The sequence below is a fragment of the Crinia signifera genome, chromosome 6, assembly GCF_055691185.1.
Source record: "Crinia signifera chromosome 6, ASM5569118v1, whole genome shotgun sequence".
In the NCBI taxonomy this organism is placed as follows: Eukaryota; Metazoa; Chordata; class Amphibia; order Anura; family Myobatrachidae; genus Crinia; species Crinia signifera.
Window position 1 is genome coordinate 108,758,927 of NC_139222.1, and position 144,179 is coordinate 108,903,105.

Sequence of the window (144,179 nt, forward strand, 5' to 3'; positions counted from 1 at the left end):
GGGGCCATCGGACACCATTTTCCACCCTGCTACTTATAAAGAAGCAGGCAAATCCTTAGGACATAACAAGCACAAGTCTTCCTGCTTGTTCTATGACATCATGACCTCATGTACTCCGCATGATATGGCGCTGCTAAGATATTGTTAACCCAAGGGCATTATCTCCTAGGTGTATGTATCTCCTGATGCTTATAATATGATCATTAACGTTTATCTTCAACTATTTACTTGTGGGAACATCTACTAGTATTCTTCAACATCTTGTTGCCAGGAAGCAAACACATCACTTCAAGGATTATGTACTAACTTTAAACATTAAGCTGAAAGCATTGTTAGTGCCTTCTAAACTCATTATATTTATGCATTCACTCTTTTTGAGTGAATTAATGTCAAGGAACCAGGTACTTCCTATTGGAGGGTGTGATTTTCTTGGTTGGCAGGTCTATCGTTATCAATAAATAAAAACTCAAAACACATATGATCATTTTGTTTTGTATTATTTATAGAAATTCTTACATGTACATAAATACAGATATTTATACAAAAAAATACAGAAAAACATAGAACCTGTAAATCATAAAACATTAAATAACTGTTGGGGGTATCTCACGCACACCCTGGGCTGTCTGCTCTTTATATAAAAAATGTAACCTGTGTCTTTGAAGACTAATGGCTACTTTCTGTTGCTAGTAATATTGGACTACAGTATACTTTCTATGCCATATGGATAATACATGGACTACAGTATATTGTGGTGGCAAGTGGCAGACATGAATTTCAGCAGCAATGGAGTACTGAAGGTGCTCTGTGATTGGCTAAGCATTGTTGAACATAAAGATCAGGGTCCTTTATAGGAACACAACAAAAATCTAATTTAACTGACAAGATTCATGAGCTTGAATAAAGCCTCCTCATGTCAGATTAGATAAGTAAAATATTTGTTTCAAGGTGGCAAATTACAAATCATTGGGTCATCTTAAAATCAAATTGATTTTCAAGCAAAAAATGTATTTTATTTGTTTGGTTAAATTATACAAATTGCTTTATATAAAAGAGCTAATTCCACTATTTACAAACATGACATATGTAAAATCTGCAGGAGCTTATTTTAACTGGATACATTTCAGGTAAAAAATTATTCTCGTGGGGGAAATTTTATCCTATGCACAGTAATTTCCTGTTGACTGATAACAGAGAGCAATTACTTGCACTCATCTGCAAAGCAAATGTATACAAGCAAGCAGCTTAATTTCTATCACAGTATCAGACTTTTACATATACTGTAAATATTGAAGAGCTGTCATATAGAGCAACTTATATAGAGCAACTTGTATTATAGTCGTACTGATTATTTGACTATATATTAAGCTTAAAAAAAGCAGTTACAATTTCTGCTAACCGTTACCCCAGCGACGCTTCTTATTGACCTCATGTGTAATAAGGGGTAAGGAGCAAGGATAGGTGAATTAACATGGAGTTTGTGTCCCTTTACCACTAGAAATGTGTAAACCATTTCCATCAACAGACGTTGAATTCTTTCCTTTTTTTAAACAATAAATGAAAGTTACATTTAGAATAATTTCCCATCATAGTAAAATGAAGAGTGCTCAAATTACTAAAATGTAATTTCCACCACCAAAAATTATTAAAATCAATATTGAATATTGCATGCTTGTCTGAGACTTGTCTATAAACCCATATCCACAACAATACAAATATTATCTAAGAAAATTCTGTCCTATCATTTTATAAATAAAGAACTAATATGCTGACACTGCATTTAAGTGTAAAATTGACACTAAACTACAGGAACCAATAAGAGACCAGCTTTTAATGTCTAGAACAATGATGATAGATCAATGAAAATTTTGCACCTAAATTTAATATTAGTAAACAGCAAAAAGTAAAGAGTACAATATGGTCATCATAGTAACATACTGTAATTAATACAATACAAATCCGTGTTTGGCTTAATGCAGGCATGTCCAAACTATGGCTCTCAGGCTCCAGCTGTTATGAAACCACAATTCACATCATGCCATGCCACAGTTTTGCTATTAGGGAATGCTAAAACTATGGCAAGGCATGCTGGGATGTGTGTTTTCACAACAGCTGGAGGGCCACAGTTTGGACATACCTGGCTTAATATAATGCAAGAGGAGGCAATGTAATAGGAGAGCTGCCTGCAGCAGGTTACCATTTATTTACAGTTCAGTGTTACTGCACTTACGATACCTGTTAAATATGGCCCTATAATATTATTGCACCATTCAGTTGACATTTATAAAAACACATTTGGTTTACATATGGAACTTCAGAATTTAACTTCAGGGACATACACACAGGGTGATTTTTGCCTATTTTTTTAAGCGATCTGTGCAGATCGTGTAGAAATTAAGCATGAATCGTTCTGTGTGTACAGGTCATAGCGATGGCAATGGGCGCCATTGCCGGCCCAGATCTTTAGAACATGCAGGCAAAATCCAGTTAGATTGCCTGGCAAGTGCATACAAAACACTGGTTAGCACAGATTGTTTAGCATACATAGCTTTGTTTCTATGCGCGATCTAGACACCGGGAACTTCAAGGGAAATCGCCTAGCCTACATCGCTTAGCACAGAATGCGAAGCACACATCGCCCCTTTTACCTTATTTTTAAGTCAACAACACACAAATGATACAAAATTATAAATAAATAAACATCTAAAGGGCAGTAATAGTGGGTTATCACCAATCAAAAAAGATCTCATGTCATAGATGTGAAAAGGAAAGTCTACACTTTTTCAAATTGTTTGGGAATGTCTTTGTAATGCCCCGTACACACGCTTCGAACCAGGGTCATTTTCTGATTCGATTTTGCTCATAGAAACAAAATTGAATCAAAATCGAATAGAAAATGACCCAGAATCAAAGTGTGTTAACTGCCTTCCATGCAGATTAGTTTCCGATTTGCAGCCTGGCAATTATATTAATGGACTTGCCTGGCAATTATATTTTTGTTTCAAAGGCAGTGTAATGCTGCTCTATGCAGCATCCCCCCCTCCCTCCTGTTCGCTGGCCGTTGATATCGAATCTGTATCCACGGCCGCCACATCGAAGCATGTGTGCACGCCTTTACTCATTCTAGACTGATGAGATTTTGCTTCTCATAGATCATTTCAGATGTCATCCTTGGAACGTTTCCGAATGAACGTCCAAAGGTTCTACTTGTAAACAGAGGTGTCAGCACTTCCTGATGATCAAATAATGAAGTGAACTTGATACGGAAGCAGCAAAAGATACTGTACCTTTAATTTCACACCTATGGTTTCATTATATTTACTTAGTGTTTGATTATTACCAGTAAAAACAGTAAAATCTGTTATGAACTACAGTATTTTCGAAATGATTTTGGATTTATAAGATTTTAGGTCTTGGTGGGGAGTAGATGATTGTTAATTACAGATTTAAAATTAACAGTGCTTCCTTTTTCACATCATCAATTGTAAAACTTTTGTGACAGGGATAGTAATGCATATAATGCATATAATGGATCACAAAATCCTAACATTGAATGGTTGACTACTGTATACTACTTTGGCATTTACAGTGACAAAAATGTGCTAACTCTCTACATTGTGCATTCATTTTAAATACGTATATGTAAGCCAACTTCGCCATTGGCATTATGAACATAAAATACACATACCAGTATATTATTTTTTGTCAGGTTGACAACAACCCTTAAAAATGATGTTCCATTAAAGAATTTGTTTGTCTAAACCAGTAGTTCTCAACGTCGGTCCTCAAGGACCCCCCAACAGTGCACATTTTCCAGGTCACCCGGCAGGTGCACAGGTGCACTCATTAATCACAGACACATTTTAAAAGATCACAGGTGGAGCTAATTATATCACCTGTGATTCTGTGTGGAGACCTGGAAAACGTGCACTGCTGGGGGTCCATGAGGACCAGGGTTGAGAACCACTGGTCTAAACCAACAGTGAAAGCCTGGTGAGTGCTCCCTTTATTCGCAAATATATAGTGACATATGTGTGTATGATATACATAATATTACACGTTCAGAAAATACCTGTAATACAAACAGCTGCATAGTCTTTTTTTGTATTATTAGTCACAATGAGCACTGAAAGAACAAGTCAGGAATAAGCTGTGCCCCTAGTTCACAGTAGTTTTACTGTATACCTAGGGCATAATTCCTAATTGCAGACAAATCTGTTGGCTTGATATAAATGCAATGTTTGGAGGTCTGCAAAGGTGCAAGACCCGTTTTGCGCATGTGCACAGGTCCAGCACTGCTCTTCAAAACTGTGTCATGTTGTTGCTGTCTTGAAGATGTAATGGGTGCATCATGTATAGCATTTCTGACCTGTTAATATATTGATAGATTACTAAAAAAGCCCTCATCTTTGAAGGGGCATGACCATGAGTCTGTAACAGAATTATCTTCAAGATATAGACAAAGGGATTCTTTTTCCAATTATTTGGTTTAAAAAGCAACCAAATTTCTTTACTTCCTGATAACTCAATTTAAGGTAAGTAGAGATGTGCTTTTATTACAGGCTGCTCTGCATGTCTACATGTAAATGAAAAGGCATCACCTGAGCTATCAGGTTGCCTATGAATGACTTAGCAATACTTGTGTAAGGATGAAGCGAGTGAATGAAGAGATTTGAGGAGAGAGGAATTTGTTTGTCTTTATGAAAAATATTTTTAAATGGTAAAGATGGATGTCTGGCAGTAACACTGTGCTCAGAACGTAATCTGTATACAGTTTCAGTTTAATGCTACATACTACGGGCAAGCTTAAGATATGAGCGATTATAAGTCAATATGGCCTCCACCTGTAGGAACAGTTCCAGTTTAGTTCTATTGACCATACATTAGTTTTTAACATGGACAGATAATAATGGAAAAATAATGATGCCCATTTTAAAATAGCCACTGTTAATTCAGCATAAGGAATACGATACAGATTAAATGCAATCCAAATACATGTATTTTGTATTTGTATGCATTTGACATTCCTATTGGCAGCCTATATGCACACGGGGAGGGACTTACACAATTTTTCTGCCAGATTAAATGCAATGTTTACTTCAAGATATAAAATACAGATGTGTCCTCATACATTAAACAAACAGTAGGAAAGGTCCCAAGGTGCAACCAGTCCTTTCAGCCGCAAATCCGATGGAGGACCACACAAAACAATCCTCACTAGGAAAGTACTCCGAAACAAAAGGCAGAGATAAATCGTCTGAATCACCCTGTATCAGAATTTGGGATTTGATTTAAAAGTTTAGCGCCATCATTTCTGCCTTTTGTTCCGGTGTCCTCATACATCATTGTTCTAGTCGAGCCAAACAGACCCTCTCAGTGTCTCAGTGCACCAGGTCTATGGCGCTGTGCCTTTTTTTTCTGAAAATGCACCTAGTGTACCGGGTGACTGAGCTGATTAATTTGGACACTTGAATCTGTCTGCAACTGAGGGGAAACATTACTGAAGCCTCTAAAAATGAAGAAGTTATGTTGCCCATAAAAACCAACCAGCATCACCTAGTTTCGTTATTAGAAGCTTTAGTTAATTTTCTCCTGAGTCTCTGAATCTGCCAAGTTCTGTTGTGCTTCATAAGCAGACTCATTTGCACACAGATATACAAGTGTTGCATATGAATTAATGTGCACAGTTCTGGTGCATCCTAGTCATATCATGTTGCTAAGATGCATTTTTATCAAAAAGGTGCCAAATGCTAGCAGAGCTGCACAGGACCTGTCAGCTCAGCGGCACCAGGCATCTCTTAATGTGTGGTGCATTGAGGCTAGATATTATGAGGTAAACTGTGTATGTCACCTTTTGCAGAAAGACATTGCTGCTTAGGGCAGATTTTCTATGTGACGCGTGTGACCGTCAATGTTCATAGCATGTCTAATATACTGCATTGTTTTATAGAAATAAAAAAAAAACATTAACATAAATTAAATGCATTATTTACCAACACAAGGTACTTCCAGTGTCAAAGAAAACTATGTAGCATTGAAAACTTAAAGTATTCTTATGCCAGCTCTGGTGCATACTTTTGATGAATTCGTGTTGAATTTTGCATTCGGTGACACATGCGGCGCTACAGTGCTAAATAGCCCTTTTTTCCTATGGTAGCAGTCTTTAAAACGCAAAAAAAAAAATACTTGAATAGTGACAACACTGTAGCTCAATATTAGGTGAATGAGTTTAGTACTTCATTACATGACTGATAAGTGAAGGCAATAGCGTTGGGTAATGAGGACGTGTGGTGACAGCAGAGGATAGGCTAGGTGGGAGTTGCTGATGAGGTCACAGCAGATTCTTCTTGAGAGATCTTTTCTGAATGGCCATTGGCTGTTTTGTCTATGCTACTTACAGGGGAAACAGGTGGAGGTTTATAAAGACACAGAGCAAGTAGGAAGAACACCGATCCAATCACCTGTGACACAGAGAGTCAAGTGTTAATTAACAATTGTAAGTTAACAAAACATGCACCATGCTTTGTTAACCATATTGTTACCTCAAAGCCTATTTTATCCTTAGTTCTTTTAAGAATATCCTTATGCCTATCCCATGCATGTTTAAATTTCTCTACTGTATTAGCTTTGATCACCTATGATGGGTGAATATTCCACTTGCCCACTACCCTTTCTGTGAGGTAATTTTTCGATGTGAAGGCACACAGCATGCCAGGTTGTGTTCACATCACGATCTCGCTACAGCAAACTGCTATATGCAGTTCCTCTGTACCGGAACACATCTGTATTAAGCGCTTTCAAATTTTGTAATGTATGCTACAGTATGTACCATTATATTCGCCCTTCCTGTACAGTTTCTAATGTATGAATAATCTTCTGGAGATATGTCCTCCTGAACTGAACACAGTATTCTAGATAAGGCCATACCAAATACCTATAAATTGGCAATATAATAAATTTACAAAGTCTCAACATTGACAGATTGTTGACAGTCAACATATGATTTTTCATAGGGGGTCTTAACTAGCCCTAAAACTAAACCCAACTGCAGCCTAACCATAAATCATCTGTCTTTGTGCCTATAGACATTTTGTCAACATGCCATGTCGACATTCTTTCATAGCCGGCAAGCTGAATGTTGACCTCCTGTTCATGTTTACATTCCCTATAGTAACATTCTGAATGTATACTGTAATACACATAGGGCCAGATGCACTAAGCTTCAAAATTGTTAAAACGGAGAGTGATAAACAACCAATCAGCTCCTGTCTGACATTTTTCAAACACAGTCTGTGACAAGGCAGGTAGGAGCTGATTGTTTATCACTCTCCCTTTTTATCACTTTTGAAGCTTAGTGCATCTGGTCCATAGACTTTAGTTGTTTATTTTCATAGTTTAGCTATAACATTAATGAAGGTCAAGTGAGCAACAAAACAGTAAAAGTTACAGTTAAAAATAGGAAAGGTTCATATATGTAGTATTACTGTATCACTGTACATACTACACACACACGTGTCCCTGGCTAAAAGGTATATATAGTTCAAAAGTAGTCACTGTTTAGGGATGCAATCACTAAGTACATAACAGTGCTTTTAAACAATAAATGGTCCTACTTGAACAAAATGGGGGGTCATGTTGGCTGTTTATTTTCACTCGCTATTATAACTATCTGTATGCGTGTGTGTGTGCTCACCTTGTAAGCAAGACCAGCAAAGAGCATGTATTTACTCATTGCTGAATTTTGGTATATGTAACAGGAACCTTTCTCTCCACTTTGGTTCTGCCAGAGCAGGCATGAAATATCAATCATTGAGCCAAAGGCGATGGGTCCAGGGATTCCGCCTGTGGGGAGAATAGAGTTTATGAATTGATAATGTTTCCAAGGGACAGTCACTAAAATAAGCACACTAAAAACAGAAGATGACATCACAGTACTAGTATTTTTGGATCCGCCATTTGGCAGATCGTTAGCTATTGTGTGTGGCATTACAGGGGTTGCTTCTTATTTCCCCCACCTTACCATTTATCTTCCCTGCCTCCGCCATTGGGATGCAGTCAAAATCCCGACAGGGTCAAAATCCCGATATATAGAATGTACAGGTGAAACAGTCTACATGACTTTCAGTCGACAGGTGCGAGGTCGACATGGGTTTTTTCACAGTTTTTTGACCCGACATGTGTCGACAGGCAGTATTTCATGCCCTACCATCCACTGGGGCGTGGTGGGAGAATAAAATAGTGTGCCGAGTGCAGCGAGGCACCGCTTTCGAAGCATTGCGAGCGGCTGCGGTCCACTTACAACTGTGTCCATGTCGACTGTGTCGACATTCGGGTAAAAAAACAGTGACAAGCCCATGTCGACCTCACACCTGTCGACCAAAAGTCATGTAGACTGTTTCACCTGTACATTCTATATGTCGGGATTTTGACCCTGTCGGATTTTAAATGGCGGGATTTTGTTCTTGTCGGTATTTTGATCCATTCGGTATTTTGACCCTGTCGGGATTTTGACCGTCGGGATTTCATACCGAATCCCCGCCATCCAGTCTCTCTGTTCCTGTCTATTTTTACCTTTATCCTGTCTGCCTCTCCTTCTGTTTGCATCTACCTCACTCCAGTGTCCACCGTCCATTCTTCTATCCCCCCCCCACCTTCCTTCCTTTTTGCCTCTTCTCTCCCCTCCCTTTTTTTCTCTTTAACAATAGAGCTCAGAGAACTGGTTCTAACTCAGTGTCAGGGTAAGAACTGTAATTACACACAAAACCACCCGCATGTCACTGTGCATGGTCATTGACAGACGTGTTAATAGATCTGTAAACAGTGTGCACAAAACCAACCAGCCAATTATAGCTGTTCACTATAGACTGAGACCTTGGGGGAATCTAGGATGGTTGCCCATACCACAAGTGACGATATCTGCACTGGTGTGTGGAGAACTAGAATCTTCTTATTAAAAGGGTCTCATGCTTTTCTAGTACAATGCAAGGTCCCTACAACTTATAGCGGGTTATTCTGGTTCACTCGCAAAAGCAAATTCACTCTCAGATGGACAAAACTTTATGCACTGCAGGTGGGGCAGATGTAACATGTACAGAGAGTTAGATGTGGGCATTATTTTGTTTCTGTGCAGGGTAAATACTGGCTGCATTATTTTTACACTGCAATATAGATCTCAGTTTGAAGCACAAACCCCACCCAAAATGTAACTCTCTCTTCACATGTTACATCTGCCCCACCTGCAGTGCACATGGTTTTGTCCATCTGAGAGTGAATTAGCCTTTGCACATAGTACAATATTCCTGGCTATAAGCGTGAAACATTACAGTATGTTTATGAGCTCCTTGCTGTGCCATTGTAAAGTCACTCAACAAGTCAGTTTCCTTTCATCAGAAAATTACAGTACATTATCCACACACTGACAAGTGAACAGTGTATTGTATGTATTTATTTATTAACAACTGTTCTCACTGATCCTCACCACTTCCGGATGACACATTTTACACATACTATTCATGATACAGACAGTGCACTTTAATGGTTAAGCTGAAGACAGTACTTGTAAAATGAAAGCCCCTTAGTAAGAAGCACTTTTCTCAGGGTACATGCGGAGATGATAAAACACAGGAAATTGCAGAGTTTATCAGCTGGGTTACAGAGTCCATTAGTATAAGTGCTTCTTATTATACCATACCTAATGTCCGTACTAATATCCACTGGATCCCAAGTGCAAAAGAACGCTGACTATCCGAGACACACCTAGAACATGAAAGAGCCGTGTGAGTCTCACAGGGAAAAGGTCTCATAAGTCATGTGTATTCATGTACCGGTGAGTATAACCCCATCAGTGTGACAGGAATATCACTGACTGAACTTGCTACATTCTATTCTTTGTTATGCTAAAACATGCACGAGTCGCAGAGTGCATTAAAATGATCTCTGACACATAGCTGCCTTTTCCCCAGTCAGGAGTATTCCTATGCAATGATTCTCTCACAATAGAAAAGTCTTAGCACAGGAATTTGTGGCGAAGGATAGGATTGATGTTATGGGGTGAAGTGGAATAGGCTATATCTAGTGATGCGGCCAAAGTCTGACACAGTTTATGGTTATTGCAGCATAAATGGCTCGTCAGTAAGAAAATATTGTACATATGACCCACCCACCCCAGGTCACATGGGATCTGGGTTTTCAGCGTGAGTGATAGATAGGTATACTAGATCTACATAGCCTGGCTATGTGGCGCAGATATGTGTGATGTCATTCATGTATGAGCACCTTAACTCAATATTCCAGAGGTTGATATGATGGGAATACAGTAACTATTGTCAATGAGTCATCATTCAAATACATGCTAGAGAGCCTCTCAATGAATAGACACTGTCTAGGTTGACATGCACTAGTTTGGCTCTGACAAAAGGTTGACATGCACTACGTCAACACTGACAAAAGGTCAACATGCATAACATTGACAAAAGGTTGATGGCTGCAAAAGGTCAACATATAAAAAATGTTGGTGTCAATGTCGACACCTGAGCATGTGGAGCTTCAAGGAGTGTAGCGAGTACCCTCGCAGGGCTGGCTATGCTATGAGCCAGGTCCACTCCACTCCGCACATTTTACTGTTCCCAATCCAAACAAAGAAATAAAAATTGTGAAAAACATAGGTCAACTTTCCAGGTGTCGACCAATGCCATGTCAACCTTTTTGTCAATGTCGACCTATTGGCTGTGGACCTATCCCCTGGATCCCATGAATATCTCTGCTCTTAAACTCACAGGTGATCTGCATTAGCTGTAATGATACCTTAGTGTTGCGGTCAATGCAGGTATACTGCACAGGAATGTAAACAGGATAATAGAAAACGTAAATGCTAAAAGCAGAGACATCTTGTGACAGGAAGACGAACATTTCCCCACTACGGCCTGTCCACCAGCCGCTGAGATATTTGAGGCAATACAGCTGCAGTTTTCATAAACCTAAACAAAAGAGATAATGGTCAGGTAAAGGCTGCCATTACATTTATTTATTAACAGTTATTTATATAGCGCACACATATTCTGCAGCTCACAGAGAATATTTGAACATTCCCATCAGTCCCTGCCCCAGTGGAGCTTACAATCTATATTCCCTACCACATGTACATGCACACACAGACATTCTAGGGTTAATTCTTTGTTGGGCGCCAATGAATCTACCAGTAAATGTTTGGATTGTGGGAGGAAACCAGAGTACCCGGAGGAAGCCCACACAATCACAGGCAGTATATACAAACTCCACACAGTTAGGGATGTGGTGGGAATCGAACCAATGACCTCAGTGCTGTGAGACAGTAATGCTAACCATTACACTGTCCGTACTGCCTTGCCGTGCTGCATGACCACTACAGTGAAAATGAATACACTTTCATATATGGAAAGGCATCATCTAACATCCACACATATTGCAAAACCAAGACAGAATGTAAATCCTCCATTGTTTCTCTTCTTTAGCTATAGTATATTTGCCTATAGTATGTAAATGACCCCAGCATGCTCTCTATGATCATCTACAGGCATACAATGGGATGTTCTACAGGAAAGGAAGCTGGTGTACATAGACCAAAACCCTAGACTCCTCTTTTACAAATAGTTTTGTTTATAAAAACATACATAAGCCAATTTAAATAGAATACACAACAGACTGCACTTTAGATTTATTTTACTTCTTTTATTTTGCTTTCCTATTTTCCACTATGAACCACATTTGTTTTTTATTGTCTCTGGTCTACCTTTACCCACTAGATGTTAAGCTCCCATAAGCAGAGCATGCATATCTTTTGTTTTAGCAGCTGCATTTGTTTGGTTACTGTATGATCCAGTTTTATATACAGTAGGTTTTAGTTTTAGTCTGGCACTGTAGACCATTTAAATCAGTGATTTTCAACCTTTTTACCTTGTGGCACACTAAATACGATTTTAAAATTGCCAAGACACACCATGAGATCCCCACACTGGCCCCCACAGAAAAAAACAAAGCTATTGGATATAAAAAAATCAATCACACTGGTCCCCACAGGTAACAAAAATAAAATACATTGGCCCTTTACATGAAAAGAAGAGACCAGTAAATAACAGTAGAACTGGTGGTGGCTGTAAACTTGTTTGGGCAACTCTAGATTTGGGGGCACACTTGAGAACAGCTCAAGGCACACTAGGAACTCTTTCAGATGTGGTTGCAAAGTGGCTGAATACTCAAACCGGTTGATCTGTGACAATGGTACTGGTGTTTCTGCAGTTGTACGCCTTGGAACGGAAATGAGTAGACAGCAGTGAGCATCCCTATACTCAGGTAAGCTTGTGCCCATTATAGCTTATAGTCGCAATTGCGGATGGTAAAAGATTGCGACAGCAATCATATCAAAACCACATGTGAGTGAGGTTTTTGACACAGAGGGTCATACCCAGATGGAGAAACTGCACCTGCCAAAGGGACTGTGGGAGTGATATGGTGCGTCTGATGATGCATCAAAAGCTGGGCGAAAAGAAAGACCAGCCAGGGTGTTCATATTTAAGCTGGGGGACCTTGAATAAAAAGTCCCTCGGCTGTGGCATAACACGCTGGTTGTTGGAGACCGGTGCAGCCTCCAAAATATGGGGAACTGCTAATCTTCTTGTCCCCCCATAATTTTGGAACCAGTCCAAGAGCCCCTTGCTGCTTTATTTTTAAATATGGAGAAACCCCATTACTTTGCAACCCTGTATTTGGGAAACTAGGACCAGCGTCTCAATGAGCCCTGGGCTAGTAATGCTTGGGATGGGGAACCCCACACTGTTTTTTTTTTTATTCATTTTTATTTGTACACACTTTTTTGGGAGAACCCAAATCCTTACCAAAAATCACAAAGAAAATAGACTAGGTCCAGGCTGGCGAGTTTGACAGAACCATGCACAGATCAGTAAGGTCTGTGCATGGTTCTGTCAAACTCGCCAGCCTGGACCTGGTCTATTTTTATTTTGCGATGTTTGGTAAGGATTCGAGTGCGATCTGAAGAATCGCACCCTATTAAATTTGCGATTTTGCGAACATCTGGATACGATTTTTGAAGTACAATTTTTTGTTCATGGCAAAACATGTGATTTTTACAGCTAATCGCATGCTACAACATGTGCAATTTTTGGAAAAAAGGCAATTTGGCCATTTTTTAAAAAATCGCACATGTCTAAAAATCGCTCCATATTACATATCACCCATGTTCTCCAGAACACAGTATTCTAGATGAGGCCATAGCAGTGACCTACACAGTTGCATTATTTCTTCTTTCTATCTGCTGCTGATTCTTCTGCCTATGCAACCAAGCATGTGACTTGCCTTCCTCATTACTACGGATGCACTAATGGGCATTACTGTAGATGCTGAAAGTGTCTTGGCCTTTTCACTTTCAACACAAGGATGTTCACAATGGAACGAGTTTGTAGCCGCATTTGAATAATGTTACAGTTTGGTGACTGCCAGTAGACAATGCTATGTGTGCTTCTGCACCTGACTTAAGGCCCATACACACAGGTTGATTTCTGCCTATTTCCTAAGCGATCTGTCTAGATTGCTTAGAATTTTTGTTTTGTTTTTAAATTGGTCCGTGTGCACACCCATAGCGATGGCGATGTGCAGTCCGGCGCATCCCCATTGCCCGCTCAGATCTTTAGCACCTTTAGAATTAGGCTCTAGGTTTTGTTTTTTTTCCCAGAAGCCAATTAACTAGCCATTGCATATTTAGGCCTTTATTCAGATCTGATCGCAGTACAAATTTGTTTAGAAAATGGGCAAAACCATGTGCACTGCAGGTGGGTCAGATGTAATATGTGCAGAAAGAATTACATTTGGGTGAGTTATTTTGTTTCTGTGCAGGGAAAATACTGACTGCTTTATTTTTACACTGCAATATAAATTTCACTTGGAAGTAAAACCCCGCCCATATCTAATTCTCTCTGCACATGTTACATCTGCCCCACCTGCAGTGCACATGGTTTTGTCCATTTCAGAAGGAATTTGCCTCTGCGAGTGAACCAAAATAAGGGCCTTAGTGTTAGAAAACACTGAAACACCAAAGGAAACCAATGAAAATACGAAGGTAGAATACAAACTCAATGCTAAACACTTTCCCAACTTTGCAGTGATTATTAACATGATTTAATTTGTAAATGTGCAGTTACATCACCTTGTTACCATCACCATGGTCCATGTATGTTCCCGAGCACCCAGCATAGCAGGCAGAATAATACATTACACCATCCACTCCACAGACAGGACTGTAATGATCCTGCAAACAGTGGCAGCCACCATTACATGCAGCGGACAAATTCAGGGTTCCAGCAAAGAGGACACTGCAGAAAAAGCCCAGAGAACAATGACAGTTATAACCTGGATAATCTCTCCCAGAATGCAACACTCTAAAGCAATATAGAAACTGTACTTGTTATGCATAATTTCATGAATGGTAAAACAGAGTTTAGGCACAAGAATACCCACAGTGACTAATTAGATTTAAACTTACTTTTTCTGCTGCACCTTAAAAAATGAAAGCAAATGCCGGGATGCTAGTGATTACCATAACTTTCTCTTCTGCACCAGTATTACCAAATGAACCTTATGTTTTACATAGGGAGCGGTAATGGTGTCCGCGTGGGATGCCGGCTTCACTCAGAAGTTTTTTAAAGCGGCAATCATTTACAAGGCAAAACCATTAACTATTTCTGGTTGTATTACCATTACTATGCACATTAGGTCGACTTGTCCAAGTTGGACCTAATTTCCCCGGCAGCTCCTTGGGACAAGTCAGATATGATTAGGCACTTGATGTGCCATTTTTTTGCATGTGATAAATCGTATGTGATTAATCACATGTAAAATCCTGGGGCGCAGCAGGCGGAGGGAGCTGGGGGCGGTGATAGCCAGGCTGCAAGAAGCCACGGGGGAGAGCCAGGAGTCAAGCTACATTACAAACCCCCCATACAAATGAATGGGCAGCCAGTGATTGGCTGAGAGCTCTCTTAGCTAATCAGCCGCTGTCTGGATTTCAGTGCCTGCCTCTCGGGTCCCCTGGCTGACTCGCAGCATTCCCCCGCCCACCACCTCTGTTTGCCCACTGGCCACCACCTCTGTTGGCCGCCTCCTCTATTCGACCCCCCCCCCCCCCCGGCAGCCGCCTCAATCTGCCCCTCCCCCCCCAGCTGCCGCCCATATTTGCCCCCCCCCCCTTCCCAGACTCCTGGCAGCACATTATATCTATCAAATCTTATATGCAGCCTCTCGCCACCGGTTTGGCCATCCCTGAGATAAGGTCACAAAGAAGTACACTTCTGACTGCCAACTCCAGCAATGTTTAAAGCAAAAAAGAACACTTTTTTTTAAAATAGGAAAACTGTCACAAAATCTCTTTTTCTGATTCTCACACCCTATTACATTTGGCCCTTGAGGATTGAGGCTGAGAACCACTGATATAATACTTATAACAGTATATTTATTTGTTTTGTGTGTGTATGTTTATAAAACACCTTTACATATCACCAAACTGACCCAATCAATACACCACTCCCTTATGTACTACTGTAGGTCCAATCAAAACACTGGAATTCTGGCACCTCACTTGGTGATATATTATGTGGTTAGACCAGTGGTTCCCAAACTGTGTGCCTAGGCACCCTGGGGTGCCTCAGGACACTTGCAGGGGTGCCTTGGTTTGGTGGACCAGGATCAATTCATATTATGAATGGTCAATGTACCAGGCAAAACCAGTGCTGGTGGCTGCCAATCATAACATATGTGGACAAACAGAAGCAAATCCTGTCCCTCACCACATAACTGTGACATATACACACAATGCACTTAATTTAATTAGTAAGTTCAGCTATGACAATACCTGTCATGGTAAGGTGCTGTCACTCCGGCCATGGGCATATCAGGGCAGCTTATTAGGAATATGAAGATTGACAACAGACTAAGAAGAGTACATAAGATACAAAATTTTATCACTCCTGAACAGTGAAGTTTCAGTTTGTTCACTATAAATCCCCCAAGAAAGGTACCTCCACCACCGGCAGGAACCACCATATATCCTGAGCAAGGGAAAGAGAAAGAGAAAAAAATGAATCAACATTTATTTTTCAAACTATCTACAGAATTCTCTCTCATGTATAACCAGAAAAATATGTACAGTTTGACTCTCACTCATTGTTATGTATAGAGATTGCTCGTAAATGTGTGCATTATGTAAATCACAGCCATCCTCAAAGCCGCTCATCTGCTGGTAATACCGGCAATGATGATGCCGGAGTGCACAGCAGCACAGTAAGTCTGATAGTCGCTCAGCCTATGCCTCCACAACTACTTACCTCACTGCTATGATAATCTCATATCACATGGAAGGGCAGTGGTATAAAGGTTGCTTGTGTAATATAATTGATTATGGAATAATTGGACATGACTGTACACTAGTTAAAGTAATTATTTGAATGTTTAGAGAGATAAATACTGCAGTATAGTCAAAGGTGAGAACTAGCCTCTGTCAGGGCGCTTGTGCATCAGTACTTGAGATAGTATTTAAGTTTTCATCTAGTATTGAAAAATTGAATACTGTAAATATTAGAAAATGCCTAATAAACTATTAATATATATTTAAGGAGTGTTTCACTTTCTAGATAAATTCTGTGGACTATATAATGTAAGGACTTATGCTGGGTACACACCAGGACGACAAGGGTCCGATCCCATCAATCTAGATCCAATTCTGACCGATTGGACGTAGATTGTGTGGTGATTGGGCCCTTTTCTGTCCTGGTGTGGTCCGATACCTATCCAATGTGTGGTCCCGCGGGTCGGTCGTTATTCAGATCCTACCTGCAGCAGGTAGGATCTGGAAACAACCATACTCCCGGGTGCGGGTCGCCATCAGATCGGACCCGCTCACGGTGCACATCGTGATCGGGTCGTCCTGGTGTGTACCCCACATTAGTAGAGGTCCTTTTGCTGCAAATAAATGGGTCCTAATGTTAGGGAATGAGCAGGCTCTTAAAGAAGGTTGGTTTTGTATTCATATAATGCACTTGATTAGCCAATAAGGTACTGACATCACCCACTGCTTCTCCCTATCATCCTTACCCGTCACTCGCTGTGACTTCCTTCCATCACCCACTGCCTCTCACGGTCATCCTCTGTCTATCACCCATTGGGCGGTATTCAATGTGAATACCAGCAACGTGCAGCTAATCCTGTTTAGAATTCGCTGCACATTCGCCACTGCCCACCACGTTCCGGAGCCTCGACGGCTCCGGTATTCAACGAGTCAGGGGCTCACTGCCCTTGACTGGCGAATTTGTGCTCCTGCGGCAATGCCGCAGGGAGCCTTAGGACGGTGGCAGGCAGGGAGATGGAAGTCTCTCTGCCTGCCCCAGAGCGTATGTGGGGGGGAGGTGGGCTCCCCGGGTGCCAGGCAGCACAGACTGCCCCCCGGGGGTGCCAGCAGGGGACCGGGTATATTCACTACACCCGATAACGATCGGGTGCAGTGAATATATGAATATCTAATGAGCGGCTCGGCTCCGGCGCCCTCTGCTGGCTGCTGTGTAAAAAAAAAAAAAATATTTTTTTTTAAATTAAATATATATTCATGTGCTTACAGCACATGAATAAATATAGCATGCCCCTCCTCAGAATAAAATTCCTGATTTTTTTACACCAAATGTAAAAAACAAAACACTTTATTTTAAAAGTTCACATTCCACTTCACCATAAAAAGATAGCGATTGCTACTCGGTGAATCTTGGCGAAAAAAACCTTGAAATGTATTCGCCATCTGCTCATTGAATAGGGTGATTCACCGTTTTTGTCAAAAATTCGCCAAACAGCACAAATTCGCCATAAAAACATGGCGAATCAGGCTCATTGAATACCGCCCATTGTCTGTCCCTGATGTTACCCACTGCTTGTTTCCCTCTACATGTCATTCACTGCCTCTGTCACACTCTCCCCATCATTCACTACATCTACCTGTCACCATTTTCCTTCACCCACTGCTTCTCCCCATTACCCTTTCCCATCACTCACTATGACTTCCTTCTGTCACCCACTGCCTCTCAATGTCATCTTCTCCCTATCACCCATTGTATGTCCCTGATGTTACCCACTGCCTGTCATCCTCTACATGTCACTCACTGCCTCTCACTATTACTCTTCCCATCATCCACTACCTCTACCTGTCACAATTTCTCCGTCACCCACTTCCTCTCCTTGTCACCCTTTGCCTTTTCCTATCACCCACAATCTATCTCCCTCTCTATGTCATCCTATAACATGTGCCATATTATGAACTTGGGATGGGGCAGCGGGAAGCATTTACAGGAATTCAAAAAGTCCCTCCACAGTGAGAGTGGTCTCTGGCTTCAGATATCTTTTACAGCTGTAGGAGGCCAGAAAGGTACAACAATGTCAACACACTGTGATACATAGTTCACCAGCATGACCAAGGTTACAATAAATGCACACATACTCCCAGAACAGTACAGCGTTATTAGCATACACGCTCACACACACACACCATACATACATACATGCATACATACTCACCTTACCCCAGCTCCAACGCTGGGCGGTCCTCTTCTCCTGTAGTATCCAGGAGGTTGAATAAACAAAGCGCAATAATGACTGGCCAGCCGTTGATTGGCTTAGAGTCTCAGCCAATCACCGGCCGGTCAGTCATTTCAAAATATTCAGCAGCCGCATCCTCCTGACCGGCAAAATGCCGCTACAAGCTCCAGCCTCCCAGCTGCCGCTTGGGCGGACCCCGTTACTATGAGCTGCCTGCCCCCCCCCCCCACCACCTGGCTGGACCCCGCTGCCCGGGAAGGAGGTCCCAGGTCGGGTGGTCGGACGGCCAGCAGGTCTGACCACGGGACCGCGCATCGGACCTGAGGGGACTGACCAAACTGAGCCGATTTCACAGCCCAATTCGTCGCAATTGCCCGAAATCGGCTTAGTGTATGGGCACCTTTACTCTCTGCACATGTTCCATTTGCCCCACCTGCAGTGCACATGGCTTTTCCGATTTTGAGAACAAATTTGCCTTGTGATCAAGTCTGAATTACTCGGTGAGTGCCTTAATCATACCTCCCAACATGACCCATTCCAGGAGAGACACAATGCTCTGTTTCTGGACTTCCTTCTTAATGTATGATTGCCATCACCTGTTTTGAACAGGTTCATTGATCTAAACGGTGTCTCAACACAGGAGATGGGAATCACTAATTAAGAAGGAAGTCCAGGAATAAAGTATTCTATCCCTCCTGGAGATGATCATGTTGGGAGGTCTGCCTTAATCACCAAATAAAATGTCAACTATTCCTTACAACTATATTCAATAATGATTTTACTCAGTCTGCTGATTTTCCCAACACTCCTTTTCAGCTAAACACATCACACTTCATTTGACCTCCAATGTCTTTCACTTTCACTTTTATGGCACAATGAAGCTTAACAGTAAAGAATGTGCTCTTGGCAAACCCTCAATGACTAACCTATTAACTATATGTTACTGTATAAAGCAGTTTTCTCTTTCCTACCACCCACATTATCATATTCTCAAAAATACAATGCTGTTAAACATCTGCAAAGGCAGTGAGAAATGCACATGTAACAAAGCGAGGCACTCATGGAACAAAGACGAAATGTGCGTGGTGCGTGTTTGGAAAGGCTGCTTAAAACATCAATTTTATTCATTTATTTTAAAATATCCAAAAGTAAAATATAAGAGCAACGGGCAGCTGGTTTTATATTTTAGCAAACATCTCATTCATCTCTAGTAAAATGCACAAATGCACAAATGCAAAAAACAAATAACATGTTTACAGTGATGATCGTCAAATAATAATCATAGTGAAAATAATATTCCAGGTACATTAAGTATTACAGATTTAAATATTATAATTAATTTATGTAATCTTGGTCTGTCCCTAGTGACAGTCTACATACAATGTCTTCAAGTGCCAAATGAGCATATCAATGATTACATTTGCAAAGAGGGGATCAACCACAAAGGTAATTTTGATAACCTCTCCAGTATTTATTTCAAATTATAACAATATATTTCTGGAGAGAAACTGTACATAAGACCCGATTCATAGTTCAAGCTATGCCGAAAGGAGGTGCGAGAAAATGGGCAAGTGTAGCAGCCGCCAGGGGCAAACGCAGGATTTTCAGAAGGGGGTTTCCAGAGGGGCGGAGCAAAGCACGGAGATGGAGACGTAGGTGACCCAGTTTATGCCTGGTCAGTTAAAGTATTATAGACCAAATGTATATAAATAATAATAATAATAATATATATATATACATATATACATACATATATATATATATATATACATACAGGGGGATCAACAGCAGTGTAGACCCCTGGGCATAGCAATGTATTGGGCCCCCTACCAATCCTCCAGCGGTAGGGGTGGGGGAAGCTTTGATATCCCGCGGGTGGTAGGGGGTATTATATCACCCGCTCAGCATGTAGGGCCTGGATCAGTAATTTTTACTAATTACCCCTTTACTGCACAGATGGTGGGAGATGAGGTGGGAAAAGGGGGCATCGGGCTGAATGAAGGGGCCCTGATACATAACTTCCAGGGTGGTAGAGGATGTTTAATATGCAGAGGAGGGGTGTATAGTGGAGTGGGCTTATTAATCATAATTTTCTGGTGGGAGGACAGCTTGCTTGACTGCAGATATCTCCAGTTCCCGGAACTAGATTTCTTAGCTTTTAATGGAATTAAAAACTAGAGAATCCCACCTACCAAATGGTATTGGGGACTAGGGGATCAGAGTTCAGGACGCAGAGCAATCTGCCAACGAGAATATAAAACTACATACCAGGTGTGTGGAGCTGGAGCAGTAACCAGCTGCTGGAAGGCTGATATCTCTGGTTCTGGGCACAGTAGAGACAAGCTACTAGTGTCCATCAAAGGGGGAGAGTCCCAGCTTTTGGAATATACCCTCAGAAAAACTATATGTCAGACAGAACCTGAAATATCTGACTGGGAAGAGCAATTAACAGGCTTAGATGGAGACCACTGCTTTGAAGTCAGATATCTCCGGTTCCCAAGGGCCGATTTTTAAAATTCTTGTACCTCTGGAAAGAGGGGACCCTCAGCTTTCAGCCTAGGGCCCTTAGACACATGGGGGGGTTTCTGGGTACTCAGAAACCCCCCCTGCGTGCGCTACTGGCCGCCCAGAAGTGTATAGAGATGCCCACCAGAGCCATCACAATAGCAAACAACAACTGTGCACATTCGCAATGCATGTGCGGTTCCTCAGATAATCCACCATTCAATTGAGTCTTTGGCCTTATTCAGACCTGATCGCATGGCTGCAAATTTTCGGAACCCAGCGACCCGTTATACTCCCCCCCCCCCCTCTTCAGAGTGAAATCCTGCCCCGAACAAGTGTGAAAGTTGCTTTGCAGGGCTTACTCGGCGGCTATGAAGGAAACAGCGAGAATAGAATAGTGTGCCGAGCGCAGTGAGGCGCCGTGCCGAAGCTGCTCGCCATGCGATGGGATGCATTACACTTATACAGTGACCATTTTGACATAGGTACCAAAAAAAACTTGTGTCAATACTTCGTGTTCAACCTAGTGACTGTGGACCTAGACATTGTCTACCCACTATACCGTAACCCTGACTTATGTGTGAAAGGTATGACTCGGGTCTTGGTGACCTGCGTCATGCCTAAATGAAATTGATGGGGGAGAGTAGCACTTGGAGAAGCATGTTCATTATCAGGACTACAGCAGCTATTATCTCCTAATAGAACACTTCCGGGTGTCCATCCATCTTTTGCTATAAGCATCAGTGCATTACTTGCTCATTAAGCAGAAAATATACACAGGTCAAATTCACTCTAGGGTTAATATGTGTGTGTGTGTGTGTGTGTGTGTGTGTGTGTGTGTGTGTGCGGTTAGCATACATATTGTACATCTTCAGTATCAATTATTTGTATGGTTTAAAATTAAAACGAGTGCTTTGATTTTTGGTTATGGGAAGAAATTTCAACTTACCAAAAAACGTTGCAGCATCTGATGCACTTAAACTAAACTGTGATTCTAGAAACTTTGGTCCAAATGTTGACACGCCTGTAATGAGGGTAGCTTCTGTCGCTCCAGCTAAGCACAGGAAAATAAAGGTGGGGTTTTTCAAAAGCATCAATAATGACCTGTGTGGAAAACAATATAAGTAATCTATTAAGAGAGGATGAAAAGTTTGTGCACTTGCTGGTTGAGCGTTAGGAAGAATGGTCTTCTTATGGGATCTGTACATCTGTAGTGTGCTAAGACTAAAAAAAATACACTTCTCACATCTAGTTTTATTTAACCATGGTATAGTTTGCCGCTTACACAAAAATATTAAAAATGATCAAAATCTAAAATGCAACAATCAAAGTGCATTTCATAAGATGCCACCAGCCCTGGGAAAGGCAGCCAACAAAGGAAACTGATATAATATAGAAATGCAGAGATAGGAATTTATGTAATAGGGTATGAGCCTTGTGATCAGTGCAATTTCTCCTCTCACGACTGCAGACTTAAGGGTTAATTCCAGTTACGAGCCCCCTTGAGTTTGGGGAAGTAAGTGCTGCTATATGCCGTGTTTATGGTATTTCCATACGGTAGTTTACTGATTTTTGTTGTAAATACCATAGGGAGGTGTACAAAAATTAGTGACCCTAGGGCTAAATTGTTCCAAGAGAGGGGCGAGTTAGGCTACCATTGCGGGCGTTTATATGCCATTGCAACAGAAACCCTCCTCCTCACATTTGAATTAAAGCAGCAGTAATGTAAAATTCAAAACTAACCTGGGTCTGTCTTTTAAATTGTTCACGCCTGAATTCTATAACGGAGGTCACTGATATTGCGCTATTTCTCACTACATGAATCCTATTACATAAACCCCTACACAGGCTGTGTAGTCTCCAAACCTTCAAGCGTTCTACGAAATTTCACCTCTCAAGACAAGTTTATCTAATCCCAGGACCGCCCACATTTACTTCATTAACTGATGTATCTAATTACATCCACTCTGTACAGTGCACACATATTTTCTGTCTTCACCAGGCCAATATTACTGGGGAATCGTATCATACAGCCCACCTCTGCAATCTGGGTCCCTATTATGTACCAATGCTTACTTCCCTATAGACTGTAAGCTTGGAGCAGGGCCTTCCTACCTCTATGATTGTCTGTTGTTTCCAACGGTAATGAATTTGATGTGCTATATACAAAACTGTTATTAATAATAATAATAATAATGCACATTATTCTTACTTTGGTAGATCTTTAAATGTCTTCCCAAAATCAGCATCTTGTTTGTGATTCCCATTTTTCACCTGATGAGCCTCCGACACTCTCATAACCACATAACGCTGAGACCCTAAAAAAAAAATGAAAGAAGTATTTTACTTAAAGTTAGTTGTCTTTGTTAACTACAGGCTACTAACGCCCTCCCCATACCTACCCCATGGGCACTAGCAGTAAAATAAGTAGGGGTGTATTTATTAATGACTGCTATTCTTGTTACCGATCGCAAATGATGCTCCAACCAATCAGCTCCTGTCATGTTTCAATCATGACAGCTACAAGCTGATTGATTGGAACACAATTTAACAAGCTTATCACTCATTATTAAATATGCTACATAGCTATCTAAAACACTAGTTCGACATTGACAAAAGGTCGCATAAGCAAAAGGTTCACATGGAAAAGGTCGACATGAGTTTTTCACTTTTTTGTGTCAATGTTGACACCTGAGCATGTGGACCCCCAAATTGTGTACTGCACAACCTTGCTTGACTCGCTTCGCTTGACCATGTTTTGGGCAAAGTGCCATCGATCCACTCCCGCTGCGCTTGACACACTTTACCATTATCAATCTAAGTCCATGTGAATTGGGAAAGTATGAAAAAGTTTAATAAAATGAAAAATATTACAAAATACTTGCATGAATTGTTATTTACTGGTCTCCTCTTCATGTAAAGGGCCAATGTAATTTATTTTTGTTACCGGTCGGGACAAGTGTGATTGTTTTTTATATGGGGCCAATAGTTTTTGTTTTTTTCCTGTGGGGGCCAATGTGTTTTGCCCTGTGGGGATCTCATGGTGTTCCTTGGCAATTTTAAAATCTTATTTAGTGTGCCGCAATGTAAAAAGGTTGAAAATTATTGAACTAGACATTGTCCGCCATCCGGATACCAAAGAACTGCTTACTGAGCACTGAAACGCCACCCCGCCAAATGCCCGCTACCCGCTGCCGAATCCCCTCGGTACCATGTTATGATTTGGAAATAAAAGTCAGTTGAAACTCACTTTTATTCCCTTCAGTGTCCATGGAAGAGGGGGCGGGCGCTTACGTCCTGTGACCTCAGCCGCCTGCCCCCGGCAGGCATCAGCCCGTCTGCATTCCCATGGGCAATCCCCCTTTCCGCTATCAGCCCTCTGTCCCTACAACGAACTGCCCAGGGAGTGTGTAACTTGCCAAAGCCGTTTGTTGCTGGGGTCTGCACATACGCAAATACGCGCTTGCACATGCACAGACCCCTCAACATCAGAATGGGGCCCCTTCCAAATGATCACAAATCGGGGCCTCTTTTCCTACCTGTCCGTCTCTTGGTTACAATACACTTTTAAGGAAGATGTCAATAGAATAGCCGGAAATTACTAAACAATGTTTGCTAATCTTTTTTTTTTTCTTTTTAGATAAAAGGTTTCCATTAGTAGACCATGCTTATTTTACAGAGCTCAAAGTCATTATGCCTGACCCCTGCTGTCACAGCCTACCCTCTCATCCCTGTCCTCCCGCACAGCACTGCTGTTTTTCAATATGCAGCCTGCTTCCTGTCATTTACTATACGCTTCAGCTAATGCAGTGTACAGATTCCAGTCATTTAAAATGATCATCCTGCGCAAATTAGATCAGCAGCCGTCATTTTGTGACTGAACCAATATTACTGCAAACCAATGCACCAATGACATCACTGATACACATTGTCATAAAAGCATTCGTAAAGTATCACTGGTATCTAGGAAACCAACAGGTAGCATTCACAGTGATATCACTATCTCCTAATGGACTATGGGCCTGATTATCTCTCTCTAATGAACAAAATCTTGTGCAGTGTAAATACTGGCTGCTTTATTTTTACACTGCACTATAGATATCAGTTTGAAGTAAAACACCACCCAAATCTTTAGGTCCATACACACTGAGCGGCTTTCCTGCCTGCCCGGCGCTGTCAGCAGGGGGGGCGAATGACTTTGCATAGCGTATCGCTATGCAAAGCCAATAACAAAGCCGCTCATCTGCGGGTAATACCAACAGATGAATGGCTTTCGCTGCAATGATGCGGGAGTGCGCATGAACGCTCACTGCTCATAGCCGGGCCATACATACTTGGCGGCTTTGAGCTGAAAGCTGCTCAAAACACCAAGTTTGAGTGGCTTTCAGCTCAAAATCGCCCCCCGGTGTGTATGGACCTTAATTCTCTCAGCACATGTTATATTTGCCCCACCTGCAGTGCACATGGTTTTGTCTATTAGAAAGAGAATTTTCTTTTGCAAGTGAACTAGAATCAGGTCCTATATTTCCTTGGACATGGGTTAAACTCACAATATACTTCCAATCTATATAAGCAATTAATTAACTTTTAGACCTACAGTATCTTTAGAAATTATTTTTGAATTAACAATAACAATGTGGCACATATATTTATTAAATAAGTTTATTATAAATGAATCAAATGCTTCCATTAGGGTCACCAATTCTAAAATGCAAGTTTATATATTTAAATGTTACTATGCCAAGTTGGAACTCGGGATACATGTTCCATACTATTGTACAAGATATAAAGGGTGACATTCTATGGGATGAGATAAAAGCGCATTTTTTATCTCGCTCCACATTGCCGCTCTTCGCACTTTTTGAAATCGCATTTTTTTGTAATAATTCGCATATTTAATGGGATGCGATTTGGAGGCTGAAAAGTGCGATGTAGTGCGAGTTGCGGCGAACTGGTGCGATATTATGACACAAAAAAATGCGATTTTTTTTTTCCGCCAGTCATGTGCGAGTTTTGGACCAACCGGAGTGCGATTTACAAGACTGTCTCCGCATGACTAAGAACCCCCTAACCTATTGGCCCACCTCTGTCCCCTCCATTATGCATCACACCCCCTATATAAAGGGGCACTGGCGCTATTTCACTCTTTGATAGGAAGTAAGGAGCATGGAGAGGAGCAGTGGCAGTGTGAGCAGAGGAAGAAGTGTTGGTGGCAGAGTGAGGAGTGGCAGAGAAAGGAGTGGCAGAGGAAGCAGCCAGCCAAGTGGGAGAGGCAGCAGAGGACTGCTGAGGTCGTCCTCCATTACAGGGAGTGGCAGCAGTGTGGCAGGCAGCATGGCCACAGCAAGGCCAGCCCCAGACCAGGCCCTGGTGGACCAGCCCCAGCAGGAGGAGGTGGAGGATCAAACTAGCAAGAGAAAAGTGTGTCCTAGTGTGGTGCACCTAAATGAACATGACGATTAAAATTTGACTTTTATTAGTATTTTTAAAAGCGAAATATAAAAACACACAAACAAAACAAAATATATGTAGATGTGTTTAAAAAACGGCGGCTCTCTGACTCCACATCCGTTTTGACTAGAGGTAAGTATTGGTATCCCCACAGGTGTGGTATGCTGACACCTTTATTATTTGTATTTCCTGAATTTAGTGTGGTGGTGTCATTATAGCTAAAGGCCCCTTAAGACACGTGCGCACCTACTAACACCAGTGCGCACCTACTAACACCAGTGCACTGGTGTTAGTAGGTGCGCACGTGTCTTAAGGGGCCTTTAGCTATAATGACACCACCACACTAAATTCAGGAAATACAAATAATAAAGGTGTCAGCATACCACACCTGTGGGGATACCAATACTTACCTCTAGTCAAAACGGATGTGGAGTCAGAGAGCCGCCGTTTTTTAAACACATCTACATATATTTTGTTTTGTTTGTGTGTTTTTATATTTCGCTTTTAAAAATACTAATAAAAGTCAAATTTTAATCGTCATGTTCATTTAGGTGCACCACACTAGGACACACTTTTCTCTTGCTAGTTTGTCCATATTTTCTTGTGTCCAGTGGTAGCACACCCCTTATGAGATATACATATCTGCATATACCAGTACAATAGGGGTACACCCACTTTCCTCAATACGTTTGAGGGTCCTGTGCGAATAGCAAACACACTCCTGTTCCGCCTTATTGGAGGTGGAGGATCCGCTGCCATCCCCATCCTATACCCAGGACCTATTCCATACTCCAGAGCAGCTGCAGGAGGGCCACATGTCAGAGGTGGAGGAAGATGGAGGTGAGGAGGAGGAAGACACTGGCATGGAGGAGGAGGAGGAGGGGTACATGGCTGGAGTAGAAAATGAGGAGGAGGAGTTAGAAGCTGGCCGCACAAAAAGTGGCAGAAAGGTCAGAATCTCCTACGAGGAAAATGCTGCGCTTGTCCGGGCTATCATACCTGTGTTTGACCGGTTACTGGGGAAAAGTCACCACAAGACCACTGCACAGCGGAAAAGGGCTATGTGGAAGGACATCACCCAGGCGGTGAACGCAGTAAGTCAGCACAAGCGCCTGGTCGGAAACGTCAAGAGGTTCAACGATATAAAGAGACACCTCAAAAGTAAAATGGCCATGGAGTTGGAGGAGGCCACCAAGACTGGCGGAGGAAGCCCCACCACTGTCTGCTACACGTCCTATGAGGTCAAGCTCAAAAGAATCATACCCCCTGAGGTGCTGCCACTACAACTCAGAACGTGGGAATCTGATGTATGTGCACCACAACTTCTTTAAAGCAAGTAACACTTGAGTAAAATGCTTAGAGAAAGTGGGCTGTGATACCCTCAAGGACCATGAGGTCACAGACTGAGTGGAGTCTGTGGCCAAATAGTAGAGGGTACACATTAATTTCTGCAGCCCAGACACTGCATAGTTGCCTGCCCCGAAAGGGTCAAAATCATCTCTCACCTGCTCATATAAGTCCAACAGGTTATTGCGGTTCAGCCTAAACATCCCCACAACCTGTTGATCTGAGAGGGAGTCCAGGTACAGCTGAGCACGATACATACGTGGGGTACGCAGTAGTCGGGGGGCTACCTGGATCTGGTGCCCAGCTTCCTCCCTCCTGCGCAGCTCCTCCAAATGGGCCACATCACAAATCAGCAACTCCAAACCACTCTGCAAAATCTCCATGTCTCAAACCCTCACAGGTGTCCTTAATGATGTTGGGGTATATGTAGGGGTGTTTCTGAGTGAAATTGAGGGCACCTGTGTTGAAATGAACCATTTGTGCACTTGACCAAAGTGAGTTCTGGGCCAAATCGCCCAACAGAACCTGGTCTGAAAAAAGTGCGATTATTAGACACCTTAAAAGTGCGATTTACGCATCCCATTAAATAAGCGATTTGTATACTTTTCTGTACGAAAACATCTGGATGCGATGAGTTATCGCACATAATATGCGATATCCGTCCCTTAGCGCATCCTATTAAATATGCGATTTCAAGGAAAAATGCGATGTCGCCATTTTTTTTACTAATATTCGCCAAAAATCACACATCTCACCCCATAGAATGTCACCCAAAGTTTCTTATAGTGGGCACACATGTGCTGATTCATTGTTAAACCTGATCACCAAATAATCAGATTACTACGTAGCCCTTACGTCATGCTTGACCTAACAAATGCCAATGAGGATTATCATCAACCAGTGTTTTTATTCCGCCTGATCACATCTGATCTAGTTAAGTCACATTTTGACCAGGCTGGATAGGAATAACCCAATTTTCTTTGTGCAGTTTTGGGTCGATTTAATTGAATGTGACTAAATTGCAAAAATAAATTCTACTAACCAGTACAGTATTTTTGTACAACAAAATACTTATACTAATTATTTTTAATTAGACTTAAAAATAAGCTTTTTTGACAAAAAATAATATATAAAATAATTAAGAATTGAGAAATTGCTGCATCCTATAGCACAATTTTAAGGAAATTTTGGGTTATCACCTCAGTTCCTGTAGTGTCCTTCTCTTTTTGATAAAAAAAAGTGTGGTCTGTCCTGGTATTATTTAGGTTACCGGAAGTGCGCAAACCGGAAATGCTGGCCAGTGATGATAAACAAATACACAGTTTTTTGATATATTAAGAAATAATTTCTTTTTTTTTTTAATTCAATAATTTTATTGACATTTTTGCATATACATAATAACATTTTAGCGACCCCAAACATATAAGTAAAGTAGGTAGCTGGACCAATACAATCGACTGCATAGCATGTCAGAGCATGCGTAGCAAGAGCAGGGAAAAAGGTTATCGAAACAGTCGCAAAAATCACAGCATATCAACGAATAGTTTTGTAGCACACTAGTACCCAAAGGCACCATTCGGGCACTAACACACAAGGGTAGTAAAAAATATAAAGTAAAATATTACTTATAAACACACGTGGACAATGCCCTCACATATGGTAAAAAGCACTTTATATTCCAAAATTAACTGTAGTACCAAGCAGTATTGAAATAAATACCATAAATCCAGCTAATATATATATATATATATATATATATATATATATATATATATATATATATATATATATAATAAAAATAATGCCAAAAACAACCCTATCCCAGAACCCCCCACCCAGTATAACCTGACCCCAATTTAGGCATACTTGGATCCCGGAAACCAGCTCACCCCTATCCCCATAACTACACTAACTAAATACTATGTCTTACCCCTCCCTCCCTGACCAAATAGAATATGAGGCAAAATACCAATGGCTTAAAGCTAGGCCGCATCCATCCCTCCCACAAGAACCGGATTTAGAAAACCTTTGTAAAAGCAGTAGACCTCCCATAGTACAGAATGACAAACCAGAATATGCATATAACAGCATATATAATTTGTAAATGACAGTCAACAACAGTAACATCCTAGACATTGTCTAAGGTAAATCAAGGTGGAATCTCAGTCTGGCCAAAGTTCATCAAAGGGTTTAGCACTCCACGGATAATCGATGGTGTGTACTGACCTCATTAGAAAATGAGTGTAGAATGAGCGGGTCCACAGTACCAGGATATGATCTTGGTATAAAGTAACAGAAAGTTACTTGAACCGGTGATATAGCCATGTCCGTAGTGCCGGTTGTCAAAAGATGAGACATGAGGAAGGCCACATCAAAAGCACCGGATCTTTGTACGAAGTCCCCAATATAGGCAGCCACAGATACAGGCATGGGAGAATCTGTATCGTCAGGATAAGGTGCCTGTATAGGATGACACACAGTCTCGCTATTGTGGCTAGGCATTGATGTGCCCAGATCCAAATGACAGGGATACCCAGCATAGAATGTGAGAAAAGCTGCAGCATCAGGAGATAATACCTTCATGGAGCACTTAGCTACCTGGTTTTATGGAACTGCCAAAATAGCCTTGTCAACACTCTATGCAGCCTCAGGAGCCTTAAGGAGATAGGTCAAACCTTTCTAGGAGCCTTTCAGTAGAATCATAAATAGCCAGTAGGATCTTCTGCAGTGAATCAGCCATGACCATGTCGCCCAGCACAGGATGGAGGATCAGTATAACGTAGATTCCAATCCCCCTGTTAGGATAGCAGCCAGCAAACTAGAGGAGACAGCTAGAATCAGATATATGGCAGACTGTAGTGAGGTTTAGATGGGACCACCAGAAAGATCAGTAATGTTCGCGTATAGCAGGATAGACTCACTGCACAGGAGCACTGAAGCAGTCACCGTCCAAGATGGCCGCCGGCACACCAGACCCCCGGAGATTCTTCCTCCCTCAGATGCCGCAGGATCACTCCGGAGAAGGCAGACCAGCACACCGCAGGTCGCCAGCCACGCCGAGGAGACAGCAGCGGAGCAACGGGCACCCGAAGGCGATACCCCGCGTCCACACCCAGCGCCGCACAGCCGACAGCACGCTGAGGGATCCCACCACAGAGGCCGCTAACCTTGGACAAGTATGTAGGGGAGGCCTGATATCAGTGCATAAGACGCAGGGGAAATAACACCAGCGCTGTGGCTGTCCCGTAGGTGTCCCGGAGATGTCCAAAAAGGATATATTTCAGGATTTATGGTGGGAGAGCTGGGGCACACGACCGTCTCCTAGCTAGTCCAAGCCATGCCCCAATAAATCATTTCTTTAATATAAATATCCTGTTATCTTTAGGTCTGTCTCCTATTTCTATCAATATGTCTATAAATATGTTTTGTGAATATTTAAAGTTAATTGGGTATGAACAGGTGTGCTCTATGTTTTAATCACTAAGGGCATATATACCCAAATCTTGTATCAAGCAAACCACCTTGAAAAAACAGCTGGAGTGTCGAAACGCGTCAGTCACTGGGACACAGGAAAATTCTACTACTCTATATCCCCCCAGATACCATAATTCCGGGTACCTTCTCCAAGTTACAACTGCAGTCCGGCTAATTGGTTCAAGTTACCCACAACAGTACCAAGAGGATCCCATTCAGGCTACACTGACGCTATTGTGGAGGAATGCCACCTCCTTAATGTACCTCTAAAAGGATTCTGTGCGCTCCCCAACTTCGAACTCTCCATTGACCATCACAATATTGTGGAGGAATGCCATCTTCCCTAATTCCAATGGGGAAAGTAAATTGAGGGACGGTAACCTCAATAATACCAGGACGTACCACACTTTTTGGGCCCAAAAAGAGAAGGACACTACAGGAACTGAGGTAATATTCCAAAATTTCCATAAAACTTGTGCTATAGCATGTAGCAATTTCTCAATTCTTAATTATTTTAAGTGTAATTATTTAATAAATACAACCAATAATCACATTACCTGTATTTACCTTTTGTTAGCACAACTATCTTGTATATATTTTGTGAAACCTTTAAAGGGAGTGACACCCCATGTAATTGTTGCAGCTTGGCAAAGCAACTTAAATAGGGGCACCGTATCCAGATATCTTGAATCCAGTTTTTCCCCTATATTTTGTATTTTACCTCTGAATTGGGCACTCAGCAAACTCATTCATTAAACATAAAAGTTATTTTATCCTCAGCTTCAATTTTTAAAGCAGCAATCATTTATAACGAACAACTAAGCTGGTTCGACCCATGTTGGAGTCCACGTTAATGGTAACATTTTAAAAAGTAAAATAAAAATGTAAAAAATAATGACAAACTTATGTGAACCTTCTATGTGTTGACCATTGTCATGTCGATATTTTGCGAGTGTGGATCTTTTGTCAATGCCAACCCTGTGCATGTGGACTTTTTGGCGTTGATCTATTGATGGTCAGGCTCTAGATCAGTGGTTCCCAAACTGTGTGCCTAGGCTCCCTGGGGTGCCTCGGAACACTTTCAGGGGTGCCTCGGGTTGGTCGTCCAGGACCAATTCAAATTATTTCTGATTAATTATTTCTGGACAAAAACAGTGCTGGTGGCTGCCAATCATAAAATGTGTACAATCAGAACCAAATCATGCCCTTTACCACATAACTGAACCTAAGAAGCACATATAAACACAATCAACTTCATTTGATATATATTTTTTGGGGCCTAGGGGTGCCTTGGAAAAGTTCTGATACTCTAGGGTGTCGTGATTAGAAAAAGATTGGGAACCCCCTGCTCTAGATGGATTATCGGGATCCCAGATTAACAGTCTTTTAAGGTTTTATAGTTTATTGTGAGGAAGAGGCATAATAAGATATTTGGAGGCCACATACCAAATGTTTGTAAGGGCCCCTATGTACAGTACTAACTACTAATGGTGATAAATGTATATAACACATACAACTTATACAGTAAAGATGGCCCCCCTTCAATCCAGGGCTCCATAGCAGCTGCAGCCCTTGCACCTATGGAAGTTACGCCCTTGTCTGGAGAGTGCAAGGACATGGACAGAGATGGAAAAACAAGGATTGCTGTTCTTTAAACTTTTTAACACCATAATGGCAATTGAACTGTGTGAGCGTAACATTGTAAAGAGGTACATTCTATTTTTGGTGCAAAAAAAAAACTAGTCTGGCATTGACACAAGTAGCTAATATACATCTCTGCCATTAGCTATTAGAGTGAAACAGCAAAGTATGTGCCAGGATTTAAGAACACAGCTACAAACTCATAGGTGGCCCATCCTAACACGCAGCAAAGGGGACTAACATGACCAAATCTCCTCTGGCCGATTCTCAAAATAGACATAGATTTCCTTGCCAATAGCTCACTAGTTTCATTAATGAAGGTCATTAGTGGCGTAGCTAGCGTGTGGCAGACCCCGCAGTGCCAGCAGGGTCTGTGGTGGGCGCTGCTGGCTGAGCTAACATGCAGTCAGTGACAGTAGTCTGAAATCAATTCCCTCTGTCTGCTTTCCGTTCCCTGAGAAGCTCCACCCACCCCTCTCAGTCTTCCATGGAGGCCATACCTCTGGGTTGACCAGGCGGAGTGAGAACTGCAGGAGTCTCCTCACAGCTGCAGCCAAGACTGCGGCAGCACAGAGTTTCTCTTTAAAGAGCCACAGTGGGGACCAGTGGAGGGTGCAGTGTGCCTGCCACTACTGTGTCCTGTGGAGGTGAGAATGTAGATTTGCTGGTTGCTTCTAATTCGAGGGGGGGGACGGGGGTGCAAGGTGCCGGGGTCTGCTCACTGGAGTGTGGGGATGCACTCATTTAAAATATTGAATCCAGGATATGGGTTTTTTGTGTTTTTTAAAAAGGGGAGTGATCACGGGGATCCGTGATTAGGTGTCTTTGGCCTGGGCGTTCTGAGTGTGGCTGTCCCTGCTGCCCCTTCTTATGATTGGCTCCTACGGACATCGTGTGTACCAGTAGGTAATGTCATGTGTGTGTGTGTGTGTAAGAATGAACTGGGGGAACAAAGAGTGTGGCCGTGTGTGAAATATGTAGTATAATGGTCCTGTGTGTAGGGAGAACAGGCTGTGTGTCTTTGGTGAGAAACATGACCCTGTCCAGGAGGGACAGAATACTGTATTCCTGGAGTTCCCTTTAGGTTTACCATCACCTGTGTAGAAACACCTTTGTTACCAATCAAACCTGTTTAAAACAGGTTATGGCAATCATACATTTACAAGAAAGTCCAGAAACGGAGCATTGTGTCCCTCCTGGAGAGGGTCATGTTGGGAAGTATGCCCTATGTGTGTGTGTGTGTGTGTATGTATGTATGTATGTATGTATGTATGTATATATGTGTGTGTGTATATATCTCCCGAAGGCGGCACTCCCTAGGAATAACTCAAACCAGACTGTGGATTTCTTTGGACCGACGTTTCAAGGCCGTCTGGCCTTTTTATCAAGGTGCCAGACGGCCTTGAAACGTCGGTCCAAAGAAATCCACAGTCTGGTTTGAGTTATTCCTAGCGAGTGCCGCCTTCGGGAGATTATATGCAGCAGAGTTGTATCTGCTTAAGGAAGGCACCCCAGTCCTCTGACCACCATCACCATACGTACCAACCTTAAGCCCTTAGGAGTGCCACCTCAAGGTCTACTATATATATATATATATATATATATATATATATATATATATACATACACATTTTCCCTATATGAGCAGCACTCAAGGGTCTTCTAATAAATCAGCACACGGTAGCTTCAGTACAGAAATGTTTCAGTGCCCAGTGTTTAATCAGCCACACTTTCATCAGGCCTTAATGTACAATAACTATCATATATATATTTCTTTATAAGTAGTCACAGTGCAGTTTGCAGTTTATACACAATTTTGTTAGGTATTCTTAATCTTTCCAAATATAGGCAAAAATCAAACACTGCTGGAGCGTTTATCTTCTCACTGTAAATTGGGGGGGGGGGGGGTGCGCTCAGAAACTTTTTTAGCTGGGGGAAGCAAAATTTATAGTTACGCCGCTGGAGGTCATCTACTAAATGGTACATGCATGGGGTAAGATAATTCTTAGCAAAGCATAAATAGGACGCAATTGGGGAAAAATCAAGTGTGATTCAGACTTGATCACAAGGCAAATTTGTTCTCAAAATGGGAAAAACCATGTGCACTGCAGGTGGGGCAGATGTAACATGTGCAGAGAGTTAGATTTGGGTGGGGTGTGTTCAAACTGAAATCTAAATTGCTGTGTAAATATAAAGCTGTCTAATGCTGTGTACACACTGATACAATCTGCATAAGATCCAGATAAGATTTTGACTATATAGTCAAAATCTTATCTGGATCTCATGCAGATTGTATGGGTTTTATTCCAAGCGATCCAGATGCGTTCAAGATGCGCGCTCCCATATCTTAACCAGAAAGTCTTGGCTGCCCTGTCTATATAGTGCAGATCTGCACTATATAGTCTAAATTGAATGCAGATAGTGTAAATTGTATGCAGATAGTCTAAATTGTAATCGCATCTGGATCTTATGCAGATTGTACTAGTGTGTACACACCATAACATGTGTTTGTTAAAGTTTGTAAAGTTATGTGTTAAGCAGCCTTTCCAAACACGCACATTTGATTTTTTGTTCATGGTGATCTTCCCCTGAGTGCCTTGCTATAACGGCATTTCCACCTCCTTTGTTACATGTGCATTTCTCGCTGCCTTTGCAAATGATTAACAGCATTGTATTTTTGAGAATATGATAATGTGGGTGGTGGGGAAGAGAAAACGTCTTTATACAGTAACAACTAGTTAATAGGATAGTCATTGAGGGTTTGCCAAGAGCACATTCTTTACTGTTAAACTTCATTGTGCTGTATAAAAGTAAAAGTGAAAGACATTGGAGGTCAAATGAAGGGTGATGTGTTTAGCTGAAAGGAGAGTTGGGAAAATCAGTAGACTGAGTAAAATCATTATTGAGTGTAGTTGTAAGGAACAGTTGACATATTATTTGGTGATTAAGGCACTCAGAGTAATTCAGACTTGATCACAAAGCAAATTTGTTCTCAAAATGGGAAAAACCATGTGCACTGCAGGTGGGGCTCATGTAATGGGCCCCATACATCAGCAATTAATTGTGACAATCCTCCGTTCTGGAGATGATTGTCACAATTAATCTTTAATGTGTGGGCTCCCACTTTTGGTGATCCCGATCAAAAATTTATCGGGATCGCCAATCGATTGCTGAATCAGATTTTTAAACATGTTTAATAATCTGGTATTATCTGCAGTTCTTTTTTATATGTGTTGGCGTTCACAACTCGTCTTCTTCTATTTAAATTATGAAAACAAGTGACAGCTGAAATGCCAATCGATTGAGGTGATGTATGGGCACTTTCCAGATATGAACATGCAATCTTTTGATGGAAAAAATCTGCCGATCACTGAAACAAATCTGTAGTGTGTGGGCAAGTCAAATAGATTGGAGAAACAATTTATCTGGGGAAAAAAATCACTGGATCAGAGAAGCAATTAATTGTGATCGCAGGTGTATGGGGCCCTTAACACGAGCAGAGAGTTAGATTTGGGTGGGGTGTGTTCAAACTGAAATCTAAATTGTAGTGTAAATATAAAGCTGTCGAACATGTGGGGGCTAAAAGCAGCCAGTATTTATCCTGCACATACTGTAAACTATATAAATCTATTTGCTCCATAGCTCTAACACCTTACTAATAGACATTAGTAAGGTAATAGTAATATAGTAATAGTAATATTTAAGTAATTAGTAAAGGCATTACTGCTTCAAAGAAAAACCTAGAGCATCCACACTACTCCCATGGAGAAATGTCTATTACAACTGGTCACAACTTAATTGTTGCTATCCATCCACTATTAGTGAATCTGCTGAGATGGAGGTTTTCACTTCGCAGCTATTGTCAGGTAAGACAGTTTTAAAGTCTGTTTACATAGGGTGGAGACAGATAATCAGAACAACATAAAACCTTATTGTATTCTTGATTAATAACTGTACCTGGCAGCTGCTGTGGATATCCCAGTATCGGGAAGGAAATGATGAAAGCAGCTGCTCCCGCAGCGAGGAATCCAATCCACCAAGCACCAACCCAGAGCGGATTTTCAGGTGTAAGATCAGTCCTGCAATAAAACATGTGTACAGTAATATAGATAAACCATACATTGGTTTACTGTGTTTACTGAGGCTGGGTCCAAATTTACCTAGCATATCAACAAAGTCTAAACTCTAGCGGGCAAACAGACAATGCATTGTAACTCACTCCAATGATGTAGTTGCTTCCATTAGTGATTGCTAAAAGATGAAATCAGATTGGTTGGTGGGAGCTACAGGTATAGCACCTTGTTTGTATTTTCCTTATTGTGTTCCTAATAATGTGATTATGACAAGTATATGACACTTTTACAGTACTATATAGTATATATTGTATCGGGAACTGTATTTTACTACTTCTGTCAAGTCAAATCTCCTGACATAAATTAAGCACATACAGTACAGTATATTATTTTATCATAGAATATTTTGGCTCATATACCACTGTTTTTTTCCTGCATTTGATTTAAGGTACTATATACCGCTGTGTTTTTTTTTAGGTAATATAAGCCCACCTCTACATAATGCTTTCAATATTGAATTATATTCCCGTATAGTAACTTGCTGTTAGTGCAGTATATGAGTAGTAATACCATCTGGTATACATCTTCAAGAACCAGTATGAATCTTAATGTGCTGGAATTATAAAACATGTCATGATTAGAGACAGGATTATATGCATTTGCATATTTTGTCCATTCTCACTGGTTATTGCATATTTTACCTAAAATCTAGTCATGGGGCATATTTTAGGCCCTGCCCCCTTTCCACCCACGAGTCACAGCACTACTTTGCCCTGCTGCTGCTGGCCAGGTAGAGGTAGAGTGTGCAGGCTGGGGCAATATGTGCACAGTGTAGGGAACCTTGGATGTACTCTATTGGCACTGCTCTAGGCGGCCAATCCATGTTGATAAAAGTCAGTCGGGGCGGATGCCATTACGAAGCTCCTGAACCTTTGCCTGCCCCTGGCCTGGGACTATTGTAGGGTTGTGACATCACGCGGCGCGTAGGAAATGCCGTGTCACAGTGAGTATGCGGCGCAGGGAGGAAGCCTTCCACTGCGCCGCCCTCACACGTTATGTTGACATTTGATCCATCGGTGCTGGAGATGAGGGTCCATGTAGTTGATGCAAGAAGAGCTTTGGACGCTGTAGTCTGCTGTAGCAGCCAGGAAGTAAAAAAAATCCTGTGTATAGCACTAGACATCTGCAGATGCTGTGGGCCTATTTTTGAGGTTTATTTGCAACTAATTTTATGCTGATTTTTAAATAAATAAGTTAAAAATACTTTTTTTTATTATTTAATGTAGCATATTTTAACACTTTTCATGCATATTTTAAGTATTTTTCATGCATATTTGCATGCATATTTCAAGCATTTTATGTTGCATATAATCCTTTCTCTAGTCATGATGATTAGTCTAGAGCTGATACACCCCAGTAAACATACCAACTGGCTGATACTGGGAATGTCAGTTCAGGACTAGAATTTCCAGCAGGATATTTCCAGTAGCAGACAATAAAATCACTGCTCCAGAATCAAAGAAAAGAAAAATATGTAGTCACACAAAGACCAGGTACGTTTTAATTAGTATTTAAATTATTTATATTAGAAGGGACAGAAAAATGAAAGGAATGTTAAAGTGTATACTGCGTGTCCTGACTTGGAACATGTAAGCCATTCTGGTGCAGTTTATATCCTGAAATGCTGCAAAGGTAATCAGATAACCGCTAGAAGAAAATAAATGTTGAGGCTAAATAAAATCTGAAAAGTAATGTACTGTAGATTTCAGTGACATGGACCTCTGAATCTTTGGTTCATTAAACAAGGTTTTTGTATGTAATCAAGTAGGTGAAGCATTATTGCTAACCCCATGTTTGACAGTAAACTCATCGCCCTTTTGAATTTTAAATAGTGATTGTGATCGTTTTTACAAGATGGCGCTTAGTTAATACACCACACCCTAAGGAACCAACCTTCTACTCAACTGCATACAAAAACCCTGTGTGATAAACTAAAAGACTTTACTTGGTAAACTAATGCTGGGTACAAACCAGAACGATTTGGGCTCAATTCCCCCAATTTCCATGCGTCTTTCGACCAATTGTATGTAAAAAAAAAAAAAACATAATTGTGCATGCTTTCAATACGATTTCAATCTGATGCGCGTCCCCGCCGATTGTTGGGTTGCTTTGAAAATTTTTCCTGATGCACTAAAGATTCATCAAATACCTTTGATCGGGTACAGATTGTGTGCAGATTATGTGCAGATGGTGTACTCCAATCCATTGCGCGATTTCAAGGAAATTTTTCACGATTGCCGCAGGATCATGGTCGTTCTGATGTGTACCCTACATAACATTTTAGACACAAAGGGGGAAATTTACTAAGATGTGAAATACACTTCACAGGTCATGTTGCTATGGGCAACCAATCAGAAGCTACTTCTTATTTCTTTTTCACACTCTAGGAGATAGTAGACAGGATCTGATTGGTTGCCCATAGCAACATGACCTGTGAAGTGTATTTCACATCTTAGTAAATTTCCCCCAAACTGTCAAAGAAGGAGGCAGCATGATAGTCATGGACCCTTCTGCTGGACCCTGATAAAGCAACTTCAACTGGCATTTGCAGTGCATGTAATAACCTGTCACACACGCCTGGTTGACGTTGGTCAAGGATTCATCTTACTGTAAGCTAATGATCCAATACACATCTCCAGGTCATGCCAGAACTACCTTCAAATCAAGGAATGGTCTGCACAGTCTCCAGACATATGAAGGTTATTCAGTGATTCGATACATGGCAAAAACAGCCAAATAGCTGCCTTTTTTTTTTCCGGAGAATGGACGGAATTCGCATTCCATCTATTCAAAGTTTTTCATTTATTTCCAATTTGCAGAAAGCAATTGGATACGCAAATCCACTTCTTTTTTTTCGGAAATGGCCACTAATTCGTGATTTTAGAGGCTTTTTCCGCAAATGCAGATTCAGACTTCTCAAAGAGCTGGCGGCCATTATCCTGACAAAAATGACCGGGATTGAATAGTGAAATCCCTCTTGAATAGCCCCCCCACTTCCATTAATCTAGTTTGGTGGTATGAATTTACAAGTACTTGACCTAGTTGGCATCAACCTAATTGTGCTAAAAGACCTGTGATAGCAGCGATTAAGTATAAAGGGTCAACATGGATAATGTCAACATAGAGAAAAGGTCGACACTAGCAAAAGGTCAAGGTGTCCATGGATAGGTGAAAAGGTTGATATGTTTCAGATAAAAAATTTCGATTTCATCACATGGACCCCAAATTAGTTTACCATGCTTTGTCATGCTTCAGGCAAGGTACCTTACTACCGCTTTACCGTTACAAAATGGAGGCCATCTGCATGGTAAAGTAAAAAAGTAAAAAAATATATATATAATAATTTTAAAAAAATCAAGTCACTCGACTTTTTCATGTGTCGACTATTGTCATGTCATAGTTTTGCCTGTTTCAACTATTCTCTGTCGACCTAGATACTGTCGACTTATGGATTGGATACCTTTAGCAGCAATTGGTGTATCACTGCTGCAAATGGTGCAGTGCCACAAGCAGATGTGATAACATAATCAGAAAAAGGGAATTATAACTAATTTATTCTAATTGCAATCATTGGTAAATTACATGGATTCTAACAAAAAAAAAGAATTCAGATTATTTTTTAGATTAGTTTTTATGCAGAGGGAATGCAACTGAAATATTAGCTTTTGTAAGAATTCAATACTGAAGTGGTACATGGGTGGAGCACATGGGTGACAAATAGTTGAAGCATAGGAACAGAGGGTCATTTTAAATTAAACATATTAAGACTGGGCTAGAGGTATTAGTGGTGTGCCATATGGATCCTTACTGCTGTCATTGTACTTTTGTAATATTCACTTTGTAGATGGTAAGGAGTCCATATTACTAATGACACTAAGCTATGAATGAATATTAATACACTGCAGCATAGTAACTTGATCTATAAGCATTAAGAAAACATGAGCAGTTGAGCAGCGAAATGGCAGTAATGTATATAATGTGGGATAAGCTCTTAGGCTGTGGTAATAACACTGTTACTTACACAGACTTTTGGAAAATCAGTTGTCTAAAAGCAGATAAGCAACAAAGTGCCAATCAGCAGTTGTAGAGGTGAGTACAATTCCCGGATGCATAAACAGAGAAATACTGTAAATGCATGCGATGCAAACACAGTATTACCATGTTGGACTATATTCAAAATATATTCACAGCTGTCCTCAATAACTATAGCAACAGTAGTCTGTATTTACTGTTGTTACAGAGGATGAATATACATCCAGAGTGTACAGAGTAAACATAAGATCCTTGAGCCAGAGGCAGTATAGTATATTTTTAATACATATACACAATTTTTAATAAAGCATAAAAATATATAAAAACAATTCAGCACATTGATACAAGCATTAAATTAGCGGTGCCTGGTCCACCGGGGGGGCGTGGCCACGGCGGCGTGTGAGTGAGAGCGGGAGGAAGGTGTCGGCTCTCCCGTGCTAATGTGCTCCACAATCCCCCCATGCATCGGTAATATCTAGAAAGATTCCCTGAAGCAAACCCGCCAGAGCTAGCTGATCGTTACCTTGCGGGGTCGGGTGGCCGGTCCCGTGCTGTGCCCCGGATACAGAGGAGAAGGGCGTCAGACGGAGCGCACGCCGGGAGTGAGAGGCGACGCGGGTGAGTGACGCGTCAGGCTCACACCGCGGCTTCCGTCCGTCGCCGATAAAACAAGCGGATACCAGAGGCGGGCGAGCACAGCGCAGCGGTGACACCCGGCGAAAGTGCCATAACAAGCCGGCTGAGGCCCCAGCGTCACACTCCCCGAGAGCAAGCCGGTCCTAGCTTGTGTACAAGGATCACAGCGGCAGTAACGCAGAGTGAGAGCGGCGAGACCCGGGAGAGGAGACACAGAGAGAAGTCCCATATAAATACACCTGCACGGGGACGCCACGCTCAAGACTTAGCACAAAGTCCACCAGCTGGAATCCTGGTTCAGTGTGGCCTACAATAAAAGGACGCTTGTGGACAACTGAGGCAGCCGTTTAAAGAAAGCACCAGGCTCCCCATCAACAGTTCTTCCTTCCCAGATCCTGACCCTGCATGCTCCAGGCGAGCAGCTGTAAACGTGTATCCAGCAGAGAGAGGAGCAGTGTTACCAGCAGGCTTCATAAAAAGGTACCGGGCAAAAATATATTAAAGTCTGTAAGAACTCAGCCGAAAAACACAGGCCATAGCAGCATATGCCCACCCGGGGTCAGGGGCAGTGAAAAAGGTGTCAAACTGAGGGTATAAGACTTTGCCTAAATCGACTCAGTCTGGCCTGCCTAGAAAGGGGTAACGGTGCCTGGTGAATTTTGCTTTGAGCTCTACCTTTCCTTTCTATCAACAATCATAGTGGAACAGCTGGCAACAGTAAGGGCTTCAGTAAGGATAATGGGCAAGACTGGGCAGACTGCCGCTGCAGCCCGTCTAGAGAAGTTTGCAAGAACACAGGGCAACACTTCAGCCAATTCACAGCCCATCACCCCCCAAACCACTCCCTCGAAGGGGCACAATGAACCGCGACCCACGGAGGTAACCCTTCAGCAGGTGTTAGAAGCGGTAAATACATGTGAATCCCGCTTGTCTGACCAAATTAATAAAATCCAGTCGGACCTAACGTTACTGCGGAGTGACGCTCAGAAAATTAGGGAAAGAGTTACGGAAGTAGAAAATAGGGTTTCTTCCGTGGAAGATGCGGTTACCCCGATTCAGGCACAAGTAAGAACGATGTCAGGCCAACTGTCCGATATGCGTGCTAAAATGTCGGATTTCGAGGGGAGACTCCGTCGGAACAATATTAGGTTCATAAACCTGGAAGAACGTGTAGAAGGGAGCCACCCAGAAAAGTTCTTGGAGGACTGGTTGATACAGGCCTTTGGCAGAGAGTCATTTTCCCAACAGTTCACGGTAGAAAGGGCCCATCGGGTGCCGGCGCGACCGAATCCTCCAGGGGGCCCCCCTCGTACATTCATCGCTAGATTCCTTAATTACAGAGATCGGGATTCTGTACTCCGCCTGATAAGGAATAAAATCGATTTTGGCCATAGCGGGAAAAAGGTTTCCGCTTTCCCAGATTTCCCACTTGAAATACAGCGAGAGAGATCGAAATTCAGGGAGGTAAAATCACGGTTAAGAGAGCTAGAACTGAACTACTCTATGTTGTATCCCTCCAAACTGAGGGTCGAAGTAAATGGGATTACAAAATTCTTTTTTTCCCCAGGAGAGGTTGCTAAGTGGCTGGATGGGACTTATCCTGGACTCAAACAGTTGGCCACTTCACAGTCAAGCGGTCCACTGCTCTGAGAATAGCTGTGCTACTGGCTTGCACTATAAGTGAGCACGCATTAAGTGATATTCTTTTTTTTTTCTCTCCTGATACTTTTTACCTGTTTTTCTCTGTTTTTTTTTTTTTTTCTCTCTTCTATGCGAAAAGTAGGTAACAGCATGAAAGTGGCTCCATTTGTGGAGCAGTCTGGTATACAAAACTCTGTTGTCCCAGGAGTGATTGCTTAGCGGTTGGACGGGACTTATCCTGGACTTAAAACACTTGGCCACTATACAGTTAAGTGGTCCGCTGTTTCGATTTGCATTATTAGCGAGCTATGTATTAAGGGACACTTTTTTTTTTTTTTTTTTGTGAAAAGCAGGTAATAGCTAGAAAGTAGCTCCAGTAGGGGAGCAGTCCGGTAGTATACAGGTTTATGTATTCTTGGTAATATTGCGGTTTGTTTCAGTTTATCTTCTTTAGTATGTCTTAAGATATTCAAGGGTCGGCTTTGGTCGAGCTTGGACAAGTGTCAATAAGTAGTATTAATGCTCAAAGATGTACTGAGTTGCGACGATTTGTGCATGGGGGGAGGGAGGGGCTTCTAATATACATGAGATATATCCTTGGTTACAAAGGGAGAGCCGGCCACGCTATTGGTGGCCATTTTTATATAGCCCTTGGGGAAGCAGGGCACAAGGGGGGAAATAGGTACGCCAGGTGTTCCGGGTAGTACAGGGAGGGGGTGGGGAGATGGGAGGTGGGGCTATTGGGTAATACATTGTTGTGGTATGTGTGCGCATTGCAAACCAAAATTTCCAACATGGGAGGGTCGCTGGAGGAGGGTGTGGAGGATCGGGGTGGTAAGGGCGAGGCGGGAGGGCTGGAGGGAGGGGAAGAGAAAGGTGGCAACGAAAAGAATATCAAAGGAAAAGGGTTTAAACTAAAGGGATATGGTTAAATTCCTATCATGGAATGTCAGAGGACTTAATGACAAAGTCAAGAGATCGCTGGTCCTAAACCACTGTAAAACGTTGGATGCGGACATTTTTTGCCTACAAGAAACCCACTTGCATGGGGATAGACTCGCAGCCTTGAAAAGGCCATGGTTAAGTACACTCCTGCATGCCCCTTTTACATCTCTTGCTAGAGGGGTCTCAATTCTGGTCAAGAAGACAGTAGTATTTGAAGGACGTAATACAAAGATTGACCCAGGGGGCAGATACATTTTTGTTGACTGTTGTATCAATCAAGTAGACATAACACTTCTAAATGTATATATCCCCCCCCCTTCTCATACGACGTCCTGAGGGCCGCAGTGGAATTTTCCCTTTTATACCCTGCAAACCACCTTATATGCCTAGGAGATTTCAATAATGTCCTTTCCCCTAAACTAGATCGATGCTCTACGGGTATCACAGAAACCCAGAGGGGAGGGAGGGGGTTTGCTGAATTTTTGGAGGGTATCGGTTGGATAGACCCGTGGCGTTTAAGACATCCGATCCTCACCCAGTTCTCGTGTTATTCTGCATCGTATGGTGCATTTTCAAGAATAGACATGGCTTTTGTCTCAGAAACGCTAATTAATAGAGTCACCCAAATAGACTATAAGGCTAGGGGCATTTCCGATCACTCTCCATTAATAATGCAGTTAGATCTAGCAGAGATAAAAGGGTATAGGTATTGGAAGTTACAGCCATATTGGCTGTCACAGATTAACAACGAGGAGATTGAGCAAGAGATTGTGGCCTTCTTTGAAGTAAATGAGGGGTCAGCAGCCAGTTCGTGTATATGGGATACTTTTAAGGCTTTTTTCCGAGGTATTCTTATTAAAAAAATTGCATTCCTAAAAGGGTGTCACCGGGCAAAGGCACGCAAGATGGAGGAGCATACCCTAGAATTAGAAAGCGCATATCTTTTAAGCAAGGCAGATATAGATAAACAGGAATGGCAAAAAATGCAGGCTAAATGGTTGGAATACCTGAACAAGAAAGAGAAAAAGTGTTTGTATGGATGCACTCCTTATGATTGATCAAGAATAATTTTTGGAGTTAAATTCCTTTTCAAAAAATATACATTTCTTCTAAAAATGGGGTGGCTCCTTTTATCTTTATTAATGTCTGAATGGATAAGGAGACAACCACATATAGCGAAATAAGAGGTTAAGAACACAAAATTTTTTCACATTTAAACAACATACAGTGTTACATAAGAAAGAAATTGGTGATTTTTAAAGATTTAAAAGTGTAGGTAGACACGACTGCTGGTGCTTAGTATTATGTCCTAAATTGGGGTAAATTCCCCATTAGGGTCCTTGTGTCTGTTTTATATCACTGAATCCTGTGTCAATAAAGATTGATTTACCACTTGTGTTGATTTTATTTCTTCAATTGGGCTTTCCTAGATAGATGGTATTTCCAAGGGTTCCCTCAAGACGGTTATGTTACCTCCTAACACACTCTAGAGGTACAAATATCTAGTGTGTATTTGTGTGGTTATTCTTTTAGGGGTGGATTCCCCACAATTCATTCTAATGCAGCTTATCACAATCCAGAATGGTTTTGCCACTCAAATCTCTAGAGTGGTTGTGGTATCTAGTATATATTATACTCCTGTAGGTAATTTTACTCAAGATAGAGGGATACCTTTATCTTAGGTACAGCTTATTGCATTACGGGGTAATTTTCCCATGCGGGTCCCGGAGCTGTGTTGGTAGTCAGTTAGGGGTGATTTCCCCATATATCACAGGTAAGGGTACCTAATATACGTTTCATATATAGATATTTTGGGGCAAATTCCCCTGATGGAACCTCTCAAATATGTTTAAAGTAAATTAGGGGTGAATTCCCCATCTATCATAGGTGAGAGTATCTGGTGTGTGTTCCACACTGTGAAGATATACAGGTATTATAGAACGAATTCCTCTAAAGTATTCCCTCAGATGTAGTATATGAAAATTAGGGGTAAATTCCCCAATAAGATCTTCAGAATAGTATTTACCACAGGGACCTCTATATGAGATCTCGTTTGAGGGGTGTAGATTATGTTTAATCAGGGGTGTATTCCCCACAGGTAGAGTCTCTTGGGATTCTTTTACAAATTTTTTTCCTCTGGGGGGATAGGTTATGTAAATTCCCAGGGAATCGTTTCTAGGATAGCCCAATCTTTATTTTATTGGGGGGTGTGCATTCCCATTTATATTTGTGGCAATCAATTGGGATATAATATATTTTTCCTTTTTTATTGGCAATCAATATTCGAACAGGTATGCAGTGTTTTTTACAGAATAATATCAATTCAATTGCCACTTTATGTGGTTCCAGAGTTCTTATGTGTAGCTGGAGCAGTATATTGCAACTTATTTCTCTTTGTCAATAGAGATACAAATTATATATAAATGTTGCAGTCTAATTGACCGGTTTGTGAGACCAGACACTAATTTGCTTCTATAGTACTGGTTGCCTTCTATAGATATTTGGCACCATCTACTGGCGAAGTGCAGGATATACTATGTATACTAGAACACCATCTATAATAGGTATAGTGCTATACTGCTGCACAATTTGTCAGAGGTGTATAAATACCCAGACCGCTGCGCGGTCTTGCTACTGATAGCTGCTACACAATATCTGGATAAGGATTCACAAGGACGCTAAACATATTATAATTGTACAAAATACATTTTGAATTAAGCACCACACAGTCTGCCTAACGCTACACGCACAGAACACGTGTTTCGCTAATGAGCTTCTTCAAGCTGGCCATTAGATTGGTTCCACGCATGTATATTTATTGGTATCACTCAGCCAATGACGGTATTCGTTTTCGTCACGTGGGGCGGCTGCACCAATCATATGGTGTAGTCACTTCCGCCCTTTCATTCATTGTGCCCTCATCGGCGCAGTTGCGTCACCAACGTGGTGCCTGCGTCGTACCACGTGATGTGTCACCTGCTATTCCGCAGCCAATCACCCACTGAGTCTTCCGAACCCGGAAGTATCTTCTAGTGATGATCGCCCTGCGCTATGTATATTCTAAGGATTTGCGTACAGAAAGTGTGTTTATCCATTTGTAAACTTAGATTCTTGCGGTCATTTCTCTGTATGTAAGAGAGTTTTTAGTATAGTGTGTCTGTACTCAGTTGGATACGTCTGACTGATCGTTACTGTGTATATCGATCTACTTATTATCCTCCATGCTTGTTACCTTAAGTCAAACCCCTTCCTCTGTATAAGATATAATCTTCTTAAGACCATATCCTGGGATCTGTGTTTACTATCTACTGCTGAATCCGTTGCCATGACAAAGCGTTACCTCATTTCATATTATTACAAGTCCGGTATCTTTGGGATAGATGCTGATTAAGGTGAATAAGTGCATGTACCATTATTATAGTGTGTGTGTTTAGAATTACATCTAAATGTGAAGGGATCATGTAATTGTGTACATATTTTGATGAAATATGTTAAAAAAAAATTTTATATATGATTTATTGGGGAATATATAATATGGTGTTATTTGAAAAAAATAAGTATACAGGGTGTGTTCTGTGAAAAACTGGGGAAAAAAACTGTGAATTAAATAAACTCGTGCCAGTTTGGCACGAGTTTATTTAATTCACAGTTTTTTTCCCCAGTTTTTCACAGAACACACCCTGTATACTTATTTTTTTCAAATAACACCATATTATATATTCCCCAATAAATCATATATAAAAATTTTTTTTAACATATTTCATCAAAATATGTACACAATTACATGATCCCTTCACATTTAGATGTAATTCTAAACACACACACTATAATAATGGTACATGCACTTATTCACCTTAATCAGCATCTATCCCAAAGATACCGGACTTGTAATAATATGAAATGAGGTAACGCTTTGTCATGGCAACGGATTCAGCAGTAGATAGTAAACACAGATCCCAGGATATGGTCTTAAGAAGATTATATCTTATACAGAGGAAGGGGTTTGACTTAAGGTAACAAGCATGGAGGATAATAAGTAGATCGATATACACAGTAACGATCAGTCAGACGTATCCAACTGAGTACAGACACACTATACTAAAAACTCTCTTACATACAGAGAAATGACCGCAAGAATCTAAGTTTACAAATGGATAAACACACTTTCTGTACGCAAATCCTTAGAATATACATAGCGCAGGGCGATCATCACTAGAAGATACTTCCGGGTTCGGAAGACTCAGTGGGTGATTGGCTGCGGAATAGCAGGTGACACATCACGTGGTACGACGCAGGCACCACGTTGGTGACGCAACTGCGCCGATGAGGGCACAATGAATGAAAGGGCGGAAGTGACTACACCATATGATTGGTGCAGCCGCCCCACGTGACGAAAACGAATACCGTCATTGGCTGAGTGATACCAATAAATATACATGCGTGGAACCAATCTAATGGCCAGCTTGAAGAAGCTCATTAGCGAAACACGTGTTCTGTGCGTGTAGCGTTAGGCAGACTGTGTGGTGCTTAATTCAAAATGTATTTTGTACAATTATAATATGTTTAGCGTCCTTGTGAATCCTTATCCAGATATTGTGTAGCAGCTATCAGTAGCAAGACCGCGCAGCGGTCTGGGTATTTATACACCTCTGACAAATTGTGCAGCAGTATAGCACTATACCTATTATAGATGGTGTTCTAGTATACATAGTATATCCTGCACTTCGCCAGTAGATGGTGCCAAATATCTATAGAAGGCAACCAGTACTATAGAAGCAAATTAGTGTCTGGTCTCACAAACCGGTCAATTAGACTGCAACATTTATATATAATTTGTATCTCTATTGACAAAGAGAAATAAGTTGCAATATACTGCTCCAGCTACACATAAGAACTCTGGAACCACATAAAGTGGCAATTGAATTGATATTATTCTGTAAAAAACACTGCATACCTGTTCGAATATTGATTGCCAATAAAAAAGGAAAAATATATTATATCCCAATTGATTGCCACAAATATAAATGGGAATGCACACCCCCCAATAAAATAAAGATTGGGCTATCCTAGAAACGATTCCCTGGGAATTTACATAACCTATCCCCCCAGAGGAAAAAAATTTGTAAAAGAATCCCAAGAGACTCTACCTGTGGGGAATACACCCCTGATTAAACATAATCTACACCCCTCAAACGAGATCTCATATAGAGGTCCCTGTGGTAAATACTATTCTGAAGATCTTATTGGGGAATTTACCCCTAATTTTCATATACTACATCTGAGGGAATACTTTAGAGGAATTCGTTCTATAATACCTGTATATCTTCACAGTGTGGAACACACACCAGATACTCTCACCTATGATAGATGGGGAATTCACCCCTAATTTACTTTAAACATATTTGAGAGGTTCCATCAGGGGAATTTGCCCCAAAATATCTATATATGAAACGTATATTAGGTACCCTTACCTGTGATATATGGGGAAATCACCCCTAACTGACTACCAACACAGCTCCGGGACCCGCATGGGAAAATTACCCCGTAATGCAATAAGCTGTACCTAAGATAAAGGTATCCCTCTATCTTGAGTAAAATTACCTACAGGAGTATAATATATACTAGATACCACAACCACTCTAGAGATTTGAGTGGCAAAACCATTCTGGATTGTGATAAGCTGCATTAGAATGAATTGTGGGGAATCCACCCCTAAAAGAATAACCACACAAATACACACTAGATATTTGTACCTCTAGAGTGTGTTAGGAGGTAACATAACCGTCTTGAGGGAACCCTTGGAAATACCATCTATCTAGGAAAGCCCAATTGAAGAAATAAAATCAACACAAGTGGTAAATCAATCTTTATTGACACAGGATTCAGTGATATAAAACAGACACAAGGACCCTAATGGGGAATTTACCCCAATTTAGGACATAATACTAAGCACCAGCAGTCGTGTCTACCTACACTTTTAAATCTTTAAAAATCACCAATTTCTTTCTTATGTAACACTGTATGTTGTTTAAATGTGAAAAAATTTTGTGTTCTTAACCTCTTATTTCGCTATATGTGGTTGTCTCCTTATCCATTCAGACATTAATAAAGATAAAAGGAGCCACCCCATTTTTAGAAGAAATGTATATTTTTTTAAAAGGAATTTAACTCCAAAAATTATTCTTGATCAATCATAAGGAGTGCATCCATACAAACACTTTTTCTCTTTCTTGTTCTTGTATGCCAACCGTTTGGGATAGCACCCCCACTGTTGTGAATTAACATTCAGTGGTTCATTGCCCGTCCAATAGAGGGCACCAATTCTTTCTGTGTGTGCAGAACCCCCCAAAAACCCCTGTTTACCCTGGTTGGAATACCTACAAGAGGTCAACTATCGAAGGCTCCAGATACAATCCCATCAATGGTATTCTAATGCCGATAAGGGGGGGAAATTACTTGCCTACTTATCTAAAACTGACAAACCCTCGAATGTTGTATTTAAAATCCTGACGGAGCAGGATGAGTTACTGACCACTACCCCGAAAATAGCAGAGGAGTTTGTTGCCCATTTTGAAAAAGTATATCAATCAACGGTGTCCCCAGAAGGAGAGGAGTTGGGGAAATTTCTGGATGAAATAGAGCTTCCTCGTCTGTCTGTTGAGGCCAAGGTGTTCTTAGATAAGCCCATTGTTCTTGAGGAAGTCGAAACCGTAATTAAATCTTTGCCTATAGGAAAAGCACCAGGCCTTGACGGCTTGCCGGCCGAGGTCTATCAAAAATATGTCAAAATTATAGCTCCTAGATTAGTTTCTCTTTGTCAAGAGGTTATGAGGGAAGGGGAACTCCCGGCATCAATGGGGGACGCCTCTATGATCTTTATACCAAAAAAAGATAAAGACCCGACAAGAGTCGACTCATATCGCCCAATCTCGCTAATCTCAACAGACGCGAAGATAATCGCAAAGATTTTGGCGAATAGACTTAGTCGTGTAACCCAAGGCATAATACACCATGACCAATCTGGGTTCATGAGTGGAAAATCCACCCTCATTAATCTTAGACGGGTATTTACGTATATCCAACATACGAATGCGAGGAGATTGAGCGCCGCAGTAGCTTCATTCGACGCGAACAAAGCGTTCGATTCGGTCGAGTGGAGCTACTTGTGGCGCACCTTGAGAGCCTTCGGTTTTGGACCAGGGTTTATAGGGTGGCTAAAGGCACTGTATAAAAACCCCAGGGCCAGAGTTTCCATTAACGGGTATACTTCATCTTTTTTCTTACTAAATAGGGGAACCCGGCAGGGTTGCCCGCTCTCTCCTCTTATATTCGCGGTGGCGATAGAACCCCTCGCTTGCTTGTTAAGGTCTAGGCTACTCAATCAGGATCCGGCAAGAGATACCAGATATAATCTGGTATCACTCTATGCGGACGACCTATTGGTCGGGTTGGCGGATCCAGTGCATGATCTACCGATAGTAGTGGCACAACTCAACTTATTTGGGAATTTCTCAGGATTGACAGTCAACTGGAATAAATCCCATTTGCTAACACTGGGAAAGGAGCCACGGGAGGCAGGGCAGATATATGATCCACTAGTAAAAACTCAGGGGTTCAAATACCTGGGGGTAGTGGTCACGGGAAAAACAGAAGGATATCTCGGGGATAACATCTGTCCTGCTATCCAGGAGGTAAGAGTGAAATGTAGGAGATGGGCTAGACTCCCCCTCACAGTGATGGGTCGCGTTAACTTGATAAAAATGGTTATTCTCCCAAAAATATTGTATTTGCTACAACAGTCCCCCACATTTATAAAAGATGAGTATTTTAGAAATCTCAATAGTACAATATCTTCATTTATATGGGGCAACAAACGACCCAGGGTTAAGTTGACCACCCTCTGGAGAAGCCGAGAGAGGGGGGGTTTAGCCTTACCCAATTTCAAAAGGTATTATATGGCGGCCCAATTGGTGCATCTTAGCTCCTGGATACAGGAAGACGAATATACACCAGATTTATACAGACTGTTAAAATGTATTGACCCCCTTATAACTCCCCTCCAGACACTACTGCTGGGCAAGGTCCGGAAAAAATATCCAGGAATCGTAATTCAGGCTATTAAAACATGGAAAATGGTTGAAAAATTGGGTAATTTTGAAGGGGTGGACCCTGACACTTCGTTTCTCCTGTTGCCGACAGCTCAGGAAGTGTACAAACAACAAGGCGGCAAACTATGGTCCCATTATGGGGTAAATACCCTGGGCCAACTGTACCAAAATAACAACTTGAAATCTTTTGATCAATTAAGAGGCGAGTATTTACTCCCTAGATCAATGTTTTACAGATATTTGCAGCTGCGTAATGCCATAATACAGTGGGGTAGTGGGAGGGAGATAAGGATACAGGATACTCCGGTAAAACTTTTCTTGAAAAATCTGACCCTAAAAAAACGGATATCAAAAATCAATAAGTTCCTGCTCCTAAACGAACAGGATGAGGGTCTACCACAGCTTAGGCAAAAATGGGTCCACGACCTTCCTTCCTTAACAGACAGACAGTGGCAGGAAGCTTTGGCAATGCCAAGGTGGGCAACAAAGTCTATTCGCATTCAACAGGTTCAATTTAATGTGCTACACAGGACATATATAACTCCGGTAGGGATACTGAAAATGGCAGGAGCAGCCTCTGATAGTTGTCCGAAGTGTGGGGAGTCGGGGGCCACCTTTTGGCATTTGATATGGTCATGTGAATTAGTGGGTCAATTTTGGGAGGGGATTCGTCAGGTCTTGGTAGATATGGGGACTCCACGCGATTTTCTTACGGCCAAAAAAATGATTCTAGGGATTTGGCAGGATGAACACATGTCTAGAGAGCAGCGCTCTCTTCTAATAAATCTCACGGCTTCGGCCAAATTGATAATTGCACGTTATTGGATGGCCAAAACTGGCCCAGTATTAATAGAATGGATAAATTTAGTAAACACATTATATGAGCACGAGAAATATTATTATGCCTCGAGGGGGGAAATAACTAAATTTCACACTATTTGGCACCAGTGGCACCAAACAAAATGGTATAAATTTACAGGAGGATAAAATATCATTCCTAGAAGTAATCACTAAATAGGGGGTGGATAAAAGGAGGGGAAAAAGTAAAAAAAAAAAGTATTAAATAAATAAATAAACATAGTTTTAAGGGGGGGTGCTGGGTAAAAACTTATTTTTTTTTTCTTTTTCACGCAGAGTTCATATTACTGAATAGAGTGGTGCACATTTATTTGCTTAAATTTTTTGTAACTTTTGAAGGGGCAAAAGAATAAAAAAAAAAAAAAAATAATAATAAATAAACCCCAGGGTAAAGTGGGGCTATCCAGTCCATATAATTATTATACACTCCTCCTGACGGTTGATCCATATCTCACATCCCCCCGATGTCTTCCTGGTCACCCGGTTAGTCTCCTCCCCGTCCCTGTGACCCTTCTCCTCGGTCCCCATGGTTCTTGGATTTAGAACTAAATGCAATGGAATGCAATGTGTAATGTATGTACTATATGTTTGTGATGTAATGTTGGGGTTTAATAATTGTTTTATTTTGTATTGCAAAAATCTTAAATAAAGACTCAATTAAAAAAAAAAAAAAAATTAGCGGTGCCTAAAGGATAGAAATATTGTGTTGGCCACTTGTTCATATTTTGCCTGAGGGCAGAAGGTAGTGCCGTATACGTTCATAACAAATGTGGAGGTGAAAGGTTGTTGTGTGGTAAATGGCAGTCCTATAAACAGAGAATGTCTACCTCATGCAATAAAGTCTCCTCCCAAGATGCATGTATCCCAGGCTGGTTCAAGCGGCAATCCTTAGGCAAAGTGGTGAAGCACCTGACGTGTTTCCCTACGTTGCATGGCAGCTTTATTCAAAGGCCTTTGATTGCCGCTTGAACCAGCCTGGGATACATACATCTTGGGAGGAGACTTTATTGTACGTATCTAGTAAACCGTGTTCCTCATTGACATAAGCAGATATAGGACATCTATGGCTATAACAGATCACATTTCTAAGATAGCTGGGAGTTACTGCCCCATGGGGCGTACAGTAATTGCACCCACACTGTGTTCTTTGATAGCAATGTGCATATTCTCCTGTATTCAGAGTTGTACGAATTTATGCTGCAGCACTTCTACATTGATATAATAGCTGCCTGCATTATCTGCATGCATGTGGTCCAGCACTATCTGTGATTCAAGAGATCCGTATCCTGCATTGCTGTCGGTTCTGTAACACAATTTACGCACCCTCGAAAATGTTGCCTATGTGCAAACACCCAGTTACCACCAAATAACACCCCTTCAGTCACCTGTAGAGATGCACCTGAGTTGCATATGTCTCTGCATCGCCCACAGGTGTGTAACTGGGGCTATGGAGTATGTACAGCACTAACACATGAAAGATTCATCTACAGAGCTGATTTGTGTTCAGCTCTGTGTTCTGCACAACAAGCCTCTCCTGTTTCCTACTGACAGCAGTTATAGTACATATATTTAATTTAGCAGATAATTTGAAGAATCACATTATTTATATACCATACTGTATATAAAATATTTGTTTATGGAAATCTCGGGTTGTGTATTTTCTATCTCTTAAGGCCCCCATACACTTCGGACAGGCAGACCATAAGAAATGTCGGAATAAGACCCATCAGTGTTAGCATCCGCGATGTATAACATCCGATCAAGTCCGTAGGTATGTGCCAGTGGGGAAGCGCCAGGCTGGAGAGGTGCTCTCTTCGCTTTGCACCTCTGAGACCCCCTCTGAGGGGGAATGGTCGCATACAAGTGGAGCTCCCACCCCCGGCCCCTGGAGAAGGGAAGAAGGGGCACTCCACTCCGTGCAGCCGGAGTGGTCAGAGGAGGTCGGAGCGGAGGGGTGGACAGAGGAGAGGACGGAGCAGAGGTCAGAGGAGGGAAGTGGATGCCCCCTGGCCAGGAGACAGGCGGCAGAACAAAGGCTGCGGCCTCCAGTGGTGAGTCGTGGCTGCCCCCCTCAATGGCACAGAACGGTGCAGCCTGCACGGAGGAGGGAAACGGACCCCACCTCCCCTGACCTGGGCATCAGGCGGCCAAACAACAGCAGCGCCCCCAGGAGCAAGACGGAGTGGGCCCCCATCGGCATGGAAGACACACCGCTGCAGCCTGGACGGAGGAGGAAAGCATGGTCGGCCTGGAGACAGGCGGTGAAACCCCCACACACACTTGCTCTGGGTACAACCACGTGTAGAGCCCCCCAGGGAGGTGAGGGCCCAAAACTCCAACAAACCCCCAACTCTTGGACCCGGCCTCACTGACTGACTATACCCCCTCTCCCTGCACGCTGGCTCCCCCCCAGCCACAGCTCCAGCCAGGGTCCTGACATGCTGCCCTCCCAACCCCTTCAGTCTTATGTCCATCCTGTGGAGGGCTGTAGGGAGATGGACTGTTGAGCCCTTCTACTGCTGCCCACGAGCAGCATGATCAAGATGGCACTGCTAATGGCTGCCTAAGATCTGTGCCATTGAGCTATATGTACCCCAAGTGTCTCCCCTGTTTTGCACACTGCACAGTAATCCATAACTTTACTGTCTGTGCTTATATTGTTACCTAATTCCAAATTCATCATTTATCTGCAAAAGAGACATCACTTTCCACTTGAAAATGATTCTGCCTATTGAAAACCCAAAATGCTGGAACCTATTTACTGGAATAACTCCTGATGCTTAAACTATCGGTAGCTATGGAAACAAACTCTGGTCGGCATGGATGTGTTACCATAGTTACATATGTAGCCATGTTAGTATCAAGAGTTATTCTAGTAAAATGTAGAGTAATAGTTTAAAGCCACCACTGTGATTATATGTTTGGATAACAGGTCACATGGACTTTAAGCTTTATTTTTTCCCAGACAGAAGGTAGAACTCATATAGAAAAAAACAGAGCAGCTGCAAAACTAAATACTGTTCTCCAGTATGATTAACAGACAAACAGGAATCAGGAACTCTGGGGCAGATGTATTAAGCCTTAACAAGAGCTAAATAAGGAGAAATTAACGTCCAGCCAATCAGCTCCTTACTGACTTTTTTCAAACACAGGCTGTAACATGGCAGTTAGCAGGTGATTGGCTGGACATTTATCTCTCCTTATCACCCTTGGATTTATCTCTTGTTAAAGCTTAATACATCTGCCCCTCTATGACAAAGCAGACGTTTGTCTTAATTTACACCTGATCGAAGGGCAAATTTTGTTCTGAAATGGGCAAAACCATGTGCACTGCAGGTGGGGCAACTGCAACATGTACAGAGAGAGTTAGATTTGGGTGAATTATTGGCACTCCCCCAAAACAGAGTTACACCTTCGTTATATGAAACAGCTGCCATTACCACCCCCTCCATAGCCTCAAATGGCTAGAGAATATCAAACACTTCACATCTGCAGCTGTACCGCATAAGATATGCAGTTCAACACATGTGCACAGTACTGGCCACCGCTACTTGCCATGATTTTTCCAGTTGCCTCAGGACCTAAATCCGGACCAAGTTCATGATAACAGCAATATGCCAGTGGAGTAGGAGCCTTTCTGGAAGCCAAATAACAAGACCCAGACATGCATCACAAGGCGTTCTGCTACAGCTCTCATATGCAGTGCTGTTAGAGAGATACGTGGAAGCATTTTCATACCAATGTTTGTCATGCAAATTTCAGAGACTGTGTTTCAAATAATGAAATCCATTTATAAATGAACCTGCGTCATATAATGCAGTGTATGTTAACAGTAATGGGCTTTAATGTGTCAAGAAAAAGACAGAGCAGGAAAGTTACACCAGGTAGCTTGCTACTTACAGGCTGTTGATTTCAGTGTGCATATTTAGGAAAAATCCTCCAAGCAAATATCCCACTGCTGGCCCAACTATAGCCGCTGTGTAAAATATACCTAAACAAGTAAAAGAAAATAAGACATTGAGTGACATGAAATAAATGCACAGATGTCCTGTGATACAAAATATAATAATACTCGGTACTTATATGTTAGTTGGGCGCCCACTATGCTATAAGTACCTAATACTCTAGTCTGCACTCACTCTCTGGTACATTTACCGTAAAGGGAGTTCTATTGAAGATGGGATGTTTCTATCTATTATCTTTTAGAGGTTGCAAAATAAATCAGAAGTAGACTGAGCATTCGGGCGCTCGGCTGCTCGTGTGTGTATGGATGCCTGAACGGCCGAACCTCCCCGAGTGGCCCCGATCCTTCCTGAGTGGCGATGGGGAGAATTGGAGATGGGGGAGGAGGAGGATGGGGAGGATCTGCGATGGGGGGAGGGGGAGCGAAACGTGGGAGGATTGGCGACAGGGGACAATTGGCGACAGGGGGGATGGTGGTTCATCGCTGGAGCACCACTGACCCACCCTTTCTTTACACTGGCATGCCGGGAAATTTCTTGGGAGAGCCTGTGCCAGCAGCGCAGCTCAGACCAAGAAATGTCCGGGCATACTACCACAATGGTTACACTAAAAAGTAAAAATTGCATGCGAGAATCCCACCGTGTGTGGACACCTTGGAAAATAAACACATGTACGTGTTTTGAAAACATCTCTTTTAATAGGGTACAGGATAAACTAGGCATGGGTATATATTTGTTTCAAAAGTTTTACAGTTATGCTGCGTTCTCATTGCCGCCCCTGCAAAATCCCGGGTTTTTGTTCCGGTGTTTTTGGCGGGGCACAGAGCATATCAGCTCTACAGACCCCATTCATACTGCACCTTTTACCCGGGAAATTCCCGTGTCTTCCCCGATCACACTGCTTCCCCTGGTATGCCTGCCATCAAGTGTGTGGCATCTAATGCTGGCCACACATCAGACCAACTTTCATCCAACCATCCAACTAGTTGGTTGGATGGAATAAAAATCTGGTACTGGATGGGAGCAAATGTAATTTATAATTCAGTAATTTGCTCCGAAAATCTGGAAAAGGACAAAACCTGTCGCTCAGACAAAGTAATGCAGTTGTATCTGTTTGATTTAAAGAATTTCACTGAATGTTTTTTTTTTCCATTTTCCTGGGTTTTGTGCGCAAATTGCTCTTTGTCATTTGCTCCCATCCAGTACCAGATTTTTATTCCATCCAACCAACCAGTTGGATGGTTGGATAAAAGTTGGTCTGATGTGTGGCCAGCATTAGAGTTGCTTTGATTGGATGTTTAAAAAGTATCCTTGATTGGCTGTTTAAAAAGCAGCTTTGAACTTGCTTTTTTGCATTTTGTGAGGAAAAACCCGGGTCTAACCTGTTCACACTGCCACACACCCGTGTATTACCCAGGAAAAACCCTGCAAAAAACTGGGTTGTAATTCCCGGGGCATAACACCCGGGAATTTTTACAAAGACCCTTTCACACAGAGACGCGACACAGGAAATTTCTGCTTGCCCCGGAAAATACCCAGGTTTTTGCGGCAATGAGAATGGGGTATAATAGATAATTAATCCAGAAAATAGATTTTCAGAAGAATAAACTGGAGTCAGCGATACAATAGTGGAGAATGACTTTATTGTAGATTGCCCCAAATGAAGGTTTCTGAATTGCAAATATGAGTGTCCTATTGTAGGTGTAGTAATAAATCAGGGTAAAGTGCAGAAATGTAGCACAAGTGATAAGGTGAATATGATAATACAAATTCTTTAAAATTGAGGTTGGTTGGATATGTGTGTAGGTGCAATGTAAATGTGTTACATTATCATATCAGTTGAGGTGTAAATGTGTCATATGACTTAGAGACGCCTGATCGATTTCTCAAGTGACTCACAAATTATATGGTTACAGTTATAAAAAGATATTTGAAATGGTTACTACCTGATATGCTAGAATGTATGCTGGGGTATGTCGTGAACAAAAAATATTCTCAACATGAATATCTCCTCTAAAAAAAGAATGGAGAAAAAGAGTTATTTTTAGAGAAAATACCCAGCAATGAAATGAAGTGCGTGCGATCAGCGCTCATGCTGATGGTGGACTAGGCTAAGACCTCCTAAAGAAACTCTATTCCCACCCAATCCAACTCTCCACATAATCATGCTCAGGGCAACCTCTCATTGGCTATCCGAGCACCACGTCCTACAACAGGGGTAGCCAAATCCAGTCCTCGAGAGCTACCAACAGTTCCCGGTTTCCAGCTCACCTCACAGGTACACAGCTGCCAGAGGCGTAAACAGATATTTGTAGGCCCTATAGCAAAAGTTTGTAATGGCCCCTTATTTAGCAACTGATGGTGATAAATGTATGCAAAACATATTAGTTTGACAGCAAAGATGGGCCCCCTTCAGCTCTGGGCCCCATAGCAGCTGCAACCCCTGCACCTATAGTAGTTACGCCCCTGACAGCTGCACTCATTACTGACAGACACATTTTCAAAGATCCACAGGTGGAGCTAAATACTTCACTTGTGATTCTGTGAGGAGACCTGGAAAACGTTAACTGTTGGTAGCTCTCAAGGACTGGAGCTGGCCACCCCTGCCCTACAATGTTCTACGATACTGAGACACAGCAGCAGGACATACACTACCAGTAAGCATGTCCACTTTCATAGTTTTGCTACTCCAGCTTGCTCTCTGTTCTGTATTCACATCCACTGTCCTCTGAATCATCATGACGGTGTGGCAGCAGAAACAGGGGGAAGCAGGCATGTAGGACTCTTCCATTTTGCTTTACTCATTAGCAGCAACACTCATACTTGCAAGAATGATATAACCATGCTTGATAGTTATCCTGTAATGTTAAAAAATATATATGATTCAGCACTACATTTACCCTATGAAAAAGGGATATGTTTATTTTCCACCTGCTGAGAGGTGAGTGCAGATGTGCGCTCCCGCATCATCGCCGGCCGCCAATGCTCATCTGCTGGTATTACCAGCCTTTCATAGCGCCCTTCTATGGAAAGCCATCTACTCCCAGGATAATCGATTGGACAGGCGAAAATTGCTCAGTGTGCATGCACTGAGCGATTTTCCAAATCATCTGCCCTGCATACACACTGGGCAAAAATGCCTGAAAAGTACTGTGTTGATACCTATGCTGATATATGAAACTATCGATGATCACTGTTACTAAACTTTAAGTTAAGAAAACTTGGGGGTATATTTTTTGCAGCCACAATTCTTTTTTTTACAGTGATGTTGTGCCCTTATAAGCCATGACTTATGTAGCCAGAGTGCCCCACATGCTTCTTTCCCATGTTTTTTTCTTCATATTGAGGTTGCAAACAATTCCAGATAAAAAAAAAATGCTTCTAATGGTTCTATTGAAAATATTGATTTTGAATCGACAATAGTAAATATGGATTAGGAATAGAACTCTGACTTAACTTTATACTGATATAGGCTCAGTTGTATGTACACTCGATATGTCGTTTCGGACTGGTCAGATTTATTCATCTGATGGACACTCTCATTAAGAGGCCACCCTGGATCAATATGTACTCAAGGACAGGTGCAGTCAGTACACAGTCGTATATTGATCAGAATGTGGTTTTCACTGTCCTTTTTGAGGTATGTGCCAGTGAAAAGGTTCAGTGATTCTGACCTGAGCCTATATCAGTAGGTGTCACCTAACAGAACCATCCCTATAATTGGAACAGTTTTTGGATGGATTATCGGGGATAATACCCAAGAACCCTTAAATCCTAAGCTATCCGTTCATATGTATCCGGACTAAAAAGTTCTCTGTACCGCTTGAATTATTGTGAAAAAGTCTTAAAGCTACAACGCACCTATGAATTCTAAAGGACATAGTGTATAACATCTGGTCGGAGCTACATCCTACTTAAGAAAACTGTGGAAATGATGTCAATGTTTTTTGCGAACCCCTGATGAAGTCCCATGTAGGGACGAAACGCGTTGGTATCATCTATTTGCTGTTGTGAATTATACCACTGGACTTTTTATGGTCTGAAGCAATCACCACTGTTATGTGGAACAAGAGACATTTTACTAATTTTGTATGAACTTTGGACTTTACTTTTATTGTTCTGAAATTTGTCGAAAGGCTATACAGACCCAATCACTAAAGGTCTAAATAAGGGGCGCCAACTCACAACTGCTATCTATATATATATATATATATAGAGATATATATATATATATATAGATATAGATATATATATCTATATATATATAGATATATAGATATATATAGATATATATATATATATAGATATATATCTATATATATATATATATCCATATATATATATATAATATATATATTAGCAGCACGGACAGTGTAATAGTTAGTATTACTGCCTCATAGCACTGAAGTCATGGTTTCGATTCCCACCATGGCCCTAACTGTGTGGAGTTTTTATACTCTCACCGTGCTTGCGTGGGTTTCCTCCAGGTACTCCAGTTTCCTCCCACAATCCAAAAACTATACTGGTAGGCTAATTTGGCTCCCAACAAAAATTAACCCTAGAATGAATATGTGTGTGTACATGTGGTAGGGATTATAGATTGTAAACTCCACTGGGGCAGGGACTGATGTGAATGTTCAAATATTCTCTGTAAAGGGCTGTGGAATATGTGTGCGCTATATAAATAACTGCTAATAAATAATTATTATCCTGTACCAGCTTTAAAGGTGTAGTACACATAAAAATTTGCAGCTCTGATAGGGGAGCTGTCAATGCTGTGGTACCATACACATTGCAGTTGTTCAAGCAGCTGGGAAAAAAATACTTTAATAAAAGTAGCTTCTGAATGGATCATCTGTGTCTCTGTCACTATTTACATACTGTGTGAAAATGCAAATCTCTCTGCCATTCCTTTAATTGTAATAAGTATGCCCCACATAGGATACACCATCTCAGACATGTAATCTGTCCACGGAAGAACCATAGAATGAGATTTCTCAGTAATTGTGCAGATATAGGTCACCTATATACTTTTGTTACCATTCAAGTTTACCAGTATATTTTTATCTGTACATTTTAAAAATGATCCGATCCCAGCTGTTTGCTGGAGCTCCTTCCCCATTTGATACAGAAAACTTTGAGTTGCTTTTGCTAATATTGCTGGAGGTCCAGTGACGGGGGTGGGGACATTCCTGAAGCCTGTCTAACCTTAACCTGACATGTGATGCATTTTAGCTGATAACTAGCACTGTATATACCAGTTATGGCTAACCTTGACACTTCAGCTGTTGTTGAACTACACATCTCAACATGCCCTGCAACAGTTTTATTTAAAATTGTAGTTCAACATCTGGTATGTCAAGGTTAGCCATCACTGGTATATACTAAAAGGAAATGACAAACTTCATAGGAATAAAATAGTAACAGAACCGCACACACTGTATGGTGTTCTATACTCACCAATATACACCGGAGAATAGCTTGATTTAACATTTTCATCTAGGTAAGTGACGCCCAATGTGTATAAAGGGGTGGCTCCAATTCCGTGAAGAAACTGTCCCAACATAAAGACATATCTGTAGTGAGACAGACCCAAGGCACTTTCTTTGACTCGGTAAGTCTCGTTAGAGAGACATATTCCATTATCTTCTTCAAAGTTCACTTCATACACACTAGTGGTAAAATGTGGTAGTGCAAACACAATAGAACCAATTCCCATAATTAGTACACCCCAGCCCAACCAGCGAGGTTTGTGGCCATTCCCCCCAAAGTAACTGACAAATGTCAAACACACACAAGCAGCTATATCATATGAGCTGGCAATCAGTCCACTGTGGTAACTGTGTAGATCAAACCTCCGCTCTATGGAAGTAATGACAGTATTGATGAAACCATTTACTACCATGCCTTGTAGAAAAGAGGCCACACAAAGGAAAAAGAGCACACCTTTGGATGTGTTAAAAAACTGTAAGAAGTTGGGTTTGAAGGCACCCCAACCGCACAGGTTTTCATTTTCGGATGGTATGAATTTAATTTCGCATGGGTCATTGCCATACAATGTTTTCTTGGAAGAGGTCTCATTGTAAAGAGAAGACGTATAGGAGTCTGGAGAGTTGCTTGCATGAGAGTGAACTGGTGTCTTTGCCAGCAGTGCATCGGCTTGCTCATTGCCTTCTGGGGTGATCAAGTCATAATCACTGTCACTTCGAGACGGTTCAACAAAGCAGAGAAGCTCTTGCTTTGATATAAAGGAATTTTCAGGGGATAAGTGAAGGGGCATTTCCCAATTTAAAGAGCAGGGATGATGTCTTTATTTTCACTGCAGAGCAGACTGTTTAATGCAGAAGGACAGGTAGAGCTGAATATATCACCTGTGCAAAACAGAAAGCAACAAGTAAATATACCAAGAATGCACAAGAGAAATAGAGAAATGTGTAATCAGGTTTCTTCTCTGAGCTACATGCTTAAACATATTGCTGGATTTGCTGCAGGGATCACAGCCCAGTCTATCCTGCATCTGTGTTTAATGCTAATGTAATATGAAATTACAGTTTATTGTCTAGCAAATAGGAAAAAGGTTGCTAAGATTATATAGAAGGGAAGATCCATTTACACCAATCTTATACCCTTTTACACCGCCGCAAAAACCCGGGTCATCGGCGGGTCAGGTAGGTCACGCCATGTCCCTTTTACATGGGATTCTACCTACCCAGGTCCTGACTTGGGCAGAACACGGCTAGGACCTGGGCAGAGGGCAGTGTAAACGGGTACGCCGGGTCTTCCGACCCGGCTCCCAATTACATGAATGGGGGACGTCCAAACTTCGCACCGCAGCAGGGGGGGGGGGGGGGGGGCGGCACACATTCTCCACTGCTATCTGCTATTCTCTGCAGACAGCAGCGGCGGCATCAGCGGAAGAGGTGAATGGATGGGATGCCTGTGTGCGGCATCCATTCACCTCACGGATGACGGCTCGGGGGGGGGGGGTGCACAGAGGCTGGGGGCAGCCCAGCAGCTTACCTTAGTGCCGGGATCCCCCAGCGCGGCAATTGGCGGTCTCAGCGGCGGTGATCGCGGTCCCGGCGCTTGAAAATTATGATGTCATCTCCAAGCACCGCCTCCGTCTACACTCCAGGTAGGCACCGCAGTGTAGATAGGGTAAATCCCGGATCGACCCAGCTTGGATCCTTGTTCCAAATGCTGGGTCGGATCCAGGATTTTTGGTGTAAAAGGGGTATTATAGAACTATCACAGAGTTCTATAATAGGGTGTGAGAAGCAGAAAGTGAGAGATTTTGGGAGAATTTTCCCAGGTGGAGTTTGCCATGTAAATGATTGCCACTTTAAAAAAATAGAAAAACTCTCCCAAAATCTCTCACTTTCTCACATCCTATTACATGGCCCTCTGTGTATTATTACATAGTCATACTATTACAATTCTGTAAAGTTTAGATACTGCATGTGACATCTGAATTAAAGATAACACAGAAAATGAATAATAAATAACGGTAGTGCACAACGTCTTGTAACAGTCTGCATGTATCTATCATTCTGTCAGGGAACTGCTACAAGCAGCATGACTTGCAGCTACAGAATTCAGCTAAAAATAACCGAGGGATCTACAAAATTGTATTCTAGTAATGACTACCGGTATGTATGACATGAAACGTGTCGACATCTGCAGAACAAGTGGACATTTCCACAATTTCAACATTTGAAATGTTGACATGTGAAATGCTGACAAATTCAGACTGGTGCAAGTTGGGGAAAGGCATTAGGAGAGGAGATTAGGGTGCAGGAGGGGAGGTTAGCGTTAGGTTGTGGGAGGAGTGGGTAAGGGTTAGGCTGTGGGAGGGGAGGTTAGGGTAAGGCTGCAAGAGGAGTGGGCAAGGGTTAGGCCCATTAAATCGGACCAAATCATCCCTCCCTGACATGCCGTCGGGTCCGATGCGTGGTCCTGTGCACATTGGTCTTGCCTGCCTCGCCGTTCCTCCTAGCGGCGAGACAGACGGGAAGCAGGGAAGCATGCAATCCATCACAACGGATCGCATGCGTCCCTGCCGCTCGCAGGCTGACGGGGGTCTGTACACTGCTGCGAGACATCGCAGGCAGTGTATGGGCACCTTTAGGGTTAGGCTACAGGAGGGAGAGTTCATTTTAGGCTGCAGCGTTTCACACACCGTCAGAACAGGTCTTTGCAAAACACACAAATATCTTATCATATCAACATTTATAATCATATCAACATTTCAACAGTATGCATTTGACATGATGCATATTGAGAATATACCCAACCCGTGACACCCTATACAATAAGTTGTATATAGAGCTATAGGAATATTAAGGGTTTCATTGTGCAGTCTGGCTGTGAAGGCAGGTGCAGGGTCGTTCTTTTCCATCTAGCAACCGCTGCTGTTGACATGCGAAACGCAGCGTACTGGTCCAGATACGCCTTCATTGTCTGGACCGCGCCCACCAAACTCTGTGCCGCCGCCCCCCCCATGTCACTTAGAATGCAGGCACATCCTTCTGGGATACGAACACTGGGCCTGATTCAGACCTGTTTGCTAGGCTGCGTATGTTCACAGCCTATCGAACAGCTAATCGCCGCCCGAACACCCCCAAACCCTCCCCCCCTGCCAGGCAAAACCCACATTGCACAACTTAAGGCCGGTCTGGCCCGTGCCAGCTACAATTATCCAAAACCTTGGGTCATTCCCTTCTGCAAATCATGGGAAAATGGACCTTATTCTGGTCCGTTCACAGACCGATGTTTGGTGTATGCGTGGTCGCATTTCTGTGCATGTGCATACACCGGGTGCATGCGGCCACAGCAAACAGACTGTTCACTGGGTGCATGCACCCAAGGCTGCGGCCGGGGAGGGCGTTGGGTGACGGCAGATACTCACTCGCAAGGGAACTCCCAGCGTTTCATGCCCATGTAAACAGTGGGCGTTCTTATGGTAATCGGGCCATGATGTCGGTTCCGGGGGCGGACAGCTGACATCACTGGATGTCAGCTGCCCGCCTACTTTCTCTCCAGGGTGCACGCATATCTTAAGCTGTGTACACACGTGGCAATTTAAAGCCATTATCACTGGCTAAATCGTCACTTACCGACCATATCGCCTGTGTGTTTTTTGTGTTGTGGAAGATAAATCTTTAGGAGCGCGCTCCCACAGCCAGCCCTCAATGGTCGCTGGACATATGGTTAAAAATGGCTGGTCACTGGTGCACAATGCACTGTGCACCAGTGACCAGCGATTTCTAGCCAAAATGAGGTAAAGATAGAATGAGACAGAATTGCTTGCAATTTTCAGCCAAAATCTCTGTTCGTTGATGAAAACGGTACACTGATCAAAATACTGCTGACCATTATATTGCTGAGAGATATTAAGCCAAAATTCCTCAGCGGACATATTGCACCGCGTTTACACAGCTAAAGTGACCTGAGAGTCACTTAGATATATACGTGCACGTTCCACATCATTCGATGGTCGGTGACCATCGAATGATGTGGGTGTTCACCCACAGGCTGCGCATGGATGTTTATGTTAAATATACATTTGCAGGCCCTGCGTGCGAACACACGCTGCGAGGGGGGGCGGCGGGCATACCACTATTCGCAGGGCGGGTTCTGGCACTCCCAAGGGTGCAAATTCGCATCCGAGCAAATTAACCAGAATACCCTCCAATGTTTCTACATGACAAAGAAGAATAAAGCCCATAATGCACAATCTGCAATTATCTCTTTCATTCCTAAATTAATATTTAAAAAATCCAACATAAAGAAGAAATGTAACTATTTAGAACAGGGTGTGTGCACACTGCAGTCATTTCTAACCATAAAGGCAGAGCAGTAGGAGGATGAAGCAGAGGCAGGTGTCTGACCGGCAGTAACCTCTAGCGGCTGACTGAGGCTGTCTGCCATTAACACACCATGCACAACAGTCAGCGAACAGCTAATCAGCAGGCCCTAGATTTCTTGGCACACCCATCAGATGGAAAAGATGATATTAATGCAAATCAACAACAAAGGATGGAGATGACAGAATCCCACATGTACAGCACATAGACAGGGGGATGGCCTGAAGCATTTTGCCATGTGATTTTGCATTGTCATACTACCCCAATGATACACCCGTGTCTAATCTGACATTCTTATTTTGCCCATGCAATGACAGATTATTATTAACATCATACATGCATTTTTTTTTTCATTGAGAGGATGTTGCAAATCCAAAAAGCCTAATTGTCTCATAAATTATGTCATATCACAGATAAAATATAGAATAATAAATGACTAAAATCCCAGTACTGAGAATAAGGAATCTGCAGGCATTTACTGAATCTTCAGCCTGTGCTCTGATCTGTCAGCAATAATGTTACACTCACATACTCATACAGTCAATGTTTGTGCCTTGTTCTTCCTAATTTTTTATAAATAATAATAATAATAATAATAGTAGTAGTATTATTATTGGTGTTATTATTACTGTTATTATTATTATTATTAAAGTTTTAACTCATCTACATGGATTTCTTAATGTAGTATATTTTTTATGGTTTCTGATCTGCTGATTTCTGAGAACTATATATATGCTAAAATAATCTCATCATTGTATGGTAATTATCTCATATGTATTATCCTGTCTTTTTATCTTTGTAATGTAACTATTAGCTTTATATCTAATCTACAGAAGATGTGAAAGGTGCAATTCCATGAAAATATGGACATACTGTACAGCAGGGTTGCCGCCATTCTGGCTGCTCCCTCTGGGACAGATTAGCCAGCACGGCGAAGCAGGGGGGTAATGCGAGCTTGACGTACAATAGGGGGCATGGAGTGGATGTGTCTCAGGGAGGACAGGGGGCTCACAGTGACATCAACATGGCCACACCCCTGTTATACAGTGTTGATATTACTAAAATTGTATAGCAGGGGGCTGGTCTATGTGATTCAGCACATTTTGCCACTACTAAATTGCCACATGCATGGCTGGGAGTGGCCCCCAATTTTCTGGAACCCCCTGCCGTTCCGTAGAGCCTAAAACATAAGATGTTGCCATTATTACTCCGCTGAAGTGCTCTATTTCAGTTCACTAAGTTAAAACAATATTATGGGCTTGTTTTCATTTATTTGCATATAAAGCAATGAAAATATGTGTGTTATTTTCAATTTTATCAGTGTAAATATAATGGAAATAAGGAAATTTAATAGACATAAATAATTCTCTCTTCATGCTATGGTTAAATTAAAATGTACCACAGTAAAAGTGATTCCATTACCATTAACCATCAAATAGAATCCGCAATCATGACGCCGCATTTGGGGCACAATGAAGTAGCTTCTGTGTATGCACAGATGCATTACAAATTGACAGAGATTGGGTACAGATGTATAAATGCTGAATGTTGCTGCGTCCGAAGGGGTGGCGTTCCCGGACTATGCAATGTCCGGTAATCAGAGTCTGGAAATGGGGACAGCCAGGCAGAGAGCGGTGGTCAGCCCTGGTGTATCGGAGCAGGTACGCTGCTATTACAGATCTCATGCCAGCTTAACACGGTTAATGCATCACATTTCTCACATCCCCAAACTACTACTTACTTCAATTAACTTATAAAACCTGACAGAAAAAAAGTTAAATGTCATCCAATGAACCACAAAGCAAGAGCCACCACACCCATATACAATGCCATTACAGTAAATAACTAACCACAAACTTCAGGGGACTTATTGATCAAACATCTATTTGTTTCAGTGACAAATTTCCACATGTTTGAGCAATTCTTATTTCCATTTATTTTGATGTTGGCCGATTTTTAGGTCTAAAGACAGTCAGTTCCATTAACAATCCACTGCAAAAAGACATACAGATGACCGTGTCCTCTTATGTTGTTGTCTGCGATGCGAAGGCTTGCCTCATCTTATGGCGGCGGAAACTTGCGTAGCATAATAGACACGGCAGGAGATATATAGCACAGGTAGTGAGGAGGTATGCACCTGCTACCCTTAAAGGTGTGTTCCCACGGTAAAATATAGTGCAAAATCTAGCACACTATCTAGCTAGTTTCGAATAGCATGCTAGATAGTGCACTATGTCTTACCGTGTGTACGCACTATCCAACGTACGATGCGCGCTCCCGCCAGTCGTCTGGGAGGGAGCTGCTCGGGTGAGCATGCAACTCAATCTGGCTAGAAAGCATAAGATAGTATAGTGTAGTACAGCTGTGACGTCATATCGTATATGATATTTTATGCACATTGTACGTGATTTTAAGCACAAATCTTATGCTTTTGACCACTGGGACTTTCCTGGGAAATCGTATACAATATCATACGGAACATAAATCGTACCGTGGGTACGCACCTTAAGTCTCATTCACACTAGGGGCCTGATTCTGGTTACCTCGGTAAACTGCGAAGATCGCTGCCTACCGAGCGCCAGAGAGGCCACCACACCGAATTCCTGCCGCAGTTTCAAGGGGATGTGTAACAAATAACACATTCCTTCGCTTCTGCAGGAGAAATCATTCTTTACTTTTATTTACCTTCGCAAATAAAAGTCAGTCTGAACTGTATTTTATTTTCGGGCGTCAAGACGAAGACAGGGCAGGTGGCTGATGTCATAAAACACTGGGCATTCCATTGGCCCAGAGCCGCCACCGCTCCCGTCCCTCCTGTAGACATACATGTGCAGGTAAAATGCCTGTCAGGGCATACTCTGAGAACTTTCACATACCATTATTCAAATCTGATCGCAGTACAAATTTGTTCTTAAAAGGGGCAAAACCATGTGCACTGCAGGTGGGGCAGATGTAACGTGTAGTGTTCCCTCTAGAAATGAGGGCGGGAAGGGCGCCGCTGCACAGGGGCAGCGCAAGGGGGGTGGACCGGGCCCGCCGACGTCACAATTGTGGGCGGTCCCGGGCCGCGACATCACGAAAAGGGGCGTGCCCGGGCCGCGATGTTGCGAAAAGGGGCGGCCCCGGCCGGCGCCATCAGTAAAGGAGGCGGGCCCGGCACCGCCGAAGTTACCGTGCTGCCGGGGAAGCGCTTGAATCTAAGGCGGCTTCTAAGGCGGCCCTGCGCTGCCCCATGCACACAGCCAGGGCAGGCACCAGGCTGTTTTAGCGGGGCGCTGCTAGTAGGGCAGGGCGCATTTTGCCCTGTAAAAATCGGGCAGGGCGCAGCGCCCCGCTAAAACAGCCTAGCGGAAACACTAATGTGCAGAGATCGTTACATGTGGGTGAGTTATTTTGTTTCTGTGTATGGTAAATACTGGCTGCATTATTTTTACACTGCAATTTAGATTTCAGTTTCAACACACCCCACCCAAATTTAACTCTCGCTGTATATGTTACATCTGCCCCACCTGCAGTGCACATGGTTTTGCCCATTTTGAGAACCAATTTGTACTGCGATCAGATCTGAATAAGGGCCACAGTGTATTTGCCACGATATCTCTGCTCCTGCGCTGGGTGTGGAATATTAGGTCAACAATGTTTAGGTCAGCACCAAAAGGTCAACATGCATAAAGTGGACCCTGAATAAAAAGGCCAAAACAAGCAAAAGGCCAACACAGGAAAGGATGACATGAATTTTTCACTTTCTTTGGTGTTGAAATCTGAATGCACAGACCTCCAATTATACCGCTTGCAGACCGCACTCTAGACCTGGGTTATTGCCGTGTTCTTGCGGCCCCAACACGGGTCAAGGTGCGGTCTGAAAAGGCCACCACGGGTCGAGCAACATGGGTGTTTAACCCTGGTAATGACCAGGGTTGAACACGGCTATGACCCGTGTCAAGTGCAGTGTGAACGGGTGCCTGGGTTGAGCGACCCGTGTCCTGTTCACAGTATGGAGGAGGCAGCACTGTCAGCTCCAAGTACTGCCTCCTCCCAAGCCCCCGATGACTCGCCGCCACCCAGCTCCGCCCCATGTGACGTCACCTACTCGGCAATATGCCGTGTCGGAACTTTCAGACCGCATATGCCGTGTTGCTCTGGGGATGGGATCCGTGTCCTAATCCTGTGTGCGACATGGCATTTGCGGTCTGAAAGTATAAGTGTACCGCATCCCAATTGTAGGATAATTACTTCCATATGGGGCTGTCATGGATCACTATGGCATGAGAGCCGTATCTGTGCCCCCACCCCACCCCCGCACCACCACCACCATTGACGTACAAGAATTCTGAAACAATGTCACAGCAAGCAAATACGGGGCCTTTCTCATATACACCATCTGCAAAAGCAAAAGAGAAAGTAAAAAGCCATGCAGCTCAGTGGTTCCCAAACTACCTGCCGTGGCACCCTGGGGTGCCTCAGAATACTTGCATGGGTGCCTTGGATTGGTGGTCCAGGACCAATTCAAATTATTTAAGTTCAGTCTAACAGGCACAACCAGTGCTGGTGGCTGACAATCATATCATATGCAGACAAATAGAAGTGAATCCTGACCTTTACCACATAATTGAACCTAAGGAAGATGTATAAATACTAATTATTTAATTTTATATTTTTTCGAAATTTCTCAATTAGAAACTTTTGGCCTAGGCCCGCACGCATATCCAAACTATGGCCCTCCAGCTGTTGCGAAACTACAAGTCCCATCATGCCTTGCCACAGTTTTGCTATTAGGAAATGCTAAATCTAAGGCAAGGCATGATGGGATGTGTAGTTTTACAACAGCTGGAGGGCCACAGTTTGGACATGCCTGCTAGGGGTTCCATGAAAAAAATGATGATACTCTAGGGGTGCCATGATTCAAAAAAGTTTGTGTGATCCACTGATGCATAATGACTACACCCCAGCCTCACACTCATTTACTACACCCCAGCCTCACACTCACATCAGTCTTTTCATTATTACTACTAAAAAACTACTGCATTCATTCGTAGAGATTAATACTAAGAGCAAACCAATGAGGAGTCTATATAAGCATGTCACCTACTTTATTCAGATTACCTTAAATTAATATCCACTAGATAGTAATTAGAAAACACTAAACCAATTCTAGGGGGTATTCGCTGTTCATTACTAATCACATGGGGTTGCACGGAAAAACCTGCTTGCAATATACAGTGAGTCACACACATAGGTTATGGCTGATTTTTCTGTAATGGCAGTACATGCAGCAGTCCATGCACACATGTCCTCCCCGAGGTGGGGATATACCTACATAGTACATATGCCTGTTATATCAATGGCGCAATAGCATCACATGGGCAGCATGTACATTCATTTTGTATACATATATATATATTAAAAAGGAAAAAAAAATAGAGAGAATGTATAACATAGATTTCCCCGGAGGGCACATAAGAACAGTGGCTGCTGGCTGGAACAATTGTATACAGTACGGGTGGAAGACATACCGGTCAGGTGTGGAGATGGTGCTGGTACCGGGCTGGTGACGATGACGATGGCCCCAGTGATGTATCAGATGCTCCCCCCGGCTGGTCTCACCTCTGCCTCTCCTCTATGCTGCTTCAGTTCCATTCACACACTGGGAAGGACCACGACGCTGAAAGTGAAAGATGTCCTGAACAGCCAATCCGCCGCGTTCCCCGCCCTGGTCTTATCACAGATTGGCCAATAGAAAAAGGGAGTACGGGCTAGACGCTACTACTAGCTCCCTGTCTATATATTGACAGTTGGCTGAGCGCCGAAATCAAGCGCACAGCGCTGTGCTAGTGACAGCGGTACTACTGTCACCGAGTCCCCGCCCACTTGTCTAGAAATGAAAGATGCTGGAAGGTGTGTGGGTGGGCATAGTGTACAATGTGGGACGGATATGTGATATATAACGCAACGGGCTGGCAGCAACGGGGCAGGAGCCGCGCCAAATTGGGTGAGGGTGGCGAGCTGCTGCCTGCTGGCAGGCACGTATGAAAAGCCGGGAGAGACACCGCTAGAGTAGAGAGTGGTGATTGGTAGCTGCCATGTACATGTCATTTTACCTGCCGTGCCGGCTTCTGCAGTGCTGCACAGTGACAGGAGCCGGGTGCGGCACATAATGTTACAGTGCAGCACCCGGTTCCAGCCACTGAGCAGGAGCTGTCACCTTGTTAATCAGGCCCATGGTAATAAATGTTTCTGGGTATTGTGGGACTGTTGGCATGTCTTGTCGATGTCTTGTGGCCTGGGTGTGGATTAATAGATTTGTTGGTACTTCCTCATCTTTGTGGCAGTTATGTTAGCCGCTATGTTCACCATTGTCATCGTCGTCGCCCCCCCCCCCCCCCCCCCCCCCCCCCCCCCCCCCCCCCCCTCCTCTCCTGTGTCCATGCCACCATCTATTACCTTTGGTAAAATTTAGCGAGCAGAGTGGGCCACCGATCCCGAAGCGTATGGAGCAAAGCAAACCCACGAGGGGAAGATGATGCTACGTAAATTCCGTGGTGGCGGCAAAGATGAGTAAGTACCGATTTTTCTTATTAACCGAATATAATACAGCACAGAAAATTCCATTGCTCTTTAGAATTGTAAATAGGGATAAAACTATACCCTCCAACATCTGAAGGGCAGAAACCTGTGCAAATGCTGAAAGGGGCCAGGGCATGGGTAAAGGGGCTATAATTCCAGAAATAAAACACAGATACTGCCCATTACTATAATATACCTTTTATGCCAATAAACCGGGTCGCACCCAGGATAATGCCGGGGGGTGAGGAGAGCATCACCCAGCGCCGCTTTTCCATTGCAGTGAACAGGTCCCGGATAACATCGACCCGGGTTACTCGTTTACACTACCCCACTACCTTTTTCTTTCAGTGCCCCATTTACAACGATGCTGACCCTGAAACCATGCAGCGCCTTCATAGAAGTGATGCCAGAGGCTCAGCTGGGGGGTAAATATGACTAGTGTCACATAGAGTACCAGGGCATAGAGTTTAGAGATAAGCTTTATGGGTTTCTCTAGCTTCCTGGGAACTTCAAGTCCCTAGATGCTCTGTTGTGTAGGTGCCGAGGCATACCTCCCAACTTTCCGGCTGCAGAAATAGGGACACTCGCGCGGCACCCAAAAAGGGGGCGCATATTATGCAAATGAGGGGTGTGGCTTATGCAAATGAGCCGCGTCCCCGTTTTCGGCCGCGAATAGATGCTGTTGGGACAGCGGGACAGGACCCGGCAATCGGGACTGTCCCGCTGAAATCGGGATTGTTGGGAGGTATGCTGAGGAGAGACACCGAGAGGAGGCGGCCACACGGGTGGGCACTGGGTACCTGCCCGCAGACGAGTGATGTCGCCTCACACAGAAATCAGGTGGCTCTTCCCTTTCGGATGGTCCTTTAGGGGCTGTCTGTCTATGTGACTGAGGTCTGTGCCTTCCAGCCTGTCAAGTGCTGCAACTCGAAACGGTACAATCGGTACATTAAAAAAGGTACTGTACCGGCTAAATCGGTACAGTAGGAGTCTATGATTAAACAAACTGTTAAGTTACAGACAGTCAAAATGGTAGGAAGGCCCTGCACGCAAGTTTACAATCTATAGGATTGACAGTTAATAGATCTGTAAAAATGCAAACTGTTGCCCTTAGGTGCTCACCACCTTAACCTGGTTAGCAAGGACCAAAGAATTGAAGGACAACAAATGGGTAAAGTGTTTTTTATGCTTTGTACTATAGGAAATGAGTTCCCATTTTTTTTTTGTTTTCAGCTAATTATATGCTTTTTTTCTTATTTATCTATATTTTTTCATTTTTATCCATTTTTTTAGTTATTTTTTATCCTTCTAAATCTCCCAAAATGTATTACGTCAGTCTGACAGAAAGTTGTCACTCCAGTCCATTGGGACTCCAGCCAAATATACACAGCATTTTGTGCAGTCTGCTGTTGGTTATTTTGTATTTTTTTCTCCAGATAATTAGCATTTTTTTTTATTGTCAACCTTTTTTCCCACTGTTTTCAATCATGGAGCCTTTTACTCATTCCTCCCAACTGTCCCAATGTTCACGGGACAGTCCCTTTGTTTGGGACTGTCCCATGTCCTGCGGTGGGAGGGGGCAGTAGGAAGTCCCCCCATCCCTGCTGCTGCTGCCAATAGCCACCCCCCCGCCATTGAAACTATGCCCCTCCCCCCAGCATAGGGCAAGCCCCCTTTTGGGCATTAATGGCTTTGACGTAAGGGTTTCCTGATAACCGGGACCTATTATTGTTGTGTGGTATGTTTTACTGAAACTATTAGGATGTCCAATGTCCATGATCGAAACTGCAGCGGAGACCTTCTAATACGGCCTACACACATGCCGATATTAAGGCATTTTCTAAGCGATTTTGCTTAGTTTGGCAAAGTCGCTTAGAAAATGCCCTCACCTCGGTGTGTGTGTGGGGACTATATCGGCAGCAATGCGCATCCCCACGCGTCTTTATCGCTGGCCAAGATTGATGGACAGTGTCCATCAATCTCGGCATCGGCAGGGTTCTCCCACCGGAGAACACTGGCGCTGTCTACTCGCTTAGCACACAGAGCTGACAGGTCGCTCTGTGTGTGGGCTGTCAGCTCTGTGTGTTATGCGATAGCGGCGCAGCACAGCCCGACCTAGCATAGCTAGGTCGCCCTACACACATCGGCATGTGTGTAGGGCCCATAAGGCTGAAGTGAGATCTGGCTGGTGGAAGGGAGGGCTGGCTGGAGGAAGGGAGGTAGGGCGGGCGGTCTGTCTCGGCAGGTGGGTGGGAGGGTGGTATATGCTACACAGAATGAGCTCCACTGCAGGCATGAAGACCATGCACCGGCCAATCCCGGAATCCCAGGATTGGAGCATCCAATCCAGTGATTGAAAACCCGATGATTTGAACCTAAAATCCTTGGAACCCGCCGATCCCGGGATTGGCAACTCTAATGACATAGGAAGATTATAAGGGGCTCATTTTTTCTTTACATTTTTACTAAAAACCTCACACTTCCATGTCTAAAAAAATCGCACATTATCATTACTAAAAATCGCACATGTCTAACGAATCGCACTAAATCACATGCGAATTCCAACTTTGTCTAAAAATCCCCACCCTATTGCATTTGCAATTCTCGGACGAAAAGCACAAATGACATCTGTGGTATTGTTTTAATTTTTTAGACACCTATTACATTTATTTGAATAAAAATGTTTGCTTGCCAATTTTCACACCTTTTTCAACAAATTCACTCAAAGGATTAATTTAAAGAATCCACACATTTGAGCAGGGCCGCCTTACCTTATCTATCTTGTTTTATAACTGTTCTATTACTTTTTGTTCTCAATTATGATAGCAATGGAATACTTCTCACAATTCTGCAAATTAGAGGCAATTTAGTGGGTAATATATTACATATGCATTAATGTGTTTTATATATATGTAACTAATATAGACACACACACACACACACATATAGGCCAGTATTCAATCAATGCAAATCGGGCTGTTTTCACTCCTTGCAGTGAATCTTTTTCACTGAAAATGTGATTCACCCTATTCAATGTTCACTGTTCGCCGAAAGCGAACAGTGAATGCCGGACAGTTCTCCGTTTCATGCTCGCTGCAATTCGCTGGTGTATTTCAATGGTGTTTTCACTGGGATTTGCCGAGAGTGTATTCAATGCCGCTCATTAGATATTCATATATTCACTTCACTCTGGTCCCGGCTTGTTACGTGCGGGACCAAAGAAGTGGCTCCCTACCCCTGTCCCGTGCCAGCATTCCCGGGGAGCAGCCTCTGCTGCCTGTGCTCCGGGAGTGCTCCCCCACAAATTCTGGGGCAGGCAGGGAGGCTTACATCTCCCTGCCTGCCTCCGTCCCCCGTCTCCCTGCGGCATTCGTCACAGGGGTTAAAATTTGCCAGCAGGGGCAGCGAGCCCCTGCTGCATTGAATAGGGTGACAGGGAGGGCTGGCAGCGAATGCTGCAGCCCTCCTGAACCCTGTGAATGTGCAGCGAATCCTAAACAGGATTCGCTGCACATGGAGAATAAAAACATTGAATACTCCCCATAGCGTCCATGTGTCTCGGAAACATTGTTATCTGTTGGCAGCAAGTGAAACTACATCTACTAGCTTTCGAAGCATTAGCTTTGAGCGGCCTGACTAGTATATACAGCATATATGTTCAAATTTGTGTGACACACATTTGTTTTTTATAATAGCTGTAGAATGAAATGAGGAGTTTTATGCACGAAGCTGCAGGCTGTTCATCTGCTGATACTAGAGTCAGCAAGCTAGTAAGCTACAATTTCCTGCCCAGCAAAGTACATACAGTACTGTATCAGAAAATGAGACCATGACTGATATACCCGACCACACCACCATTTAACAATGGCTGCAGACCTGATACCACATCCCTTTTCGCAGCTGTATATCTAGAGTGTTCTGAGAAAAATGACAGTTGAGGGGGAGTTGGGAGAGTACTGTCCCAGGCACTGTTGTAATGTCACAAAGCAAGCCAAATATATATAGAAAAAAAATCAAAAATGGTCAGGCAGTGTAAAGGCCTCCATACACTTGTCTGATTTGGGCCCGATTTCACCCAATTCCGATGGATCAGGCCGAAATTGGGTCCAAATTGGATGTTTATGACATCAGATACGATGCGCAGTCCCAGTCGGAACGGACCCGGAGATCATACCTGCTGCACGTATGACCTCCGTGTCTGACCCCACCCAGTGGTAGGGAGCGGGGGATCGCATAGGATACATCCCGTGCAGAAGGACCGCATGTGAGGGTGATTGTATGCAACTTCTCTGAGGCATACGGTCATTGGGTCTACAGCAACTAGGTCGACAGGCAGTAAGGTCGACATGGGCAATGTCGACATGGAGTTTTTCACTGTGTTTTGGGCCAACATGTGCCTACAGGCGGTATTTCATGCCCTACTATCCACTGAGGTGTGGTGGGAGAATAAAATAGTGTGCTGAGCGCAGCGAGGCACCGTGCCCGAAGCATCGCGAGCAATACGAGGGAATGCAGTGCACTTTAAACTGTGTTTATGTCGACATTCGGGTCAAAAAACAGTGAAAAACCCATGTTGACCTTTTGACTTTCGACCTTGCCCTAATGCTTGTGTCGACCTAATGTCCTGTCGACCTACACCCAAGTCGACCTAGACCCATGTCGACTTCACTGCATGTCGACCCAATGCTTGTTGACCTAGTTGCTGTAGATCGAACCCCAACCCTTCTCTGAAGAAGAAGTCACATAGTGTATGGGCACCTTAAGACATCTCTAACAAAAATCCAATAAACAAAGGAGGTGAGGGTTTCCAGAAGACAGGCCAAAAATGATAGAAAAAGTCAGCTGGAAGCATTAACAGGTGTACAGATTGAGCATCGGGGGTTATTCAGACGGTTACGGTATAAGAGATAGACAATGTCTAGGTATGCAGTCACTAGGTCGACTACTAATGTTCGACAGTGATACATTGCAATGGTTGACATTCAAAGAAGGTCGATATGGGCATGGCCGACACTCACAAGGCATTTTTCACGTTTTTGTGTCTACTGTATGTCGACATGCTTTGGGCATGGTGCATCGCTATCATTGCCACACTGTTGTATTCTCACTCTATGCCCACTTGGATAGTAACGCATGAACCAAGTCGGTCTACACCACGAAAAAAGTAAAGTGAGAAACACATGTCGACCTTGTGGGTTTCATCCATGCCCATGTCGCCCTTAGGCTTGTGTCGGCCTTCTGTTAATTCCAACCTATGCTATGTCGTCCATTTCAAGGGTGTTGATCTAGTCACTGTCGACCATTAGTGTAATCCCACCCCATGCAAGTCTGTGAAAGGCTTGCAAAAACATTGAATGTCACACAGCTGCAAATTCATCCGCAACTCACTCACCATCTAATGATTTTTTTCACTGTATAAGGGAAGACCGAAGCAAGTGCCCCTGTCCTTCTACCAGAGCTGCCGCCGCCACCTCTGCATTCCTGGTCCCCTCCAGCTGCTGCCGGTTAGCCCAGGCTACAGGTCCCCGCGGAGTAGCTTCTTCAGTACTGCGCATGCGCTGGCCCCAGCCTCTATGGGCTGCTTTTGCAGCAGCCCCCGAAGGCATTTTTGGGGTCCGGCGCATGCGCAGTATCATCCTCGTACTGTGCACGTGCGGGACCCGATTTTATGGGCTGCCACTCAGCAGCCCATGTAGAGGCGTCCCGGAGAGAGGGAACACCTCAGTCCCAATGGGACTGCCTTGGGTGACTGGCAGGTCGGACTTCCAATAGGAAGTCACTGCCAGTCACAGTGAAGCCAGAGCAAGTGGCAGATTTTACCTGGGGGGCTGCAGCCCATAGGAAAAAATCGACACTGGCGTAACCCTGTCCCTTCCACAACACTGTGACAGATGCAGGCTCAGGAAGGAGCAAGTGCCAGCGGGGTCTGTTGTGGGCGCAGTGACACTGATTGACAGAAGTTCCCAGGCACAGGCAGCCGCTGGCAGGCAGTGGAGAGCATCTACTCTCAGGCTGATCTCACGTGATTATAGCCTGAGAGGAGAGAATCACAATGCAGCAATCACACTGAGCAGGAGAGCTGCCTGCAATATAGCCTGGACTGGCTGTAGGGGAGCTGAAGAGCGCAGCTCCTCACTCTAACTTTCCTCTCTGTGCTGCCTGGGTGAAGCTGTGACTGCCCTCAGGGCAGCCGAGAGGTATGCTGGGCCCCGGTAAAATTTTGCGGGTGTGGCCTAATTGTTGGAGGCGTGGCCACCTCTTGCGATTAGGCCATGCCCCAAAATTTTTAGCGGTGGTTGAAAAAAACACGCTAAAGTCGAGGGGGGGGGGGGGTGATATTGTCCCCCCTCAGCAGCAGCAGCACACACCTACACACACCTTCACCTCTTCTGACACCATGTAGACACCATGTAGATAGATGTGTGTGGTAACAGAATCACAACACGCGTGTAGCAATGATGTAATACAGGTCTTTACTTATCATGAGGCAGACACCAAGTGGAAGTAATCAGACACAACAGGAAGTGAGTCCCCCTCATCCTGACTACATCTCTCAGGATGCACGGCATGCATTTACACCCTTTGTTCGCTACCTGTCACTGCCCCATACTCTATCGCCTACCTATCACAGTCTACCCTCTGTTCCCTAGCTGTCATTGACAATGCTCTATCCCCTACCTGTCCCAGTCTGCCCTCTGTTTCCTAGTTGTCACAGTCCACCCTCTGTTCCCTAGCTGTCACGGACCACACTATGTTCCCTAGCTGTCACTGACAATGCTCTATCCCCTACCTGTCCCAGTCTGCCCTCTGTTCCCTAGCTGTCACAGTCCGCCCTCTGTTCCCTAGCTGTCACTGACCACACTCTGCTCCCTAGCTGTCACTGACAATGCTCTATACCCTACCTGTCCCAGTCTGCCCTCTGTTCCCTAGCTGTCACAGTCCGCCCTCTGTTCCCTAGCTGTCACAGTCCGCCCTCTGTTCCCTAGCTGCCATAGCCTGCCCTCTACCCCCTACTTGTCACAGTCTGCCCCCTGTTCCCCCTAGTTGCCACAGCCTGCCCTCTACCCCATACCTGTCACATCCTGCCCTCTGCAATATGGGTTTTATTTTATCCCTGGCACTATGCATGTAACCTCTGCCACTGTGCATGAAACCCCTGGCAAAGAGCATGAAACCCCTGACATTGAGCATGAAACCTCTGGAAGCTCCATGTACTATGTACTATGCAGGCCACATGTATTGTGGCATGGCACTGTTAGGAGGCAACCATATTTCCTTAAACCCTTCTCTGACCTTTTCCTATGTACTGGCCAGATCACGGCCAGTGCAAGGCTTCTCAGCACCCTAGGCAAACTTCAACCTGCCCCCCCCCCCCCCATACTGACATCAATACCCACTTTCCATACCCTAAAGGCATACATTCTGGGAAAAAAAAGTGAGGCTCCAAAGAATTGGGTGGTCCTCCCAGTCCCTGGGGAATATGGGCAAATTCCCTGGCCTCCCTTTGCCACCCACAACAGAGTACAAGGAGGAGGGCCATCAAAGAAGGGAAGTATGTCTCTAAGGAAAGTATGGAGGTCAGGTCTCAGAAGCTCCACGGCCACCACCTGCATTAAGTACAACAAGAATCCTCTTGGCCTTCTTTGTTTTTTTTTTTAAGCAGACTTGGTGGCACCCCCAAGATCCCAGCGCCCTAGGCAGCTGCCTAAAGTTGCCTAATGGTAGAGCCGGCCCTGGGCCCAATAACTGCTCAACACTGCAATGCTTTGGCCTCTGCTTGAGTGCCTGCTATTCTTGCTATAACATGGTATGACCATCTGGTCTATCCCAACCACTGACTACTCATTGAAGCTGAATGTGCTGCTTCTTTGACAGGCCATATCTCCACAGATTTGCTTGACCACACCAAGTACAATACACCCTGCTTTTACATTTCATCTACTCTGGAGCTTTATTGCTAAAAAAACACTCCAAATTCAGCTGTAAAGCTGGGTACACATACTGTATGTACAATTTCATTTTTCTTGCGACCGTTCGATCGACCGAATACACGTTCGGCCGTCCGAAACATACGACCGATCTGCGCGTACACATATGTACAATTTTACTGGCGACGTCCGATGTACTCCCGTCCAAACAATCGCAAGAAAAAGATTGTACCACCGTACACACTCTCCCGTTCTGGCTATTCGCACGATAAAAATGTACACAACATTATCATAATGGGCTGGATTAAAAGAGCATACCAAAACGAGGCGTGATCACGGAACAAAGAATCGTTCGTGTAGTACAGTGAATAGAGCCGTGACTATTCAGATCATTGCTAGCTGTACTGGATATACGTACGTACGTTCGTTCGTCTATCGGTGCATTTGGGCCTTTTTAATTATGAGCTTGAGGAGAAGGAAGGCTCGTGCGTGCATTTTGGCTGCTATGGCCATTAGATTGCGGGCTATTAAAAAAAGAAAAAGGACCAAGAATCGGAGCTGCTGGACCAGAGACTGGCTTCTGAGGAGAGACACCTTCTCCCACATGCCATTGCTACAGGAGATACGGGAGAACAATCCTGATGATTTCAGGAATTATCTCCGTATGGATGACGCTACCTTCATGGAGCTGCTGACACTGGTTACCCCTTTAATAGAGAGAGAGGACACCTATTTCAGGAGGCCTATTTCTGCAGAGCAGAGACTGGTGGCAACGCTGCGTTACCTGGCAACAGGCAGGACCCTTGCCGACCTGAGATTCACCACCGCAATATCATCTCAAGCGCTGGGGTTGATAATACCAGACACCTGTGATGCCATCGTCCAAGTTCTACAGGACAAATACATGAAGGTAAATATGGAAATTACATACATGTCCCCCATATGTATAGCTGTGCACATACCTGTACCCTATATGTATATCTTTACAATGCCTGTTGATTTAATCTTTTACACCAGTGGGTGGGGGGTCATTTTGATAAGGCGGGTAATAGCTTTGAGGCTGCAATGGGGGAGGGCTGATGGGTCTAAAATCAACCCAACAGATTATTAATACGCATATACTTTTATATTGCAGTTTCCATCGACCAAGGAGGAGTGGCAAAATATTGCACGTGATTTCCGTGATCTTTGGAATTTCCCTAATTGTGGTGGAGCTATCGATGGCAAACACGTCAGAATCATGCCCCCTGCAAAGAGTGGCTCTTTTTATTATAACTATAAGGGGTTCTTCAGCATTGTTCTAATGGCCATCGCTAATGCTCGATACGAGTTTGTATTTGTGGACATTGGGAAAAATGGTAGAGTTTCAGATGGAGGAGCCCTGGAGTATACCTTTTTCCACGACCAACTGAAAAAAAATGAACTGAATCTGCCAGAGCGGACTGAAAATGAGCACGGTTTGAACTTTGTTTTTGTGGCGGATGAGGCCTTTGCATTGCACCCTAATGTCCTTAAACCCTACCCACAAAGGGCACTGAACAGGGAACGGCGCATTTTTAACTATCGCCTGTCACGTGCCAGGCGAGTGGTTGAAAATGCGTTTGGGATTCTGAGTAATAAATTCAGAATTTTTCACAGTGCCATCAATCTGCGCCTAGATAAGATTGACAAAGTGGTGCTGGCCTGCTGTGTGCTGCACAACTACATGCGCAGAAAAGCGGTGCACACACAACAACTGGGGGCTACAGTGGACGACAGCCAAGTTGTTGACGAGCCTATTGGTCTGACAGCTTTGGCAAATAATTTAAACACCAGAAATGCATCAACGCAAGCAAAGTTGTCAAGAGACGAGTACTTGGATTATTTCAATGGTGTTGGGGCTGTGGAGTGGCAGAATGACATGATTGCTTAAAAATTTACGTTTTTGTCATTGTAAATATATTGTTTTTTGGTGTGTACTAATCAATATTTTGCCAATAAAATTTGTATACTCACAGTTCCGCACAAGTTGTCCTCTGCGTCTTATTGCAGCAAGGAGGGGGAGGTGGAGGCCGAATCACGGCAAGTGAGTGGTAGTACTCAGGTGCCAGGCATTCCTGGAGGGCACAATGCCACGGCACCTGGAGTGCAGACTGTACCCAGTACTGGTGTTTATGTACTAGCAAGTAGTTGCTCCACCACACCTATTTCTATGCCAATTTCTCCTGGTACTTTTGTACAGTCTCCAGGAGCAATACATGAAGGTAAATATTGAAACAACATGCATGTACCCCATATGTATATCTGTGCCCTATAGTCACCCTGCATGGTAAATGATATTTTCACACGGACACCAACTAGATTACAGAATTTTTAATTTTTATATAAATTATTAACTTATAAACTTATAAAAAATATAACATAAATAACAAGTAAATAAATAATAAAGAAATACTTAAACATAAAAATATTTAAAACAATAATGCACTTAAATAAACTATATAAAATATTTACATATGGTGGTAAACTTGTCCTACCCCATAATCCCCTGTATCCATCGGTGGTTGGGAGGGAGATGGACTTTCCAATAAACTCTGGAAGGGGCCACCAGGTGGACCTGGTGGGAGCGTATTAGCCAACGTTGCCGGTTGGTGCTGCCTTTGCCCAGTTGGTGGCTGTAAATGTTGATACTGGGGATATTGCACCGGGTGAAATACCGCTTGTTGGGGTATAGGAGCTGGGCTGATGGGTTGAAATTCAACCCTAGGCAGAGGGGTCTCATCGGTGAGACGTGTGTGCCGGGACAGAGTCCCCACACGGGCCCGGTACAGCGTCTCATAAAATATGCGCTCTACCTCCACCCTTGTAGCCGGGTCCAACTTTCGCAAATTGTCAGCTAATACACTCCCCACCCGGTCCGCATCATCCTCATCCATGCTCATCAATCTGTTGGCAGACTCCAGGATCTTGGTGGTTGCCACGTCCGCAGCATCTGGAGTCTGCCTCGGCCTTTTGCGTCCTCTTCGTGATGGCGCTTCTGCTGGAGGTTGAGCGCTTGTTTGAGGTTCAGCAGCGCTGGTCGTGGCGGTTGGTGTGGGGGTGGAGCAGAGGGTCGGTGAAGGCAGCTGTGATGCCACCTCCAGCGATGCCGAAGATTCCTCCTCAAATAGCGATGGCTGTAACAAAACAAGATGATGTATCACTATCGATTTTTAACACTTCCATATATTTTTATATCTACGCAGAAGAACGCAGCCCACACACCACCATGTTGCTGCCATGGATGAAAGTGAGCTAGTTGAAGAGGCGTTATGACTGGCATCTCTGGAAACTAATTATTTAGATACCAGACATACCAAATACTAATTTAAACACCAGAAATGCATCTATGCGAGCTAAATTAACAGGGATGAATACATGCAGTATTTTATTGGTGTTGGCGCTGTGGATTGGCAGAATGATATTATTTCGTTAATTTTAGACAACAAAAAAATATTACAATAATCCGCGCCAGAAAGACTACAACAGTGTAGATACCAGGGATTACCAATGGCAACCAAAAGTTCCAAATACAAAAATATTCCAAATACTGAATGTTGATCACTGTGTTCTCAGGCGGATAAGAGTATAGCTCCACCACTGAGAAGAACCAGAATTAGGGCCACAGAGAAGGTCAAATTGACGATGTATAACCAAAAGGGTGGGGTATCGCCCCCTGCAACTGACCTCTCTGTTGTGCCCAACAGAGAGGTCAGCTGCAGGGGGCGATACCCCCCCTTTTAATTTTACATGTTCACAATTTTTATACTGTACTTGCTGTTATATTTATCTGGCTTGAAAAAATTTTTTAAAAAAAAATCCGTCTACTTACTGTGCCGCAAAGGGTGTCATCAGAAACCTCTTGGTTGCACGCGGAGGTGGAGGGGGCAGGCTGGTTCCTTGAAGTGTTGCCCACCGAATCCCTGGGCAGCTCCTGGTCCACCGTGAAGGCCAGCAGGTCGTAGTACCACAGCCTGGGCACATAGACTTGGTCTGCCCCTGCCCCAGACCGCTTTGAGGACTCAACCTTATTCAGTTCTTTTTTAAAGACGGTCCTCATATTGGCAATCCGAGTCCGGACCCACTCTACATTGGCTGTGGGGTAGTAGGTCTGGCTCACCCTCACCAGCTCCTCCAGAGCAGATAGCCTCTTCTGCCGATTGGAATGGTCTCTGGATTTTGTGTTCCAGAGACAATTTTGATCCCTGTAGGCCTCAATGAAGTCCTTCATGAACTCGACATTTTTTTCTGCCATGGTTGAATTTCTGTTCCAAAAAATTAAATAAAAAGGCATATTATTTTCTTGATACACAAAGCACACCATAAACCATTTAATGTACAGGTGTTCAGTCTGTGGGCCACTAGATATACTGTAGCTATAGTACAGGAGTTGAAACTCTGTGGGACATAGGATACACGGTCACTACAAGCCCCAGCATACCCATGGCCCACAGATTGAAGTCCCTGTCATAGAAAACTACACATTTTGTTTTAATACTCACCGAAATAAATGTCGATACAGTCCGGAAAATTCGCTGCGCTGCTCCGATCAATCCAACAGCAACGACGGAATATTCTTTCGTGCTGAACGTGGCTTGAAACACAGTGATTGGATGAGCACACGAATCTCCGCCCCACTCACGTGCTTCGCGTCACACAGACACGGGACATCGAGGAGCCATGTCGGAGGGTCTGGCGCCACCGCATATGGGGGAGGCCAGTACAGAACCTACAGAACCTTTGTTTTCCAATTCAGCACTGATAACAACAGATAAAGAAATCGCTGACAACAAGGAGAAAAAAGTGACGCGCGCATCCGCCATGTCATCTGCAGAGGTGGAACTGATGGTCAAAATGCTGGATAGAAGGGACTACGATTGTTCGAGAAAAACATACCCCAAGACAAATTATAGAAAAGAAATTATTATGCAGCGTGTATGCAAGGAGATAAAGGAGAAGTTTGGGAAAAGAAGGTCCAAATACCAGCTCCAAAAACGGTGGTCGGACCTGAAGCACAAGGAGCAGGCCAAGCTCAAGAAAATTCGTGGAATTATTAAAAGAAGTGAGTCCAATGCCCTAGGTAGCTTTATTAATATAGTGTCATGATCCATTACATTTTGTGTGTTTTGCTGACATGTTGCTTGTTTTTACTCAGAGGAAATCCATCCCAGGAGAAGACATGAGGAAGGCAGAGACAGGGCCTCCAACCTAAAAATAAAGAAGGAGAGTACAACAGGTAAGGTTTTGTACCAGCACACCAACAGAACAACACATGTTTTATACACACAACAAGGGGTAGTAATATGTCACTTTACCTTGTCACTATAGATGATATCCAGGCTGCGCAGCCGATGGAAGGGACCGCAGAGGGCCACCAAGTGATTGCGATCACCAGCAGTGTAGATGGTGAGTGTATACTGCAAATCATCTTTATGGGATAGTGACGTATCATTTGTGGAAAGGTAAACCTTTCTTTATCTGTACTTATTATAGATATCATCGAGATTTCAGATGTCAGTGCAGAGGGGGAGAAGAACACACCATCACCTGACACGTCCAGCGACGAAAGCACAATGCAAGAAAACATGACACAAGTCCATAAATGTCTACAAGAACTAAGCGGAAAAGTCCATACCGTAGCCCAAAAAATTTCAAAAATCCAAAAAGGCGTAGCAGTAGTACACTCTTTATATGAGAAAATTTACAACGGTTTGCATTGTAAAGTCAAAAAATAGTTTGTGTACTTTATTTAACTTTTTTTCTCCTTCTTGTTTATTTGGAGGCCAGAAGCATGGTGCATGTCGTGGCAAGCAGTCTCACGGCAGCAACGCATCCCATGTGAGCAGGCCGGGATGTTCCCATGTGATGCGTTGCTGCCGTGGGACCGCTTTCCACTACATACACCACCATGTTCAAATGTGTTTTTATGTTTTTTGGGTGGGTGGGCTTTCCTGCTAAACCTTCACACGTGGCACTTATGTCATGGCAAGCAGTCCCACGGCAGCAACGCATCACATGTGAGCAGGCCGGGATGTTCCCATGTGATGCGTTGCTGCCGTGGGACCGCTTTCCACTACATACACCACCATGTTCAAATGTGTTTTTATGTTTTTTGGGTGGGTGGCCTTTCCTGCTAAACCTTCACACGTGGCACTTATGTCATGGCAAGCAGTCCCACGGCAGCAACGCATCACATGTGAGCAGGCCGGGATGTTCCCATGTGATGCGTTGCTGCCGTGGGACCGCTTTCCACTACATACACCACCATGTTCAAATGTGTTTTTATGTTTTTTGGGTGGGTGGGCTTTCCTGCTAAACCTTCACACGTGGCACTTATGTCATGGCAAGCAGTCCCACGGCAGCAATGCATCACATGTGAGCAGGCCGGGATGTTCCCATGTGATGCGTTGCTGCCGTGGGACCGCTTTCCACTACATACACCACCATGTTCAAATGTGTTTTTATGTTTTTTGGGTGGGTGGGCTTTCCTGCTAAACCTTCACGCAAGCACCTGTATGTGATACTCTGTTCAGGTCCGACCACCCAAATAAACAAAGTGTTCACAGTATTTTTTGTCAGTATTTCTTAATAAATGTTAAGTGTTTATGCAGAACAATGAACATCACATATCTATCTATCTATCTTCTAAAAACTATATCTGTCAGGAATGCACACACAACAAACTATATCTGTCAGGAATGCACACACAACGATTATTTATTTCAAAAGGAATGCACATACAACGAATATTCTTTAACAGCATGGCGCGGAAAGTACGGGGGAGAAGACTTCCTGTTGTTTACATGCTGCGCTGATGGAGGGATGACGCAGCTAGTCAACACCCACATGGGCGTGCTGCTTTTGGGAGGAATGATCGCAGGAACGGGCTGCATATCGATCGAACGTGCGTACACATGTCACTTTTCTTTCGATATGGAGCCGTCCTGTCGGAAGAATATTAAGCAGCAAAGAACCTGCGACCGACCGACCGTGGACGGCCAAGAGCGTTTTTGGCCGTTTATCGATCGCAACGAAGGGATCGGGACAGCGTACACATATATACAATCGAACGGCCGTTCGTCCGCAGATCGGAAGAACGGCCCGACGATTGTACATATGTGTACCCAGCTTAAGCATCCAAAGCCACCATCTGATCAACTACTCTCTACCAGTGGTGCACTCTGGTTGAGGTAAAATTGCCTTTGTTAACTCACAATGATGTTACATATTGCACAGGGCTCCTTCATTACTGCATTCCAGGAAGATCTGCCTATCTGGGGACACATTTATGCTAATGCCACATGCAACAGCGGTATGGCCAGCTACGCAGCCTGTGCACCATATTTCCCTGCTATCTGTCTATACAGCAATCCAGGGCACCATATATTCCTTTTCTGTCTATAACTTCTATAGCTGGAGCTTTGCCCTATTGGCTGATTTGTTCTTCCCTGCTCTTATTAATTGTATTTTGCTTTTAGCACGTGCATATATTTGGAATGTCCACGGTACTATACCATACATACCATTACTGTAGTTCTTAGTTTTGTTCTTACAATGTGGGAAGCATAGCCTCTCCCCCTGTCTCATAGGAAGATTCTCACTTCCTGAAATAAGCTTTCATGAAGCCCGAGCTCACAGACATTGAAACATAGCAAGCTGAACATTTCAAGTGGTGGGACATATATCCTCCACTTCTACCCTTATTCTCTCTCTAAACATATTTTATCTGAGAACATTAGCATCTATTATACTAGATGAATAAGGCCTCCTAATGGGGAGTCACTTCATTCTAAAATCTATAATAATTACATAGCCATACAAATACATTTCCTAGATATCCCCCCCCCCCCCAAAAAAAAAAAAACATCACCCCAATGAAATGTAATTTACCTGCCTTTTGGCAGTGTATCATTCTCTGTCTAGGATTCAATTTTCCATAATTTCTCAGCACCTACAGTAGTCATGAACACACAATGGGGGAAATTTACAGTGCCGCTGTAGAAATGTGTACGAACGGCTTCGGCCATGATCGGCTGTATTTTCACCCTGAAAACTTGGCACGTTTACCAATCTGCTGAGTTCTCAGGATCCGTTCATATTAGGCTGCAGAGTTAACCTACAGCAAAATACAGATGACCCTAAAAGCAATGCATTGACAAGTCAGATCTGTACGATGCTTCTCTGTATAAAAAAATGTGAATATATAAATAAATAAATGTGTGTAACTAGTCTCTGGCTCTTTGAGTCAGTCCTGGTTTGGGTAATACAGGGGAAAAATTGTTGGGGTCCCCCTGTATTTTAAAAACCAGCACTGGGCCCTTGGACTGGTCCTGGTTATAAAAATACAGGGGACCCCTACTTTTTTTGACCCCGTATTTTTGTAACCAGCGCCAGTATTCATTGTTTGGAAATGTTTGGGTACACATTAGACAACACCGCAAATGATGCAGTGTCATCAACGTATTCGTTTCAACGGCTGTTCTCCCTGTGTATTCACACAATGATTTTACAAACAATATAATTCAGTGACCACATCCAGGACTATAGCTGTCGCTGACAATATAATCAGGCGACATGTACAGGTGACAGAGAAACGCGCATCGTTAACTATATCATGCGTGCACACATTGGGCCAGATGCACTAAGCTTCAAAAGTGATAAAATATAGAGTGATAACTATCCAATCAGCTCTTGCCTGACATTTTTCAAACACAGTCTGTAACATGGTAGTTAGGAGCTGATTGGTTGGTTGTTTATCACTCTCCATTTTATCATTTTTGAAGCTTAGTGCATCTGGCCCTCTATGAGATATGCACAAAAGTATTTTTTTATTTTTTATTGAAGCAGAAGCATACAAGTACACAGGTGAATTGAGCACTTCAAGAGTTGCAAGAAATTACAATAAAATACAGTGAAGCAGAATTTGAAACAATACAGTGTCTTATCATTGCATATAGATTTAAATATGACTCAACTACATGGATATGAATTGTACATATAATGTGTAAACATTATTGTAAAAGAATTGTACTCAAAAATACAATAATAGAGAAAGATGTCTGGCGCTCACCCGTTGGGTAGTTTAATAGGCGGATCACCAATCAAGACACGGTTCTCATACCATTATGTCAATCGCATTGAGTTGTGAATCTGAGATTGAGCTGAAATAGGTAAGGTTGTAATGAGGCTTTCCCATGTATTGAAAAAGGAAGCAGCTTTCTTTTCCTTATCAAACATAGTTTCTATCCAGTCCATGCGAAAGATGAAAGTAAGTTTTTCCTTCTATTGTTGAAAATTTACAGGGTTTGGTTGAATCCAATCTTGTAGGATAGTTTTATTGGTACTTGTTTCCTATCTGGGCGCCCAGGTTTTCTACGTACGGCACCGTAATGAAATCGGATCGCATCGCATCGTACACATACACAATATTGAACGATGCGATCCGATTCGATTTCCCATAGGAAACAATGTGAAATGGCTCAATTTAGCCAAATTATCATAGGAACAATAGTAAATGGGCCAAAAACACCCCTGAACATTGAAATGTCCCCCCAAAAGTAGTTGACGCCACCCCGCCATGAACGTGAACCCGAAGCGTGGCGAGCGCAGCGAGCCCGCGAGGGGCGGCGGTACGCGTCCTCCGACCTTTTCATGCCCTACTATCCACTAGGGCGTGGAGTGAGAATAGAATAGTGTGGCGAGCGCAGCGAGCCACCGAGCCCGAAGCGTGGCGAGCGCAGCGAGCCCCGCGAGGGGACGCGGATACCTTCACAGTTATACGCGTCCCCTCGCGGGCTTCCCAGGTGTCCATGGCGACGCGGACACCTGGGAAGCCCGCGAAGGGACGCGTTTACCTGTGAAGGTATCCGCGTCCCCTCGCGGGGCTCGCTGCGCTCGCCACGCTTCGGGCTCGGTGGCTCGCTGCGCTCGCCACACTATTCTATTCTCACTCCACGCCCTAGTGGATAGTAGGGCATGAAAAGGTCGGAGGACGCGTACCGCCGCCCCTCGCGGGCTCGCTGCGCTCGCCACACTTCGGGTTCACGTTGATGGCGGGGTGGCGTCAACTACTTTTGGGGGGACATTTCAATGTTCAGGGGTGTTTTTGGCCCATTTACTATTGTTCCTATGATAATTTGGCTAAATTGAGCCATTTCACATTGTTTCCTATGGGAAATCGAATCGGATCGCATCGCATCGCATCGTTCAATATTGTGTATGTGTACGATGCGATGCGATCCGATTTCTCTACGGAGAATAGCATGGTGCGCAATTAACTTAGAGGGCGCCCAGATAGGAAACAAGTACCGTTTTATTTTTTGCTGCAGCACTAATTGCTAGTAGTAGTTTTCTGCAAACCAGAGGCGAACTTTTGTCCTTTCGGGAGGATACCCAGGATGGCCCATTCCATGGTCAAGGGTACGAAATTAATCAAGTGGGTTTCATCGTCTCTTTTAACCTGTCTCCAGAAACCCTGAACTACTCGTCATTCCCAGAGGCAATGGTATAAGTCTGCCTCTTCCCCGGCACATCTAGGACATGTGTGGTAATCAGATAGGCCCATTCTGAATCACCTATGGGGAGATAGGGAAGTCCTATGATAAATATTTAGAAAGAGTTCGTTGTATGTACTAGCCGTTAATAAAGTACGAGGTTTTAATAGGCCTTTTAACAAATCACATGTAGTGAGGGACAGAAACTGTGTCAACCATTGACGTATCCCTTGAATAACAAGATCGTGGTCTAGGTTTTTGTGTAAAAAGCTATGATACGTAGACATGGCCTTACGTAAGGGAATTGATTTAGAGAGACAATGATCTAATGTGTTATCCCAGTCTTTTTCAGAAGAAATGTAATGTTGTGCCTGAAAATAAGCCAGAGGGTATGCCTGTATAGTCTCAAATTTAGCAGTGGCCTCGAGGAACGTCAGGGGCTGTCTCACATTAAAGTCAATTAAGTGTCGTATATCGTGTATCTCTCCCACCCTCCACACAGTGAAGGGATAAGATGCCATCTCATTTTGAAAATCTGGGTTCTGTATGAAGGGGAGGTGGATCGATTTGTGGGCATTAAGACAATATTTATGGCGCAGGATGTGCCAAAGTCGTTTAGTCGTCATTAGCAAAGGATTATCCCGAACCTCCTCTGGAACCTCCTGATCATGAATGTGAAGAAAAGATTTGAGAGCCATTGTGGGTAAAAATTGTGATTCAATGGATATATTGGCGTAAACGATATATACAATAAATTCCTAATTAAGGCGCTTCCTTCATGGGCACTGTGGGAAATGTAATCACTAAAATGTACTCTCCTTTTGTATGGCTTCTGTATTTGATCTTCCGTTCCTCCTTCCTCCGTTCAGCCTCTCTCCACTTTGTACCTCGAGACTTGTCCCGGAATATATGGATGAGAAAAAACAGGAGGGCAAATGTGTAGAAATATTTCCACTGGTTTAGATACGTCCTATCTCTATGATAGTGATGGCGTACCAAAACTCACTATTAAAATAATTAAACAAGCACATCAAGGTTTCTTTAAGGGCATGGGGTTGCGTACCCGTACTCACGGTGGAAAAGATGGTTTCACACACGTAGTGGTTTCTTTAAACTTTTATTTTGATTCCAAACAAACTTTCTAACATATAGAAAGGTTTACATAAAAAATTATAAAATGCTGCTTATGCACCCAGAGTGGAGGTGGTGATGACTCGGAGTCTACACTTCTGCCGAAAAGTCCGGATCAACGACAGATGTGGACAACCTTGTTCTCACTTACCTCCTCCTCGATGGGTCCAATAACAGAAAAACACTAGTTCAGAGTCAACATGTTTCGAGATCCTCTCTCTTCCTCAGGGCTCTGACTAGTGCTTCTAAGCTGGCTGGTTTATATTGTATGAGGCTCCTCCCCTTCCTGTATGAGGCTCCTCCCCTTCCTGTTCCGTTTCCTATCACCGGAAGTTCATTTACGTTTTCAGAGTTTTTTATTTTAAATCCCCATTGTTAAGATGTTGGTTCCTCACTGCTTCCTCCTCAATGTTAGTTATTTAGGTGAAGCCCTCTCAGCTCCCCTTTGTGCGTGTGACAGGTTTGTTTGTATGAGACACGTGGCTGGCGTCTCTGTTTACTTCCGGCCGCGTGTGTCACGTGATGCCGCTCACTTCCGGTGCTGCGTCTTGCGTGTCACTGCATTGCTTCACATATTGGCGTAAACGCCTTGGTTCTGTAACCACAAAAGTATTATTAATGATATGGTTATAGACAGTGCAATAGGTCAGCATGCATTATGTCAACATTGACAAAAGGTCGACAAAACCAAAAGGTCGACATGGAACAAGTTGACATCAGTTTTTCTATTTTTTTTTGGTGTCATTGTCGACCTATCACATGCTGAACTTTTGTCAATAACAACTAATGCATGTTGAAATTTTGGTGTCGACCTACTGACTATCGACCTATGTATCGCAGACCTATCATTCCGATCCCGTGATTTAGGAAGTTTTATGACTAGGCAAGACTAGATGATTGCTGTGACTTGGGGGATAATTCAGACTTGATTGCACGGTTACGAGTTCGCAGATTCTATCATTCAGGTAGAAGCCGCCCCGCTAGAGTGAAACAAAACCTTGCAAATGGATGTGTATGCCGTGTGCAGACTTCACATCCATGCAAATATTTTCAAAACCCTTCATTACAGACTCACCATCTAATGATTTTTCCACTGGGCACCAGTCATTGCAGAGTAACCAGAGACTTACTCAGCGGCTGTGATGAAAACAGGCATATCCAGCCTGTTGCTGATGTCACACACCCTCCCTAAAGTGCTCTGCCATGCCTAAGTTTTGCCTGACACTCCCAGCGTTTCTTCTGGCACGCCTGCATTTTTCTTGGCACTCCCATGAGACGGTTAACACCCCAGACGCCTACTTCCTGTCAAACACCTTGCGAACAGCTTGGGTAAAAGTAGCAGACTTCATAGCTTCCCAGCATCACGCACACACACACGTTGCAGTGCGTACAGGTCTGAATTACTCCATAAGTACTTAACAGATAAAAGTACATATCCTCTTCAATTAATGGGGCAGATGTATTAAGCCTTAACAAGAGATAAATTCAAGTGTGATAAGGAGAGATAAACATCCAGCCAATCACCTGCTAACTGCCATGTTACAGGCTGTGTTTGAAAAAAGTCAGTAAGGAGCTGATTGGCTGGATGTTTATCTCTCTTTATTACCCTTGCATTTATCTCTTGTTAAAGCTTAATACATCTGCCCCAATGGGAGCTAAACATTGCAGCAAATACCCTATGAGTGACTAGCCCAGATGGACAGCCTAAATAGCAGAAGTATAGACTTACAAATGAGCATGCACTCATTGTGCTTGGGACTTTTACTTCCACTATTTAGTGATCAGCAGCTTTAAGAATATAACCGGTCAGTCGTTAATCAAATCTACTGAGGATTGTACAAGTATGTGCTCAGCTGTACGAGTGTGGGATGGCCACAGCTCATCTCATTTAACAGTATGAACAGGAGAACAAATGACTCAATTGAACAGTTGTTCCCTAATTTATTCTTCATTTGTTAATGTGGGACCTGTGGGAAATGTAATAGATGGATGTAAAGTAAGAAACATCTCACTGCAGTGTTGAATAAAGTCAAGCCGCGGGTCAAATTGGTCTGCAGGCTTTATCTTCTACTACACCATAGTACAGTAAATGTGCCCCTATGCTATTTTACATCATGTGATTTGGGAATCATTTTTCGACATTTTGGCTAACAGATCTAATATTTTCTTGTTTAAAACCAGCATTTAAATTACAGCACATTGCAAACTAGGGACATTATTCTGGTCCATGTGCACCCATGCGAATTTCCACGGGTGTGCGATGTTTTTAAACTGCGCATTTCTGTGCATGCGTACACAGAAGACAGGGGGCGTGGGGAGGCATCCATGGGAACGCCTTGCCGGGACATGGGTGCCAGGGGCTGGCAGCTGACATCACCAGATGAGTTGCCTGTCATGTTCTCCTCGTGAACATATGCAAAATTAAGACACCTCAGAGTGTCCTAGTTTTGCGTGTGCCTTCCACATCATTCGATGGTCGGCGACCATCGAATGATGTGGGTGTTTCCCCATAGGCTGCGAATGGATGTTTATGCTAAGAGGGTGAGGGAAAAGAGGGTGTGGTCTTGTGTGAGGGGCATGACTTCATGGGTCAAACCCCTGTTTTCAGGGAGATGCGGGATTCCCCCGAGGAGTGTTGTGGCTGCAGTGCCATCTTTATACAGTGACAGGAGCTGTGTGTTACACTTAATGCTACAGCTCATCACCTGGCACCTATCACTGAGCAGGATCCTGGATTTTGGTGTCACCCCTCAGCGAGAGACACCTGTGCTGCCCGCACCCCCTCATGCCTCCCACATCTTTGCACATCACTCTGATGATCGGGTAAATTCTCCTAATCAAGCAAGTACTGTGTACCCAGAAATACTGTAGCTCAGTGTGTGTGGTCTCTATGGGGGTTGGAGGGGTGTTGTGGGCCATTAATCAGCTAATGTTCCTGCAGTTATCCCACACACAAACCTATACAATCATCAACCTGTTAACTTAAAACAATGGCCCTTATTCAGATCTGATCACAGTACAAATTTGGGTGCTTGTTTCCTAGAACGGCGACACCGAATTTAATTGTATGCAATCGGGTGGCAAAAATCAGGCCAATCGCATCGCATGCAACCAAATCGCATGCGATGCGATCAACCCGACCGACCCGATTTTTTACATTGGAACCAATGTTAAATGGTCCCTGTTAACGCCAGGCCACGATCAATGTAAACCCAAAGCGTGGCGAGCGCAGCGAGCCCGCGAGGGGCGGCGGTACGCGTCCTCCGACCTTATCATACCCCCACTATCCACGTCGGCGTGGAGTTGATTTTATATAGTGTGGCGAGCACAGCGAGCCACCCAGCCCGTAGCGTGGCCACGCTATATAAAATCAACTCCTCGCCGACGTGGATAGTGGGGGTATGAAAAGGTCGTAGGACGCGTAACGCCACACTTCGGGTTCACGTTCATCGTGGGGTGGCGTTAACAATGGGGGGGCATTTGACATAGAAATTACCCATCAGGATGGGTATACAATCAAAAATTGGGTATGGGGGTTCCTATGTAAAATCGGGTCCATCGCATTGGTCGCATTGTATGCCATTATAATGGCATACAATGGACCGATTTTACATAGGAATTTAACATTACATACAATGCTTACAATGTAAAATCTGGTCGGTCGCGACGGTTGCATCGCATGCCATCATAATGGCATGCGATGGACCCGATTTTACATTTGTCTGGTAACCACAAAAAAAGCCCGAAATCGGGTCGGTCAGGTCCCATCGCATACCTTTAGTAAAGGTATGCGATGGGACCCCATGGACGCCGTGCTAGGAAACAAGTACCCAAATTTGTTCTCAAAATGGGCAAAACCATGTGCACTGCAGGTGGGGCTGATGTAACATGTGCAGAGAGAGTTAGATTTGTGTTATTTTGTTTCTGTGCAGGGTAAATACTGGCTGCATTATTCTCACACTGCACTTTAGATTTCAGTTTCAACACACCCCACCCAAATCTAACTCTGCAAAGGTTACATCTGTCCCACCTGCAGTGCACATGGTTTTGCCTATTTTGAGAACAAAATAGTACTGCGATCAGATCTGAATAAGGGTATGGGTCGACAAATGTATAGGACACCTACTGTACCACTGCATTCCCAGGTGGGTTCTTTATGCCTCATCCAAATATGTGCTCTTATTAAAATATACTAACACACTCTCCAGAAGCAGAGCTGTTAGACCCTGTATAGTACTACTAGTATTGTATATGACAAGAAATCTGCAAATGCTAATATTATGCAACCATCTCCTGTAATTGATGACATTAGAGAAATTATAACTACAGTATCCATTTTTTGTTAGTTACTGTAAATGTCTTAACTAACAGTTCCTGTTCAATGAAATAGTCTCCTTGAGTTACAGAGTTATGTCGTTACTGTACAGATATTAGTTTTGTTATTTTTAGAGATTTTTGTTGAAGTGAAGTTGAAAAATGAACTTACCAATACTGTGACTATATATAGCTGGCAAAAAACATGACTATTGAAAAACTATCAGTTTCTATGCATTTCTTCCTTAAACAGTTACATTGCTTACACTTTTAGGAGAAATCCCCTACTTATGCCCCTTTCAGACCGCACTTTTAAAACGGTAAATTGCCGTTTTTTTACCGTTTTAAAACGGTAATGTGTGCGGTCTGAAAGGTCCAGTCCCACTTAACCGGTTAGAAAATGCCGTTTTTTCTAACCGGTTAAAATGCAGGGTCCTACCCGTTTCTGAACCGGTATTTTAGCGCAAAAATCGGCTCAGAAACGGTATTTAGGACCCAGCCAATGAGCTGGGTCCTAAATTCAGCACAGTGAATACTTAATGAGCGCTCATTAAGTATTCACAGCACTGGAGCCCCCCCCGCGCGTGTCGACACCCCCCGCGCGCGTGTCGACGCCCCCCGCGCGTGTCGACGGCCCCCGCGCGTGTCGGCGCCCCCCCCCCCGTGTCGACTTACCCCGTGCCGGTATCTCCGTTGTGGTTCCCGGCACTGCAGCTCAGTATGCTCGGAAAGCACTTATGAAAAAAGTGTCTTTCAGAAAATGGCTGCCCCCCATACGGAAGACAGTTTTTTTAAACAGGGTTTCCTATGGGGCAGCCATTTTCTGGAAGACACTTTTTTCATAAGTGCTTTCCGAGCATACTGAGCTGCAGTCCACAACGGAGGTACCGGCACGGGGTAAGTCGACACGGGGGGGGCGCCGACACGCGGGGTGGGGTGGGGGGGGCGTCGACATGCGCGGGGGGCGTCGACATGCGCGGGGGGGCGTCGACATGCTCTCGGTCGACACGCGAGGGGGGGGGGGGGAGCTGCACGGAGGGGAGGGCTGAAGGCTGCACTGGCTTTGACCCTGTATTTGGAAAGTTTCCAAAAACGGGTCTGCCAGTGTCAAAAAATCGGCACTTAAACGGTAATATACCGTTTAAGTGCTGCGGTGTGAAAGGGGTTTTATCTGGCAGACCCGTTTTTGGAAACGTTTCCAAATACAGGGTCAAAGCCAGTTATGCGGTCTGAAAGCAGCATTATGCTGCTTTCAGACCGCAAAACTGGCTTTGACCAGGTATTTTAAAACGTTTCTAAAAACGAGTCTGCCAGCTAAAACCCCTTACACACCGCATATCTTTAAATAGTATTTCAATGCAGTTTTTGTCCTTAAACGGTATTTCAATGCAGTTTTTGTCCTTAAACGGTATTTCAATGCAGTTTTTGTTCCTTCACAACACTGAACCCGTTTTAACCCATAGAAAACAGTGGATGAAAAAAAAAACTGGGTCTGGAACGGGTAGGACCCTGCTTTATTACCGTTTAGAAATACAAGTTCAATAGAACCGGTAAATTCACTCGGCACCTTTCAGACTGCACAAATTACCGTTTTAAAAAGGTAAAAAAACGGCAAAATAACAGGTAAAAAGTGCGGTCTGAAAGGGGTATCAGATATCTTCATTGTTTATTCTATGCAGCATGATAATGTTCCTAATTTAGGGGGTTATTCAGACGGTGATACCTGATCGCTGGGCTGCAAATTCGTAGCCAGGCTGATTATAGAGTGACTGTGCAGTGCAAGTACCCCCAACAGTTCATGGTTTCCAGATTTTCACACAAAATTGCAAGTGAAATAATTAGCTTCACCTATGGATTTTTAAAATGTGTCAGTGAGTAATGAGTGCACCTGCCGAATGACCTGGAAAACATGAACTGTTGAGGGTCCTTGAGGACCGAGGTTGAGAACAACTGAGCTAGGCCATCCTGCGATAAAATACAGTGTTTTTTTAATGGCAAACCGTTCACAAGTTGACTGAGAAATCGAAATCAGATGTGTTTAACATCCCACTTGACCCCATGCACAGTACCATGTGCATTGGGTCAGACCCTACAGATTGAACATGCTGCAGGTTCAATTTGTCAGATCGGACCCATCAGCAGCACATCGCGGGTGCTTTTTAGCACCCATGATGTGTTGGGTTCCGACTGGGACAATGTGGCGAGCAGTCTGACTCCGCAATGTCCAGGAAGTGCTGCTGAGCAAACCTTTGGCAGGAGAATAAAAAAAAAAATTTAAAAGATAGGTTTGCCCCTCTCCCTGCACATGTTAAATTTGCCCCATTAGCAGTGCACCATGGTTTTGCCCATTTGCTAAGAAAATGTGCCCTGTGATCAGCAATTAAATATGATCCTTTTTTGCAGTCTTTTCAAGATAATAAGCCTGCAGTTCTCTGTCACTGCTCCAAGGATAGAACTCCCTGTAGTAGCTGGTTTGATTGAAGCATATCGATCTTTATTTGAGGTTGGCTAGGATGGATTCGAAGTAATGTTGCCACAGTTATACGCCTTTCACACTGCAGCTCTTAACGGGTATATTGCCGATTTATTTGCCTTTTAAAATGGTTAGAGCTGCAGTATGAAAGCTCCAGTCTGCATTTACCGGATACAAATAACGGGTATTTGCAAACGGGTAAAAAGCAGAGTCCTACATGGTTCAGAGACTTTTTTTATGCAGTGTGAATGGCTCTGAACTGGTATTTAGGACTCAGGCAGCGCAGACACTGACAGCACAGTGCATATTTAATGAGCGGGTCTTCTCATTACATACGCGCATATGTAATGAATATACCCGCTCATTAAATATGTGCATATGTAATGAGTGGACCAGCTCATTAAATATGCACTGCGCTGTCTCAGTGATACTGTCAGTCCTGTTCTCTGCTGCTTTCACATTGCAAACCTGCTTGAGACCCGGTATTTACTGCAGTGTGAAAGGGGTTTAAACCGTTAATATACCGGTTTTCACCTGCAATGTGAAAGGGGTCATGTGGCTCAGACCTGGTTTAAATACCGTTTTAAAATACCGGGTCTTAAAGGTTTTGGCAATGTGAAAGCAGCACCAGATGCCAGTAAGCAAGGTACAATAGGAGGATTATCCAATTAAGTCCAATGATAGGGTAAATTCTGATATGTGGTGAGTGGCATTAAGCATAAAAAAACACATTTGCCTGGGTAAGTTTTCAAATGGTCAGTGTTGACTCATTATACTGTATAAACCTCTTAGGTAATTAAATTGAAACAATTCACCTGTGACGATCAATGAATATGCTAAAATTAAACTGTTTATTCTGTGTTAAGTTTCACCTCAGGCAATCCTATGTGTCAAGATTATAAAGGCATAAACATAACATGATATTTTATAAAAAAAAAAAAAAAAAAAAATTAAAGAATCTTAGGTGCCCATACACGTTACAATTATTGCATACAATATTGTATACATTATCGCATCTCATCCGATCTTCGTTTTGCGATGAAATCAGATGAGATGAGATCTAGTACAAAAAGTATGTGCAGCATATACTTTTTGTACTAGATCTCATCTCATCTGATCTCATTGCAAAACAGAGATGCGATGAGATGCGATATTGTATACAATATTGTATACAATAATTGTAACGTGTATGGGCACCTTTCGACCTTTGTGGAGTAATCAATGCTTCATTTGGTTCCTTGCTGTTCGTGGCTCTCACTCCCGTTAACTATTGGCTGAATATAGTCATGTGACCAGGAAGTGGCAAACAATAACATATTTATAAATTTATAAATACCAATGTTGCAGGTATTTGGAAACATACCATTCCACAACTTCAGTCAGGTACATACGGCTCCCCGGCAAGATGAAGACAGAGTCATGGAACAGGTAGCACCTGATATGTCTAAACATATTATTCCTTACACCAGATATGGCACAAGTGTGTATACAGATTTAGATTGTACATGTTTGTAAAGGTTATATGCTGTTTACAAAAGATTTCTGGACCCAGAAGTAGTAGGCAATTCTTCGATCTGGCTAAAGGTGCCAGAATTTTTTGTCTGAACTACAGATGGAGCTGGTCTCAGCCTTGCAGGGGATGGCGGAAGAATCGCCAGCCGTCATCCCCCGCCAGCCGCCTTCTGATATGCGAAAGGGGATGCGCGCACACGAGATGCGTGCGCGTCCCCTTCCGTCGGCGCTTCCCCCGGGTCCCCGCCGGCTTGCCGGTGGTCACTCGGGGTCCCCACTGCCTCCCCGCTTTCCCACCACACCTGTCTAACCCTGTCCGTCTCCCTGAAGCGGAGACGGACAGGGTTCCCGTCGCCCCGCCGCCCTGAAACTGAGACACGCGTGCGTGTGAGACGCTTGCGCGTCTCAGTCAGATGGAGCGCCTCGCCGCTGGCGGATCGCCAGCGGAGACAATCTGGCGATTCGCCAGCAAGAGGGAGGCCAGCTCCATCTGTATCTGGTGGTAACAAAAAACTGGAAATGTATGGGCGCATATGATAATCAAATATTTACACTCAAATGCAGGAAAACAAAAAAATAAATGCTTTGATAAATTTGTTATATAAGAACGATTAAACAATTTGTCTGTTTTCATGCGCTTGGGAACAATTTTTTGATTGTCATTTGCTCCCATACACTTCCAGGTTTTTTACCCCACCCAATAGATCAGACAGAAAAATCTGTACGTGTGTACGCACCTATATTCAGAGACAAATTCTACAAATTTGAAATCAGGCTGCTGTTTATTTTTTTAAATTAGTTAAAATATTAATTTTCTTTTTAATTTTCTACAATGTTATATATTGTATGCCAAAATTATCAACTATCTTTGTATTTATATAACAATGAATTAGTATTGCACTTTTCGCTGATGGTAATGAAGATAGCTGAGTGTGGAAATATCACAGTTCTTCTGGTTTGGAAGACTTGCTGCTTATAATAAATGCCCGCTGCTTATAATAAAGGCCATTTCCATGCTATATTTTGTTTCTAAATAATCTTGGTTGGCCCTCTGGAGAACTTTCTAGCAAGGACAAAAGATATACTTATGTTACTTGGTGACAGCCAACAAAGCCACCCGCAGTCACACAGATCTAGTGTGTGAGGGCCTACTGGTCCATCCTCCTAACAGTTTAGGAAGCAGGTTCCCACTCAATGACCCACAGTCTTCCCATTAGATTTGATGAAGAGAAAGAGAGAGAGGCTTTCCAGCTGATAGATCCACACTCAGTAGGTCAACCCCATATGGTCGACATGCATTATGTCCACAGGTACAAAGGGTTAACATGGTCAAAAAATTGACAAGTAAAAGGCCAACAGTGCTTAAGGTTGAGCGTTACAAAAGTTCACAGATTCAAACAGTCAACATGATAATGGTCGACACATATAGTAGATACAAGGGTTTTTTTTTCCAACTTTTTCATAATTTGCCTATACAGATGGACTATGATTGGACAGTGTGGCAGTAGTGGAGCAAGGAATCTTATATAAAGCAAAAAAAGATAGGGGTTAGTAGAGATATGAGGGTGCACTCCAAGTGTACACTTTGCACTGTATCCCGCTGATGGAAAAATACTTTTTATTTTACTAGAAAGAGTGTAACAATACACTCATAGGTCTTTTAATAATAGTAGAGTTAAATTTTAAGGAGTATTTTTCCATCAGCGGTATACAGTGCAAAGTGTACACTTGGCGTGCACCCTCATATATCTACTAACCCTCCTCTTTTTTTGCATAAGTTTATGAAACTGGAGATGGGTAGCACCACTATGAATTAGAGACTTAATAAACACACATTAAAATTGCCTGTTGCAAGGTATTTTTGTGTGTGTGTATTTTGGTTTCACTATTACTGCTATGTTTCAATTTCAGTGTTGATAATGCTGCAGGAAAAAGGAAGGGGAAAACCACAGTTATGGTATACTGTAACTTGTCTCCTTTTGTTAAGTGCGACGGAAAATGCTGCGCTATATAAGAAACTTTACTAAACTTCTAAAAGTTCCTCTAAAAAACAGATTCTGTCAATCATTTCTCTATTGCACTATAGACTGAGTCTGATTGGTTGCTATGCTCAAAATTAACTCTTCATTTTAGAAGCTATAATAATTTTACCGCTTACTAACTATAGACTCTGTAGTAAGCAGTGTGATTTATGTATACAGAGCAGTTTTAGCCTAGTTCTGTAAAATGTGAACTCTGTAAAAGCCTAACGAGTTTATTAACTAAGGGCCTAATTCAGGATCTCTCGCTAAGCAGCGTTCTCTCACTGCTTAGCGAGGGACGAAATGCCCACTGTCCCGATAAAGCACTTACTAGGACTAGAGCAGGGGTGGGGAACCTTTTTTGTGCCAAGGGCCGTTTGTATGGGGAAAATATCCTTCGGGGGCCATATGTAAAAATAGCTTTTACAAATTGTCCTGCTGCAGCCGCCCCACACTCCGGCTGCTGCCACTGAATAGGACTGACAGTCTCCGGCTGCTGTTGATTAATAGGAATCTTGCAAGAACTACCGACCTATCGCAAGAATTCCCCTGTACTTGACTCCCGGCAAAGCCGCTGAGCGGGTGGGAGGGCCACTCAGACAGGCTACGGGGGCCGCATACGGCCCCCGCGCCTGAGGTTCCCCACCCCTGGACTTGAGGATTTGCACTTAAAATTGACCCTCTATGTAATCCATACCAACAGAGAAAGGTAAATCTCAACGTTTTGGTATTGAGCATACCATCTTCAGGAAAATCAACTTTGAAAAAGGTATAACATGGTGAACAGGTCCAAGGTCCACAGCATGGTGATGTGGACCTTGGACCTGTTCACCATGCAAGATGCATACACACAATCACCTTATTAACTCTGACACACCCACACGCACATGCACACTCAAACACACATTCACGTCTTTTCCACTCAGATTCCACTCAAAAACAACTTTCCCTAAAACAAAAAAACAATAAAAACACTATAAGCTGTAAACACATAAATGTATTGCTGCCAACATTTAAGACACACCCTGGCACCTCCCACATGTGCCACACGCACAGTGCGGCGCTGGCAGTGCCTACCTGTGGCTACAGTATCTCCCCAATTAGGGATGGCCATCGACCATCGATGATTCGAAATCATCAATGGTTGATGGCTGATGTCGAATACTTTTGCCATCGTTGGGGGAGAACCAGATGGTTTCCCTCCATCGATGGAACAGAAAAAAAACGATGTTTCGCTTTTTTCAAAGTGCCGGGACACGGAGAATAGCTCCGCCCCCAACACCCATGAAGACCCACCCCCTGTGTTTTGATTGGCCCACAGGCCAATCAATCAAGCACAATGGATGACCATCGATATGTAAAAATATCGATGGTCATCCATTGCATAGTTTACCACTATCGATGGCCAGTTGCAGAATTGCCATCGATGGCAACCATCTTTGGCAATGGCAACGATGGCCATCCCTATCCCCAATAGAGCAAAAGAGCCAGCCAGGCAGCTCACAAAATATACACAGAGAATTAGCAGCGCTCTTGTTTAATGATGAGTGAATACCACTTAAAATTGATTGTTTTTAATGTTAAAAATAAATGCTCATGGAACACTTTAAATGCACATTTGTGCATAATAATATATATCAATATAAATGTAAAAAATGCACAATAACATATATGCTGCAGATCTGGGGAGACATTTGAATCATGACCTGCTTACTACTCTCACCACCGGGTCCCTAACCATTTGGAAGTCATTGGCTTATTTCCCTATCCATCAGATACAAATTACCACAAGGTTGAAGGTCAGGCTTCCAACAAACAGCCACTCCCTCAGCTTGGTACACAGGATCATACATTGACTAATCAATTGGACTCCATCCATCTTCTGGGACTATCACAGTGTGGACAGTGCAGGTCACATTGAAACCCCATTTGGGCTCATCTCCCCACGTGAGATCTGGCCACATAGCCAATTCATTTGTATCATTTAATTTTTATTGATGTGTGTTTTTTTATATGTTATTGTGCATTTTTTACATTTATATTGATATATGTTATTATGCACAAATGTGCATTTAAAGTGTTCCATGAGCATTCATTTTTAACATTAAAAACAATCAATTTTAAGTGGTATTCACTCATCATTAAACAAGAGCGCTGCTAATTCTCTGTGTAAAAACTTTGGGTGAGATTTAATAGGATGAGATATTCAGAAAGTGAGAGATTTTGGAAGAAATCTCCAGTTTTTTTAAAGCGGCAATCATCTACACTTCAAAATCAAACTGGTTTTGCAGTGTAAATGATTGCCGCTTTAAAAAAACTGGAGATTTCTTCCAAAATCTCTCACTTTCTGAATATCTCATCCTATTAAATCTCACCCTATGTTTCTTTTTTTGAGGGGACTGACCATCCTCACCCCAGCAGCTGCTTCATTAAGTAAAGCCACTCCAATTAAGCGCTCTAGAAGGGCAAAACTTGGTGCTGACCCTTCAATTTCTCTCTTCAGCTCACAAAATTCCTTGGAGGAGCTGAAAGCTAGAGCTCCTTCTGGTGTCAGCCAGCTGCCAGCTCGCTGTCTGTGTGAAAATGAAAAAAAGGAGGAAGCTAACCTGACACAGCTTCGTCATCTGCTGACAAAAAGTATTTTAAACTTAAGAGAAGAAGCCCGGAAGCAGGTGACTCCACATTTCCACCCCTGTCTTGATGCCCTGTGCTAGAAAAATGGAATTTGTGCCCTCGCCCCCCCCCCCCAAAAAAAAAACATGTCCAGTGTCCTCTGAAGGTATTAATGTTAAGTCATTAATACACTTGTCCAGTGTTTATTGATCTTTATAAGTCTTTGAGTGCCAGCCAGCAGCATTAATATATTTTCCTCATTTGGAAGGTGGGCACCTCAGCAAGCTGATTTACTGTGATTATTGTTGAGTGACGGTCAATTGCTACACTCATATATATATATATATATAGATTTGCCTTCCAGAAGCAGAAAAATGAATTCCTATTAAAGGAAGAACCAGCACAAGACGGAAAAGCTTTTGCTTCAAATTTTTATGAGCATCATCAGTTTTTCAAAAGACATGTCCGGCATCACAGTGAGGTAACATATGACAGCAAATTAGGACCATAAATGTCCAACACCCTTCAGGCAAAACAATCTTACTGTATGTCCAAGCTGTGGCCGCAGTCAGCTGAAGGTCCCCTGATGGACCGTTTCGGTGCCTTGTGCACCTTTCTCAAAGGGAAAAATTATCTGCATATATATGCAAAAAGAAGGTAAATGAAGCGCACAATCAGTGATATATATAACACAATTTTACTTATAAAATACTGACGTACATTTAGGGTAAAAACAGCAATGCTTGCCAGGGAGTAGACGGGCAGTGCGGCAGGACGGTCAGAATGGAAACAGCCGTAGGCGGTGATCAGTCGCCGGCAGGAACCTCATCAAACAACCGCTCACTCGGATCAACTGCTTCAAATCGACATGGACTGCAAAGACGCCACAGCGTTGGGATCACTGGAAGCCACGCCCAACGCGTTTCGGTCCGAACCTGTGACGAAACAGTGCAAGACTTACTAGTAGGTACAACGTTTTATGATTTGTAAAACAAATTTATTTAAAATATATATAGTAAAATTCAGACACTGTGAAAGCTTGACATAATTGTTTGATAAAACAAGGTTTCCAATTGGAGTAGAGACCCGAATAGAGACCTCTATTCGGGTCTCTACTCCAATTGGAAACCTTGGGAGACAAACAATAGTGGATCCACTATTGTTTGTCCTGACGATGGGGGAGACCCCGAAACGTTGATCTGGAATAAACCTTGTCCTTTTTTCAGGGGCGGATTGGGAATTAAAACCAGCCCGGGAAAAATCTTGAAGCAGCCCTAACGGGGGGAGTGTTGTTGCGCGCCGGAGGCTCACCTGATTTTTAGGGGCATGGCCTATCAATATGGGGGTGTGGCCTATTCCAACAAGGCCACGCCCAATTTTTGCCGCTGTGAGGGCATGGCTAGTGGCTTCCTGAGCTGCTGGCTATGTCCCCAGCCCCTCAGGCTGCAGAATTGGCGCATGCGTACAGCGTTTATTCTGCAGCCTGTGGGGCTGGGGAGATAGAGATGGGGGGGTGACAGGGGGTCTCCCAAGACAGTAGAGTGGCAGGGTGGAAGAGGATGCAGGGAAGGGGGGATGGAGGGTGCCGTAGAATGCTGGGAGGGGAGATGCAGAGTGGCTGAGAACGAAGGGAGTGAGGACTTACACAGGGTGGCACAGGACGCAGAGTGTGAGGGGGCATGGTAGCACAGGATGCAGGATAGGAAAGGGAATGCAGAGTGGCAGGGGATGCAGGGAGGGGAGTCACAAAGTGGTGGAGGAGACAGTGATGCCCATTATACATATGCCACACACCGTGATGCCCATTATACATATACCACACATCCTGATGCCATTATACATATGCCGCACACCGTGATGCCCATTATACATATGCCGCACACCCTGCTGCCCATTATAGATATGCCGCACACCCTGATGCCATTATACATATGCCGCACACCCTGATGCCATTATACATATGCCGCACACCGTGATGCCCATTATACATATGCCGCACACCTTGATGCCATTATAAATATGCCGCACACCGTGATGCCCATTATACTTGTGCCGCACACCGTGATGCTCATTATACATATGCCACACACACGTGATGCCCATTATACATATGCCTCACACCGTGATGCCCATTATACATATGCCTCACACCACGATGCCCATTATACATATGCCGCACAATATAATGCTCATTATACATATGCCACACACCGTGATGCCCATTATACATATGCCAGACACTGTGATGCCATTATACATATGCCGCACACTGTAATGCTCATTATACATATACCCCACACACCATGATACCCATTACAGCACACATTAACATATCATGCCCATTCCCATGACACATTACATACCTGGCTGGCTGTAGAGCTGCTCCAGGCTCTGCCCATGCCTTGCTGGCTCTTCCAGTGCATCAGCTGTCGGCGGCCCCTACATGGATGAAATGGGCCGGCCCACCGGGAAATAGCCCAGTTTCCCGGTGGGCCAATCCACCCCTGCCTTTTTTCACTGCTACACTGAGAGTCCCCGAGTGCCCATTTCTTCCCTGCACTATATATATATATATATATCACAAAGAGCAAAAGATACCTGAAACCGCGCACTAATAGCAAATAGCAGCACCTCTGGAGGTCCCCTGTTAGCTGGGACCAAAGACAAGTAGAGATACAGAGAGAATCAGAGTGCGCTATAGTGAAGTACACAATTTTAAAATACAAATATTTAATTAAAAAAAGCCTCAAATTGGCTATGAAACATACATAGTAATACAGTCACTATACAGAATAATTTCACAAAGAGTGTATATCGATCCAATGTGGTGGCAGGCTTAACGCGTTTCATCATCTAAGTGACTTCATCAGGGGCATTTGAGATGTTGATTGAGAAAGGCACAATTGCACTTCTTGAAGTTTCTCTAATTGATAGAGAAAAGCAAACAACTGTGTATCCGAAATAAGAACTGTACAAACGTGTATATGTCGCCAAACATCAAAACATTTGTTTATTAGACAAAGGTTGTCCATGAACACTTTGTTTCTCACAATTTCAATAAGGGTACTGTCACCCCTAAATATCGAGGATCTGCGAGAAAATAGGATTAGGTGACCGGATGTGCACTCTAGGATATCCAAGTCCTTTTTTCGAATACTGTATTACTATGTATGTTTCATAGCCAATTTGAGGCTTTTTTTGTATTTTGAAATTGTGTACTTCACTATAGCGCACTCTGATTCTCTCTGAATATATATATATGTTGAATATCTCTTATCCAAATATCCGTTATCCAAATTATTCCGAAAACCATATATTCCAGAAAGTGGGAAAAACCTATTGTTAAAAACACTACTGGGGACATCCGTACCAGCACAGACATGATGGGGGACATTTACCAAAATGGATTCGTAGAAAAAAGGTGTATTCGTAGGGAGAAATACACCTTTTTTTTACGAATTTGTATTTTCGGGATTTACAATCCCAAAAATACAACAATTCGTAGTCCTAAAGATGGAACATTCGTATTTGTATTTACAAATACGAATGTCTACACCATCGATAGGATACGACAGAAATCACCATTCAAAAGAATGGTGGTTTCTGATTTACTAAGCAGCCGTACTGATAATACGGCTGCTTAGTGGTGTAAAACACCCACGCAAATACGACAGGAAAATAGAACACCATTTTCCTGTTCTATTTGCGTTTTAGCCTGCACGGATCAGTCAGATCCGTGCAGGCTTCAGTGTAAAAAAATAGAAAAATTAAATAAATTTAAAAAAAACCGGCGTGGGGTCCCCCCCACAGCTGTAACCAGCACCAGGCTGACAGAGCCTGGAGCCGGTAATTAAAAATCAGGGAACCCGACAAATAGGGGTTCCCTGATTTTTAACAACCAGCCCCAGGCTCCTGCTCTGGGGCTGGTTCCCAAAATACGGGGGACAAAATGACTAGGGGTCCCCCGTATTTTAAGAACCAGCCCCAGGCAAAACCAGCCAGCAGGGTAATGCCACAGCCGGGGGGAGACTTTTTATGCAAGTCCCCCCGGCCAAAGCATTAACCCTACCGACCAGTCAGCCTGGCCAGGGGCCCTGGGGGAGTGGGGACCCCCCCAATAAAGGGGTCCCCCCCTCCAGGACTTACCTGACCAGGCTGAAGCCTGGTGCTGTCCTCGATGCCCCTGGGCGGTGGGCATCGAGCTGATAGCGGTGTAAAAAATAGAACAAACGATTGTTTTTTACTGCGGCACTACAAGTGCCAGCAAGCCTCCCCAGCAAGCTGGGACTTGGAGAACCACAAGTCCCAGCCTGCTGGGCATTAAAGGGCCCGCTGGGTCTTGTAGTGCCCCAGTAAAAAAAATTGTTAAATAAAACACACTGACACCCATTTTAAATAAAAGTTTAATACACACATTACACACATACTGATACTTACCTATCTTGATCCCGTTGGTAGGTCGCTGGCTCCAGGGTCGGCGGCTCCGTGTCGGCGGCTCCGTGTCGGCGGCTCCGAGGTCGGCGTCCTGTCCGAGGATAATCCATGTTGGACCTGTGGAAGGAAATCCAACTCACCCAGGTCATCCATGGATGGTCTTCTTTCTTCATCTGTCGACTTCCAGGTCTTCTGGCTGCTGCTGACGACTTCCAGCAGCTGCCGGCATCTCCCGCGACGCTCCCCGGCTTTCAGAGCTGGAGAGATCCTTCCTCTTCGGCGTCAGGGCTCAGAATGAATTCTGGCCAATCAGGAGCCGCCTAGCCGCCTAGCGGCCAATCAGGAAAGACCTTTTCTGATTGGCCGCTAGGCGGCTCCTGATTGGCCAGAATTCATTCTGAGCCCTGACGCCGAAGAGGAAGGATCTCTCCGGCTCTGAAAGCCGGGAAGCATCGCGGGAGATGCCGGCAGCTGCTGGAAGTCGTCAGCAGCAGCCAGAAGACCTGGATGTCGACAGATGAAGAAAGAAGACCATCCATGGAGGACCTGGGTGAGTTGGATTTCCTTCCACAGGTCCAACATGGATTATCCTCGGACAGGACGCCGACCTCGGAGCCGCCGACACGGAGCCGCCGACACCGGAGCCAGCGACCTTCCAACGGGATCAAGATAGGTAAGTATCAGTATGTGTGTAATGTGTGTATTAAACTTTTATTTAAAATGGGTGTCAGTGTGTTTTATTTAACTATTTTTTTTACTGTGGCACTACAAGACCCAGCGGGCCCTTTAATGCCCAGCAGGCTGGGACTTGTGGTTCTCCAAGTCCCAGCTTGCTGGGGAGGCTTGCTGGCACTTGTAGTGCCACAGTAAAAAACAATCGTTTGTTCTATTTTTTACACCGCTATCAGCTCGATGCCCACCGCCCAGGGGCATCGAGGACAGCACCAGGCTTCAGCCTGGTCAGGTAAGTCCTGGAGGGGGGGGACCCCTTTATTGGGTGGGTCCCCACTCCCCCAGGGCCCCTGGCCAGGCTGACTGGTCGGTAGGGTTAATGCTTTGGCCGGGGGGGACTTGCATAAAAAGTCTCCCCCCGGCTGTGGCATTACCCTGCTGGCTGGTTTTGCCTGGGGCTGGTTCTTAAAATACGGGGGACCCCTAGTCATTTTGTCCCCCGTATTTTGGGAACCAGCCCCAGAGCAGGAGCCTGGGGCTGGTTGTTAAAAATCAGGGAACCCCTATTTGTCGGGTTCCCTGATTTTTAATTACCGGCTCCAGGCTCTGCCAGCCTGGTGCTGGTTTCGGCTGTGGGGGGGACCCCACGCCGGTTTTTTTTGTTTTTTTTATTTATTTAATTTTTTTTTACACCTTGCAGCCTGCACGGATCTGACTGATCCGTGCAGACTGCTACAAATAATTCGTATTAGCAGCCGTATATACGGCTGCTAATACGAATTCCTACGACATCGGAGGGTTACAAAGCAGTCGTATATGACTGCTTTGTAAATCCCCCTCCGGAACACGACTTTGCATACGACTGAAACAGTCGTATGCAGTCGTAGGGAAAATACTAATACGAAAAACTAGGTTTTTCATATTAGTAAATTTCCCCCGATATGTAACTCTGGCACTATTTATGTGCAAGACAATGATTGCTTCACATTCAAATTAAGTGCTTGACATAGTAAACAAAGTTTCATGTTTTAAAACCTATGGTACTTGTGTATTATAACGGCGCCCGATTTCATCGCGATTTGATCTGCGATGCGATTTTGCGGCCGATTTGTGTCTGATTTGCGTCCGATTTTCCGCCGATTTTTTGCAGATTTTCGGCCATTTCCTGCCGATTTGCATGTTATTCCATCCTTGCAAACCCCCAGGTACTATGCGATGGTATGCGATGTGATTTTCAGGAAAATGTCCCTGATTGTACAATTACATATCGCATAGCAACGCATGCCAGCAAGTGGCATGCGATGTGATTTTCACAATGTTAAATGCACCCCCATTATTAACGCCACCCCTACTATCAACGCCAACCAGAAGCGTGGTGAGCGCAGAGAGCCCGCAAGGGGTGGCGGTACACGTCCTCCGACCTTTTCATACCCCCACTATCCACGTCAGCGTGGTGTTGATTTTAGCCACGCCTCGGGCACGGTGGCTCGATGCGCTCTCCACACTATCTGAAATCAACTCCACGCCGACGTGGATAGTGGGGGTATGAAAAAGTCGAAAGGACGCGTACCGCCGCCCCTTGCGGGCTCGCTGCGCTCACCACGCTTCGGGTTGGCGTTGATAGTGGGGGTGGTGTTGACAATGGGGGTGCATTTAACATTGTAAGCACCCATCAGGGTGATTGTACAATTACAAATTGAATCGCTTCACATGCATCGCATGGCATGCATCACATGCAACTATATTGCATGCGATGCACTACGATGGAAATCGGGGGTGTGCAATGATGAAACAGAATGCAAATCGGCCGCAAAATCGCATCCGATTTTTGCATGCGATTTTCGGCCGATTTTCGGCCGATTTCGTGGGCGCCGTGATAATACACAAGTACCAAACCTTGTATCATGCACAAAAAATATATATCCCTCTCCCATTTTTGGAACCCTCCCGGCCATTCTGGGAGGGTCGGTAAGTATAAAATATCACCTACTAGCATATCAATGCAGGGCAGAATAGAATGTACAGTATACTATGGGCTGTACTATTAAATGTGTTGTACAAAGCATACTTGCACAGGGAGAGTCCACCATTAATCTCCTGCTCGATTGGTGTTCCGCCAATTAATACTTACCTCCATCGGTGTATATATATGTTGGGACTTCATCATACACTAAACCCAGCTTGCCCATTATACACAGGGCGACCCAGGTTTAACCCTTCCTATAACCCAGGTTGAATTGCCGAGTTGGATGACCAGGGTTAATCATGTTGGTGCTTTCACAATGCAATGCACAGATTATTGCTGTGGTCTGAAAGGGGTAACCGTGTAGAATCATTGTTAGGAGTGAGACTAGAGCACACATTGAAAATATAATTCTCTGGGCACACAATGTTCAATACTTAAGCAGATGCTACCACCTGCTGGTAACAGACAGAATAACACACTGCAGTATTCCAATTTGCATAGGTGCAGATGCGTAAAGGCTATTTTAATAAAAATATGGTACTTGTTTCCTAGAACGGCGACACCGATGTTGATCGGGTCGGTCGCATCGATCGCATCGCATGTGACCAAATCGCATGCGATGCGACCAACGCGATGGTCCCGATTTTTACATTGATTGAAATATGTCCCTGGGACCCTATTTTGCATTGGATTCAATGTAAAATTCTCCCCAGACCCCAATTTTAACCCCCTCAACGGCACCCCACGATTGACGCCAACCCGAAGCGTGGCGAGCGTAGCGATCCCGCGAGGGGCGGCGGTACGCGTCCTCCGACCTTTTCATACCCCTACTATCCACGTCGGCGTGGAGTTGAGAATATAAAGTGTGGCGAGCGCAGCGAGCCACCGAGCCCGAAGCGTGGCGAGCGCACGCGTATAACTTCACAGGTATACGCGTCCCCTCGCGGAGCTCGCGGAGCTCGCCACGCTTCGGGCTCAGTGGCTCGCTGCGCTCGCCACACTTTATATTCTCAACTCTACGCCGACGTGGATAGTAGGGGTGTGAAAAGGTCGGAGGATCCATACCGCCGCCCCACGCGGGCTCGCTACGCTCGCCACGCTTCGGGTTGGGGTCAATCGTGGGGTGACCTTCACAATGGGGGGGGGCATGTACAACTCGAAATAGGCCATATTGGCCCATTTCCCATTTTTTTCCCGATTACAATGTTAAAAATATTTTAATATTGAACCCTATGGCAAAATCGGGTGCATCGCGTCGGTCGCGTCGTGTGCCATGTTAATGCACCCGACCAACGCGATGGACCCGATTTTGCCTTTGCCGGCAAAATGGACCTGATTTCAAAGGAAACCGGGTCCATCGGGGATAATCGTGTACCTTAAGTTAAGGTACACGATTACCCCCGATTGCGGCCGTTCTAGGAAAACAAGTACCAAAAATATTGTAATAGCGACACAGTATAAATGATTTTGGTACTTATGTAATATCTGGACTCCCGTTTTTCTTATGAGACCGCGTCCCCTCGCGGGGCTCGCTGCGCTCACCACGCTTCGGGCACGGTGGCTCGCTGCGCTCGCCACACTATATAAAATCAACTCCATGCGTAGTTGAATAGTAGGGGTATGAAAAAATGGGGTGCATTTAACATGGGAGCCCAGATAATACATAAGTACCATGATTTTTGTGCTAATTTATTTTATACTTTTTTTTTTACAAGTATTGTCAATGTAAATTTTCTAAATTAGAAATATTGCTATTGCTAGGAACATCACAATTGTTATCAAAAGTGACATCTAAAATGCATTAAGCACAGAACAGGTTTTTCATATTTGATTTCCTATTTGATTCACACATGATTTATTTCATTGTTCCCATCTTTTATAGGGCAATTTCATGAAAATGCATAGGGGAAAGGTATCTGCCAGCAACACAGGGAGTATTCTTATTGAATCACTATCCACTTTAACATGATCCCTTGATCACTTTTTACTTATTATTTGCAATGTATAGGTCTTAAAATAATTGCCATATATATTTTTGCATCATTATTATTATTTGAACTATTATTTCATTAATATTATTTTAAACAGCTTTTTCACTGCAGTGTTTGTAACTGCACGAATGGTAGGCCAGGATGCACAACCCACATTGCACAACCCTTAAAAAGCTTAGTGCACATGAGCAAAAGTCAGTTTTCTGGTCATTTTTTACACTTTCTACTTATTGCAGGAATGGGCACTTTTTGAATTTTTATTCTCTTTTATGCGTATGGAAAAAAAGCCCTTTAGTATGATCTCAATGTGACATAAAATATGCAATTAATTAGATATCTGCCTCATAATATTGATGCTTCAGAATAGATACCTGTGTTCTCATCTATTATACCCCTTTTACAACAAACTCTCTATCTAGGATTTGGAACACGGTTCACACAGCTGTTTCAACCTGGATTATTCCTGGGTGGGCCCCATTTAACTGATGACAATTTCTCCAAGCACCGGTGAGCCTGCTCGCGATAGGTTTGAAACGGGAACCAAGTACGATGACCGGGTCACCTGTTTATATTCTCCCATTACAGAGGTCCTCCCGCGGCCCAACCCTACGTGCTACCTGGGTTGGTTTCATGAGTCACTGGACCTGGGTTATGTTTTGGGAACCTTTTCCGCTGGGCCGGGACCTAGGGTGCCATTGACAATACCCCGGGTTATTGCAGTGGTGCAAACGTGGTATTACTGGGGCAGCACGGATGGTGTAATGGTTAGCATTACTGCCTTACAGCGCTGAGGTCATGGGTTCGATTCCCACCATGACTCTAACTGTGCTGAGTTTGTATATTCTCCCCGTACTTGCGTGGGTTTACTCCTGGTACTCCGGTTTCCTCCAACAAAGCCCTAGAATGTCTGTGTGTGTACATGTGGTACGGAATATAGATTGTAAGCTCCACTGGGGCAGTGACTGATGTGAATGTTCAACTATACTCTGTAAAGCGCTGCAGAATATGTGTGCGCTATATAAGAAAGTGTTAATAAATAAACAAATTAACCCCTTCCCGACATTTGACGTACATTTACGTCATGGTCGGGATGTACTTCCCGACGCATGGCATAAATGTACGTCATGGACCGACGAACCAATCACAGCCATTACACCTCAGAGAAAATAACGGAGACAGCCCTGCAGCCGCCATTCCGGTCAGGAACAGCGTGCAGAGCGGTCTCCGTGCCCATCTGTCCTCTTATACTGACCTGATCAGCGTTGGTGGTGTGGTGGCATCCGTGCTGCCTGCTGCTGGTGCTTCCTGGTTGTTGGTTCTTCCTGGTTGTTGTGCTGCTGCTGCTGCAGCGTCATTGTGTAATATAATTTTGTCTCTGCTGCCCCCCTTTTGTGCTGATCAGTATAAATTAACTGATCAGCAACTTTTTGGGGGTGCAGGTTTTTTTTTTTATATATACCCCGTCAGGTTGCGCGCCTGCTGCCCCTCACTGCTAATCAGTGTTGCATCACTGATCAGCAGTTTTTTTTTTATTTTTTATTTTTTTGAGGGTGCTGTGGGGTCTTTTTTTTTAATTTTTTTTACACCCACGGTGATTTTATGGGTGTCCTGTGGCCGCTGAGCGCTGATCAGTGACGTACATCACTGATCAGCATTTTTGGCACAGGGTTGATCTAATTTTTTTTTTTTGGATCAAATTCCTGTTGCCTTTGACTGATCAGCAGTTTTTTAAAAAAATTTTTTTTTTGAGGGTGTTGTGGGGTCTTTTTTTAAAAAATTTTTACACCCACGGTGATTTTGTGGGTGTCCTGTGGCCGCTGAGCGCTGATCAGTGACGTACATCACTGATCAGCATTTTTGGCACAGGGTTGATCTAATTTTTTTTTTTTGGATCAAATTCCTGTTGCCTTTGACTGATCAGCAGTTTTTTTAAATTTTTTTTTTTTTGGGAGGGTGCTGTGGGGTCTTTTTTTACAAATTTTTTTACACCCACGGTGATTTTGTGGGTGTCCTGTGGCCACTGAGCGCTGATCAGTGACGGACGTTACTGACCAACATCTGTGCTCAATTTTTGGCGCAGGAGCTTTTTTTTTTTTCTTTTAACCCCTTCAAGGTTGTACCGAAAGCTGCCCTGAAGCTGCTGCCCCTTAAGTGCACTTACACGTGTTAAAGCACTACATACACACTACATACCCCCCGTGTTGAAATAAAGTTTGTACCCCCCCCTACACTATACACGTGTTGAAACACTACACTTACACAAACACAAAAATAATAAAAAATGTCCCAATCATCCCAAAGACTGTTTTCAGCGGAGGAGACATATGCCCTTATTGCCTCTGACACTGACACAGCCAGTGATGAAAGCGATGAATTTATCGCATTGGTCTTAACCTCCTCTTCCTCCTCTAGTGATGAGGGACCCCCTCAAAGACGCCCCCGTAGAGCAGCTGAGACCCCCCCCCAATGATTGATCTCGTATGGACCCCACCACCAGACAATTTTGAGCCCCAGGTTCCTGAGTTTTTGGCCAACCCAGGAATCCAATTTGATACTACAGGCCTCAAAGAAATTGACTTTTTCAAAGTCTTTTTCTCTGATGATTTTATAAATTTAATGGTGGACCAAAGTAATTTATATGCCCAGCAGTTTATTGCCCAAAACCCCACATCATCATTTGCTAGGTGGACCCCTGTAGATGCAGTAGAGATGATGACGTTTTGGGGTCTGGTGTTACATATGGGCATAGTTAAAAAGCCAGAAATTAGACAATATTGGAGTACAGATGTTCTGTACAGCACCCCACTTCATCGTATGGCCATGACCCGGACTCGTTTTGAGACGATCCTTAAATTTTTGCATTACAACGATAATGCACAGTGCCCACCCAGAGATGATCCCACCTTTGACCGGCTATTCAAAGTCAGGCCGGTCATTGATCATTTCAGCGCCAAATTTGCTGAGATGTACATCCCCGAAAAATTCATTTGTGTAGACGAGTCACTTATATATTTTAAAGGAAGGGTTAAATTCCGCCAGTACCTTCCCAATAAGAGGGCAAGGTATGGCATAAAAATGTATAAGCTGTGCGAAAGTACCTCAGGGTACACCCACAGGTTTAGGGTATATGAAGGGAAGGACACAAGAATTGAACCGCCAGAATGCCCCCCCTCCCTCGTAGGTGTTAGTGGAAAGATTGTCTGGGATTTAGTGCACCCCTTCCTGGATAAGGGTTATCACCTCTATGTGGATAACTTTTACACCAGCATCCCCCTGTTTAAGGCCCTTGGTTCAAGAGGTACAGCAGCTTGCGGTACTGTGCGCAAGAACCAAAGAGGCCTCCCAAAAACGCACGTTGCCCAATTACTGAGAAAGGGTGAAAGCAGGGCACAATCCACCGAAAATATGTTGTTGGTCAAATATAAGGACAAGAGGGATGTCCTTATACTGACAACAATTCACGGAGACAGTACCACCTCCGTCCCTGTACGAGGTACCAGTACCCACACCTCAAAACCTATTTGTATCCTAGATTACAATAAGTACATGGGCGGAGTGGATCTTTCAGATCAAGTACTGAAGCCGTACAGTGCCCTGCGGAAAACAAAAATATGGTATAAGAAGCTGGCCGTGTATATCATCCAGATGGCACTGTATAACGCTTACGTACTATTCCGTTCTACCAGCCAGACGGGGACATTTATGCACTTTCAAGAGGAAGTCATAAAGGGCCTAATATTTGGGAACCAGCAGGCAGAGGGCCCCAGTACTTCTAGTACTGGCCCCAGTACTTCTAGTACTGGCCCCCGTATTGTATCAGGGCAGCATTTTCCTAACGAAATCCCCTCCACTGGAAAAAAGGGCAGGACACAAAAAAGGTGCAAAGTTTGCTATAAAAAGGGAATAAGAAAGCAAACTATTTTCCACTGTGAAACTTGCCCCGACAAACCCGGCCTATGTATGAAGGAGTGTTTTAAAATATACCACACATCTATGGATTATTGGGTTCATCATTTCACCGTGCTTCGGGGGTCTTGCTAATGCGACATAGCACCCACCATTCATTCCACCAGAATCTGTGCTGCAAAATCCAAATATCACTCCTTCCCTTCTGAGTCCTGCCATGCACCCAAATGGTATTTTTTGGTCACATATGAGGCATTGCCGTACTCGGGAGAAATTGCGGCACAGATTTTGGGGTGCTTTGTCTCCTTCATTCCTTGTGAAAATGAAAAATTTTGAGCCAGAACTGCATTTTTGTGTAAAAAAATGTAATTTCTCATTTTTACAGCCCAGTTGTACCAAAATTGGCAGTGGCGTAAGTTTGTCCATGTCGCCCGGAGGCAAGATAAAAGTTGGTGCCCCCCATAGATAGATAGATAGAGGGTGAATGATAAATAGGGGGGGGGGAGAGGGAGAGAGATGCATCAGGAAAAGTGAGTAAATTAGAGGGGATAGCGACAGAGTGTCAGGGATAGAGAGTAGGGGGTGAGATGATTTAAAATGTAAGAGAGAAAAGGGTCAGGTACAAAGAGAGAGGGTAGGTCATGCGGAGAGAGGGGGGTTACGTGAGAGAGGGGGGTCAGGCAGGAGCGAGGGATGGGGTGAGGGGGGTTAGGCAGAGAGAGAGAGGGGGGGTTAGGCAGAGAGAGAGAGAGAGGGGTCAGGAAAAAAGAGATGGGTGACAGTGGGGTCAGGCAGAGAGGGATTGGGTGGGAGGGGGGGTCAGGCAGAGAGGGATTGGGTGGAAGTGGGGGTTAGCAGAGAGAGTGGGGGTCAGGCAAAGAGTGAAGGGTGACAGTGGGGTCTGGCAGAAAGAGAGGGGTCATGTAAAGAGATATGGGTGACAGTGGGGCCTGGCAGAGAGGGATAGGGTGACTGGGGTCAGGCAGAGAGAGAGGATAGTCCGGCAAAGAGATGGGTGACAGTGGGGTCAGGCAGAGGGAGAGGTGGGGTCAAGCAAAGAGAGATGGATGACAGTGGGGCTGGCAGAGAGGGAGAGAGTGGTAAAGGTACCTTCCATGTCCTTGGGTTGGAGATTCTCCTGACGGTGGTGCATATAGTCCCCAGGGCCTCAATCAGTCCTGCTCACTGCTTGATCTTGGCTGCAGCCTGGACGTTTTTTCCGCAGGTGGTGGGGAGAGAGCGCAGGAAAGCCGGCAGCAGGGATATTTGCGCACTTAGGATGCCAGTGTTGGTGGAAGGGGCGGTGGGATGCTTCTCCCCAGGGGCCCTCAATGGCTGCTGTAATGATAGGCGGGGCTGACACCTGGCCGCTGACACCCCGCATGGCTGCTGGACCTGTGCGCTCAGGGCTGCCGGGGAAGCTTGTATGCTGTGCGCAGGGAAGGAGTCCCCCCCCCGTCCCTGAGTGGCACTGGCACTGGCTGCAGAGTCCCCTGCCGTATCTCGTGGCTCCTTGCCCGACTTGCTAAGGCAGCTGTCACTCAGTGAGTACAGCCGCAGCCAATCAAGTGGCAGGGAGCAGGAGCAGGAAGGGGGTGGGGGGGGGGGACGCCGCTGCATACAAGGGTACTACCGAGAGGGGGGGGCGCCGCTGCGTACAAGGGTATTACCGGGCACCACCTCTAAAAGTGATCAGAACATCGGAGGCAATGGAGCCAGTGCCCCCTTTAAGGCTGGTGCCCGGCGGCAGGTGACTCCATTGCCTCCGGGAGTTCCGCCACTGAAAATTGGTGAAACCCCTGGGGGTTTGAAATGTACACTATACCCCTAGATGAATTTCCTGAGGGGTGTAGTTTGCAAAATGGGGTCACTTGTGGGGGGGTTCCACTGTATTGGTGCTTCGGGGGTCTTGCTAATGCGACATAGCACCCACCATTCATTCCACCAGAATCTGTGCTGCAAAATCCAAATATCACTCCTTCCCTTCTGAGTCCTGCCATGCACCCAAATGGTATTTTTTGGTCACATATGAGGCATTGCCGTACTCGGGAGAAATTGCGGCACAGATTTTGGGGTGCTTTGTCTCCTTCATTCCTTGTGAAAATGAAAAATTTTGAGCCAGAACTGCATTTTTGTGTAAAAAAATTTAATTTTTCATTTTCGCAGCCCAGTTGTACCAAAATTGGTGAAACCCCTGGGGGTTTGAAATGTACACTATACCCCTAGATGAATTCCCTGAGGGGTGTAGTTTGCAAAATGGGGTCACTTGTGGGGGAGGTTCCTAACTTTTAGCATCTTATGGTGCCTAGAAACCTACATGGTGCCTAAAAAATAATCTCATAAAAAGGAGGCTCCAAAATCAAGTAGGTGCTCCTTCTATTATGAAGCCTGTGGTTTGGTCAACGTGCACACTAGGGCCACATATAGGATATTTATGAAAACAAAAGAATTGGGGGAATCAATTTTTAGTCACATTTCTCTAGTAAAATCTACTGTGTTCCTTAGAAAAATGTATTAATATTGAAAATCTGCTAAAAAAATGAAATTTTGAAATTTCACCTACACTTTGTTTTAATTCCTGTGAAACACCTAAAGGGTTAACAAACTTCCAAAATGCTGTTTTGAATACTGTGAGGGGTGCAGTTTTTGAAATGGCATCATTTATGGGGGTGTCTCACATACAAGTCCCTCAAAGTCACATCAGAACTGAACTGGTCCCTAAAAAAATCAGTGTTTGAAATTTTCTTGAAAATTTGAGAATTTGCTATTCATATTTTAAGCCTCCTAGTGTCCAAAAAAATTAAAAGGAGGTTGAAATAATGATGGCAACATAAAGTAGACATATGGGGCGAAATGTAATAGGGTGTGATTTTTGGACGAGTTCCAAACTCGCCAGAAATCGCACCTTTAAAAATCGCGTTTTTTGCTGCGAATTCGCATATGTAATGAGATGCGAATTAGCAGCAAAAAATGCGATTTGCGTTCGGGTGATTTTTAGTCATGAAAATGTGCGCATTTTCAGTCATGAAAATGTGCGCATTTTCATAAATGCGATTTTGTGCAAAAAAAAAAAAGTTTAAAAAAAAACGGCGTGGGGTCCCCCCTCCTAAGCATAACCAGCCCCGGGCTCATTGAGCCGGACCTGGTTCCAAAAATACGGGGGGACAAAAAGCATAGGGGTCCCCCGTATTTCTGAAACCAGCCCCGGACTCTTGGACCGGTCCTGGTTCCAAAAATACGGGGGACAAAAAATCTGGGGGTCCCCCGTATTTTGAAACCAGCACCGGGCTCCAACAGCCCACGGTGTCATGCCACAGCCGGGGGACACTTTTTATACAAGGTCCCCCGGCCAAAACATGAGCACCGTGGCTGGTCAGCCTTGGACGGGGTACCTGGAGGAGTGGGGACCCCCCCCCAATAAAGGGGTCCCCCCCCCAGGCTTCACCCGTCCAGGGCTGAAGCCCGGGGCTGCCAGTGGACGCCGGCCTGATAGGGTTAAATCGATCATACATATCATTACATTGCTTTATACCGGAGAACTACAAGTGCCAGCAGACCTCCCCCGCATGCTGGGACTTGGAGAACCACAAGTCCCAGCATGCGGGGCATTAATGGGCCCGCTGGGACTTGTAGTCCACCTGTAAAAAGAATGTTTATAAAAAACACACACAGAGAGAAGTAAAAGTTTATTATACACAAACCTCACTTTTACACCAGCGTTACTTACCATTCCTGGATCCAGCGCTGATCTGGCTGCTTCACAGCCGGCTCCCCCCGCACTGACAGGCAGCGGGGAGAACCGGCTTTCTCCGTTGCCTCTAACAGCTTCTGTAGCGCTGTCCGAGTGCTACAGAGGCTGAGAGCGCGATTGGCTGAGCTATGCGTCTCCATGGAGACGCATAGCTCAGCCAATCAGGACTGAGCTATGCGTCTCCATGGAGACGTATCGGCCAATCGCGCTCTCAGCCTCTGTAGCGCTGGAACAGCGCTACAGAAGCTGTTAGAGGCAACGGAGAAAGCCGGTTCTCCCCGCTGCCTGTCAGTGCGGGGGGAGCCGGCTGTAAAGCAGCCAGACCAGCGCTGGATCCAGGAATGGTAAGTAACGCTGGTGTAAAAGTGAGGTGTGTGTGTGTGTGTAATAAACTTTTACTTCTCTCTGTGTGTGTTTTTTATAAACATTCTTTTACAGGTGGACTACAAGTCCCAGCGGGCCTATTAATGCCCCGCATGCTGGGACTTGTGGTTCTCCAAGTCCAAGCATGCGGGGGAGGTCTGCTGGCACTTGTAGTTCTCCGGTATAAAGCAATGTAATGATATGTATGATCGATTTAACCCTATCAGGCCGGCGTCCACTGGCCACGGACGCCGGTGACAGCCCCGGGCTTCAGCCCTGGACGGGTGAAGCCTGGGGGGGGACCCCGTTATTGGGGGGGTCCCCACTCCTCCAGGTACCCCGTCCAAGGCTGACCAGCCACGGTGCTCATGTTTTGGCCGGGGGACCTTGTATAAAAAGTGAAGCCCCGGCTGTGGCATGACACCGTGGGCTGTTGGAGCCCGGTGCTGGTTTCAAAATACGGGGGACCCCCAGATTTTTTGTCCCCCGTATTTTTGGAACCAGGACCGGACCAAGAGTCCGGGGCTGGTTTCAGAAATACGGGGGACCCCTATGCTTTTTGTCCCCCCGTATTTTTGGAACCAGGTCCGGCTCAATGAGCCCGGGGCTGGTTATGCTTAGGAGGGGGGACCCTACGCCGTTTTTTTTTTATAAAAACACTTTTACACATTTTTATTAACAGGACCATGCACAGATCTCAATGATCTGTGCATGGTTCTGTCAAATTCGCCTGTCAGAACCTGGTCTATTTTTTTTGCGATTTTTGGTAACATTTACCAAAAATCACACCCTATTACATTTGCGAGTTGTATACTTTATAATGGGAAAACATCTGGATGCGAATTGAAATGTGACTAAAAATCGCACTTCTAAAAGTGCGATTTCGTGGTAAAAAGTGCGATTTTTTACCGCGATTTTCAACCTATTAAATGTGCGATTTTCGGAAAATGTGCGATTTCGGCCGTTTTTGACCCAAAAATCGCACATGTCCAAAAATCACACCCTATTACATTTCGCCCCAGGTCTTTGTTAGTTATTAACTATTTTGAGTGGTATGATTATTTGTCTCACAAGCAGAAAATTTAACATTTTGCAAATTGCTAAATTTTCAATTTTTTTACGACATTTTGGTATTTTTCACAAATAAACACAGACTGTATCGACCAAAATTTACCACTAACTTAAAGTACAATGTGTCACGAGAAAACAATCTCAAAATCACTGGGATAAGTAAAAGCAATAAAAAGTTATCCCCACATAAAGTGATACATGTCAGATTTGAAAAAAAGGGCTCTGTCAGGAAGGCAAAAACAGGCTGCGGCGTTAAGGGGTTAATGTCAGGTCAAAATGTTGTTTGCTGAGATATTAACCTCCATGCATAATAAAAGCACTGTCCTTGAACGTAAGATATAAGTGATCATGGTGTGGTGGAATCAGGGCTAGCGCCACCATTAGGCAGCTCTATGCAGCTGCCTATAAGCACTAAACAGTTTGCTATTTTAGCACATTGTACACGCCTGTATGGCAAAATAATCTGACCTGATGAAAAAGTATCGGCTTTCAAACGTCGTCAGTCCTGTAAACTACCTTTTTATATGCACTAAAAATTTATTATCAAAAATCCAGTGATTGTCGCCTATTATATCCATCTCGTCGCTGGTGCAGCAGCAGGAGGGGATACCACCTTGTATTTAATTCTTTGTAGAAGGCACCTCGGTTTCATTCATATCATCTGGAGTTATAAAGGGGGGGGGGGGTTTGGAGTAAATTGCGCTGCTGTTAGGATGGTTTTAATAATTGTAACACATTGGCTGTCTAAAAAGGAATGAGTATTGGACACACTGTTACTGTTGAATTAATCTTTATCATAAATCAATAAAAAAATATATATAATACATACAAATACACAGAATATAAAAGACAATTAAAAAAAAAAATGAGAATGGGATCCCAATCAATTATCTATAGTAACTTTTAGTATAATATCAGCAATATTTTTCCTCCGGCAGTATTAAATTTGAAAATAATTCTCCTGCAATTGATGGTAAATTTGTAGAGAAAAATAGGGCAGTAGTATATAGTCCCAGTTTAAGCAGAGTAATGCTGCATGAAGGCTGGTTAGTAACTTATAATAAATACAGTCACAGATTTAGTAGTATGCTCACCCTTACGGCAGACCTCGATCCCCTAGATGTAATGTGGGGAGAGGGTTAGTATATAGCAGCTGATTATTCGTCTTGATAAAGTTCCCAGCTAAACTACGGAACGAAACGCGTTGACGTCAGCTACACACCTGAGACGGTGATCCCATCAGCATACATTCTACCTGCCTCTCTGCCTCCCTGTGCAAGCGTGAGCCTCTATACCACCGGCAACCAGCCACTCCACGCTGCCCGGCCTGATACCAGCACGACCGCACATCAAGGGGATCGAGACCTGCCGCGGTATCCCGCTACCTTTGCACCGCCGTGGTCGGAGCGGTGTATTCCATCTGTTCACAAACCACCAGCCGCCCCACGCTACACGTTACCTGGGCATACCTCAACCTGGAAAACTCACCCCGGCATATTGTCAGGTGTGCTCCTACGTTCCAGCTGAAGTGCAGCTCTCCTTCCATCCGAGCTGCCGGCCATCAGCTGCTGCACACTAACCCTCTCCCCACATTACATCTAGGGGATCGAGGTCTGCCGCAAGGGTGAGCATACTACTAAACCTGTGACTGTATTTATTATAAGTTACTAACCAGCCTTCATGCAGCATTACTCTGCTTAAATTGGGACTATATCCTTCCATCCGAATTGCCGGCCATCAGCTGCTATATACTAACCCTCTCCCCACATTACATCTAGGGGATCGAGGTCTGCCGTAAGGGTGAGCATACTACTAAATCTGTGACTGTATTTATTATAAGTTACTAACCAGCCTTCATGCAGCATTACTCTGCTTAAACTGGGACTATATACTACTGCCCTATTTTTCTCTACAAATTTACCATCAATTGCAGGAGAATTATTTTCAAATTTAATACTGCCGGAGGAAAAATATTGCTGATATTATACTAAAAGTTACTATAGATAATTGATTGGGATCCCATTCTCATTTTTAAAAAAAATTGTCTTTTATATTCTGTGTATTTGTATGTATTATATATATTTTTTTATTGATTTATGATAAAGATTAATTCAACAGTAACAGTGTGTCCAATACTCATTCCTTTTTAGACAGCCAATGTGTTACAATTATTAAAACCATCCTAACAGCAGCGCAATTTACTCCAAACCCCCCCCCCCCCTTTATATCTCTTTTTGTGTGGGTCTGACGGGCCCACAGGAGTTATTGCTGCAGCTGAAATAAATTTTGCAAATTATTTTTCTTTCAAACGAATTAGATCTATAACTGCTGAGCGCCAGGAGGTGTGTCCCGGAGGGCCCTGTTTCCAGTGCCACTCCGTCACACACAAAACCCCCCTTATATCATCTGGAGTGCCAGACCATCCAGCAACTCTTTATTTATAGCAAAAACAGGCAGGATGGCACTCCCAAGGTTTGTCAATACTGCACGGCAGCAGATTCACACAAATAAATAGTCAAACACCAAAAGCTTGTGTCAACGTTTCGGGCAAAGCCCTTTATCAAGATATGTCTTGATAAAGGGCTTTGCCCGAAACGTTGACACAAGCTTTTGGTGTTTGACTATTTATTTGTGTGAATCTGCCGCCGTGCAGTATTGACAAACCTTGGGAGTGCCATCCTGCCTGTTTTTGCTACATTTTTCCGGTTTTGGAACGGAACGGCAACCCAAGTAGCTGTCCCTTATGGTTTGAGTGCCGGGACCCCTTTTGCTATATATATTTATATATATATATATATATATATATATATATATATATATATATATATATATACATATATACACACAGATAGATAGATAGATAGATAGATAGATAGATAGATAGATAGATAGATAGATACACAGACAGTTTAAGATACTGTAGATGAGATAAATACATTATTTTCTATGGTTTGACCATTTACTTACCAGTAAAATGGAGATGAAATGGTACTACTAAAAAAACCTCTTCGATTGCTTCAAGGACACTAAAAAGTGATTCGTTTTATGCAGCCTATAACAGAAAACAAGCGCTACTGTAATTTACCATTGCATTCTTTATTGTTCTTTGTTTCTTGAATGAAGCTAGTGCTATAATTCCTAATTGTAGTGCAAAATCGATATGTTTAGAGGTCCTACAGCTCAGAGAAGAGCTCATGGTTTGCAGTAGAAGTCATTTTGTTAATATGTATCATTCAAGTTATCTTCTTACTGATTTATTTTTTACTGGCATTTTTATGGCTTTTCCTCTTATTACAAGAGGGTTAAAATTAAGTAAACAAAAGTCTATTGCTTCAGCAATAGGCCAGTGGGGATTGCTGTAATAAGCATTGCTTTCAGGAGGAAAATTGGTGTTTATATATTTTATGGGTAGCTGCTCTGTTCCTTCTCTTCGTAGCAGCGATTACCGGTTTCACTTCACCTATAATTATTGAGGGTGAAATTTGTGCAAGTCTTTATTGCTTGATTGATGCAGTTATGATATGAAGGATAGTAATGCAGTGATGCTGTATTGTGGGGTAAGGCAGAGCAATCTATGGGTCTGATTCATCCCTGCGCAATTGTCCATTTAGTGAATGGATCTTGGAAATCTTACCACAGTGCATGCTCCATAGCCAATCATGCGCAATTTTGAGCATCTATATTTGTTTCAGAGCTCAGAAGCAACTCCACGTAGATCTGAGTGCATTGAGGGCATGGACGGGTACGGATCATTGGATAAATAGCAACTAGGTCGACAAGCATTAGCTCGACACCCCTAGGTCGACATGCATGACGGTCAAAATGACTGAAGGCCGACATGCAGGGTCAATATGGGTTAGGTCGACAGGGTCATTAGGTCGACATGGGGAAAGTCGGCAGTCAAAAGGTCAACATTGGGTTTTTCACGTTCTTTTTGTCCTGAATGTCAACACAGTCAACATGGACACTGAAATGTAGCACCGCGTCCCCTCGCATGGCTTGCTGCGCTTGGCACACTATTATTCTCCCACCACGCCCTAGTGGATAATGAAGCATGAAATACAGCCGGTCGGCACATGTCAGTTAAAATGCTTGTGTCGACCTAATGACCCTGTTGACCTAACCCATGTCGACCTTCAGTCATTTCGACCTTCCTGCATGTCAACCTTCAGTCATGTCGACCTTCATGCATGTTGACCTAGTGGTGTCGACCTATTGCTTGTTGACCTACTGCTTGTAGACCTAGTGACCGTGTCACGGCTATTCAGAGGTGACTGATATCAGATATCAGAGCTAAGGCAGCTGCAATTGAAGGTTGTTCAGATTTTCTCGGATCTGCTACTAAACGGGACCTGCAATGTAGCATACAGGATGGCAGCAGTCTGTCAGTGCTGCTGTTTGGGGGTGAAGAGGGGTTGGCGATGGCTTCCGTTTTCCAAAATGGAAGTGTGTTGTTGACGTTTAGGGGGAGGGAAGAAGCCAGAGATCTCTGTCATTGGACAGAGATTTCTTGGCCTCTGCAACAGAAGGGACCTGCTTGTATAAGAAGCATTAGGGATAGCATCTCCAACCACATCTGAGGTAGCACCTGAGCGTGCTGATAGAAATGATTACCTACGCATGCAGATGTATAAGGGCGGTATGGTCATATAGATAAGACTTGAACACAAGCAAATATCCGTATTCAGGGGTTTATTTAGTAAGAAATTCAAAATGTTAATCTTTTTCTAATGGACAAAACCATGTGCACTGCAGGTGGGGCAGATGTAACATGTGCAGAGAGAGTTAGATTTGGGTGAGTTATTGGCACTCCCACACAACAGAGATACACCTCCGTTATATGAAACGGCTGCCATTACCGCCCCCTCCCTACCCTCAAATGGCTAGAGACTTTCAATCACTTCACATCTGCAGCTGTACCGCATCCGACGTGCAGTCCAGCACACAGCACTGGCCACCATTATTTGGTTGGTTAATCTTTCTCTAATGGACAAAACCATGTGCACTGCAGGTGGGGCAAATATAACATGTGCAGAGAGAGTTACATTTGGGCGAGGTGTATTCAAACTGAAATGTAAATGGCAGTGTAAAAATAAATCAGCCAGTATTTACCCTGCACAGAAAAAAAAACCTCACTCAAATCTAACTCTCTGCACATGTTACATTTGCCCCAACTTTAGTTCACATGGTTTTTGTCAATTAGAGAACGGTTTTGGTTTAGGGATCCTTACTGACTAACCCCCTTATTTCAAAATGTGGGACAATTAAATTACCTAAATCTATAGTCCTTTAAAGAATTCTGCAACCCTGCTTGCAATTTGCTATTGAAATATCCAAATAATAAAGACCTATTGTTTGCATTGCCATGGGTTCTTGCAATTTTTTTGTACTCTTGTCTGAAGGGAACAAGTTTAATGATACAATGCCATGTGACACTACTAGAATACAGAATTGCATTGATGTTTTGAGCAGTGCTCCAATCAATGTGCTATTTGCACTACCTCTGAGGAATCCCTCATATGCTTTTTCTTTGTCACTCCAATGTACCGTGTTTAATCATGCCTCGCAATTCCCTTGTGTTATAGAGCAATATTGTATTGCTATTGTTCTTCTATGATATTTGCATTTGTTCTTACAACCCTGTGCTAATAAGATCTTGCTACCAACATTACTTCAGATTTAACATCACACAGCATCACACTCACAAGATTACTGTACTTTCTCAATGAAAACAAAATTATACGTTAAAATAAAGATGGTGCTTTACATTCATACAAGGGGTGGGGCATATAATTTGCAGCACTGACAATTCAGTCTGCAGACTTAAATGCAAGAGGAACCATTGATTCTGCATTTTACATGGAATCAATAGTTTAGCGCACATTAGCCCTGGGTTTACCGCGCAAGGAAAAGGCAATTCCATTGAATAGCTATGGGCCTAAAACCTGAAGCATTTCACTGATGGCAAACTTAGGCTCCCCCTAGGTCTCTGTACTGAATATATCAATGCAATGATAGTTACTATGCTGTGAAGTGGATAATTTTTCCACTCACCGTGGGAATGCAAATGGAAGAAAGACTGACTCTTCCACAACTCTGTGACCTATACAGGCAGATCGAGGCGGGCGCTGACATCACACACCCTCCCTTTAAATACTTGCGCACGTTTTAGTTTTTTTTCTGACACTCCCACTTCCTGTCAGTCAAATTGAGATGAGATATTTTCTCTATTTCTGCCTGTATTTTGACTTGCACATGCACGCTACGATCTATATGCATGTGTAGTGATTCCATAGACAAACGGATCGCGAATTAGCACATTAACAATTAACTCTGAACCACACCCATAGTTCCTTGTACGGTATCAAGTGTAATTGCTGTAAATATAGTAGGGGGGATGAAGACTCTAACTGAAACTCTCCTGTTAAATATCTGGCTCCGGAAGTGGGTTACTGTAATTGGAAGTATTGTAGTAGTGGTTAATATGTGTGGATGTAGTATTTCATGTGTAAGTTTATTTTTAATAATGCAATTTCATGGTTGTAAAAAATCAGTTAGAAAACGTTAGTTTTTTTTAGCATACCCTCCAACTGTACCTATTTAGCTGGTACAGTAGCGGTCTGTACCGGCTAAATCAAAATGTACCGAATGTACAATTTTTTGGCAGGACAACCGTCTCTGAGGTACACAGCGGTGTTTATTGGATGCGGCGCCAGGAAAGGGGCTGGCTGTGGAGCGACGCTTGCATCACATCCAATCACAGCACAGGGGGCCGGGAGGCAACACTTCGGTCCACTTCTCTCAAGGGCGACTAGCAGTAACTGCAGCCCAGCCTCTGCTCCTGAGTGACAGCTCTGATGGCCAATCGTCACTCCACCTGCTCTGCCTCTCAGCTGCGGACCAGACTGTTCCTGAGTCCCGACCAGACCTGCGCACTCTCCATTTCAAGACCGCAGGCACCTGCGCCCTGATGGCGGCGGCAGCCGGAGCGAGCAGGTGACCGGCTGGTCTGGATTGCTGCAGAATACAAGCCCAGTTTGAGGACATTTAACGAAAGCTACTCTCTGGTCTGTCTAACACACCTAGTCGCTCACCAACCATTTTATGCAGAAAAGCGGAACACTACATACATGAAACCTATGCTCCTGTACAACTGACATATATACCCAATTCTGTTATTCTCTCCCCAGTCAGGTGTCTTCCCCACAAGTCTGACTTATTCAATATTTTTTCTAGGTGTATTAGTATTCCTGTCACTGTTGATGACACGCCCATTTTACCCATGGCCACTCCCTTTTGTCACTGGCCATGCCCCTTCCGAATGTGTACCGATTTTTGCCCATCAGATGTTGGAGGGTATATTTTAGTAGATTTTGAATTCCCATTAAAATAAACACATTGGTTTGCTTCTTTGTCCTCAACTATCCATCTTTCCTAAATGGGCAAAAACTTTTTTCTTTCCTGAAATTGCAAGGTGAACTAAAAGTAAATATAGATGTTTTCATTTTCCAAGAAAATAGAAATACTCTTGCAGCAGCATTAATCCACCTTTCCAAAACAGCAAAACGCAGGAATCTCTTATACATGTACAGTAGGTTGTTATAATAAAATCAGTATTTTAAAATGATGATTCATTTTTTTACATGTTTGAATAAAACATATATCATTTATTGGAACAATAAGGCATAACATTTTTTTTAAAGTTGACAATATATTGCATCATATAATGGTGCCACTGTGCTCATTGATGGCAGGATAGATGAGATCTGGGTATTAGAACTCCCCAACTATGATTTCTACTGTATACTTTAGACTAGAGTGTCATTTTCTAGAACAGTAATAAACACATTATTTGAAATTGAACTCCCATACCTCTCAACTGTGGTGTCCAATGAGGATCGAGGCCTGTGTCCATTATTTGGAGGCATGGCCTTGCGATCTGGTGGCATGGCCTATGATCGCAGGTCTCCCACGAGGTCATTCTCCCTTTTTGGTGCTATGAAGGGCATGGACAGCTGTGTGAGCTGCTGGCCATGCCCCCAGCCCCTCCATCTCCTCTGAGCCAACACTTTGCCCATATCCCTCACTTGCAGACCTGACTCTGAACACATGCTATCTGTATACATGCACAGTTCGCAGGGGCGGTGCCACCCTTTAGGCACTTGGGAGCAGGTATCCCCCCCCCAGTGGAGCCAGGTGAGCTTCAGCAGCGCCCGCACCATTCCCACCCCCCGTGGAGCCAGGTAAGCCCCAGTGGCACCTGCACACCCCCAGACCCCACCCCGCCCCTTGTGGAATGACTAGACTATTCCCCTTCCTCTGCCGACACCGTAACTCCCCCCCCCAAGGAGTGTGTGCATGGGTAAGAGGTGGGGGGGCAGCGCCCCACCAACTAACCCCCCGGGGCGCTGCACCGGGCACTGCACTGGCCATGACAGTGCAACATGGGCAGTTGTACAGAAGAAATAAAAAATCACTGTGCCCAACATTGTCACAGTGTCTGGCCCCATATGTGTATTTTTTAAGGATAATAAATGAAAAATACTATTTTCTCACTGTATTTATCATCATGTAGTAGTTCATGCAATTTGCAAACAGTCCTGGAGTATTTCTGGGTGTGTCCCTCCCATCATGTGCTACACAGTGACGTCTCAGTCTTGGGTAGAGAACATTATCCCATGTTACATATTGAATGAGACTGATCAATTTTGACTCTTAAAGGTAAAATTGATTGAGTTCTCCCCCAATCCAGACACTGTATAGATTGCCTTTACATCCTGTCTCACTGGGCCATGCAGGATACTGCAGGAGGTCAGCAGTTTTACTGGAAGATAATCTTGTGCTCAGTATACTGTATCTGTAGCTTGTAATAACACTTTGCTGTGAGATTCTAGGCTGCATTTACCTGACACTCAGCTGCACTGTCCTTTCCTTTGGCAAGATGCTTCATTCTGTACCCAGGAATTGTCATTTCCAAACAAGCTTTCTTTTTTACTTGGTGTAGATCAGTATGGCCACACAAAAAAACACATATTTGTTGAGAACAATGTGATTACATTTTATTAGAAAAATATGGATTTTATACTAATTTTATAATATAACTAGTTAAACGCCCATCAAAATGAAGGCTTCAGCAATGTAGTTTCACTTGGACCTGTGACAGTTTTTACTTTCAGTTTGAACTGTTTCAGTTTTTAGCCCAAGTTTTTTTATCCACCCCACCCCCACTCCCTATCTGCTCCTACCTCTAATCTCTGTCTTCACAGCTCTCCATATCCAGCAAGTTTGAAATCATCTATAGTTTATGGCAGTTTTGCCGTCGATTGGGGGGGGGGGGGGGGACCAATGGTTTCCCACCATCGATATCAAGCTTAAAGGAATATTTTCATTTTTCTTTTTTCCCCTTTAAGAGGTCAGGATACGGAACATAGCTTCCCTCCTGACACACATGAAACACTGCCCCCGTGTTTTGATTGGTCCCCAGGCCAATCAGTCAAAGAAAATGGATGCCCTTCGATAAGTAAAAACATTGATGTTCATCCATTGCTATCAATGGCCATTTGCACTATTGCCATCAATGTCAATACGCACTGCATTACCGCACACTTTGGGGTGTATTCAATGCAGCAGCGAGCGGCGGAGCGAGAGCAGTTGTACGGCGAGGATGGCGTCTTTTCGGCATGGAAAAGCCATCCTTGCTGTCCAACCCCTTAAATCCCCTTAAGGATCCCCTTAAACGGTGAGGTTCTACTTTTTTGAAGCTGCTGGCATCTTCTTGCTTTCTTTATCTAACAAAATAGGCCAAAAAGCTATTGCGTTCTTTGGTTGTTCAAGTTGAGCACAATGGGGATTATTCTAGTTCACTCTTTCTGGCAAAATCATTCATAGATGGACAAAACCATGTGCACTGCAGGTGGGGCAGATGTAACATGTGCATGGAGAATTAGATTTGGGTGGAGTTTTACTTCAAAGTGAGAGCTATTTTGCAGTGTAAAAATAAAGCAGCCAGTATTTATCCTGCACAGAAACAAAATAACTCACCCAAATCTAATTCTCTCTGCACATTTTACATCTGCCCCCCCCCCCTGCAGTGCACATGGTTTTGTCCATCTAAGAAGGGATTTGTCAGAAAGAGTGAATTAGAATAAGGCCCTATGTCTCCAAGCTCATGCGCAGACTGCTTCAAAATTAATGGCCAGTGGGCATTAGCTGACACAAACTAGAATGTATTGAAAAAGTGAGACCCCATTTACACAGAAGTAAGCAGTGCCAGGTCCTGGTTGGATCGTGAAGTGGTTCCTATTGCTGGTTTAGGAGTTTGGGTGAAACAAGCATTTCCAGTATGGGAGTCTGGTGGAGACAGTAAGTTACCTGCCCACAAGCCAGTGGGAGGTGTCAGCACAGTCATCAAATATGCATAAGAACACATCCATACACAGTGGTTCAGTGGAGGTAAGGCTCAAGTAGAGGAGGGGTAAGGTTTTGTTTTGGCAGTTGCAAGTGGACACGTATACAACTGTCAGCGGGTGAATGACTTGGAGGCCCAAGGAAATGATAAATAAGCTTATCAGTTCATAAGTGTATCTATCTTCTTGAAAGTATGCAGATTGACCACTACAGTTGATATTGTTTGGGATAAGAGGTAAAATGACAGAATATAAAAAAATATATATTTTAAGAAAAAAAATCTTAAAAAGATGCATTGTTGTTGGAGTGTGACCAAGAATACCCTGGTGGGAGGAAATTAGCCATTTCAAAAGGGACAACTGGTCAAGTAATTAGTTTAGCGTATCCATCTCAGGAGACCAGACAGACAGCAAGTCTGTGAATTTCAAATCAATTTCCCTTCTTCTCTAACTATGAGATTATCAGCAGGTGTCTCTCCTGCCAATTAACAAGGAGGTGTAGCTCAGTCCGATCCATATGTTGACTAGACAAATACACAGGATACAAGCATCCTATACATATATCAATGAAAATATGAACCTTCAAAATATATTTTTTTTGCAATTCATGTTTTAAGAAATCTGTGAGCTACTGTAACTCAAAATCAAGGATCGAATTGCATGATATGTTCTACTTCTAATTATAAAGTATTGCTGTCCTGATAAAGTATTATAATCATGTGCAGTACAAGAATAGTGCATGTGCACTAAATAAAGGGACTGCAACTAACTTATAGCTGTATAAGGCAACGAGGGCCCAATCTAGAGCTGCTGAATGCAAAAACAATGCTCATGTAACTGAGAAGTTGCACATGCGAGAAAGACATAAAGCCTGACTGACTGAGGAAAGTGGACCAGGTGAGTGCGACACTGAACTGGGGTCACTGTGTGGCATAATGTGATCTAAGGAGCAAAATCTAGTGGCAAAATGTGAGCTACTGAGCAATGAGGAGTTGCATAATGTGATCTAAGGGGCACTACAATGTGGTTTACTGTGATCCAAGGGACACTACAATGTAGTATATGATCTATGGGGCACAACAATGTGGTATAATGTGATCTAAGCGGCACTAAAATGTGGTGTATTGCGATCTAAGGGGTACTACAATGTGGTATAATGTGATCTAAGGGGCACTACAATGTGGTATAATGTGATCTCTGGGGCACTACAATGTGGTATGTGATCTGGGGGGCACTACAAAGTGGTATAATGTGATCTGAGGGGTACCACAATGTGATATAATGTGATCTATTGGGCACTACAAAGTTTTTGTGATGTCATCTAAGGGGCAGGGCTACAAGGAACTGCATGTGTGGCTGAACACTACATAGATCTGCTAAATTGCAATGCTGATTATTTTTTACAAAGTACATGTAGCTTCATATACTTAGAAATATCATAGCCATGTCCGGTCTGCGCAAGCATAATGCAATTGCAGGGACAAACACTGTGTATAATAGTGATGAAGTCTTGCAGAACCAATCCTCGGCAATGCAGCTGTTTGGTGAAGAAACCACTAGATGGTGAAATTCTGCAGATTTTGAAAAAAGTCTCTGCGCTCGCATAGAAGCTCCTCTCTGAAATGTTAATAAGAGTATAGTTTGTAATTATAATAATCATTTATTTTCTATTGCTCCAACAGGAAGATGCTTTACTGACATCACAAACAATGCACATAATACAGAAGCAATACAGCACTAGACAAGCCACATAGACATAGAAAAAAACCTTGGGTGCACAGTAAGCATAATGCAGGATTGGTGCAGGCATTTTGGTTAATAACTTCTATGTGTTATGTATTTCATCCTCACAAGGTACCAGGTGAGGCAGCCATCTTGTAGGCACTGCATAGGATTATCCAGGGTGGAATAGGTTCCCCTTACAAGAGAAGACATAAAATGGGGTGACTATCCAAACCTTCAGAGTGGGGCCCTAACATCCCACCCACAAGCTTACCAGATGAGGCAGCCATGTTGTGCGCACAATGCATATATGAGAAAAGTGAGACTTGTGTAGTAGCCCCTGGAGGAAACATCCGGGGTAACCATCTGGGGTGCACTGCGTTAAGTCACCATTGGCAGGGTGTGCAGTGGAGGTACACATTACAGCAATGGTTCCCAACCCCAGTCATCAGGCACCCCTCAAGGCCTGATGTTACTAGGATGCAGTGTGCTGGCAGGGATCCGCTCTTTCTCTGGCACTCTGTCCTCGGCAGTGCTGTTCCTTCTTCCCTCTTTCACATCACAACAGAGAGAGGCAAGGGAAACTTACCCTTTTCCAGTCACGGACAAAATGGCAGAAAGAATACACACAATAGGATTTTTACATTTTGTGATTGGTCTTTTTTCTCAAAAGCTCAACCATCCCCATTTAATATTGGATAACTAAATAAACTTGGTCTAACCAACTGTTTCAATGGAAAAAGGCTACATGTAGCAGGTCTACCTATGGTGTAGTAGGTGTTAGTGTAGCTTATAGCATTAATCAATTGCCATGGTCGTGTAACACACTGATTTGTGGTGGCTGTACAGTACATAACTTGTTGTCTAGACACACTTGCAAGACTTTAAGTTGTATTACTTGTCATATGGCTTTAAAGTCTGGTTAGAAGTTATTGTAAATAACTTTAAATCTGTTTTATATAACACACTATCAGGGTGAGTTTTCCCATTTGTTAATTGACTCACCCAAATTTTGAGGAGATCTGATCAGAAATCAGTCCCAGTTTGGATCTTGGTTTTTGGAATTTATATTTTAAATCAGAATTTTGAGTTTTGGATTGGCAATATAAAATTATTTTTGCTGTTGTCATTCATTTTCAAGAAATCCCAAATCCTAAAATCAAATTTTAAAACCAAATTCCAAATCAAAACACTTGAGGGTGTCTAATGACATTAGGACCAAAAACAAAGGCTCTGTACACATCTCTAGCAAGTTACCAGCACACATCGGCCCTTATTCAGATCTGATCGCAGTACAAATTTGTTCTCAAAATGGGCAAAACCATTTGCACTGCAGGTGGGGCAGATGTAACATGTATAGAGAGAGTTAGATTTGTGTGAGTTATTTTGTTTCTGTGCAGGGTAAATACTGGCTGCATTGTTTTTAAACTGCAATTTAGATTTCAGTTTCAACACACCCCACCCAAATGTATCTGCCCCACCTGCAGTGCACATGGTTTTTCCCATTTTGAGAACAAATTTGTACTGCAATCAGATCTGAATTAAGGCCATAGAGCGAGATGTACTAAGCCTTAAAAAGTGATAAAAATGGTGAGCGATGAAACACCGACCAATAACTTCCTAACTGTTACATTTCAAACCCAGCCTGTAACATGTCAGTTAGGAGCTGATTGGCTGGTGCATTATCACTCTCCATTTTATCACTTTTCAAGCTTAGTACATCTGTCCCATAGCAGGCTATTTTGTGAATGTTATGTAAATTCACACAACACTGCAGCAGACTGTAAGTGATTGATAGTAACTCCAAAAGTTGGCATTGTTCTATTCTTACAATTTGTGTCCCAAGCGTAGATCCGTCTCATGCAGCAGAGAACCTGAACGGACTCCTGGAGTGGTGTTTCTATTACTGAATTGTTACAGCAAAGTACCGGGAGACGTGAGGTACCCACTGGAGAGTTCTTACATTATACAGCATGATGAATGAGAGATACAGTGACAAGTGTGCATCGCTCTCACCTACTCTAAGAAACCTGTTCTTTAAACTCTCACTGCTCCAACAGAATACATTTTACAGAAAAGTCGGGGGACGGTGAACCGAATCAGAGCGCTGGAGGTCTGCAGGTGGAAATGGAATGCGTGTGGTAACCCCGTACCACCAAGACAAAGTTTTCAAAGGGTAATGTGTACTAGACACATATGTTGCATTCCAAAAAGGCCCTCCTGCAAGCTTCAGAAGTGTATATATGGATGAAAAGAAACGTCCCTAGCTTACAAGGAGCGTTCCTCTTCTCCGCCTTAAGCAAGTTTGATGTATATTCACCAAAGTGTATTCTTATCACATTAGCATACGGAATGGTGTATGACCCTGCACCACACTTCAGAGTAGAGGAAGAGATACCATACGTCCCTTGTGAGGGATTGGTGTCTCCTCTTCTCCGAATGATAATATATTTCACCAAGTGTTGGATCGCATCGGTATCCTTCCTTCCTCCATATACTCATCCATATATCGGGAAACCATATAGGAGCAAAATAGAACCGGATATAGTGTAATAAAATCTTATTTATTGGGTCACAAACATTAAAAAAGAGACAAGTGAAACAATATTTCTATGGCAAGATGGTAAATAAGCCGTGTGTGGGGATTCAATCAATTACCAGAATTGGTGGAGAACTTGATGGAAAAGTTCTCAAACGAGCATAGAAGGTGGAAGTCCCGGAAACTTCTTACTTCAAGCGGGTAAACACCATATGAATCTTGGCAGAGAGGTCCCCAAATCGACAAGTGACATATGTGTCTAGTACACATTACCCTTAGAATACATTTTACGGTGTAATACTATGCAGGGAATTGGTATGTGCAAGTATACCTTTCTTTATCAACTTACAGCATCATCATAAATGACCCACAGTAAATGATTGTTATATTGTAATGCACCCTTTTTACCACAGGAATGTCATGCAGTATTTAATACAATAGAAAGTTTTATTTATTCGCTCTAGAACATAAAAAAAAAAAGTATCATATGCATCTGAATTCCCGTCCAGCCCAAATGATGGAGAACAAGCTGCATACTGCAACAAGAAGATGTGACGCCCTCTTGGACATGAAACGTGAAATGCCGCCAGCTAACTGATTAAAATCACTGAGAAACAATGATTCACTTAAAAAATGGCTTAGTTAATGCCAACAACTTAGGATAGTGCTTTCTTGGCACAGCCCCAGCCAATACAGGTCCAGGGTCATGAGTTAGACCAATAGCACCATCTTCATCATTCATTGCTTCTATTCTGGCTTGGACCCTGTTCAATAAGGGTAAGAAATCTTTATGCCAGGACGTGCATATTCATTATAATGTTTAACGCTTCTGTTGCAAAAAGACCGTCATTCCTAGTTAGTATACTAACACACCGTTTTTCATTAGCGCAGAACTCATTTAGGGACCTATTTATCATGGTGACCCTGATTGCAGGTAAGGCTGTTTTTTTTTTTTTGTCTTCTTCACAATGCGGTTTAACAAAGACAATGTTGCTGAGTGCAGTGGAATGACACTCAGCTGTCCCTGCAAAACTAGGTCAGGGTTAATTTAGCACTGCGGCACATTCAGCACTGAGAGGTGCACACCGATCATTTCCCAGGGATTCTTAAGTGTGAAAATATACAAATGGCAGTATAAACAGTCCTCTAGTGCACTACCAGGTGATGGAATTCGCAAACCCTGCGATAGTGCGATGTCCACTTTGCAGCTTTTGGCAATGCTCAAGTGCATTGGGGATCCAAATACTCCACCATCCATACAGCATCGGTCGCAACTTTGACTCATCAATCAGACCCTGCCTGCTGCAGTCTCCCTTGTAACTGTCATGAAATATGACCACTGTGCCTTTGTTTCCGCATGCCAAAATATGCCCATGGCACTCCCATAACCAGTGGCGTAACTATAAATTTTGCTCCCCCCTGCCAAAAAATTAATTGCGCCCCCTATATATATATATTTTATAATATATTTTGCGAAAACCACCCAAAAAAGTGGGTCCCGGGGACTCTTCACTTCTTAAAATTGGGGTCCTACCTGACCTTTTCTGGGTCCCAACGGAATAAAGCCTCCTCTCCCCTTCTTCCCAGCATGGCATATGTGGGTCGGGGGGGAAGTATGAATTGGCCTACTCACATAAAGATACATATATACTAAAAACAATATAAACCGGAAAACAGGGACAGTGCGCGCCGAAGGCGTGCGCTAAAAATTTAGGGCATGTTTTTTTGGGGGAAGTGGTGTGGTCACATAGTAGTACCAATTCACATTCCAGCATACACCGTTATGCCCAGTACACACCGTTATGCCCAGTACACATTCCAGCACACACCGTTATGCCCAGTACACATTCCAGCACACACCGTTATGTCCAGTACACATTCCAGCACGCACCATTATGCCCAGTACACATTCCAGCACGCACCGTTATGCCCAGTACACATTCCAGCACGCACCGTTATGCCCAGTACATATTCCAGCACACACCGTTATGCCCAGTACACATTCCAGCACACACCGTTATGCCCAGTACAAATTATAGCACACACCGTAATGCCCAGTACACATTCCAGCACACACCGTTATGCCCATACACATTACAGCACACACAGTTATGCCCAGTACACATTACAGCACACACCGTTATGCCCAGTACAAATTATAGCACACACCATAATGTTCAGTACACATTATAGCACTCACCGCTATACCCAGTACACATTATAGCACACACCGTAATGCCCAGTACACATTACAGCACACACCGTTATGCCCAGTACACATTATAGCACTCACCGCTATACCCAGAACACATTATAGCACACACCGTTATGCCCAGTACACATTATAGCACACACCGTTATGCCCAGTACACATTATAGCACACACCGTTATGCCCAGTACACATTATAGCACACACCGTTATGCCCAGTACACATTATAGCACACACCGTTATGCCCAGTACACATTATGGCACACTTATGTCGAGTACACATTATAGAACACAGCGTTATACCCAGTAAACATTATAGCACACACTGCTATACCCAGTAAACACAATAGCACACACTGCTATACCCAGAAAACATTATAGCACACACCGCTATACCCAGTAAACATTATAGCACACACCGCTATACCCATTACACCTTTTAGCACACACCGTTATGCCCAGTACACATTATAGCACACACCGTAATGCCCAGTACACATTAAACCAGATAAGTGCTGCTTACCTACATGCTGGTTGCAGGAGTTACATGCTGGTTGCCACTGTGGGATGGGTGTTTGTATGCTGGTTGCAAAGGGGGCATTTCATGCTGGTTGCCCAGAGGGCATTTCATGCTGGTTGCCCAGAGGGCATTTCATGCTGGTTGCAAAGGGGGAATTTCATGCTCGTTGCAAAGGGGGAATTTTATGCACTTTTCCCTGGGGGGCAGTCAGGTGCATCCCAGCCAGTCCCGTTCCACCCCTGCTCTTAGCAGCAGACTGTACTTATGTAAACAGCGTGGTGGGGTGGCGGAGGAGCGCACAGCCGCACACTCAGTGAAACCTTGTGTGCTCTGCTCCCTGAGGCTCCCTCCCTGCCTGATCATCTTCCCGCCTCCTCTGTCTGGCCTCTCCATTGTGTCTGTGACGTCACACCATAGGTGCCGATTTTTGTTTTTGCTGGTGGGTGCTCAAGCCAAAACTATAGGGGAGTGGCTTCACGGAGAGGGGCGTGGCCGCAAATTAATACCAATTAATATTACGCAGCACAGTTGTCTCCAATATTCAAATAAACAGTATAGGCTACATCGGGCCTATAGACAAACTAAACAAAGTTACATGCACCAAGAAAGCATGCAAGTGCGTCTGCAGCGCATAGTACATATGCGCTGGCATTGTGTTGGCTGGGCAGCGATGTATATTAATACACCCCGCCCTATATCTGCATACTAAATTCAAAGTAGGTGTGGAAAACACTGTACCATATAATTTTGTATGCAGATACAGCCCTAGTCACATGCTGAATATAGATATGCCAGTGTGCCACATATTTTATTACAAGCTGCATTAGTTATTAATCCTCCTGACTATCCTGGTATTATGAAGCCAAACTTTCCACCATGGCTTCCATCCTGGATGGGACTGGGGACTACCAACTGGAGCTGTCCATCCCCCTGCACCATGCCATGAGTATGCCCTGTGACTCCTCAGCCACAGGAATGGGCACGAGCAGCACATACACCACCTTAACTCTACTCCAGCCCTTGCCACCCATCTCCATGGTTTCTGACAAATTCCATCATCCTCACCACCACCACCAGCAGTTGACTGGCAATGTCAGTGGCAGCTTCACCCTCATGAGGGATGACAGGGGCATCCAAGCCATGAACAACATGTACAGTACCTACAAGGACATGACTGGACATGGCCCAAAGCTTGTCACCCTTCACCGGCAACCCCCTGGGCAATGGTTTGGGCTCCATCCACAACACCCAGCAGAGCCTCCACAACTATGTACCACCTGGGCACGATAAGATGCTCAGCCCAATCTTTGATGCCCACACTGCCATGCCTGCCAGAAGCGAGCAGCACCTTTCCAGGGGTCTTGGCAGGCCACTGTCACAGAGTCACTAACAGATACTCACTAATTAGATGCTGGGCGGTCCCGCAGTGCCTGTGCCAGTAGTCTGTCATCTGTCTCCGTTTGTTGGGGACTGGGAGTCGGACTGGAACACAGGGACGGGGTAAGCTGCCTCCCCTCACTCTGACACGGTCCAGGCCTCTTTGTGCAAGCTCGCCGCAGGTGGCGTGGCAGGCGCGCTGTGTGTGTAATGGCGCGCGCTGCGGACTAATGGCATGCGGAGGAGAGGGAGGGGGTTGGCGTCGGCGATGGCGCCAGGCAGAGAGAGTGACGCGTAAGTGTGCGCGGGGCGGCGACTACAAAGGGAGGTGGTCCGACCTATAGTGTCCTGGAGTAGTGCAGTGCGGCCGCGGCGAGTATGTTTTTTTTTCATCAGCTAATTGCTAACTATTCAGCAGTGCTCAGTGCAGCGGCAAGCGGGAGGGGGGTGCAGCCGCCAGTGGGTGCCCATGAATTTCAGAATCGGCGCCTATGCGTCACACGCATAGGTGCTACATTAGTGAGGCAGCGTAACCAGCAGTCACTGCTGCTGCCTTACCCCCGCCTGCTCATTGGACAGCCGCCTGCCCGCCTACCCTCCCATTGGACAGTCTGACACTGAGTCTGTCAGACTGTCATGGCTGCGCCCGTTCCCCGGCCGACTCTCCTGTGCGGCTCGGCGCACGGTCACCAGCAGCACAAACCAGCCACCTCGCTTTGCTCAGTGCCCCGGGCGGGAGCAGGCGCCCACGCAGCCCCCGCTCCCCCAAGCAGTGGCGGGGGCTGCCTTGCGCAATTTACGCCACTGCCCATAACATGGCAATGACACTTCCTCTTTGTGAAGACTTTAGTTTTATCTTCCAGTCTCCACCTTGAATCACTAATGGCCCCTTGAAGCTGTCTCTGGTAATAGCAATATTATACATACATACTGTGCAAACATCACTACTGCGTCCATCTCTGAATC

The 144,179-nt window shown here is 43.7% G+C and overlaps 1 protein-coding gene across 1 annotated transcript; it reads right to left on the bottom strand.

Annotated features, from left to right (window-relative positions):
* Window positions 1-480: 480 nt before the first annotated feature.
* Window positions 481-73,701, bottom strand: SLCO4A1 (solute carrier organic anion transporter family member 4A1). Its single transcript, XM_083146795.1, has 13 exons — window positions 73,659-73,701; window positions 72,731-72,879; window positions 62,812-63,722; window positions 57,290-57,380; window positions 36,994-37,115; window positions 23,336-23,441; window positions 22,073-22,227; window positions 15,896-16,091; window positions 14,195-14,360; window positions 10,804-10,976; window positions 9,692-9,756; window positions 7,694-7,842; window positions 481-6,461 (listed from the first exon to the last, which is right to left on the bottom strand). The coding sequence occupies exons 3-13, from the start codon at window positions 63,629-63,631 to the stop codon at window positions 6,309-6,311; spliced, it is 2,196 nt and encodes a 731-aa protein (XP_083002921.1). The 5' UTR covers window positions 63,632-63,722; window positions 72,731-72,879; window positions 73,659-73,701; the 3' UTR covers window positions 481-6,308.
* Window positions 73,702-144,179: the final 70,478 nt, after the last annotated feature.

Coding starts and splice junctions, on each gene's coding strand:
- SLCO4A1 (XM_083146795.1), bottom strand. CDS start 63,631: ATGCCCCTTCACTTATCCCCTGAAAATTCCTTTATATCAAAGCAAGAG. Junction 37,116..57,289: donor CACACTGAAATCAACAGCCT/GTAAGTAGCAAG, acceptor GTTTTATTGCAG/GACTGATCTTACACCTGAAA. Junction 10,977..14,194: donor ACCATGGTGATGGTAACAAG/GTGATGTAACTG, acceptor TCTTTTGTTTAG/GTTTATGAAAACTGCAGCTG.